The sequence below is a fragment of the Rhinolophus ferrumequinum genome, chromosome 18, assembly GCF_004115265.2.
Source record: "Rhinolophus ferrumequinum isolate MPI-CBG mRhiFer1 chromosome 18, mRhiFer1_v1.p, whole genome shotgun sequence".
Lineage (NCBI taxonomy): Eukaryota > Metazoa > Chordata > Mammalia > Chiroptera > Rhinolophidae > Rhinolophus > Rhinolophus ferrumequinum.
Genome location: NC_046301.1, coordinates 58,635,435 through 58,778,082, shown reverse-complemented (window position 1 = coordinate 58,778,082; position 142,648 = coordinate 58,635,435). Strand labels below are relative to the sequence as shown.

The window sequence follows — 142,648 nt, the reverse complement described above, 5'->3', positions numbered from 1 at the left end:
TGGTGATGAACTCCCTTGGCGGTTGTTTGTTCAGGAAAGTCATTCTCTCCCCTTCATTTCTGAGGGACAGCTTTGCCAGATACAGAATTCTTGCTTGACAATTGTTTTCTCTCAATATTTTGAATATAGCATCTCACTCTCTTCTGGACTGAAAAGTTTCTGTTGAGAAATCCGCTGATAGTTTTGTGGGGGCTCCCTTGTATGTGACATGTCACTTTCCTGCTCTCAGGGTCTGAGCTCTGAGGTCGGGGTGGGGTCTGTGCCGCTGGCTGAGAACGATTGCACAAGACTGTGAGCTTTCTCCTCCTGCTCCCTGCCCAGGGAAGCCTGGAGGACCAGCTCTGCTGTTGGGTGGGTCTCTGGTGAGGCTTCCTTTTCCGGTGGGACTGGATACTGTACTCAGCAGTAGGTGGGGCTACGAATGAGTTTCCCAGTCCTGGCTGGGCAGCAGGATGACCCCAATGCCTGCAAAGGGGGACCCAAATCAGGCAAGACTGTGCACTGAGTTCCCTGACCAGGTAGGGACACTTGCTTTGCTCTGCAGATGGGAAAGCCTTGGTCTGTGCCCTCTGGTAAGTAAGGGCTGTCCGGGGGGCGATGCAGCTTCCCATGTGCTCTGGTAGGTTCCCTAGTTGGGTGGGCTAAAGGCTGATTCAGCAGTGGGTGCAGGTGTAAAGTTCCCTGCCAGGTGGAGCAGGAGAACCTGCCCCAAGGCCAGCAGTGATCTGTGTTTGCACTCTTGACTTAAGTCCATCCATGCCCCAAGTTTCCTGGCTGAGTGGGGCCGTTGGCATTGCTCTGCAGACGATGCTCTTTGCAAGGCCAGACTCTCAGCTCCACCACGGGTGGGTGGGCTACTCGTCTCTCCGGGTGTTCCAGGCGTTCCAGGCGTTCCCAGTGGTCTTGCTGGTCAGAGGGGCTGAGAGCTACTGAGCAGTGGGCGGGGCGATGCATAAGTGCCTGGAAAGGCCATTGCAAGCAGCCTCCCAGGTGTTCCCACTCAGGCTTACTGGGCTGGAGGTGGGGGGCCGGGAGCCACACGCAGTAGAGGGCGGGGCTGTAAATTAACTCCCCTGGGCGGGCAGGGGGCGGCCAGAACAGACTCCAGAGTCTGCCCTACTCTTTGGTTGAGGACCCAAGTCCCACAGACCTGTGCCCTGTGACCAGTTTCCTGGTTAGTCTGTGCCTCTGTCTTGGCTCTGCAGACGAGTAAAGCTGCTGGTTGGGACAACTACTCCTTGGGTGCTGCAGGTAGGAAATCTGACCAAACCGAGTGCTGGCTGTTGCAAGCCCCTCCCCCCTTCTCCATCACTCTCTTGTTCCCAGTGGTCAAGCCCCACAGATTCCCTGCACTTTCCATGGGTTGAGACCGAAGTGGGGGGTTCCCTGAAAGTGACCCAGAGCACTAGGCGAGCTGGATGTCCACCCTGGGCTCTGTTTTCCTACTAGAGGAGCCACAGGCTCAGGGGAGAACTCGGTGTGGTGCTGTGCCCCTGGGGGTGGGGCAGTGCTGTCAGCGTAGTCCCTCCTCTTACTCTCCTGGTGCAGTTTGTCTTGGTTTCTGTGGTGCTTCGGACTCACCCTGTGTTCTAGGATTTTCTCAGTGGGTTCTGAGAACGTTTGGGAACGACCTGTGTTGCCTTCTTGGTGATATCACCTGCCTGATTCCCTGCTTTTATACTCCAGGCAAGGCTCCTCGCAGGTCCCCAAATTCACCTCCCTGAGGCCTTTGCACTTGTTGGGACTCTGCCTGTTTATTCTTCGGCTCTCAATTTGGATATCACCTCCTCCAGGGAGCCTTTCCCGCTCCCTGACTTTGATGTGTTATGTACCCGTCTCTCTGTGAGCTCTGGCTGCCAAGGACAGCTGTGCTTACTGTTTAGATCTGGAGCTTTGGGTATGTTTTCAAGTGTGTGAGAGTAGTCTGAATCTTTAGAGGATTCTCGGAGTCTTTAGAGGATTCATGGAGAGAGGAAGATGTATTTGTAGACTGGGATAAAACCAGAAAAGGCTTGGCAGGACAGGGAAAGGACTCTCAGGCAGAAGGACCAGCTCGAGGAAAGGCTTGGGGGCAGACACCCCAGAATTGGTTAGAGGCGGAGCAGCCCCTGCGCTCTGCCTGTCTGGGCCCAGCACTCGTGGCACACGGGATGTGCTCGGCACGTTGCTTCGATTATATCGTGCATCTGCGTGTCGTGGCCACCTGCCAGGGCGCAGAGCGTGGCAAGAACAATTGGCAAATGATGGACTGTGCTTCTGTTTACCTTGTCGTTGGCAAGACTAATTGTTTAAAGAAAGCTTCTGCCAGCGTCGGGAGCAATGTGCGGCCCCATGAAGTTCACGTGCGCCCATTATACACAGGTGGAGCCGGGAGCTCTGCAGGGGCCCCCTGAGCTGGCTCTTTCTTCATTCCCGGGCCTCTCAGGAAGTCATTTGATCTGTGCTTGAGTCTGCTGCTGGGAAGAGTTGTCATGTATAAGACCACTGACATCAGTCTGTCTTTTTCGTTTAAGTTTTTGTTTTGAAATAATCCTAGATTCATATAGGAAGTTGCAAAGATAATACAGAGAGAAACTATAGGCTTCACCCAGCTGCCTCTGATGGTTCCATCTTCTATAGCCGTTAGTATGATATCAAACCATGAAATTGACTTTGGTATAACAATGTGCCTAATTCTATGCAATGTTATCACGTGTGGACTCTTGTAACCCCCGCCCCCCGCAATCCTGCTTCATCCCCACAAAGCCCTGCCTAGAGCTGTCACTCCCTGCATAAGCCCTGGCCTCCATCTCTATAATTTTTGTTATTTCAAGAATGTTCTACACAGGGACTCCCACAGTTTGCTGCACTTTGAGATGGTTTTTTTTTCTTTTTTCTTCAGACAAAGTCTGAAAAAGTCATGCCCTTGCCATCCATCCAGGTGTTGGGTGTTAGTGGTTTCTTTTTCATTACTGAGCAGTATTCCACCGTCGGATGGACCCTGGGTCGTTGAACCACTCACTCGCGGGAGGACATCTGCGTCGTTTCCAGTTTGTGCCTATCCGAACAAAGCTGCGATGCATGTTAGCGTCGAGGTTTCTGTGTGTACGTCAGTTTTCATGTATCTGGGATATGTGCCCGGGAGTACAATCGCTACATCATATGGTAAGTGTTTAGTTTTTAAAGAAACTGCCAAGCTATTTCCCAGAGGGGCTGTATCATTTTACATTCCCACCCGCAAAGCATGAGATCCGGTTTCTCTGGGCTCAGAGCCTCTTTTATCTCCATTCAGGCTTGTTCTGGAAGCGCCATATCCCCTGCGTTTGGGGGAGGGTGTTGCCTGGGTCCCAGGGGAACATCTCAGAAGAAGAGAAAATATGGGCTGTGATTCTCTTTTAGGAAATTGCCTTAGGCTGTGTCTCCCTGGCATTGTGCTATGGGTTGAATGTTTGTGCCCTCAGAATTTTTATGTTGAAGCCCTAATCCCCAGTGTGATGATATCTGGAGAGGGGCCTTTTGAGGTAATTGGGTTTGGATGAGGTTATGAGGCTTGAGCCCCTTGATGGGATTAGTGTCCTTCTAAGAGGATGAAGGGACCAGAGCTTTGTGTGTGTGTGTGTGTGTGTGTGTGTGTGTGTGAGTGTGTGAAGGGAGGACACTGCAAGAAAGCAGCTGTCTGCAAACCAGGGAGAGAGAGCTCTCACCAGAACCCAAATGTGGGCACCTTCATCGCAGACTTCCAGCCTCCAGAACTGTGAGAAACAAATTTCTATTGTCTAAGCCACCCAGCCGGCAGTGTGTTGTCATCCTGCCCGAGCTGACTAGGACAGGTTGGAAAGCGCCCAGAACCCATTGCCGAGCCTTCCTGAGCTTATGGGATCAAAGATGCAGCAGGCAGAAAATCCACACAAATCAGGTGCCAGAAGTTGAAGCAATAGTTGGAGGGGTCCGACGAGGACTTTATCTTCAGACACAAGCTCTGTAACTTGCTTTATTTCTTCCTATGGTCCATACAGTTTAATTTGCTATTGCAACTATGTGCAAATCCTTAGAATACACAAACCGTCAAGTGTTTGGGGGGCACTGTTGGCATATTTTTCTCCACGAATTGCACACTAGGGTGACACACACCCTTTGATTTTCCAGTGACAATAGTCACAGGGCATTTTGGGGGGGAAATTGAGGTTCCATTAGTCTCCCCAAAAGTCTCTCTTATTTCATTGCTAATCAGATCTTTCTCTTTGGGTTTTAACTTTTTTTAGACTTGCAGGACGTTGCAGAAATAGTACGCAGAGTCTCCGGTACCCTTCCTCCAGCTTCCCCCAGTGGTGACATCTCATATGGCTGGAGGCTGATACTGAGACCAAGAAACTGACAAGGGGACAGTCCTGCTAACTAGACTATGGATATTCAGTGTCATAGTCTTTTAAATCTGCATGTGTGTGTTTCTATGCATAGATTCATGTACCCACCACCATCATCAAAATCCAGGGCAGCTTCCTCTCTAAAAGTCATCCTCTCGAGCTCTTTCTTTGCGTTAACCCCACCTCCACTTGCTTGTCTCCAGGAAACGCCAAACCACTCTGCGTCTCTACAGTTTTCGTATTTCAAGAATGTTGTATACATGAAAGCAGATGGCATGTGACCTTCCGCGGTCGACTGTTTTCACACTGCCCTCAAACTTGTCCAGGTTGCTGCATGTGTCACTTTTCCTTTTCATGGCCGAGTAATATTCCAGGTGTTGCTTTGCCAAAGTTGGTCCAACCATCGAGCCGTGGAAGGACATACGATTTCCAGTATTTTACCATTATGAACAAAGCTGTTATGAATACTTGTGTACACGTTTTTTGCAGGAACATATGTTTTCACGTCTCTGGGATGAATGCCCAGGAATGCACTGGTTGGGTGGTAGGGCAGCTCCATGTTTTATTTTTAAGGGCTGTCGAGCGCCTCTGCCATTTCACGTTCCCACTGGCTGTGTATGAGACAGCTGGTTTCCTCACATCCTCTCTAGTATTTGTGTGGTCACGGCTTTGCGTTTTCGCTGTCCTAACGGGCGTGGAAAGGTGTCTCACTGTGGGGTCGGTGTGTGTCTCCCGATGGCTAAGGATGGTGAACATCTTTTCATGTGCTTCTTTGGTGGCAGATCATTCTCTTTAAAAAAAAATTATCAAGGGGCGGCCGGTTAGCTCCGTTGGTTAGAGCGCGGTGCTTTTAACAAGGTTGCCAGTTCGATCCCCACAGGGGCCACTGTGAGCTGCGCCCTCCACAGCTAGATTGGAACAACTACTTGACTTGGAGCTGATGGGTCCTGGAAAAACACACTTAAATAAGAGTTTTTAGTAATTATTAAGGCATTCCATACAGTAAAGAGCACGTATCTTCAGTATGTATCTCAGTGAATTTGCATAGAACATTGTGACGTAAAATGTGATCAAGAAACAAAATGTGGCCTGCTCCCAGAAGGTTCCCTCACGTCCCCTCCCGATTATTTTCCCCTCCTTGCAGCAACCTGTGCTCTGATTTGCAGTGTTACAGTGGTATGCAGAATGAGGGCCCCCCAAAGCTGCCTACAGCCTAATCCCCAGAACCTGTCAAATATGTTAGCTTGTGGCCAAGGGCAAGTTAAGTTTGCAGACGGAATGAAGGTTGCTAGTCGGCTGACCTTAAAATAGATTATCATGGATTATCTGGGCAGGCTCAAGGTAATCACCAAGATTCTTAACAAGTGGAAAAGGAAGACAGAGATGTGATTTGGGAAGCACTTGACCTGCCTTTGCTGGCTGTGACGCTGGAGGAGGGGCCACAAGCCAAGGAATGTGGGCGCCTCTAGAAACTGGAAAGGCAGCAAATGGCCTCTCCCCTTGAGCCTCCAGAAGGAACCAGCCCTGCTCGCACCGTGATTTTGGCCCCATGTGACACCCTCTATCCTCCAGAATTGTGAAAATAAATTCGTGTTGTTTTAAGCCACTAAATTTTTGGCAGCATCATCGAACAGCAGTAAGAAACTAATACAGTGCTATAGACGAGTTTGTTCTGTTCTTGAACTTTATATAAACACAGCCACAAAGAATGTCATCTTTTGCATCTAGCTTTTATTTAACATAATGTTTTTGAAATTCGTCCACGCTGTATGAATAGTTCATTCCTTTTTATTGACAAGTGGTGTTCCATTTTATAGACGGGCCAGTTTGCTCATCCATTCATTCACTTGTTGATGGATGGTCCTTGGGTTGTTTCTAGTGTGGGTCTATTATAAAGAAGGCCACTGTAAAGGCTTATCTGTCGCTTTCTGTGTATACATATGCTTTCATTTCTCTTGGGTAAATATCTAGGAGTAGGAGGTAGGGGTCGTAATTAAGCAAATCTTGAACTTTTTAAAAATCTGCAAAACCATTTCCAAAGTGTCTTCACCACGTTTTGCCCCCACCAGCAACATCTGAGCATTTTAGTTTCTTCACATTCTCACCAATGCTTGATGCTGTTAGTCTTTTAAAATTTTAGGTATTCTAGAGCCACACTGCCCAGTAGCCACATGTGGTCATTTAAATTCAAATTAATTCAAGTGAAATAAAACAAAATCTCCAGCTCTTCAGTCATGCTGGTTTCATAGCCATGTCTGACTAGCGGGTACTATACTGAACAGCAAAATAGAAGAGACCATGTCCATCATCACAGAAAGTTCTATGGATAGTACTTTTCTAGTGGGTATGAAAAGGTAGCTTTTTATGGCTGTAATTTTCATTTCTCAGTATCATTTTGTAAATCCCTCTTTTTTCTTAAAACCGTCTGGACTTAAAGTCTGTAGCTGTCAGCCAAGAACCCTGGCTGGCAGTGTTTCCCACTGGAGGAAACTGGGCTGGTGGTCTGTCCATCATGTCTTCACAGAGCACCCCCAAATTCCTCAAATACCCCAAGGCCCTTCCACCCTAAAGGCCTTTGCACAGGCTTTTCCCTGGAGCACCTCTCACCTCCTCCTTCTCTGGCCAATTCCTATTCTTTGGATTGCAACTTAAATGCCACCTCCTCCAGGAAGCCTCCCCTGATACCACCATCCAGTTTGAGAACACTGTTCTAGATTCCCACACCTTGCTGTGCTCACCTTTGGAGAACTTCTCACATCCATATGTACACAATTATTTGTACATGGTTTAGAGTTTTGTCTTATCCACCTGCTTCCCTAAGGGCAGAAAATCCAGCCTGGCTGTATCTAGGGCACCCAGCTGGGGACCTGGTATACAGCAGGTGCTCAATATTTACAGGAAACCTCATCAGGGCAGAACTTCCTCAGCCAGGGAAGTGAAGTGTGGCCCAGATCACACAGCACAGCCCCCTGGCATCCTGCCTGTGGCTTCCACAGTGCCCCCTGGAGGCCCCCTTGGCCCTTTTCTCCAGAACTCTCATAATTGAAAGCAAATGTTCCTTCCAGAAGTTTACCATATCTGTGTTCATCTTCTGTGCGGGCTAATTTTATTAAAGTTCCCCAAAGAGAGAATTGTAAATTCATTAGCACGCATCTTGGACCAGACCCTCCTGTACGCCGGGTAAAAAAAGATTAGAAGTCAGCTGGGCCCAATGATAATGAAACAGAAGACGCTGAGACATAATTCTTAATTAAACCGTAATGAGATAAGAAGTTGTCGCCGGCTTGCGGGCCTGGCCCGAGTCGCCCGTGTTCTCATCGTAGCGTTGTGATTTACGATTCTCCTCCCTCAAAGATGTAATTAGTTTTTTCTTTCCTCTTAAAAAAAAAAAAATCCTAAACATTATTTAGATTATATAAAAAAAAAAAAACTAAAAAAAAACCTCGGCAACCATTGGGGGTTGTTTTTATCCTAGTGGAATATTAACTCCAATTTAGGAAAATAGAGTGTGGGAGGAGGAGGAGGTTCCAGATGAGCAAACGGAGCACGAGTAGCAAGAGAGCGTCCAGTTTTGTCCCGAGCCACCCCTTGGACTTGGTGCACCAATGGCCTTTCTTCATCCAGCGCCATTGAAGGCCCTGCTGCCTCCCTCCGAGCCTCCGAGCCGTCCTGGTTTGAGGCACGTGTTGTATTGTGGCAGGTGTGGGGGGCCCACGGTGCAGGAATATTTGGGGTCCTGTTGAGGTCAGTCTCCCAGGCACTGCGCCCTGTGCTCAGGACAGGTTTGTGTCTCCTGGGCTTATTTGCTGGCAAGTGACAGAAGCCACTTCCAGCTGTCTCGGAGGATATGAGGGGGGACTTACAGAATGGAAATAGGGGGACAGTTAGCTTTGACACATGGCCTCCTGCCCTCTCCCTCCTCTCATGTCACTTCCAGTTTCAAAGCTCCAGGAGAGAGTGACCCAGCCTAAACCCTGATTGCTCCCCATGCAGCTTGGCATGGGGCAAAGGGGGAGGACCAGTTCCTTCACCAAAAGAGGGTGCCATGACACCCCCAAAGCCACATACAGTGAGAGTCTCCCTAAAGCAGAAGCCAGGTGTGATTACACACGGGGCTTGGGCCCCAAGTGATGGCTGCCGTGGGACTTACTGTAGATGAGGTGGGGGTGTGGGGGGAGAGGGTCTGGATCCCCACTAGCACGTCTCATTCCTCTGAAGGTGCGCTCATCACATCCAGCTGGACACCCTGCCTCAGGACAGGAGTAATCAAAACCACCCATGTTTGCTGCACCCCTCTATGCACCTGACACTGTGGCCAAGCATCGTATCAGTCAGCTATTGCTGTGTAACAAGTAATCCTAAAAACATAACAGCTTGAAACAATGACATTTGTTATCTCAGTATCTGGGGGCCAGAACTCTGGGTGCAGCTTTGGTGGGTCCCCTACTTGAGGTTCTTGCAGATTATAATGAGGTTTTGGCCAGGGGCTGCGGCCTCATCTGAGGGCCAAACTGGGCAAGGATCTGCTCCCAAGCTCATTCCGGTGGCTGTTAACAGGATTCAGTCCGACTGAGGGCCTCTGTCCCTTGCTGGCTGTTGGCCGGGGGCCACCCTCTGTTTCTCGTGACATGAGCAATCCATATGGCCGTTGGCTTCATCACAGCAAGTGAAGAAGAGGGCCAGAGAGTGTGAACAAGGCAGAAGTCCCAGACGTTTACAATCTAATCTTGGAAGTGACATTTCATCACTTTTGCCTTATTCTGTTTGTTTGAAGCAAGTCATTAGGTCCCACCCACCCTCAAGGGGTGGGGATCACACAAGGGCGTGATCACCAGGAGGCAGAGATCAGGGGCCACATCACACGCTGTATTTGTCTTCTGTGCCCTGTATTGTTCACTGCTGTGCCCTCACACCTAGGACAGTGCCTGGCACACATTAGGTGCTCAATTAACAGATGTTTGTTAAGTCAACAAGTGGTTGCCACACTTCCAGATTCATTCACTCATTCATCCATCCATCCATTCATTCATTTGCCTATTCAACAAATATTTACTAAACAACTACTCTGTGCCAGGCCTGTGCTGGGGACCTGGCAGTGACCAAAAGAGACCAGATCCCTGCCTTTGGGGACCTCATAATCTAGTAGATGTAAACCGATATTCAATAAATGACCATGCACCAAAATACAAAATCACAACTGTGATCAACTCAGAGAAGGAACAGGGAGTTACGAGGGTATTTGAAGGGGGCCTGACCTGAGCTGGGGGGGTCCATGAAGACTTCTGGAAGAAGTTTGAGCTGGGACCTGAAGGACAGGTGGGAGATGCAGAGCTGGACAGGGAAGCGTGGGGGGTCCAGGAAAAGGGAACAGGAGGAGGGGACAGAAGGGAGGCTGGGAGTGCGGAGCTTGCCTTGGGAGGAGGCCCTGGAGAGTTAAAAAGGTTTCCTAATTGATATAATTTAAGTAGGTTTAAATTCACTATTTTAAAGTATACAGTTCAGTGGTTTTTAGTATACAAGTTCGCGAACTCATCCTAGAAAAAGTGCTGCATACCTCATTGCTGAATATCACTATGGTCACCTTTGAAGTACTCTTGGGAAGCTGTGCACCGACACCAGCGCCTAGTCCACCCTTCAAAGCAATTCTAGAATTCTTTTTCTGGAATGGCCATCAGAACTGTCGTCGGATTACCCTTGATGTCCTGAATGTCATCAAAATGTCTTCCTTTCAATGTTTCTTCTATCTTCAGGTAAAGAAAGAAGTCATTGGGGGCCAGATCAGGTGAGTAGGGAGGGTGTTCCAATACAGTTATTTGTTTACTGGCTAAAAACTCCCTCACAATGGCGTGTGAGCTGGTGCTTTGTCGTGATGCAAGAGCCATGAATTGTTGGCGAAAAGTTCAGGTCATTTTCATCTAACTTTTTCACGCAGCCTTTTCAGCACTTCCAAATAGTCAACTTGGTTAATTGTTTGTCCAGTTGGTACAAATTCATAACGAATAATCCCTCTGATATTAAACAAGTTTAACAACATCATTGCAACATGTTTGCGAACTTAATTGTCAGACCTTGTATTCACAACATTGTATAACTATCACCACTATCTAGTTCCAGAATATTCCATCAGCCCAAAAAGAAACTCTGTCCTCATTAGCTGTCACTCCCCATCCTAACAACCACGAACTCACCTGCTGTCCCTGTGGACGTGCCTGTTCTGGACACTTCACATAAGTGGAATCACACACTGTGTGGCCTTGTGTGTCCGGCTTCTCTCGTGAGCACCGTGTGTTCAAGGTCCATCCACATTGTAGCGAGTGTCAGCATCTCCACCTTTTCACAGAGGAGTAACACTCCAGTGTGTGGATGGACTATGTATCCATTTGACACCATAGACGTTTGGGTTGTTTCCACATTTTGGCTATTGCAAATCATGCTGCTATAAACATTTGTATACAAGTTTTTGCACAAACATGTTTTCAGCGCCTAGGAGTGGCATTGCTGGGTTATGTGAGGATAATTCTACGTTTAACCTTTCAAGGAACTTCCAGGCTATTCCAAGGTGGCTGCAGCACTTTAAATCCTCACCAGTGGAGCATGAGGGCGCTGATTCCGGTGGCTATTGTGTTTGTTAAGTGAGCCATCCTAGTGTGTTGAGAGTGGAGTTACTCCTGGGCACTGCTTGTAGGAAGTCACTGCAGGGAGCTCAGACCTGTTGATAAAGTGAGTGAGCTCTGGGATAGGATGCAAGTCACAAGTAAGTGGCCCTGCCCTCTGCCGCTTCCTGCCCCGCGCCCCATGTGATGGCTCCCAGGCTGGGAGGGAGGGGGTTAAGCCAACCCAGTCATCCCAGGACTGGGAACTGTCAGCGTCAGCAGGGTTGGCCATTCAGGAGGTTCATTCAGCCAGAGCCCCTTCCAAAAGGGCCAGAGCGGGAGGAGGCCAGGCTGCTGCTGTGAACAAAGCTTGGAGATGGAGGCCTCCTGCCTTCCTTTGTAGGGTCCCCGTCTAAGGGGGGTTGCGGGGGTGGGGACAGCCTCCCTGAAGCCCTGTGGCTGCAGCTCCCCATTGTCTGCCCTGATTGAAATGCAAAGAGAAAATTAGAATTCACCCGCTTCCTTCCCCCTCTTTCTTCTGGATTTTAATGAATTCAGTGGTTAGAGGCTGAGCAGGTGAAGCAAACAGCTTTTGAGATGTTTTCAAAAAGAACAATTTTCCATTCCCGGCTGGTCCTGGAGTTCAACTTCGTTTAGCAGAATGTTGCCCCAAAGTTGCGTGGTCTGGGCAGCTCTCTCTTGATTTCTGGCTGGTCCGCCAGGGCCCTCCACCAACTCACAGCTGCAGATGGTGTCGCCTGTGAGTGAGAGTGAGCATCACGGAAATAAATATATGGGAGAAAATATTTGCAGAAGACATATCTGATAAAAGACTATTATCCAAAATAAGACGAACTCTTAAGACTCAATGATAAGCTCACATCACACTCAACAGTGAAAAGCTGAAAACATTTCTTTCCTGTAAGATCAAGGCCACCTTTTCATGTGGCCATCAGGTACATGAAAGGTCTTCAATGTCATAGGACAAGGGTGCCCACTCTCTCCATCTCTATCCAACGTAGTCCTGGAGTCCCAACCACAGCAATCAGGCAAGAAAAAGAAAGAAATGCCATCCTGATTGGGAAGGAAGAAGTCAAATTGTCTGTTTGCAGATGACATGATACTATCTATAGAAAAAACCTACAGAGTCTACCAAAAAAATGTTAGAACTCATAAATGAATTCAGTGCCATTGCTGGATAAAAAAATCAAAACCAGAAAGCAGTTGCATTTCTGTACACTAACAATAGACTATCTGAAAAAGAAGTCAAGAAGACATCCCATTTTGCAATAGCACCAAAAAACAAACAAACAAACAAAAAACCTTAAGAATAAATTTAACCAAGGAGGTGAAAGATCTATACAGTGATGAAAAAAATTGAAGAAGACACAAATAAGATATTCTGTGTTCGTGGATTAGAAGAATTCATATTGTTTAAATGTCCGTATTACCCAAAGTAATCTATAGATTCAATTCAATCTCTATCAAAATTCCAATGGCATTTTTTTCAGAGAAATAGAAAACAATCCCAAAATTCATATGGAACCACAAAAGACCTTGAATAACCAAAGCAATCTTGAGAAAGAAGAACAAAGCTGGAGCTCACACTTCATGATTTCAAACTATATTACAAAGCTGCAATGATGAAGCGACTACGGTAACCGGCATAAAATCCGTCACATAGACCAATGGAGCAGAAGAGAAAGCCCAGAAAAAACATCCATACATTTATGGTCAACTGATATTTGTCAAGAGTGTTTAGAACACATAATGGGGAGAGTCCCTTCAACAAACAGTATAGGGAAAACTGGACAGCCACACACAGAATAGTGAAATTGGACACTTATTTATCTCACCCACGTACAGAAATCAACTCAAAATGAATTCTAGTCTTAAAGGTAAGACCTGAAACTAAAATTCTAGAAGAAAACAGAGGAAACTTCTTAACATTGGTCTGGTGCTAAGACTTTTTTTCAACATGACCCCAAAAGTGCAGGCAATTAAAGCAAAAAGAGATAAGTGGGATTTCATCAAACTAAAAAGTTTCCGGGAACGGCCAGACGGCTCAGTTGGTTAGAGAGCGAGCTCTGAACAACACATTTGCTGGTTCGATTCCTGTATGGTCCAGTGAGTCGCGCCCTCCACAACTAGAGTGAAGGAAAATGACTTGGAGCTGATGGGCCCTGGAGAAACACACTGTTCCCCAATATTCCCCAATAAAAATTAAAGAAATAAAATAAAATAAAAAATAAAGTAAAAAGCTTCTACACTGCAAAGGAAACCGTCAACAGAATGAAACAAGGACATATGGAATGGGAAAAGTATTTGCAAACAGTACATCTGACAAGGAGTTAATATACAAAATATATGAACTGAAACAACAACAACAAATAAACAACCGGATTTAAAAATGAGCAAATGACCTGAATGGACATTTCTCCAAAGACATACAGGTGGCCCACAGGTCCATGAAAAGATGCTCCCCATCGCCAATCATCAGGGACATGCAAATCAAAACCATGATGAGCAGTTGCCTCACCCCTGTCAGCATGGCTGTCACCAAAAAGACAAGAGACCCTTTTGGTTCTCCGAGCAGCACCATGGTGGCTCAGCAAGAATAAGCATCTTATAAGGCGGCAAGAGGGAAGCCAAGAAAAAAGTGGTTTACCCACTTTCTAAGAAAGATTGGTATAGTGTGAAAGCACCAGCTATGTTCAAAATAAGAAATATTGGGGAAACACTTGTCACGAGAACTCAGTGCATCTGTGGTCTCAAGGGTCGTGTTTTTGAAGTGAGCCTAGCAGATCTGCAGAGTGATGAATTTGCACTTAGGAAATGCAAGTGAATCACTGAGGATGTTCGGGCAAAAGCTGCCTGCCTCATGTCCATGGCCTGGGTCTTACCTGTGACAAAATGTGCTCCCTGGTCAGAAAACGGCCGACCACGATCGAAGCTCATGTTGACGTCAAGACTATCAACGGTTATTTGCTTCATCGAGTCTGTGTCGGTTTTACTAAAAGATGCAACCATCAGATTCGGAAGACTTTCTTATGCTCAGCCTCAGCAGGTTGGCCAAATCCAGAAGAAGATGATGGAAATCAGGACCCGAGAGGTGCAGACAAATGACCTGAAAGAAGTGGTCAATAAGTTGATTCCCGACAGCACAGGAGACGACAGAGAAAAGGTTCGTCAATCTATGTATCCTCTCCATGATGTCCCTGTTAGAAAAGTCAAAATGCTGAAGAAGCCCACGTCTGAACTGGGAAAACGCATGGAACTACACTCATGGAAGGCACAGTTCTGGGAAAGCTACTCGGGAGGAGGCAGGTGCTACAGTTCAACGAGCTGATGGATATGAGCCCCCAGTCCAAGAATCTGTTTAAAATTCAGACTTCTTATGGTGACAAATAAAACCCACTGGTGATTTTTTTTTTTTTAAAGACAAGAGATAACAAGTGTTGGCGAGGATGCAGAGAAAAGGGAACCCTGTGCACTGTTGGTGGGACTACAGATTGGTGCAGCCACTGTGGAAAACAGTATGGAGATGCCTCAAAAAATTAAAAGTAGAGCTGCCCTATGGTCCAGCAAGACCACTTCTGGAGATATATTTGAAGGAAATGAAATCATTCTCTTAAAGAGATATCAGCACCCCCATGTTCACTGCAGCTTTAGTCACAATAACCAAGACATGGAAACAACCTAAGTGTCATAGACAAATGAATCAATTTTGAAAACGTGGTATATATACAATGAAATGTTACTCAGCCTTAAAGAGAAAGGCCATTCTGACACCTGCTACAACGTGGATGAATCTAGAGGATGTGCTCAGTGAAAAAAGCCAGAGAAAGACAAATACTGCAAGATCTCACTTATATGTGGAATCTAAAAAAAAAAAAAAAATTCATGAAAGCGGAGAGTAGAGTGGTAGTTGCCAGGGCGTTGAGGTGGGGACAGGGGAGAAATGGCAGGTGCTGGTCAAAAGGTACAAGCTTTCAGGATGAATCAGGTCTGAAAGTCCAATGGACAGCGCGGTGAATAACGTTAATAATTCTGTATTGTATACTTGAGATTTGCTAAGAGAGTAGGTCTTAAGTGTTCTCACCACACACACACACACACACACACAAAGGTAACTGTGTGAGGTGCTAGGTGTGTTAATGAGCTTGATTGGGGTGACCATTTCACAAAGTAACATGTATTGAAACACCACGTTGTACACCCTAAATATGTACAATCTTTATGTGTCAATAATACGTCAATAAAGCTGTGGGGGGAGAAACAATAAGAAAACAAACAGCCAAACCCTGAACACCACCTCACCCAAGAAGATACACAGATGGCACATAAGCATATAAAGCGGACTCCACGTCACATGCCGTCAGGGAAATAAATACAAATTCAATGTGAGCTACCGCTACACATCTAGTGGAACCAGATGTGTAGATATCAGATGACCAATATCCGGAACAACGACACCCCCAAATGCTGGCAAGGACGTGGGGCCACAGGAACTGTCACTCACGGCTGGTGGGAGTGCAAAATGGTGCAGCCACTTTGGGAGACAGTCTGGCGGTTTCTTACAAAACTAAGCATACTCTTACCCTAGGCTCCAGCAAGCATGCACCTTGGTATTTACTCAAAGGAGATGAAAACAAGTCCACACAAACACCTGCACATAAATGTTGATGGCAGCTTTACTCATAATTGCCAAAACCTGGAAGCAACCCAGGTGTCTTTCAGCAGGTGATGGAAAAACACACTGTGGGGCATCCAGACAATGGAATATTATTTGGTGCTAAAAAGAAATGAGCTCTCCAGCCGTGAAAAGACATAGAGGAACCTTAAATGTATGTTAAGTGAAAGAAGCTGATCTGAAAAGTCTACAAACTGTGTGACTCCAACTGTATGACATTCTGGAAAAGGTAACTATGGAGACGGCGAAAGGATCAGTGGTTGTCAGTGTTTTCCAGAGGGAGGCGGGATGAACAGGTGGGGCACAGGGTTTTTAGGGCAGTGAAACTGCTCTGTACGACACTGGATACGTGTCATTATACGTTTGTCCAAACCCATGGAAGGTACGACACCAAGAGTGACCCCCAATGTCAACTGCAGACTATGGGTGATGATGACGTACGTGTCAGTGCAGGTTCATCGGTTGTCACAAATGCACCGCTCTGCTGTCTGGTGTTCACAGTGGGGGAGGTGGTGCGTGTAGGGGCGGGGGGCACAGGGCAACTCTGTACCTTCTGCTGCATTTTGCTGTGAACCTAAAACTGCTCTAAAAAAATAAAATGGATTTATTAAAAATATATATATATATATAAAGGGAACAGTTATGTTAAAGGTTTCCTGCCCAAGGACTTGAATCCCGGACCTGAAGTCATTTTAAAAACATAGATTGGAGGACCCAGCAATCCCACTCAATGGCTGGCGCTTTCTCATTGCTGTGTAGTAGTCCATCTTCTTATGGAATGCGTCTTCCATAATGTCCCAGGTCTTTCTCCAAGAATGCTCACATCAGCTTTGATCCTAAACTAGAAACAAGCCAAATGCTTATCGGCAGTGGAATGGATAATCCTACCACAGAATATTAGGCAACAAGAGAGGGAATCTCGTAACAGGAGCCGCACGCAGCCACATGCGGGAATCTCTTTGCCATGATGTGGCACGAAAGAAGCCAGACCCCAAAGAGAAGGTGCTGCATGGTTTTCTTTCTATAAAGCTCAAGAACGGACAAGACTAATTTATGGTGATGGAAATCAGAACAGTGGCTCTCCCTGGGGTGGGAACATTGATTACGAAAGGCGAGGGAACTTTCTGGAGGGGGTGTCTTAGTCCATTCGAGCTGCTGTAACACAATACCAGAGACTGGGGGCCTTGTGAATGACACACATTTATTTCCCACAGTTCTGGAGGCTGGAAGTCCAAGATCAGGGTGATGGCAGATTCGGTGTCCGGTGAGGGCCCTCTTCCTGGTTCATAGCTGGCAACTTTCCGCATGTCTTCACGTGGCAGAAGGGGTGGGAGAGCTGTCTGGGGTCTCTTTTATTAGGGCACTAATTCCATTCATGGGAGCTCCACCCTCATGATCTAATCACCCCCAAAATCTCCACCTCCTAAAACCATCACGTTGGAGTGTAGGATTGCAATATACAGTTGAGTTTTGAACTACACAGGTTCACTTATTCACAGATTTTTTCAGTAAATACCATAAATATATATATTTCTCTTCCATATGATTTTCTTAACATTTTCTTTATTGTAAATACAGTATATAATACATATACAAAATATGTGTTCATCAACGGTTTATGTTATCAGTAAGGTGTCCAGTCAACCGTAAGCTATTAGTAAAGTTTTTGAGGAGTCAAGTTATATGTGGGTGCCCCCACATATAACTGCAGGGGGTCGGTGCCCCAAACCCCAGCGTTGTTCAAGGGTCAACTGTATAAATTTTGGGGAGACACATTTAGAGCGTAGCAGGCCGGAAGCGTTCTGTTATCTTGATCTGACTGGTAAACAGATATGAAAATTCATCCAGCTGTACACTTAATCTTTGGACTTGGATGACATGTAAATTATATCTCAATTTCTTTTAGAGGTGAGGGGAGGTTAGCAAGGATTAGAGTGGTTATTAAGTAACACACCGCTGAATGTTTTTGCCTGGACCCAATCAGAAGAATTTAGAATTAAAACAAAACATCTTCGTTTGTGATTCAGAGTACTTTTGTGCTGTTCCCTATGCCGACTGAGACCACCCCACTTTCTGCCAATCTGTATTTCCTGTGCTCTGGTTCCCAAACTGGGGAAACCTTGTATATTAGTCTGCTCGGACCGCTGTAGCAAAGTGCCACAGGCTGGGGGGCTTAAACAACAGACATTTATCATCTCAGTGTCCTGGCGGCTGGAAGTCAGATCAAGGTGTGGGCAGGGCTGGTTTCTCCTGAGGCGTCGCTCCTTGGCGTGCAGATGCCGTCTTCTCCCCGTGTGCTCACGTGCTCTTCCATCTAGGCGTCTGTGTCCTGATCGCCTCTTCTAAGGACGCCAGTCAGACTGGATCAGGGCCCACCCTAGTGACCTCGTTTTAACTTATTCCCTCTGTAAAGATCCCCATCTCCAAAAGCAGCACATTCTGAGATCCTTGGGTTAAGACTTCAACGTAGGCATTTGGGGAACACAATTCAGCCCATAAGACCTGGTTTAACTCAATGTAAAAGCAGAAGAAACATTCAGCTGGCTGGGCAAAGTCCTGGGCAGGTTTCAGTTCCCATCGTCAACTGTGGTCCGAAAATATTACATGGAAAATTCCCGACATAATCAAGTCATAGGTTTTCAATGGCGCACCATTCTGAGTCCTGTGATAAAATCGCTCCTTCCCGCCCAGGACGTCTCTGTGCTGTGACACTTCCCACCCGTCATTCATGGAGTGGCCGTCTCGGTTATCAGATCAGCTGTCATGGGATGACAACTTTGTGTTCAAGTTCGCCCTTATTTTATGTAATGCCAGAGTCACATAACTTGTGTAGAACAACTATAACGATACTGTAATTTTACTGTTATGTTAATCTCATACTGTGCCTAATTTATTCATTACACTCTATCATAGGTGTGTATTTATAGGAAAAAACAGTCCCCGTAGGATTGGGTACTGTCCGTGGTTTCAGGCAGCCATCAGTGGTCTTGGGACTTATCCCCACGGATAAGTGGGCACTACTATCGTTAGAGGACATGGCGCAAGAAAGCCGACACCCCACGGACCTGGCTCAGGATGGGTCCTTCGTCTCCCAAAGATTCATCTGGTGGAGGAGTCTGCAATTTGTGTCCAAGCAGAATTGCTGGGGCAACAGGTGCCAGTTGGAGCACGGCCAGCAGCCCTCCCCCTCCTCCAGGAGCCAGTGTCCAGCTCCCCTCCCCCCATCTAGGCTGTGTGGACCTTAAAACTGTCAATGATGGGACTGGTGAGTTTGCGTCTGTCCACCTTGCCCTCAGATACTGGGCTCTCTCCCTGCTCTTGGCATGGGCTGTGTGTGCTGCCTTCCAGATGCACCCTTTCCCACCCCCCCAACCCCCATCCCCACCGTGAAGAAATTAAAATCCTACTCACCCTGCACTGTTGGGCAGCCTTTCCTGACACCCCCTAATCTATGTACCCATAGTCCCTTGTGTTCCACCCAGCAGAATAGAGCAGAAATTTCCTGTTTACAGGTCTGTCTCCCGCACTCGGCAACAAACCCCTTGAAGGCGAGGCTGAGGTATGTCTTGTTCACGCTTGAATATCCAGTACTTGGCACAATGCTTGCTCAATTCTGTGAACACTGGGGCTAGAAGGCCCAGGTTCAAATCCTGACTTAGCCATTTTCTGGCAGTGTGACCTTGGGCAAGTTATTCAGCGTCTCCGCGCCTCAGTTTTCTTGTCTCCAGAATGGGGATGATAATAACTCGTATGTAATCACAGCGGTATGAAACCCCACAATTACCACTCAATAAGCAGGAACCATTTTTTTTTTATGATAGTGACAGGGGCCCCTGGGGAAGTGGCATAGTTAGCAAGCATTAGCTGAGCCCTCACGCTTGTGGGCTGCTGCTCTTTGCTCACAATGAGCTGAGTCTCTAATAGCTGATAACGGGTGGAAGGGCTTTATTTTTTAAGTCACTTTTAATCACATACGGTGCCTAATTTTTTTAAAAAATGACTAATTTTTTTAAGTCATTTTTAATCACATACTGTGCCTAATTACTATATAAATGCATTTTCCATCATAAAAACAGAATTGTGAGAACGAAAGTTGTCTTTCACACGTCTTTCATGCCGGCCTCATCTTTTTTTTCTTATTTTTAAAATTTTTTTTATTAGTTTCAGGTGCACAACACAAAGTAATACTTAGACGTTTATATTTATATCCCTCACACTGTGTGAACCCCCCTCCCCCCATCCACTACCCCTCTGACATCGCACAGAGCCAATACATTTCCACTGTCTCTATTCCTAATACGGTACTCCGCTTCTTGTAAGTATATGCATACATATATATACATATATATATATATATAAAATTATAGTTGACATTCATTATTGTTCAGCTTCAGCTTCAGGTGTACAGTGCAGTGATCAGGCATCTACATCATCCCTGAAGCGGTCTCCCAAATGGGACAAATGTCCATCAGATATCCTATAAAATCTTTATAACATTATTGATTACATTCCCCAAATTAATTTTCAAAACCCTGTGGCCATCTTGTGGTTACCGACTGCCCTCCAATCCCCTCACCCTCCCCCAACCCCCCCCGCCCATCTAGCAACCCTCAGTTTTTCCTCTTTGTTTCCAAAACTGTTTCTGATTAGTTCATTCACTTATTCTTTTCTTTAGATTCCGCAAATAAATGAGATCATATGGTACTTATCTTTCTCTGTCTGACTTATTTCACTTAACATAATGTTCTCTAGGTCCATCCATGTTGTTGCAAATGGTAAGATTTCTTTCTTCTTTATGGCTGCGTAATACTCCATTGTATAAAGGTACCACAGTTTCTTAATCCAGTCATCTACCGATGGGCATTTTGGTTGTTTCCATGTCTTAGCTATTGTGTATAGTGCTGCAATAAACATAGGAGTGCATGCAGATTTTTGAATTGGAGTTTTGGATTTCTCTGGATAGATACCTAGGAGTGGAATTACTGGATCATAGGGTAGTTCCATTTTCAGATTTTTGAGATACCTCCATACTGTTTTCCATAGTGGCTGCACCAATCTGCAATCCCACCAACAGTGCACAAGCGTTCCCTTTTCTCCACATCCGCGCCAGCACTTGTTGTTTGTTGATTTATTGATGATAGCCATTTTGACTGGGGTGAGGTGGTATCTCATTGTGGTTTTTATTTGCATTTCTCTGATGGTTAGTGAGGTTGAGCATTTCTTCATATGTCTGTTTGCCATCTGTATGTCCTTTTTAGAAAAATGTCTCTTCAAGTCCTCTGCCCATTTTTTAATTGGGTCGTTTGTTTTTTTGGAGTTGAGTTGAGTGAGTTTTTCATAGATTTGTGATATTAATCCCTTATCAGATATGTCATTGGCAAATATCTTTTCCCATTCAGTAGGATCCCTTTTTGTTTTATTGATGGTTTCCTTTGCTGTGAAAAAACTTTTTAGTTTGATATAATCCCACATGTTTATTTTTTCTCTTACTTCCCTCGAGCGAGGGTATATATCAGTAAAAATCTTACTCCGGGTAATGTCTGAGAAGTTTCTTCCTATATTTTCTTCTAGGTATTTTATGGTTTCAGATCTTACATTTAAGTCTTTAAGCCATTTTGAATTTATTTTTGTATATGGTGTAAGGAGGTGGTCCAGCTTCATTTTTTTGCATGTGTCCAGGTTTCCCAGCACCATTTATTGAATAGACTGTCTTTACTCCATCGTACATTCTTGCTTCCATTGTCATAGATTAAATGGCCATATAGGCGTGGATTTATTTCTGGACTCTCTATTCTGTTCCATTGATCTATGTGTCTGTTTTTATGCCAGTACCATGCTGTTTTGATTACTGTAGCCTTGTAGTATAATTTGAAGTCAGGTATTGTTATACCTCCCACTTTGTTCTTATTTCTCAAGATTGCCTTTGCTATTCGGGGTCTTTTATGGTCCCATATAAATTTTAGGATTATATGTTCTATTTCTGTGAAAAACGACGTTGGTAGTTTGATAGGAATTGCGTTGAATATGTATATTGCAGTATGGACATTTTAACTATATTAATTCTTCCTATCCATGAACATGATATGTGTTTCCATCTATTTATATCTTCCTTCATTCCTTTCTTCAGTGTCTTATAATTTTCTGAGTACAGATCTTTTACTTCTTTGGTTAAATTTATTACCAGTTATTTTATAGTCTTTGGAGCGATTGTAAATGGGATTGTTTTTTTAATTTCTCCTTCTGATGTTTTATTATTGGTATATACAAATGCAACTGATTTCTGAATATTAATTTTGTATCCTGCTACTTTACTAAATTCATCTATCAGCTCTAATAGCTTCTTGGTGGAGTCTTTAGGGTTCTCTATATATAGTATCATGTCATCTGCATACAATGATAATTTTACTTCCTCCTTACCAATTTGGATTCCTTTTATTTCTTTTTCTTGTCTGATTGCTGTGGCTAGAACTTCCAGCACTATGTTGAATAGAAGCGGAGATAGTGGGCAACCTTGCCTTGTTCCTGATCTTAAGGGGAATGGTTTTAGCTTTTCCCCATTGAGTATGATGTTAGCTGTGGGTTTATCATATATGGCCTTTATTATGTTGAGATGTGATCCCTCTATTCCCACTTTCTTAAGGGTTTTTATCATAAATGGCTGCTGGATTTTATCAAATGCTTTTTCTGCATCTATTGATATTATCATGTGATTTTTATTTTTCATTTTGTTAATGTGATGTATCAAATTAATTGATTTGCGGATGTTGAACCACCCTTGCGTACCAGGGATGAATTCCTCTTGATCATGGTGTATGATCTTTTTAATGTATTGCTGAATTCTGTTCGCTAATATTTTGTTGAGGATTTTTGCATCTATGTTCATTAGAGATATCGGCCTGTAGTTTTCTTTTTTTGTGGTGTCTTTGTCTGATTTTGGGATCAGGGTGATAGTGGCTTCGTAAAAAGTGTTTGGGAGTCTTCCCTCCTTCTGGATTTTTTGGAACAGCTTGAGGAGAATAGGTGATAATTCTTTTTTGAACGTTTTGTAAAATTCACCTGTAAAGCCATCTGGTCCAGGGCTTTTGTTTGTTGGGAGATTGTTGATTACTGATTCAATTTCCCTGGTGGTAATCAGTCTATTCAGGTTTTCTGTTTCTTCTTGAGTTAGCCTTGGAAGGTTGTACGCCTCTAGAAAATTGTCTATTTCTTCCAAATTGTCAAATTTGTTGGCATACAGTTGCTCATAGTAACTTCTTAAAACTTTTTGTATTTCTGCAGTGTCCGTTGTCACTTCTCCTCTTTCATTTCTGATTTTATTAATTTGGGTCCTCTCTCTCTCTCTTTTTTAATGAGTCTGGCTAAAGGTTTGTCGATTTTGTTTATCTTCTCTAAGAACCAACTCTTGGATTCATTGATCTTTTGTATTGTTTTTCTGGTTTCTATTTCATTTATTTCCGCTCTGATCTTTATTATCTCCTTCCTTGTGCTCCCTTTGGGCTTATTTTGCTGTTCTTTTTCCAAATCCCTTAAGTGTGAAGATAAACTGTTGATTAGTGATGTTTCTTGTTTCTTTAGGTAGGCCTGCAAAGCTATGAATTTCCCTCTTAGGACTGCTTTCGCGGCATCCCATAGATTTTGGATCGTTGTGTTTTCATTTTCATTTGTCTCGAGATATCTTTTGATTTCTTCCTTGATCTCCTGCTTGACCCATTCATTATTTAGTAATAAGTTATTCAGCCTCCATGAATTGGTGTGTCTTCCAGTTTTTTTCCTGTAGTTCATTTCTAATTTCATAGCATTGTGATCAGAGAAGACAACTGGTATGATTTCAATTTTCTTAAATTTATCAAGACTTGTTTTGTGGCCTAACATATGGTCTATCTTGGAAAATGTTCCATGTGTGCTTGAGAAAAACGTGTATTTTGCAGCATTGGGGTGAAATGTTCTGAAAATATCGATTAAATCCAAGTGGTCCAATGTATCATTTAAGGCTGTTGTTTCCATATTGATTTTCTGTCTGGAAGACCTGTCCCTTGTTGTCAGAGGTGTGTTGAAGTCCCCTACTATGATAGTGTTACTGTTGATCTCTGTCTTTATGTCAGTCAGTACCTGTTTTATATATTTAGGTGCTCCTATGTTGGGTGCATAGATGTTTACTAGGGTTATGTCCTCTTGTCGGATCGATCCCTTTATTATATAGTGCCCATCTTTATCTTTTAATATGTTCTTCATTTTAAAGTCTATTTTGTCAGATATAAGTATTGCAACTCCAGCTTTTTTCTCATTTCCATTTGCATGAAATATCTTACTCCAACCCTTCACTTTCAGCCTGTGTGTGTCTTTTGATCTGAGGTGAGTCCCTTGTATACAGCATATACAAGGGTCTTGCTTTCTTATCCACTCAGCCACCCTATGTCTCTTGATTGGAGCATTTAATCCATTTACATTTAAAGTGATTATTGATAGGTACATAGTTATTGCCATTTTTAAATTTGTAGTTAGATTGTTTTCATCTTTCTTTTATTTACAGAAGTCCTTTTAGTATTTCTTGCAATGCTGGCTTGGTGGTAATAAATTCCTTTAGCTTATTCTTTTCTGGGAAGCTCTTTATCTCGCCATCAACTTTAAATGATAGCCTTGCTGGATAAAGCAATTTAAGCTGTAGGCCTTTGTTTTCCATCACTTTGAGTATCTCCTGCCACTCCCTCCTGGCCTTCAATGTTTCTGTAGAAAAGTCATTTGATAGTCTTATGGGAGTTCCCTTGTATGTAACCCTCTGTCTTTCTCTTGCTGCTTTTAGGATTCTCTCTTTGTCTTTAAGCTTTGCCATTTTAACTATACTGTGTCTTGGTGTGGACCTGTTTGGATTTATCCTGGTTGGAACTCTCTGCACTTCCTGGACTTGTATGTTGGTTTCCTTCATCAGGTTGGGGAAGTTTTCGGACATTATTACTTCAAATATGTTCTGAATCCCTTGTTTCCTCTCTTCACCTTCTGGTATTCCTATGATGCGCATGTTGTTGCGCTTGATGTTATCCCAGAGGTCTCTTAAGCCATCCTCATTGTTTTTTATTCTTTTTTCTTTCTGTTGTTCCATTTGGGTGATCTCTGCTACCTTGTCTTCTAAGTTGCTGATTCCATCCTCTGCTTCATCTAACCTGCTGTTAATTCCTTCAAGGGAGTTCTTTATTTCAGTGATTGTGTTCTTTAGTTCTAACTGGTTGTTCGTTATGATTTCTACTTCCTTCTTTATGTCTTCTCTAAGTTCTTTAAACATTCTTATCATCAGTGTTCTGAACTCTGTCTCTGATAGGTTGGTTACTTCTGTTTCATTTGGTTCCAATTCAGGAGGTTTCTTCTGTTCTTTTATTTGGGACGTGTTTCTTTGTTTCCCCATTCTGGCTGACTCTCTGTGTTTGCTTCAATGTATTAGGTCAATCCCCTAGAGTTCTTAGTTCTTGCTGGGTTATCTTATGTAGTATGTGTCCTTTATATTTGAGTTGCTCTACTTCGTTCTTCTCCTCTGCGTGTGCTCCAAAGGTGACTCTTGTGTTGTGTATATTGTCCTGTTAAAGAAGATCTTTAATTGCTTTTCACTTGTGAGTAGGTGGGGTTAACTCCTGGGCTGACTTGTTGTGAGACTTGGCTCTGCCCACCACAAGGTGTTTTGCTGCGTGAGGATTGACCACTTAAATGTGGTTTGGCCTCTATGGGCTCTTGTGCCTGTAGAGAATTCCCTCTTGGGTGTGTCACTTGTAGGTCAAACCCAGTAGTACTCTGGTTTGGTCTGGAGTTGGCCTCCGGGTGTGTTGAATCTTGTGTCTCTTAAGCTGGGCCCTGGTAGGGCAATTTCAGAACAAAGGAAATCACCAAGCACAACAACAACAACAACAAAGAAAAAAATCAAATATATTCACATGTAAAAACAACCGACAACCCCCACTCAACACAGGCAAAGATATCAAAGATATAAAGACAAAACAAAACAAAACAAAACAAAACAAAACAAAACAAAACAAAAAGCAGCGCCAGTCTTGGCTTAAGCCCACCAAGTAATCTCCAGGTTGTCCTCTGCTGTACCAAAGAGTCCCCTGCGTACTGTGCAGGGAGAGCCGGTCACCTGGTGCCCAGAGGGACGTTGGGACTGCAGATTTAGATGAGTGGGGCTAAGGGGTCTGGATAGTAGATTCTACAAAGTCAGTGCAGTTTCTGCCCTTGCCTGCACATATGCGCAATGAGAGTAGCACCACCAGCCCTGTGCTCAGTTCTCCTGAGTCTTAGGGCACTTCTTCTGTGTGTGTGTGTGTGTGTGTGTGTGTGTGTGTGTGTGTTGTGGCGGGCGGGAGATTTCTGAGCTGCTGAAAGCCCAGAGCTGCGTCTGCCGCCTACTGCTGACCCCTGGGAGTGCCTCCGCAGTTGTATTTGCCCCGCCCTAGGCAGGCCAGAAAGTGTGGGGGCTGGGGATGGAGGGGTCTTCTCTCTCCCAGCCCAGCCGTGTCACACTCTTCCCTCAGGCCAGAAAAGGTGGTGGCTGGGGGTGGAGGAGTCTCTTCTCTCCTAGCCCAGCAAAAATCACACTCTTCCCAGCCTCTTCCCTGGGTCAGAGCTGCAAGCCAGTCTTCCCAGAGCCTGAACACTACGGCTCCTCTGTAATCTGACACTACTCCTCAGTTCAGGGGCCAGTTTAAGTCTCTGGAAGGGAGGGGGTAGGATTGGGAGGGGGAGGGAGGAGCCCAGGTATGGAATTTATGTCCTTTGTCTGACCTAGGGCCCAGCTGGAGGTCTCAGCTGAGGTTATTGCCTCAAATGCTGGATATGCTGCCCCCTCGGCGGGAGAGATCAGCTGTGGGACGCAGGGAAAGAGCCCACCTCCTGGCTTCTGTGCTCTCTGTTCCGTCCTGGGATCCGCTGCGTCTCTGCAGCTGCGGATGCCGGCCGTGTCTCTGCTGCCGGCCTCATCTTTGCCCTCTGTTCTCAGTTCTGTTGCCGTACAACCTCCGCCCTAAGCTTGACGTCGTAAGCACCCGTCACTGGGTTATGTTCCTGGCTCCTGATCTGCTGGGTCCGTTGTTGGGCCCAAGTGCAGTGGGGCAACTTGTTTACATTGCGTGTTGTCCGAGGCGTCAGCTAGGAAGCTGGGACTGCAGACCAGGCCCTGAGTGTGGCTTTTCGGTGCAGCTGGGGCCCCTCACACATGGTGGGGGGCCGAGAGCGACCACCCTGAGAAGAGGCTTCGACAAGCGAATGTCTGTCTTCAGGGAACCAGGTGGAAGCTAAGAGCCTTTCATGACGTCACCTGGGCAACCACTTAGCACCACTTTCCCTGTATCCTGTAGGTCCTAATAGTCACAAGCCCGCCCAGACTCAGGGGAGGGGCCAGGACCCCACCTCTCAAATGAGAACAGTGTCAAAAGCCCCTGCGGTCATGTCTGAAAACGGCCACATCTCACCAGAGGCACGCTGTCAGGCGCATACATTTCCAACCTCTTTCCTATGTATTTATAATCACATATATGTCCCCGAGAAAAGATCTAATGCCTTTGTTTTTTGAGGTGGATACATTTATAATCTTTCTTTTCTTTTATGGTGTTAAAATACACTTAACAAAATTGACCATCTTAACGATTTTGAAGTGTACAGCTCAGTGGCATGAAATATATTCGCTTTGCTGTGCAGCCTCCTCACTGTTCACCCCATAACCCTTTTCATCTTGTGAATCTGAACCCCTGTACCTCTTAAACACCGACTTCCCATTCTCCCCTCCTCTCCGCCCCCCGCCCGCAACCGCTGTGGTGATCTATTGCTTTTTTATTTACCAGTGTCCCATTGGTCATTGCTGCGGTTACAGTGAGCTGATGACTTTAAAACAATTATAACTTTTTTATTTTTAATCATTGTAGACCCACAGTGAAGCTGCAGAAGTAATACAGAGAGGTCCCATGTGTCCTCCGCCCACTGCTCCTCATGTTAGTGTCTTACATAATGACCCTAGTACATTTCCTGAAGCCGGGAAATTAACGTGGTAACAATACTAGTAACTAACCAACAGACCTTGTTCAAATGTAAAAACGTTCATTTTTGCCTCTTATGTCCTTTTTCTGGTCCAGAATCCAATCCAGGACCCCATGTCATCACATTTCCACATCCCCTCTGGTCTGTGATAGCGTCTCATTCTTTGTCTTTCGTGGCTTTGACATGCTAACAGGTTCTGGTCAGTTATTTTGTAGAAAGCCCCTCAATATGAGTTTGCCTGATGTTTACTGGTGATTCGATTGAGGTTGTGCATTTTGGGGTAAGAATATCACAGAAGTGACATGTACCGTTGACATGTCTCATCATTGGGGATATTGACTGATCATGTGATTAGGGTCTTGTTGGCCAGGCTTCCCCACTGTAAAGTTACTATTTTTCCCTTTGTAATTAAAAAATATCTTGTGTGCAGATACTCTGAGACTATGCAAACATCCTGCTTTTTCTTTGTTTTTTTAAGGAGGGCGCAGCTCAGAGTGGCCCATGTGGGGATCGAACCGGCAACCTTGGTGTTATCCGCACCACGCTCTAACCAACTGAGCTAACCGGCCACCCCCATCCTGCTTTTTCATCCTCATTTTTTTTTCTATATTCTTCACCCCCACCCCTTCCCCTTTGGCAACCATCAGCTTGTTCTCTGTATCTATTAGTCTATTTCTCTTTTGTTTTGTTTATTCATTTATTTTGTTTTTTTAGATTCCACAATACTGTATGATTTGTCTTTCTCTTTCTGACTTATTTCACTTAGCGTAATACCCTCTAGGTCCACTCATGTTGTCACAAATGATGATTCTTTTTCAATGTTGAATAATATTCCATTATATATGTACCACATCTTCTTTATCCATCCATCTATGGATGCTTCCGTATCTTGGCTGTTACCTGTAATGGTGCATAGGGGTGCATTTATTTTTCCGAATTAGCATTTTGGATTTCTTTGGATAAGTACCCAGAAGTGGAATTGCTGGGTCATAAGGTAGTTCTATTTTCAGTCTTCTGAGGAATCTCCATACTGTTTTGCATAACGGCTGCACTGATTTGCAATCCCACCAACAGTGCACGAGGGTTCCCTTTTCTCCACGTCCTCGCCAACACTTGTTTATTGATTTATTGATGACGGTCATTCTGATAGGAGTGAGGTGGTATCTCATTGTGGTTTTAATTTGCATTTCTATGGTGATTAGTGACATTAAGCATCTTTTCATATGTCTATTGGCCGTCTGTGTCCTCTTTGGAGAAATGTCTATTCAGGTCCTCTGCCCATTTCTTAATTGGATTGTTTATTTCTTTTGTATTGAATTGTGTGAGTTCTTTATAAATTTGGGTATTAACCCCTTATCAGATATATCATTAGAGAATGTCTTTTCACTCAGTAGGATGTCTTTTCACTTTGTTGATGGTTTCCTTTGCTGTACAAAACTTTTGAGTTTGGTGCAGTCTCATTTGTTTCTTTTTTCTTTTGTTTCCAATTCCTGAGGAGACATATCCAAAAAGATACAGATGTCAGAGAGCTTACTGCCTGTGTTTTCTTCTAGAAGTTTTATGGTTTCAGATCTTATATTTAAATCTTTTAATCCATTTTGGGTTTATTTTTTATATGGTGTAATAAATTGGTCCAATCATTTTTTCCACCCACTAATTTTACTACTGTTCCTATCACCATCACCACCACCATCATCATCATCATCATCCATTCCTCCCTTCTTCGCTTGCCTCCTTCTTTTCTGAAACATATAATTCACAGCTAACCTGTACCAGGTAACACATGTGTATGTACTAGTGATACAAGAAAATGACTTTTAAAAATCCCTTCTCTCGAACAAGTGATTGCAGCCCAGAGACAGAACCCTGGCTGTGTGTGCACAGGAAGGAGAGAAGAACCAGTGAACTCTGCAAGACTTTGCCAAGTGAGAGTCAGGTTCAAATGCAAAGTGTGGGAAGGTGGTGGACCTCTCTTTTATGTGGAAAATTGCATTTTTTCTGGCCTGTGAGTACATGATCATGAAGGTCTAAATACAGGTGTGCTGAGTACTTGACAAGAAATTGGATCAGAGCTATTTGTGGCTGGAAATCTTCTTAGTTGAGCTGCGTCAACTTCAGTAATAGGCCAATAACTTTTTATGGTGGCGTTGTAACTGGTGTTTTGTTGGGGTTTTTTATTACTCCCAGTACAGTTGAAGACAATTTTTTTGGGTTGTCTACGTACCAATCGTCTTTTGTACTCAGGAAGGCTCTGTCTGGTTGACTAGTCCAGCTGACTGGTTGCAACAGAGACTTGTTGGCCTGCAAAGCCTGAAATATTTACACCTAGTTCTTTTTTTTTTTAACCTTTTATTTATTTTTAAGGGTGTTTTTGCAGGACCATCAACTCCAAGTCAAGTAGTTGTTTCAATCTAGGGCGCAGCTCACAGTGGCCCATGTGGATATCGAACCTCAACCTTGTTGTTAAGAGCACCGTGCTGTAACCAACTGAGCTAACCAGCTGCCCCTACATCTAGTTCTTTACATAAAAGTTTGTCAACTTCTAAAGTTTCAGCATTATCAAGCTACTTTATCAAGTTATAGAAGAGGGGATTTTTTCGTGTTTTTTTTTTTTTAATCAGTGCTTTGGGGTGATATTTCTCCCTGTTTCTATTGATAGATTTTTTATTATTCCATATATACAAAAGTGATATAATGATATAATAGATACCCCATCCTTTAAACCCGACTTAAAAAGTAAAACACTACACATCTCGTTGACTTTATCTGTACTCTTTGCTGAATGCACCCCGCTTCCTACTGCCCACAGGGAACACTTAATTGTGAATTTGTTTATCGATGAGTTTTTCTAAGTGTTATGTAGTTTAGTTCTTACATTTAGGTCTCCAATCCATTTTTGAGTTCATTTTTGTGTGTGGTGTGAGATAGGGGTCTGATGTCACTCTTCTGTATGTAGAGATCCACTTGTACAGCACCATTTGTTGAAGACACCGTTCTTTCTTCATCCGGTGGTCTTGGCATCCTTGTAAAAATCAGTGGCCATAGATATATGGGTTTATTTCCGGATTCTCAGTTCTGTTCCATTGATCTGTATGTCTCTCCTTATGTTTTGGTTACCATAAGTTTTGAAATTGGGAAGGGTGAGTTCTCCAGTGTTAGTGTTCTGTTTCAAGATTGTGCTGTCTGTTCTGGGCCCCTTGCAATTCTATATGAATTTGAGGATCAGTTTGGCCATGTCTGCAAAAAAAAGGTGATGGGGATTTTGATAGGGATTGCATTGCATCTGTCGATTGCTTTGGGTAGTATTGCCATATAGATGAGGGTTTATATATTTGCTGCTTATGTGTTTATGCGTAACAACTATAGAATTTGCTTTATGTGTTTTAAAATGCTTTGTAATGGAATTACACTGCCTTTTCTTCCTTCTGCTTGCTGTTTTGCTTGGCATATTTGAGATTCATTCATGTTATAGAACTTCATCTTCACTGCTGCACTCCAACGTATGTCCATAGAGTTCTTTATACATATTCCTGCTGGCAGATATTTAAGTTGGTTCCAATTTTTTATAAAGTTAAAAAATTGGTTCCAATTTTTTTTCTTCATGATAAAAATGTATTATAGTTTGTACTTTTTTTTTTTAAACAAATACTCCCTCTGTGATGCACCTGTACATGTCTCATTGGGCACATCTGCAAGAGTCTGTGTAAGATGTGTATCTTGGAATGGAATTGTTGAGTCCAAGGTTATTTACCCCTTCAATTTACTAGATAATCTCAACTTGTTCTCCAAGGTAGCAATTTATTCTCACTTTGAGATTTTCTGACATTAAACGATCCTTGCACTCCATAACTCCTTCTTTGTTGAGTCATAACATTCTATTCTTTTAACGAGATGCTAGATTTGCACTGTTGGTATTTTCTTAGCTTTTTTGCATCTAGACATGTAACAGGGATGTGCTTTTTTTCTCCCCTTAGATTGTCCTTGTACAGTTTGAGTACTATCTCTTTTTTCCCCTTATAAACTGACAGTTTATAAAAGATGCAAATCTTTTCCTTGAAGATTTGGCAAAACTCACCTAAAAAACCAACTGGGAAGGTGTTTTGCATGGGGGATAGATCCTTGACCATCATTTCAATATTTTCTAAGTTTATTCACTTTTTAACAACTCAATTTTTATTCTTAGATTTTTTTCCTATTTTATCCTTTTATACATTTAGTGGTTTGAGTGTATACATAGTATACACTCAACCTTTAAAATATCTCCTCTATAATAGTTGGTCCTCCTGTCATCTCTCCTGCTGTTTGTTTCCTCTGTCTTCCTGCCAAAGGTCTGCCTCTCTTATGGGTGTTTCCAAAGATCCAGATTTTTATATTCTCATTTTATTGTTGTTACTGCCATCATTTCTCATTTATTAATTTCTTAATGTTTTCCCTTGACTTTCCTTAGGTTTATCTGTTGTTGTTTTGTTTGTTTGTTTATTTGTGTGTTTTTTTTTGTAGGTGCTTAGTTGAAAGTTTTAACTAGTATATTTTCAGTTCTTTTCCTCATAAATTCATATAAGGCTACATATTTCCCTCTGAGACATCTTTGGCTGCTTATTACATTTATATTCCAGATCTCCCTCCCCACATAAATGTGCTTGACTTTAAATTTACCTCTGAGCACATTTTCAGTTGCATCCCACTAGTTTCATTTGCAGCGCTCTCATCATTCAGTTCTAAATTGTAATTTACATGATTTCTCTTTAACTCATTGTTTTAACACTTCCAATTATGTGGATCCAGGAGTTAGATGTCATCATTGATTTATAATTTTATTGCCTTTATTGTTAGCAAGTCTGTTTAGCTTTCCTTTATGACCTAACACATGCTCTGCTTTCATGACAGCTGTGTTTGGACAGAATGTACGTTATTTGTTGAATACAAAGTACTGTACTCATCTGTTTGATCAAGTTTGCTATTGCATCATTCATCTCAAGATCCTTACTTTGACGACCTGGTCTTCCTGAGTTAGGTTCAGTCTCCAGCACCACTGTGGTTCTCTGCATTTCTCATGAGTGTTTCTGCTTTAAACATTTTTAAGTCATGTTGTGAGGGACAAAGTGTGTATTTAGAGTATTGGCACTTAACAGCACTAAAGCACTTTGGCTCCTGATAGATCCTTGGTGATGGGAGGTGGGGCTCTTCTCTAGGCTCCGTCCTTTCCAGCCTGGGGCTGGAGTGTGTGTGGCGGATATGGGCAGGCAGAGCTTAATGATGCATTGTACTTACCGTGGGAAATGGGTAGACCTGGGCCCACATCCAGTTCCACCAGTTACCATCTGCATCATCTTGGGTAAGAGACCTGACCTCTTTGAGCCTGCTTTCTCATCTATTGGTGCATGGTCAGAAGGAGTAATGAGATTGTGGGAGGCAAGCATACAATACGTGCTCAATAAATGGGGGTGGATATTATGGTATCCTGTGGCAGGGCCAAGGTAACTGGAGATGCATAGTTTTCATGGTCATGCCTGTAGGTTGAGGCAATTCCTTAAGGACCCTCTTCCAGGAAGCCCTCAGATAAATCCCTGCCTGCCTCCACTTACCCCCAACCATAGCCCTGAGCATTTCAAGGGGTAAACCAGAGCTGAAGGTCACACATGCTCATTTTCCCTGAAGATCCTTTGTCCAGTTTCCAGTAAGAAGAGCAAGGTAGATCCTATTTAGACACTTCAGCCTCATGAGTTTGGGAGACGAGAGAAGGGAAGTATGGATGCTTTCTTAGAGGAGCTTTTAGAACAGGGCTTCGAGGATTGAGTAGGAGTTCTCTGAGTGGGGTGGCCTGTTGGTAGTCTTGGCTGGTTCAGCTAGGACCAGGCTTAGGTTAACCTGAGTCTGACTCTTCTGTCCAATGATGTGTCACGTATTAGAGGATGTGTCACGTATTAGAGGACCATTCTCCCTTAGTGAATCCAGAAGTCAGGAGCTAAATATTTTTAATCAAAAGAACCACCTCAAAAATGCCTGATTAATTTCCAGTTTCATCTTTTTCTTTTTTATTAGGATTTATTCTACTCCTTTCTAGTTATTTGAATTGAAAGCTTGGTTTATTTGTTTTTTAAGTTCACTTAGTTTCCAAATTTTTTATTTTCTGATCAATGTGTTCAAGGCTGTGTATTTTCCTCTTGATATCCCTTTGGCTGCAATCCACAGGTTTCGTTACAGAGTGGACTATTTGTTCAGTTTGAAAAACATTATTCCTATGTTGACTCCTTCTTTAAACCTCTGCCTTATTTATAAATGTTTTAAAATTTCCCATTGTGGCCTGACTCGGGGGAGAGAATGACTTTAATGCAGAATCTACTCCTTGGTGTCAAGATCAGGTCACCTTATCTAATATTTGCTTCCTGGAATTTGTAAAGATGTCCACTGTTGGTTTTTCTAACTGTTGATCTTTTGTTAATGTTCCATGTGTATTTGAGAATTTGGAGGTCAGGGATGTAACATTTGAACAATTTCACCAAGCTTATTAATGGTATTAGTCACATCTTCTTTATATGTATTTATTTTTTGACTACTCGATCTGATGGTTTCTAAAAGGTGTGACCCCACGCTTTCCTAGGCTGGGCCCCTGTCCTCACTAAGACCACCCTTTCTCATCCATGGAGCTTCTGTGTGACCATGGCGGGGTGTGGGAGTAGCTTTCATTCCACCTGTTGCTTCTAGACAAAGTGTAGACAGGAAATGGCTCACCCTCCACCCCCCAGGGTCTGACTCTGGCTCTGAATATGGGTCCAGTCATTGGATAACAGTGCTCCCAACCCAGTGGTTCCTTCCATGGGGTCAACTCCATCACTGCCCCTTTGGAAGAAGGCAGCATGGCGTGGGGTTTGGGAGCTGTGGATAAGACTGACCAGGATATGAATCCCAGCTCCATTTCAAATCCACTGTGATTGGGTTGGTGCCTGCCCCTCTCTGAGCCTCAGCTTCTTCATCTGTAAATTGGGCTGATGACATCCATCTCAAGAGAGCTGGCTCCTGTTAAGACACTCAATGGTGGTCACAGTATTATCAAGAATAACAACTATTATCAATGTTATTCTTAGACGCTGTGTTATCTTGGACTAACACCAACACCTTTCTGGGCCCCACTCCTCCCCACTGGACTGTCACATGATGGAATGAGAACACATCAGCTCTCCAGGCGCCCGCCAGCCCCAGGGAGGGGATGGGATGGACAGGGGCATGACAAAGACACCACCACCAGCCGGGGTCGGACGATCTTCCTTTAATACAAAGTCGATATATCTACATACACAGAGGTGAGAAAACCACCCAGCTGCTTCCGTTTGAATAAACAGTGTTGAGAGCAACGGCAGATCTGCTCTTGTACAAAGAGAAAAACTCATTTGCTTGGGGGTGGGGGATCCCATCCTTTCTGCTTTTGCCCCCAAACCGCCCCATAGTCCCAGGGGGAAAGGCTCCCTGAACCAGGGCAGCACACACCGCCCTTTCCCCGAAGAGGTGGCATCTCCTGTTTTGTTCATTCTTCCTCCTTGGGGGCAAGTGACAGGGGCTCAGGCTGCAGGGCAGGCCCACCCTGATAAGTTCGATCCCGATGCTGGTGGGCCCGAGCCCCCCAATGCCCCACCCTCAGAACTGTCCTTGATATGTCTGAGAATTAAAAAAGAAAGAAAGAAAGAAAAGAAATCAGGAGCAAAAGGACGTCCTATGCTTGAGTGAGGCACACCTTCCAATGGTAGGAAAAGAAAAAAGCCACAGGGGACAGCCGTCGGCCGCTTGCGGACATAGTCATCACACAAGAACGTTTGCTACGGTGAAAAAACAGACTGAACAGAACAGGAAGAAGCAACGCTTTTCTTTTTAAATTCATTGACTGGCAAGTTTTTTTTTTTTCTTTCTGTTTCTTCTTTTAAAAAAATGGAAAAAAAAATACGCTATTTAAAAAAAGGAAATGTCACTGGATACAGTTACACAGAGTCTGAAAAGAAAGCTGAATTCTGAACCCCCCAGCCTAGGCCCTCTGGGCCAGAAGGCTCTCTGGGGGCACGAGGGGTCACAGCCCCCACCCTCCTCTGGTTCTGGGGAGAACCCCTGTTTGTTCGCCATCCCCCCACCCCCCCACCCCGGAATCTCGTTTTGGAATCAGAAGGAAATGAGGAATGTGGCAAGTATTTGAAGGCGGTGGCCGGTGCCAGGGAGGTTGCTGGGGGCCGCATGGGGGGCTCGAGGGGCCGCGCTGTTCCCAGAGACCGTGCAGAAATGCAGCTGCTGGGGGTCCAAGGCCTCCCGGGGCCCAGGCAGAGGCCTCCGGGACCGGTGGAGTCGGGCCGGGGGCGACCATGGCTTTACGTTGCATAGTGGTCAAAGCTTCCAAGGTATTCCAGAGCTGCCTGGTAACAGAACTGGTACTCGTCCTGTGGGAGGGCAGGGGAGGGGAGAGGAATGGGGGTTCCGTCAGTGCCAGTCCTGGTCTGACGTGTCCCAGGGCGCCCCCAGCGGCAGGCACGAGCCTCAGCCTGGTATGTATGTCCCTTGCATGAGCTGACTGTCCACGGCAAATGCCCTCTCCTCTCTGCCAGCAGGTCATACACATCTTTTAGGACATGGCTGCTCAGCCGTCCCCTCCACCTGCCATATGCCCCCTCCAGGCTAGGACTCTGATGCCAGAAGGCTATCTCTCAGGAGACAGGCGAGTTTGAGGACATTGTTAAAATGCCCAACGTGAGTCTGATCGCAGAGAAGACCTTCCGTACATGGGGCCTCACTTCTCCCATCTGGGGAGCAGTGGGGACTTCAGAATCTGTGGCCTGTGCCAGGGTCACGGCTGAGCTGTGAATTCACTGACTTAGGGACTGGAAAGGACCCATCTCTGTCCGTTCCACGGGACACGTCTCGGCTCTGGACTTCAATCTATTCTTGTGTCAGGAGTTGACTAATCCACCTTCCAGCCCAAAGCAGGAAGTGAAGACCACCCACCCACAACAAGCCAACGTCATACAGGAGGAAACGGAGGCTCCAGCGGCAGAGGCGTGAGGCCAGGCCACCTCCCCGGCGCCCTCCTCACCTCCGTCTGCACCATGGCTGGCCTCTGGGTCCGCAGCATTTTCACCGTCTGGAAGATGTCCACCACGCCTTCGTACCGCATCCGCTCCAGGACGATGCTGAGCGTAATGAAGACGCCGGTTCTGCCCACACCGGCGCTGGGGGGACAGAGACGGCAGCTCAGGGGCAGGGCCGCTGGAGCCCGTGCTTCCGCAGGCACAAAAATAGCCCAACCTTAGGCATTGCCTAAGGTTGACGGCTGGCCCTCTTAGACCTCAGTTTCCTCAGCCGGAAAATGGGCTGGGGTTTGGGGAGCAGCTCACCTGCAGTGGACAGAGATGGGGCCGTCCTGGCCGAACTGCTCCTTGGTCTTGTGCACTTGGCCGATGAAGTCGATGAAGCCCTCCCCTGACTTTGGCACACCCTGTTCCGGCCAGTCTGTGAACTGGAACTGCCGGACAGTCCGGGACTGGCCATCCTGGAAAGGAGAGGAGCCTGGTCTTACTATTGAAGTCGCTGGTGCTCACGGCTCTTTTCCATCCCCGCCGACCTCCACTCCCGTCCTCCTTCACCAGCCAGCGGCACCCTGCACCCTTCTCATCCTCAGCCCCATTTTCCGCCACCCACCCTAACGACTCAGTGTCCTTCACCCTCTGCTGGCACCGTCTTTCACTGACATGCTTGTCTCATTGCCAACACCACCCTCCTCTGCCATCTTCTATTGTCACCATCCGACGACACCATCATTTTTATTAAATTTATTAAGGTGATATTGGTTAAAAACATCACATAACTTTCAAGTTATGTGATGTTTCGTTTCTGTAATACATCACCTGTAGACTGCATGTGTGCTCACCGCCCAAAGTCAAGTCTCCTTCCATCACCATGTATTTATCCCCTTTCCCCCTGGTAACCACCATACGTTGTCGGTGTCTATGAGTTTTTTGTTTGCAATAACACCATCTCATGTGGCTACTGTCCACCCCCCACCTCTCCAATCCCAGCCAGTACAACCAGTGACATCCCACACCAACACTCTGCCACCCTGCACCGTCCCACAGTGCGAGCAACAGCTGCCCTTCTCAGTCCCGTTCTCCACCCCACGATGCTCCGCCAGCCTCACTCTGCACCCACCCAATGGCGCAGCTTCTACCAGACGCCCCTGGTAACTCATCACCTCCTACCAGCATCTTTTATCCTTTACCATCCACTAGTGATCTTCCACCATCCACTGCTGGACATCACCTCTGTTCCTCATCACCACCCTCCCACACCCCCTCCCAGCATCCACCAGGACACCCCCGCTGATCTGTGGTTTGGCTCCTTCACCCATCATCTGCCTTTTCCCAATCACATTCTCCACAGCAAAATGGTGCCATCAGTGATGCCCTCACCCTGCAGTTGTCCATCCTCCACCACCTAACACGTCCTTTCTCGAATCCCATCCAACACCCTCCGTGTTTACACCCTCCACCACCGTCCAGCAGCACAGTGTTCCCCTGGTTCTCCAGTCCCACACTCCACCCATGCAATGGCACCATCTTGAATCACCCAACGCTAGGACTAGCGATCAGGGCTTCGCCAGCCCCTGGCAACATCTTGACTGCCTTTCCCCCATCATCCTATCCCTGCGTGCTCCAGTCCCCTCTTCTGCCACTAACTTTAACCCTCTGTCACCCAACAGAACCAACTTCCACCGTCAGTCTTCATCCATTGCCACCTAATACCTGCCCTTCTCCTACCACACACAGCGCCATCCTCCACTGAGTCTTCACCAGCCAACACGTCTACTCTCCCTGCTCATCTCGCCCCACCCCGCGGTGCCAGCTCCCATCACCCTTTTCCATTCCACAGCTCGTTCCCACCACCCAGCACCATCTATCCCGCAGCTCTCCCCTCCCCAGCCTTCAGCCTCTAACTCTGTCCTCCACAGGGTGTAGCTTCCCGGGAACACCCCACGCACTCCCTTTGTTCTTAACCCCCCCGGGCCATGTTCCTAGTGAGAGGTGTAACACACGCCCCCATGGGGATATTTCTGGGTCAGCACCTGGCCCCTACGCCACCCACTTGGTGTAGGAGTGATGGGTCAACTGGTCAACTCCCTCTTTTTCCTCCCAATCCCCTACTCTTAGTCCTCCCCCTGGCCTTTGCTTCTACCCCCAACTAGAGAAGCCCTCTCAAGACGGCTGGGGAACACCGAGCCCGACCTTGGTGCCAGCCTCTCCTGCCAATCCATCCAGTACTCACCCGGGCATCTGTGACCTTGAACTCCCGCAGGATGTACTGAGGCATGTTGTATTCTGCCATCGGATCCACCACGAAGTACTGGTAGCGGGCGGAGCGCTCCGCCGGCCAGTACTGGTGACATTTTTCCTGTGGAGGGGATGGCGGCTGTGGTCAGCACCGTCCAGGTCCCCGCTGGCCCCGCCCGCCCCCGCCACGGCCCCCAGCATACCCTGCCCATCTCCCGCAGCTTGGTCAGCATCACCACAATTGTCGAGTTGTTCTCCCACAGCATCCGCCAGAAGTCCTCCGTGGTTTCTGCCAGGGGCCCCTGTGTTGCGATGTAGGCCTTCTGTTGCCTGTGGGGTGGGTGGGGGAGGCAGGGCTGACTGGGAGGCCCCGGCCTGGAACTGGCCTGATGCCCCCAACGGGCCAGGAGCAGAGCAGGATCCACGGCAGCTGTACATACCTGCCATACCCCTGCCTCCCGGGACCGACGAGCAGTGGACTATCTCCCTCGCCACCTTACTCAGCCCCCACCCCAAATCCCATTTTGCACGTGGGGAAACCGTTGGCCTCAGGGGATATTCCAGCTCTTCGAGGAAGCTGCAGACTGTTCGCTGACCTCTCCTGCCTTCCTGCTCTACCTCCCTCAAGTGCCAGTCAACTCGCAGGTCAAGTTCTTGCTCAGCCCTGGGCCTTTGCACAGGAGGGCACCTGCTGCCCGCACAGCCTCCCTGGCCAGGTGCCTCGACCTCAGCAGTACTGACATTCAAAGCTGGGTGAGTCTGTGTGACGGGGCACTGTTCTGGGCACTGCAGGGTTTTCAGCAAATCCCTGGCCTCCCCCTACTCGACACGCGCAGTAGCCATCTTCCCCTACTTACGTCATGACAATCACAAATGTCCCCAGTCATTGTCAAATTCCCCCTGGGGGGCAGAACTGCCCAGATTGAGAACCACTAATGTGGGAAGCTGGAACCATGCTATGGACAGCAGCCATCAGTTAAATACACCTTAAAAGATTCCCTCTCTAGCTGTGACTGCACGAGACTGGCAATGTCTCCCAGCAAGAATGGAGGCCCCTTGGGGGCAAGGCTGGGACCCTAGCATTGCCGGGCAAAGGTGAAGTACCTGTAGCCATCGATGAAGCTGGCATTGATGTAGTCGGAGCCCTCCACGCCGCGGATGGGCTGCAGGCAGACCCGCGTGCTCTCGTACGGCATGATGTTTACCAGGCGGTTCTTGAACTTGTTACAAGGCAGATTGGCACTGATGAAGCGGGATGTGTGGGCTTTGGAGTTGGCCAGCCGCTGCGGGGACGAGGAGGTAAGGGCCCCATGAGGGCAGCCTCCAGTCAGAGCGGTAGTGGTGGAATGGTAGGTGGGGGAACACCACCCCCAAACTCTGGTGCCTATCGCCGGGGCGACTCCAGTCTCCAGCTCCTCGGCCCACCCCCCACCCTCCCCACAGCAGCCAGCACACCGCCTCCTACCTTGAACTCGAGTTCCATGCCGGTGACGTGCTCGCCGGGCTCCACCTGCGCCAGCTTCTGGATATAGGCGTAGAGGCTGCGGGCCGGCACCTCCGTGTTGCCGCAGCCCACGGCCTCCAGCAGGGCCTCGTGGATGAAGCTGTACTGGTCCTCCGTCTGCACCATGTAGTTGCGCTGGGATCGCATAAGGGTCACGTGGCCGTACACGTCTACCGTCTTCTCTGGCTTGATCCGCTCCAGCATGGCATCGATGACGATGAAGCAGCCGGTGCGGCCCACGCCAGCGCTGCGGGGATGGGCGTGGCGATCAGGGCCCCTGGGGGGGGTGGGCGGGGCGTGGAGGGGCGCTGGGCGGAGCGCAGGGACCGGCGTACCTGCAGTGCACCACGATGGGGCCGGCATCCGGCGGGTTGCAGGTCTTGACTCTCCGCAGAAAAGCCAGGAATGGCGTTGGATACTCAGGCACCCCGTGGTCCGGCCACGCCGTGAACTGGAACTGGCGGACCTCACGTTTCTCACTGGAGCCATTCTGGGGGCCACAGAACACCGCCTGTCACCACAGCCCCACCACTCACATGCAGAGGACACCCAATCACACCTCCGGCCCTGAGTGTATGTATGACTCGGGTGTCCAGCTGACCCCTGCACACAGAGCGGTCTCCACATGAAAGTTTCATGTCCTCCTCACAATGTGGCCAACCCTGTGCCCCGACTTGCTCCCCAAACCCACTCCCCCATCTCAGCTGACGGTGGCGCTGACGTTCCAGGCGCTCTGCTGAGAACTTAAACGTCACCCTCAACTGGACTCCCCGCCCCTACATCGAAACATCAGCCAAAACTGCCAGCTCTGCCTCCAAAGTCCATCCACTTCATGGTGGCCACCTTGGTCCAGCCCCAATGTTGCTGATCCAGACCAGAGCAGTCACCCCTGCCCGGGTCCCACCTGTCTTCTCTCGCTTCCCCTGCAGCAGCCAGAGGATGCCTGTGAGCCTCTGAGTCAGGTCCCAGGTCCCGCCCCTCCTCTGCCCACAGCCCTCCAGGGCTCCCACCTCCCTCTGGGTAAAAGCCTAAGTCCTCCCTCTGGCCCTGCATACCCTCCCCCATGCCCTCCCTCTCTCCCAACTGTTCACTCTGCTCCAGACACAAGGACCTCCTTGCTGTTCCTCCAACATGCCAGGCACTGTCCTGCCCCAGGGCCTTTGCATCAGCTGTGTCCTCTGCCTGGAATGCTATTTCCCCAGATCTCCTTGTGGTTCCCTGCCTTACTTACTCCAGGTCCCCCAGTACACATTCTATCCTCTTTGCTTTACTTTAATCCTACATGTAAGATTTCTTGTCATTTTTGGACCTTGGCCTCAGAGGGGTTTTTGTGAACTTGACCCCAAAGGAAAGGGAAGTAAAAGAAAAAATAAATGAATGGGACTACATCAAACTAAGAAGCTTGTGCACAGCAAAAGAAACTATCAACAAAACAAAAAAGCAACCAACTGAATGGGAGAAGATATTTGCAAACAACACCGCCAACAAGGGGCTAATATGCAAAATATATATAGAACTCATACAACTCAACATCAAAAAACCAAACAATCCAATTAAAACATGGGCAGAGGACCTGAACAATTTTCCAAAGACCTAGGTATACATGGCCAACAGGTACATGAAAAGATGCTCCACATTACTAGTTACCAGGGAAACGCAAATAACAAACTGCCATGAGATACCACCTCCCACCTGTTAGAATGGCTGTCATCAAAATGACAAAAAACAAATGCTGGAGAGGAGGGAACCCTTGTACATTGATGGTGGGAATGTAAATTGGTGTGGCCACTATGGGAAACAGTGTGGAGGTTCCTCAAAAAATTAAGAATAGAATTACCATCCGACCCAGCAATTCTTCTTCTGGGTATCTACCTGAGAAGTTTGAAAACACTTATACATAAAGATTTAAGTCCCTACGTTCACTGCAGCATTCTTCACGGTGGCCAAGACATGGAAACAACCAAAGTGTCCTTAGATAGATGATTGGATAAAGAAGACTTACATATATATATACAATGGAATACTACTTGGCCACACAACACAAAAAGGATAAAATACTGCCATTTGTGACACCACGGATAGATCCTGAGATGATCATGCTGAGTGAAGTAAGTCAGCAAAAGTCAAGAACCATATGATTTCACTCACATGTCGGGTATGAAACATAAACAACAACGAACAAACAAAGAAAAAAACTCATAGACATAGCCAACAGAATGGTGGTTCCCAGAGGGCAAGGGGGTGGGGGGAGGACGAAAAGGGTAAAGGGGTCAAATTCATGGTGAGGGGAGGAGACTAGACTTCGGGTGGTGAGCACACAATGGAGCACACAGATGTTGCATGACAAAGATACACACCTAAAACTTGTATGTGATCCGCCAACATTGCCCCAATACATTTAATTAAAAAAAGATTTCTTGTCATTTTCGTCTCTTTTGTCTGTGTCTTGTCCACTAGACTAACCCCCACAGGGGCAGGACATTTTGTCCGTCTCGGTCCCTGCTGTGTCCCAGCTCAGGGCCTGACACACAGCGTGTGCTTCCTATGTGTGAATGAACCAAGAATTCTTACTCACTCCTGTTCACTACTCGGTTTTCTGGCACTCGGGCCAGGTGCCTGCTTAATGTTGAGCGAGAACCTGACTAGGGTCATAGGAACACCGCGGTGCAAGTAGCACCTCCTCTCCCCATCGTGACAATAAAAAATGTACCCTGGATGGCAAACTGCTGCAACTGAGAACCACTGAGGTAGAAGGCAGACAGAACCATGTTACGGACAGCAGCCTTCAGTTAAATACAAAGCTATAGCGTCCCTTTGCTCCAGCCCTGACTGCCTGGGGTGAGCAGGGTCTCTCCAGCTAAGTCTTCCACCCGAGACTTAAGGCCCCTTAACGGCAGGGCTTAGACTCTGCCAGGACCCTGTCATAGGCCCAGGACAGGTGAGGCTAGAGAGAAGATATTTGCAAACAACACCGCCAACACCGAGGGTAGGTAACACCTCGGACACGACCGATGGCAAGAGAACAGGTTTGCTGCTAAGTTGGCTTCTGCTGGTTTTGTCTTCCCGCTGTGCCCAATTCTGAGCCTCAGTTTCCCCATCCATAAAGTGGGCTTCATGAGAATGTGGTCAGCCTGGGTCAACATGTTTGATTATCTCTGTCTGACGGGGACCTCCCAGGGCAGAAGCTGGGGCCGTCTTCCTCCTCTGCCCCCATCACCCCTCCCTCAGCCTCTAGCCCCGGCCTGGGCCCTACCTTGTGCAGGGAAAACGTCCGCACGCAGAACGTAGCCAGCTCGATGGTGTCCAGTAGTGTTACTTGGATGAAGCCATAGGTCTCCGTGCCCCTGTTGGGCCAGTACTGATCACACTTGATCTGTGCCAGGTTGAGAGACGGAGGTGAGTGTGGGCCAGGGCTGGCTGAGGGCCTGGGGGTGTGGGGTCCGGGCCTCACCCGTGATTTCTCTTCCAGCCGTGTCATCATGACGATGGTAGCTGAGCGCTGCTCCCACACCATACGCCAGAAGTCACCAAAGGTCTCGGGCAGCGGCCCCTGTGTAGCGATGTATGCGTTCTGCCGCCGGTAGCCGTCCACGTAGTTGGCGTTGATGTAATCACTGCCCACGATGCCTACGGCCAGGGTGAGAAGCCAGCCATCAGAGTGGCGCCGGCCCTTCTACACTGGACGGCCCCAATTGGTCCCCAAGGAAATGGTGGGGCACACACTTCAGGATTTCTCCACCTCAGCACTACTGCCATTGGGGGCAGATCACTCTGGGGGGGCCGCCCTGGGCACCGGAAGGCACTGATCAGCAGCCCTGGCCCAACCTTCTCGATGTCACTAGCACCCATGTCCAACTTGTGAGCACAAAAATGTCCCCAGACATTGCCAAGTGACCCTAGGTGGCAGAATGGCCCCAATTGAGAACCACTGACATGGAGGGACAGACAGACATGTAACGGACAGCAGCCATCAGTTAAACACATATGTAAACATTCCCAGTGGCCTCCGGCTGGAGCTGGACAAGATCTGAGACCAGAAGCAGGCCTCCGTTTCCCGAGACGTCCCCTAGCTTGTCCACTCCACGCCGGCCCTGCCCTTGGCAGAGGTGTGGGGTCTACGTGCTGTCTGGGAGACGAGGCAGCGGGGGGAGCCCGGGCCCGCGTGCTACCTTCAATGTGCTGCAGGATGACGCGGGAGTGGTCGTAGGCGATGACGTTGGCGTAGCGGTTCTTGGGCTTGTTCACTTCCAGGTTGGAATGCTCCCACGTGAACTGCTGGCCCGGATCGATGGACTGCAGGGGCAGGGGGGCGGGGGTGTCAGGGTGGGCGTCGGCGGGCCCGGGACAGCGGGGGGCGGGGGCCGGCTCACCTCATACTCCTGGGACAGCTTGAGGCTGTCGTTGGCTTTGAGGCGTTCCGTGTGCTCGGCCATGTCCGCGATGGGGACCGGCGGGTGGCTGAGCATGCCTGCAGGGAGAGCAGACCCCAGTGGCACAGGCCGGTCACTCGGGGCCAGCCCAGGGGCCGGGGGTGGGGTGCTCTACAGTGTGAGTCTGCGATGGACGAGCTGCGGTTAGAGGGTGTGGCAGGGGAGGGGACCCCAGGCCTGCGGGGCTGAAAGTGGAGCATTAGAGGCTACAGCTCCTGGCTGAGCCTGACACTCCTGGTTCACAATGTCCGCCAGTCCCCGTCCCCCAACCCAGCTGGGGAGGGGGTGCCCTGGAGGACTTCAAGCTCCGAGGGCCTTGTGGCTGGAAGCAGCGGGTGACACAGAAATGAAGAAGCAGATGGCAGCTGGCTGGGCCTCCAAAAACATCATTCCCGGGGGGTGGGGGAGACACACAACAGGAGACAGACACCCCTTTCTGCCCCTTTGGGATCAGAGGACCTGAAAAGTTCTCTGCCAGGTAGGGTCAAGGGACTGGAGAGGGGAGACACAGGTGTGTCCCCATCTGTCTGGGCACCTGCTTGGGGCAGGTGCACCGAGTCCCTGACTCTGAGGGCTGATTGTCTTATCGGGTACATGGAATGGTGATGGCTCTGATCCTCAGAGCCTCCGGGGGTGTGACTGGAGGTAGTGGAGTGGGCCTGGCTCTTTCTTCCCGATATCAGGCCCTCTCCTCTCCTAGGGCCAATGGCTACGCATGCGCTCACACACTTACTCGGCAGCTACGTGCCACCATGGAAGTATCGGTGTTAAACCGTTAAGACATGGTCAGGCCGGCTAGTAAACAACTCTTGTTCTAAGTGGGGGCCCCCAAGTGTCACGCAAAAGCCCACCTCTACATGGTCTGAGGCTGGTGTCCCTTTGTCTGGTGGGTCCCTCTGCCTGTCACACGGGTGGGCTCCTGTTCTTACGTATGTACACACATACATGTCTCACCTATGTCCCTGTCCCCCCCCCACACACACACAACCAGCGGCCTAAGGACCCAGTGGACCAGACCCCCTCCCCCCAGAAGCCAGCATAGGACAGGTGGGCAGAGATAGGAGGCGGGATGGAGAAACCAAAGATGAAAACAAACGGGGGCGGGCGGGCGAAAGGAAGCCAAGAACACAGGAACTAACTTTCAAAGTGAAACCCCGGCTCCCTGAGGGGGCTGCTGAGGCCTGAATCTGCAGAAACAGCAAACAATAAATAAATGAAAACACGCGAGGGGGCTGCCGCCTCGCCCACCCTTCATGGGGTGCACGCACAACGGCCAGCCGACAGACGCAAAAGGTAGAGCAACTTCAACAGCGAGGGACACACGGCTGCTGGGCCCCAACCCGAGAACTGACAGTACACGTGGCTGCTCTGTCTCCCTCTGCCTGGTGTTTAGCCGCAACTTTGGGGAAATCCCAAAGTTTTAGGTTCTTCTGTCAATATGTCCCCCCAGACCAACCTAGCCTTGGGTCCCCTGTTGGGGTCAGCAGGGAGGATTTAGGAGGATGCAGGATGGTGAGGGAGAAACTCAGGGGCAGGGGAAGGACGTTCGGGCTCATGCCATGAACTTTTAGGACGGCAGCCATCAGTTAAATACACCTTTAAAATCCCCCTTTGGATGGAAACAGAACTGACATAAGACAGAAACTGTCTTTTCTGAACAGAAGAGATGGGAGTATATGAGAGGTGCCGTGTGAGACCTTTCACGGTCTGTTATGGAGGGAGGGCTGCAGCCATCAGTGAAATACAAATGTTTAAAATCTCCGTTTGGTTGGAAACAAGAGTTAATATGAACCAGATCAGATACAGGAAGTGGAGACCAGAGTGCCGGCAGCGGGACAGATGTAAGCAGGCTGTGAGCTCAGAAGAACAGCAGCCATCAGTTAACTAAAAATATTCCTTGCTGGTTGGAAGCAGCTGGCACGAGCCCACTAGGAAGAGGAGATGAGGGAGTGTGTGGATGGCTGCAGGTGAAGGGATCAAGGACCAGACCCTGACTCATCTCCCACCGGGCACGGCAGGTGACTTGAGCTCATCTTATTAACCGACAGGGAACTGGGAAGAGGCAGGGGGAGCATGAGCGTTTGTGGCCACCAAGGGGCGAGGTACAGGGCATGGAGGAGGCGTAATCTCTGTGCTTTGCTTGGGGCACATCCCAGGAAGTGGAAAAAGGTCAAGGAAACAGGGCCTAAGACCTACCACTAAGTGCTCTTCAGACTAGGGATATGAACAGAAGCATAGCTCCTGCTGCCAGAAGAAATGAGGTTTTGTTTCGTTTTGGTTTTCAGATGTCCTTTAAGCTCCCAGAGAAGACAGGAACCACCAATTAAATCCAACTTTTCAAAAGCCTCACTAGGTTCTAAGCAGAATCAACCCACGAGCGTTCCAAGCCCGGATCCACGCAGGAATCTGGGAATCAGGAATTTAACTGCACCAAGCACAGCTCGGTGGGGCAGGTGAGGGTACACCGGGGCCAGCTTCCTCTTTCCCATCGCTGTCGTCCCTGGCACCGGGGATAAGCACATACCTGGTGTCTGGAAGTTAATGCGTCTCATTTCCACGGGGTCCTTGGGGTGGTGGGGGGCGAGGTCGGCGTTGTTCAGTAGGCATTTGGTGCGGGGCTCTGAGTCCTTGCGTTTACTTCGTGGGAGGAAGAGGAAGAGTCAGTGAGTGCCAGCGTGTGCCCAAAGATGTGCAGGCACGTGTGTGAACACAATCGAGGTACCATCAACGTGTGACCCAGTCGGTGGGAAAGGGACCATGCACATGCATGTGTGCAACCTGCGGGAGCAGCCAGACATCCCCTCACCCCATGGACTCAGTGCCACCCCACTCCCTCAAGCCTGCAGGGGGCAGGGCCAGTTCTTACCTGTCAGGTTTGCTGCTCCCAAATGCAGACACAGGTGAGAAGGAGGGAAAAGAAGATAGGTGAGCGTGTGCTGGCCATAGAGAGCCTGTCCTGTGATGGTGGGGGCCTTTCTTAACCTCTCTGAACCTTGGTCTTGTCCAGAAAATAGGGCTAATCCTCCCTGCTGGGTCTCCACCTTCCCTTCCTAAGCGGGGACATGTCCCACGTGGCCACTACAATGACTATCTTCATTCAACTGGACAAAGGCAGCCTCCACCCCAGACCTTGCTGTGCGGAGTGTGGGGCTTAAGAGGAGTCAAATCACGAGCCTGGTGTGAACCCCAGCCCTGCCATTTCCCCGGCTATGTGACTTTCATCAAGTAGCTTAACCTCTGAGCCTCAGTTCCCCTAGCTATACCATAGAGAGCTTCCATGACAATCTTCTGAGATGACCCTTTCCTAGACCTTTCCAGAGCCCGTCCATGCCCAGGAAGCCCTTCCTTCTGTCGATGGGGAACGCAGAGGACTTACTTCTTGTAGAGCAAGATGGCAATAACGATGCAGATGATGAAGACGACAGCCAGCACGGGCCCGATCACCCAGATAAGCCCCTCCTCGCCGTCCACGATGGGCTGGGGGTCTGGGTTATCCAGCTGGAAGGGGTCTGAGAAGGGGCTGGCTGCAAATGTCTGCAGAAACGGGGTGGGGGGGCCTCCGTCAGTGCCCCTCCTCCTCCAAGTGGCCAGATGGGTCTTCCTCCAAGACAAATCTCTGTCCCTCCCCTACTCCAAACCCTCCTCTGGCTCCCAATTACCCTGACCCTGGTGGTAACCTGCATGGCCTGGCGCTTGCCAATCTTCCTTCTCCCCTCTGCTTTACCCACTCTGAAATCCTTTCTGTTCCTCTTGCACCTCTAGACCTCTGCACATGCAAATCCTGGGGGTGTCTTTTCTATGTTGAACTCCTATGCATCTGTCAAAGCCCCAGTTCCAAAGTTCCTTCCTCCAGAACACCTTCCTCTTGGGATTCCCCCAACTTCAAGTCCTTCCCTCTGTCCAGGGAACTCAGAGGCTCTGTGTCTGGCTCTGAGGTCAGGGCCACGGGGGCTGAGGCCACTTTGGGGCCTGCCTCACTCCGAGGGTGTGGCTGGATGTGGGCAACACACCATTTGGGACTTACGGGCTCACTCTTCTGCAGCACAGCAAGCACAAAGAGAACGTATCGGTGGCCCGGCTCTAGGCCTCTGTTGTCAAAGCCACCGTACTGCTGCTGGTCGCCGGGCTGGAAGGTGGATGGCAACATGGCGAAGCGAGCTGCAATGTAGGGCCGGGGCACCTCGAGCTGGCGTGAGTGCCGCAGGCTGCGCCTTTGCAGCCGGGAGACGTCCTGGATGAGCTGTGGAAACAGAGGTGTGGGCTGCTCAGAGCCTGGCTGGGAGCAACTGGGCTCACAACAATTGGGACACGTCTGGCCCTTGCAAGTCGGGCCCCAGCCCTCACCTCCTCCAGGTCCATGTCCTCTGGGCTGCCCAGGGGCGTCAGGAACTGGCCGCCACGAGACTTGCGCAGCGGCACCATCACAATGAAGTAGTTCCTGTCAGGAGATGAAGTGTTAGAGGGATCTGTCTATATGCATGACCAAAAAATGCTGTAGGGAGCCCCCCCCCAAATCTTCCCTTCTGCTCATATAATGGGTCTATTACCCTATTGCTCCAGCCATGTTTAAACCTCCCAGCCTTTGATTACGCTGTGCCTTCTGCCTTGCAAGTCTACCCCTTGCGATTATATTTCTTGAACTCCTACACGTCCTTCAAAGTCCTCACTTCCAAACCCACACATTTCTGTAGCCCATAATTCTTCTCTGCCTCCCGAGCAGAGTCCTCTCCCCACAGGACTCTCAGCCCTGGTACCTCTTACTGCCACACCAAGGGGCTGAGAGTCTGTTTAGTTGTCTCCCCACCAGTACGGGAACCCCAAACCAGTAGAAGGTTAGACACACAGGGGTGTCATACAATGAAATGTCGGAGGAGCAGAACAAGCCACATGTAGCGACGATGCCCATGAGAAGTACTGACATGGTACTGATGAGACCCCACTTTACAGATAGGTAAGGAAACTGAGGCACAAGAAGTTCAAGTGGCTGGCCCCAGTCACACAGCTGCCTAATGGGGTTTGAGACGTCCTGGGGGGGGGGGTCAAGCATACTGGACAGGCACGGGGCTCTGGCCATCGGGAAGATACACCATGATGAAGCCATCGGTGTCGGGCTTGGGGGCCACGCTGGGCTTGCCGCTGAGCAGGTTGAAGGCGGTCCAGGCGGTGACCGTCTGCTGGAGGCCACCCAGGCTGCTGCCACGGTTGGTCAGCACGAAGTTGTAGAAGGTGTTAGGCTTGAGGTGCGTGATGAGCTTTTTGGTGGTGCGGCCATCCACGTCCAGCGTGAGCCCATTGTACTGGATCTGCAGGCCGGGGCGGCGCGGTGGGTCTCTGGGCTGAGCCCCCCGAGCCCGACTAAGCCTCAGCCCAAGACCCAGCCCTGACCCTGCTGAACTGCTCCCAGACTGAGCCTTAACCTGAGCCCCGACCCCAGGCTGAGCCCCACCTCTGACTGAGTCCCAGTCCTAACTGAGCACTAACCCTAACTCAGCCCAGACACCAGGGCCTCAATCCCAGCTGAGCCCCAATCTTTACTGAGCCCTCATCCCAGACTAAGCCTCAATCCCAGCGGAAGCACCACCTTGAGCCCTCATCCCAGAATGAGCCATGACCCCAGACTGAGTCCCAACTCTGAGTTCTAATCGAAGAATGAGCCCCAGCCCACTGATCCCCAATCCCAGTTGAGCCCTCACCCCAAGAGGAGCCCCAGCTCTGAGTCCCAATCCTGACTGAGCCCTAATCCCAAACGGAGCCTCCATCCCCAGTGAAACCCATTCAGCCCTGAGTGCAGCTGAACCCCAACACCACACTGCCTTGACTCCAGACCGAGCCCCAACCCCCGCCCCCCGCCAGCCACGTGGCCACACCTTGTAGGGCGTGGGTGAGTTGTAGTTGTCAGGGAACTCCCAGCTGAGCAGCACAGACGTCTTCATGATCATCTTCACCTTAAAGTTCTTGGGCGAGACTGTGCCAGGCAGCGGCCAAGCAGGAGAGAGAAGAGAAGCCCTGTTAGTGCCAGGGGTGGGTGGGGTGGGCAGGTGGGGTGGGATGGGGCGGCCCAGGCACTCCCTGTTGTCCATTGTGCCTATGGCCTTCCTGCCTGGCCCTGGCCCGGCCCTGCCTGGCCCTGTCCCAAGTCCCTGCTGGGGAGACGGCGCGGCTGCAGAGAGAAGGCAGAGGAGGAGGGGTGGGGGACGGCGGTGCCACCGAGGCATGTCCCACCTTTGCCAACGCCAGAGCCTCGGGGTCCGGACTTGCCTCGAGCGTCCATGAGGAAGCAGAAAAGTGACCACTTACCTGGGCAGGGGAGAGGGAGGGGGCTGGGGTGGGGATGGGCGCAAGGCCCGATCCGGCTCTGGTGCAGGGGTCGCCGCGCGCCTACCTTGGTCCCGCAGGAACGTCCGGTAGCGGACGGGGGGGCTGTAGGGGCCAGGGCCCCGGCGAGTGTGGGCCCGCACTTGGAGGTCATAGGCTGTGTCGGGCTTGAGGCCCTGCAGCGTGAGCACGTTCTCGGCACCTGGCTCGGCTGCCGCTGGCAGCTCAGTCTCTCGGGCAGGGCCCAGGGTACCGGCCTCCCGGACGGCCACTGTGTACTTGACAATGGCCCCATTGCGCTCGGCAGGCACCGGTGGCAGCCAGCGCAGCAGGACAGTGCCAGCCGAGGCATTGCCGGCTGCCTCAAGGATCTGCGGATGGCCTTGGGGTGTGTCCTCTGGGATGCTCAGAACCTCTGTCGCCTCCTCGCCCAGGCCGCCTCGGCTCCGGGCTGCCAGCCGGAACACATACGTGGCCCCCTTGTGCACGCCTGATGCAGTGTAGTGGTCCTCGGTGGGCGGGAACTCCAGCGTGGCCAGGGGTGACGAGTCCTCGCGGCCGAACTGCAGGCGGTAGCCCAGCACCTGGTCCTCGGCGGTGCCGGCTGGGGGCTCCCAGCGTGCCAGCAGGCTGCCCTCAGGGGTCTGCTGCACCGACAGGGTGGGGCGGCCCAGCACTGTGGGGACATGGGGCTGGTGTCAGCGGCTACTCACCAGTTTGGGAGCACAGGGTGGGGTTGCAGTTTTTAAAAGTGGGTCTCAGGGAGGCCTCATTGAGAAGCAAAAACTTGAAAGAGGCAAAGAAGGGGGTAGCAGGAAGGTCTGGGGGGAACAGTGTTCAGGCAGAGGGAACGGCCAGTGCAAAGGCTTTGAGGCAGTAATGTGCTGGGTGATATAAGGAACCGCAAAGAGGCCGGGGACTCAGAACCAATAAATGGAAATATCCACAGACATCACAGCAAGCTTCGTGTCTTCACCTCCTCCTTTAGTAAGTTATACATTTCTTGCCTTGTTTATTTGATCCTTGCTGGCACCTGATTAATACCTATGGGACATAGAAGTGTCCAAAATCCTGCTTGTGCCTTGTGGTTCTTACAGTCTGAGTAGCAACGAACGTGCCAAAAGAGGTTTTGGGGTCAGGTAAAGAAAAGGGAAAGCTGGACTGTACAAAAGAAACCAGGCTTCTCCACTACAGGGTTTATCAGGACCTTTAATAGACTGCAGTATGCGCGGTCACAGTGTATGCGGTGGGTTCAGCTTAGCAAATATGGCTGATGCAATATTCCTGAGAGAGTAGGGGGAGATCACAAGAGGCTCAGAAGAGGTGACATGGGCCCGGACTAGACAGGAGAAGGGAACAGTGCCTGGGAAGAACTGGCAGCAGTGTAGACAGGGGCTGTGTCCAGACTGAAGGTCAGACTATGTGGTCACAGGCATGGCATCGAAGGTCCCGGAGGAAGGACGGGGTGTCAGAAGTGGGGGCCTTTCTATGGCTCCTGTAACACTCTAAGCTTGTTCCTCTCACTGAGCCTCGCCCAGGCTGTGCCCTCTGCCTGGAAGGAACATCCGCCCCTTACATTTTCTTGGCTGTCTCTCCCCACTCGGCTCAGTTGTGGCTGGGGATAAAACAGAACCATGGGACTGATGGGAAGGGCCAGAAGGGGAAACTGAGGCAGGGCTGCCAGGACAGGAGGCTTCATGGTGCAGCTGGGAAGATGGGCACACCACCCTGAAATGACAACCCACCTGGGGTGATCAGAGCCACGATTGGGGAAGGATGGGGTACTGGGGGGTCCCAGAGGGGGCACCAAACCGAGACTGTGTGATGGGATGGGATGAAGAAGGCTTCTCTGGGGAAGTAGAAACAAAGCAAAGACCTAACGCATGAGGAGGAGACAGCTAACCCAGGGAAGGGTATCAAGGCAGAGGGAACAGCTGGATGAAGTCCAGGATGGGGGGGCGGGGGACAGAGGACAGGGGGTTAGCGTCAGCTGTTCATTATCTGTATCCGTCTGGGACTGAATGGCCGCGAAAGTGAGTGAGGAAGGGGAAATGGGGTTGGAACTTGCTGGGCCCCTACTGCCCCCTTGAGCAGTCCCTACCCGTTTATACTGGCCGTTCCTCCTGCCCAGTGTATCCTCTTCCCACATGGGCTCAAAAACTCTGCAGGGAAGCTCTGGGGGCAAAGGGGCTATGGGGCGGGGGTCTCATACCTGCTCCCTTGGTCACCACCACCTTGGGTTTGCTGCGCGCGCCATCGCCTTTCATGGTATAGGCGGCTACGGTGATGGAATAGGCGGTGTCAGGCTGCAGGTCTGTGACGACCATCTCCTGCAGGCAGGGGTGGGGTCAGCAACGCAACCAGGGCTGAGACGGCCCTGTCCACCCTCCTCCCTGGGCTGGGCTGAGCTCAAGCAAGGCGGATGCAGGGCCTGGTCCTTGGGCAGGGACATGCACCCAAGCTCATGCACTGACTCCAACAGGTAGCACATTCATGCTGAGATGGGCACACGCAGCCTGACACTCCGTTATCGCCTGCTTGGACCAGGGCAGCTGCCTCTGCCCCAGTAATCTAGTTCTCACTCCCATCCCCCAGTCTGTTCTCCCTGCAACCACCACCAGAGGGCGCCTGTGAACATTTGAGTCAGGTCCTACATCTCTTCTGCCCACAGCCTTCCAGGGCTCCCATCTCCTTTGGGTTAAAAGTCCAAATCCTCCCATAGCCCACAAGGCCCTGCAGGACCTGTCCCTATCCCCTCCCGTCTCCCCTCCTCATTCATTCTGTTCCAGCTACAAGGACCTCCTCACTGTTCCCCCAACATACCAGGCATGGTCCTGCCCCAGGACCTTTGCACAGGCTATTCTCTCTGCCTCCACTACATCGGTGTGCTGGAATTCCCTATACCAGTTTGCGAGAGCCAATAGTTAAATTTTCAGGAATTTTGCGAGCCAGTTATTAAATACAGCCGCTATTAAAAAGCAAACTACAAGGGTATATAAACTTACAATCAGATAAATAATATTAAAAACAAAGGTAGTTAATACTCAAAAACCCCTTTCCTAATTATCCCAGTATGTTTACCACTATCTATGCTCTCGAGGTTATTCTGTTTCTTGTACATTGTGGTAGAGAACTATACAACGATGAGCTACTGAGTATCTAGTTGGTACCTTGAAACTGACACGATGGGCGTATTTACACCATGGAAATGGGCAAATGCTACAGACCCCCACCCATCCATCCATCTGGAGAGCTGACTGTTAGACATTTACCCCACAGTCTACACCCTGTGTCCACCAGAGCTGTAACTTGACATGCATTTGTGCCTTCTTCCCATTAACGTTCCTCTCCCACACTGGACTGTGACATGAGGGAGGGCCGCCTCAGAGCTGTCTTGGTCATTGTCACATCCACAGTACCTTGTACAGGATCTAGCCTATAGTAGGTGCTCAATAAACGACAGCTTGTTCAACGACCACAGCACCCTGACCTGCACACCACCACACAGGTACCCGTATCCCTGCACATGCACACCCACAAACAGTCCGGCATGCCTGGAAGATGTGGGGTGTCCCCAGGTCAGGCACACAAGGAGGGGGGGACAGGGATGCACGAACAGAGGGTCTCCTGCCCCTGAGCCTCACATTCAGTCCCCCCCACCCCTGGTTTTGGTGGGTGGGAGAGGCTGACTTGGAGCCCACATGGGAACTTCTCCAGGAAGAGGCAGAGTCTGTGGGAGGGGATGGTGCCAGTGTGAACTTAACACAAAACGTGGGGCTCTCAGAAGAGCCTGTGGCCCCCATATTAAGGGTAGAAAGACAGCCCAGAGAGGCAGCGACTGCCCTAAGTCACACAGCAATCCCAACTCTGGTTTAAGGCCTCCTGAGAAAGCATGGAGGGGTGAAAGCAGTGGTACTGCAGGACTCCTTTCCTACCCTAGGCCCACCGACCCCTCTCATCACTCAAAGGCCAGAATGAAGTGGACGCTTTGGCCAGAGAGAAATTTCTAGGTCAGGGAGGACTGACCAAGTGATAAAAAGATCAGGCTGGGTTGGAAAGTGACCCAGTTCTGGTTTGGGTCCAACAGGGGAGCCTGTGGGGTGGAGGGGTGGGTCGATGCTATAGGAAAGGCCTTCTAGGCTGCCGGAAGTTTGAGCAAAGGTGTGGCAGTGAAGATGGCAGGCAGCTAAGTAAATAAGGTGGGGTGTGAAACCCGGAGCCACGAACCCTGCAGAGTCTAGGGCCATCCAGGTAGGAAGGATAATAAATGACCTCCAGGTCCAGGCCTCTCCCTTGGGTTCAGATCACCCCTCCAGATCCCCAAAAGGTGCCCGCTGGGGCTGCTGTGCCCATTTGCCTGCTATGAAAACTGAGGCTACTAGCTCCAAGAGGCAATGGGGTGTGCATCCGGGGCCCAGGGGAAGAGACCCTTTGACAAGAGAGGGGCAGGGAGTGGAGTCACAGCATCGCATGGCCCGGCCCGCGGGAAGAGCACGCCAGTGGCCCAATGGCCGGAGGACGCTACTTACATATTCGGCCGTGTCGTCCATCTCCCACTGAGCGTGGGAGGCGGCGGCAGGGGAGAGAGGAGGTGGTGAGCGGGGTGGCCAGAGAGAGAGAAGCAGCGAGAGGGCAGGAGCACAGGTTCTGGGCACCGCCCTGCCCACCTGGAGCCCCACCCACCCAGGCCCTGCCCCGGAGCCCCGCCCACCTGGGCATCGGCCAGCATGATGTCCTTGATGCGCGGCGGCCCGCGGGCCTCAGCGCCCTCCATGCGCACGTAGTGGACCTGGTAGCCGCGGATCTGGCCGTGCTGCCGGCCGGGCGCGGGTGAGCGCCACAGCACGCGGATAGCCGTGGCGTTGAGCGCCTCCGCCTCCACCTTCCGCGGCGGCGCGCTGGGCACTGGCGGGGGAGTGGAGGGGAGGGCCGGGCGGGGCCGTTACTGGGGTGTCCGGCCCTGACCCGGGCAGCTGCCCGATGCCAGGGTGCCGAGTGGCTGCTGGTTAACTGGGCACTTTCAGAGCACACCACCAGCTGGGAGGGCACGCCTCCTCCACGCCTCCCCCAGCCCCGGGAAGGAGCCCTGATGGTGTGCCCCATTTACAGATGGGCAGCTGAGGTCCCCGAGTGCCTATGGGCCACCTTCCAGGGCCACATGACATGAGCGGGCCACCCATGCCCTGTTCTAAGAACTTTATGCACACTGCCACCATCCTCATAGCATCCCTTCAAGGTACAGGCTCTTATTCACAGATGGGGAAACTGAGGCCCAGAGAGTTGATTCTGTGATCACAGGATTAGAAAGAGTCAAAGCCAAGGTCTGACCCCAGAAAGTCCAGCTGCATGCACCTATGTACCCCAGAATGCAGCCAGCCCACTTGGCATTGAAGACTTTTGCAGTCAGCTCCCTGATCAGAGCCCTCTTCCTTCACTTCACCCTAAGGTCTGGCATGGAGAGCTGCTTCATTTCTTCCCCATTCTTAGGACATAATGTGGAGCTGCCAACCTTCCAGGCCAATGGCTTGGAGAGCAAACCAGGTTTTATTGGGGAAGCTGCTGGATGCATTTTGCCCCATGCCCTCAGCTTCAGCCACCTGAGCAGCCATCTCACTTTGCAGCTTAAAACTTCCTACCTTGCTATCAGCTAGGGCAGGGCTATTACCACCACAGAAACTGACCAACAGTACAAATCCGTCTCCATCCCCCACACAGATGGTGGTTAAACATTAACAGCACACAGTCTACCTAATTTTAGGTAGGATGGCTCAGACCCAGGAAGTTATAGATCCTGGCTTATCCCAAGATAAGTCTAAAAGCTAGGTCTCTGGTGTCAGGAACCACAAATGTTTTGCAAGAGCTACTTGCTGTTTCTTCCATTCCATTTCCATGGTTTCCACCACTGGACCAAAATACAGGGCTGCCAAGCTCAACTTTCCAGGCACAAAGCTCAGGGAGCAAATGATGCCCAGAAGTCTAGAATGGAGAATTCCAAGATCAAGGAGCCCAGCATTTCTTGGGGAGGCTGCTTGTCACATGTTTCCCTCTCATGACAGTGGCTTCTACCTTTTGGCCACCAGCCAGCCCTGTTTTCCAGACAGGAGGTTCCAAGGCGGGGTGGGCTGGGGCCTGCGGGGGGTCCCCGGGCCAGGGCGGTGCTTACCGTCCTCGTCGGTGCGGATGACCACGGGCGAGCTCTCGGGCCCTGGTCCCACCTCTGTGTGAGCGACAGTCGTGATGCGGTACTCCGTCCACTTGTCCAGCGCCTCCAGCAGGATCTGAGTGGTGGTCGGGGGGATGCCGTTCACCTCCTTGGGTTGCGGGTCCTCCGAGCCCAGCGGTCGGTAGCGGACGCTATAGCTCACCAGGGCCCCGTTGTGCGTTTCCGGCGGCGGCGGGCGCCAACTTACCAAAATGGCCGTGGAGCGTGTGCTGACACACTTAACATCTTGAGGGGGGGCAGACGGTTCTATTGGAGGGGGGGAGAACGTGGGGGTGGGGGAGGGAGTAGGATGGGCGGGGAGGGGGCGGGGAAACAAAAGATGGGAAAGAGAAAATAAAAAAGAAGATGATAACAAACAAAACAGGACCAAAGCAAAGAGAAGTCGAACCCAAAAGAAGCGGGTGTCAACCAAAGGTGAGATGGGCGGGTGGGGGTGGAGCAGGAGGGCTGGCCAAGAACACTGTGCTCACTTATGGGGCTACCTACCTGGCACACAGTAGGTTTTAGATAAGAGGGCAGCCACAGTCCCTCTGGAGCACACATGTGCCAGATGTTGTGAAGAGAGGAATAGCAATAAAAGCCCCATTTTCTGGGTACCTACTATGTGTCAGGCATGGTACCAAGGGCTTCATAGAGTAACAGCAAAAGTATATTTATCGAACCCCTACTATGTGCCATTTACTATTATTCCATCAAGCCCTTGGCATGATAGAATAATAGTAAATGTACTTACTGAAATCTACTGTGTGCTAGACATTGTGCCAGAGGAATAGCAATAAGAGCCCCATTACTGGGCACTCACTATGCACCAAGCACAATGCCAAGTGGAAAAGCACAAAAAGCCCCATTTATTAGACAACTACTATGTGCCAGACATGGTGCCAAGGGCTTGAGAGTAATAGTAAAATATTTATTGAACAATTACTGTGCGAGGCACTGTGCCAGGGATGGGATAACTAAACTCACTAATTTATTGAACACCTACTGTGTGCCAGGTACTATGCTAGAGGAACAGCAATAAAAGCCCCATTTATTGGGCACCTACTATATCCTAAGCATGGCACTAAGAGCGTCACAGGATAACAGTAAATGTACTGAACTCCTACTGTGTGCCAGGAGAATAGCAATAAAAGTCCCATTTACTGGGCACCTACTATGTGCCAGCCACCATGTCAAATGGAAAAGCAATAGAAGCCCCACTTATTAGGTAACTACTATGGGCCAAGCACCACGCCAAGGGCTTCAAAGAGTAATCAAATATTTATTGAACACCTCTGTGTGCCAAGATCTATGGCAGGTAACAGCAAAAAAAGCCCTATTTGTTGGGCATCTACTGTATGCTAGGCATGGTGCTAAGAGCTTCCCAGAACAGTAAGCACATTTATTTACTGAACACCTACTTTGTGCCAGGGGAATAGCAGTGTTAGGGGAATAGCAGTAAAAGCCTCATTTATTGGGCATCTACTGTGTGCTAGGCATGGTGCTAAGAGCTTCATAGGTTAATAGTAAAAGTATCTATTTACTGAATGAATACCTCTTCTACCAGAGACCCCAGAGGCCCCTCAATGGCTTACTTCAACCAGGACCACATTCTCGGCCCACTTGCAATAATGCCCATGTCTTGAGCACCTACTGTGTGCCAGTTAGCATGTCAAGGGCTGTATAGGGTGATACAAGTACATGTTTATTGGACATCTACTGTGTCAAGGTCTTTATAGATGAGAGTTCTGTTCTAAGCCCCTACTGTGCCCCGGGCACCACAATAAGCCCATTACAGTTCAATAGCAAGCCTCATTTATTGAGCACCAACTATGTATGGGCTGAGCATCATAATAGTTCTCTAAAAACAAAAAGTTAACTTTTATGCGGCACCTACTGTGTACCAGGCATTGTGCTAAGGACTTGATCAGATAATAGTCATAGTCCCCACGTATTAAGCACCTACTGTGCACTGGCCACTGTGCTAGGGGCTTAATTGGAAAACTGTCTTCACATATTAAGCACCTACTATGTGTTAGGCACTATATACTAAGAGCCTTGTAGAACATTAATAGTTCTCACTTCTTAAGTACCTACTGTGTGTCAAGAACTGTTACTGGGTAACAGTAGTAGTCATCATCCCCATACATTAAGCTCTTGCTGTGTACCAGACACTATGCTAAGGACCTTATATAAAAATAGTATTAGTTCTTATTGAACACCTACTATTGCACACATGGTGCCAAGGGCTTTTGAAGATAATGACTCTTATGTTGTGAGCAAAACCAGTGTACCAGCACCACATTATGCCCTTTTACACTGACAGTGGCTCCCATCTGAGCACCTGCTATGTGCCTGGCACCAGGCTCACCTCTTTAAAGAAAGTACCACTTATTGAGCATTTACTGTATGCCAGGTGTTGTGCCAAGGGCTTTGCAGAATAATCATACCCCCTACTGTGCATCTGATACCAGATTAACTTTATGACAAACTGCTAATAGCTCCCATTCACTGAGTGCCAATTATATGTCCAGCACTGTACCAATCCATGTTTAGATTTAAAATAGCAGCTGCATATACAGAGCACCTACTGTGTGTCAGGCAGTGTGCTAAAGGCTTTGTTGACTGACAGTTCCCATATATTAAGTATCTACATGTTTGTTAAGGTCTTTACAGAATAACAGCAATAATCTCCATGAGCTAGACACCTACTATGGGCCAGGCCCTGTATTAAGGGCATTACTGATAAACTTTTCTATGCACCTCTGCATACTCAGTACCCTAAGCCCTTTATAGATTCAAAATGCATCCCACTGATTGCACCTCATTTAATTCTCATGACCCCCCCCTTAGGGAGCCAGAACTACCATCCCTCCAGCCCCACTCCATGTTACAGGTGAGGAAATCAGTTTCAAAGCCCACCTGCCTGGTTTTATGTTATCACTGAATGAATACCTACTGGGTGCCAGGCCCCACCCATCCTGGGTGTTTTTCACCTATTACCTCCCATTTTACAGATGAAGAAACTTAGGCCAGGAAACAGCAAGTTGCCTGCCCAAGGGCACATGGCAGGAGGCAAAATTTGAACCCAGGCTCAGCTGTTGTCCAACGTGAGGTTGGTAATTCTGACCTCAGCCTGTCCCTCCTATCAGCTCAGGCCAGTTGACGATGGCTGGAGCCACACTCCCTCAGCTTCCCAGGACTCTAGATCTCGCCTGGAGGTGGTAAGACCAGAAAGGTCACTGGCCTTACTTGATGTCAAGGCATAGAGAATCCTCACCACCATGCCAGCCACATTTGTTCACTGAGCATGTGTTTATACTTACTACACACACACCCTGTGCTAAATCCTGGGATCCAGAGATGAATCAGAGGACACTGTCTTCAAAGACAGCAGGCTATGAGAGACCTCAGAGGCCACTCCAGTGGATTACTTCAGCTAGAAAGACCCTCCAGCCTTACTTAAAGTGAAATATCAGAGCTCTCTCCTCCAAAACTTGACACTTGGGGTCCCCTCCCCCATTTCTTGACCAGCCACCTCAACCAAAAGTGCCCGGGGGAATCAGGCAGGAGTGGAAAAACCAACCAAGGAATGTGCCGGAAGGAATGGAATTGCTGAGAAAGGGAGAGGAAAAATAAAACCAAAACCATAATAAAATATGAAACAACAGTGATGGTGATGATGATGAGAAAAACCATAATAAAAGAAAGAAAGACGCCTTCCAGAAAACTCCCAGTCTGGTTACCTACCTTCCACTCTTCAACTGCTAACTTATAAGACTTTCTTACGAGGGAGGGAATGGCGAGAGCTGAGCTACAAGGCCAGACCGATCTCTGGGTGGGTCTCCAGACGTAAGCGGGCCCGCAGCCCTGCTCCAGCCCTCAGTGTGGGCATGCTGCAGTTCCGGACTGGCGCCGACGAGGCGAGAAGGTGGGACGGTGTCTGGGGAGACCCACGGCTGAGTGGTCTGGCCTCCACCTACCCTTGAGTTCAGCCTAAGAAGCCCGCAGCCCCGGGGGGATACGCCTGGCCCTGAGTCTTGGCTGCAGTTTTCTCGGGCCCCACCCATCTTGGGGCGAGAAGTGGGGAGTCCCTTCTCCCCCACTCCCTGTCCTGGGCCGCCCCAGAGGTTCACATGGCTGGGCCAAAGCTGCTTTCTTGAGAACCGTGGAGGCCGCCTCCTTCACAATCCGGCCCAACCTGTGTGACATCTCAGGAGGGGTGGGCATGGTTAGAAACACGGACATGTGTGTGCAGCAGCATGTGTTTCCAGATTCCAATCTGTGGGCAAAGGTGCCTCTTGGCAGTGAAGTGGAGAATTTAGGGGCTGAATTTGGGCTCTGGACTGTCTGTGCGGCCCAGAGCTGTTAGGCGAGTGGGGGGCACGCAGGGTGGGCCGTCTTTGTGAACTTGCTTGAGACCAGCGCGTACTCACCTTCGCGGCAGCTGTGCCGGTCTCTCACGTGGCCGCCCAAGCCACAGGACACCCTCACTGATCGCCTCACACACAAACACACCCAGACGCCTGTGAGCTGCTGAGCGCTCGGCGCGGGGGAGCCGGGAGGAGGGAAGGAGGCTGGGGGTGGGGGTGCGGTGCTGTGTCTCTGAGGCCCCTCACCCCAGTGGCTCAGACATCCTGGCCTGAGTTGCTGTCACTCTCGACTGACCCGTGACCCCCCTGGGTGCACACACCTGGCCGGGGATTGAATATGTGAACACTGAGGCTGCTTCCGGAACAAGGCCTGGGTGGCTACGCCATGACTGACTGAGAAGGGGAAAGGAAGAGGGCCACAGCGATGAAGGCCATGGCAGCGGAGACCAAGGCAAAGGCCACGCTGCGCGAGGCTGAACGCAGGGGAGGGAGCGAGGGAGGAAAGGTCTGCTTACGCCCTGAGCTCAGAACAGGCAGGAAGTGTGGCGGCAGGGGCCACAGTGTGGCCCAGAGCCAGCTGCCGGCTGCAGTGTCCTGGTCAAAAGGTAACTTGTTTGAGACCGGGAAGCCGGGCAGGCACAGCGAAGAACTTCAGGAATTCGAGAGCCCTGAGCTGGGCCCTGGACTACCCTCAAAGCCCAGCGTCAGCTCTGACTCCCACCACCCGTCCTCAGTAATGGGAGCCCTGTCTTGGGGGAAGGAAGGGACATCGAGCGCCCTTTGCTCTCTCTGGGGTATGAGCTGTGACAGCCTCATGTACCCCTCCAAACGTCTGAGAAATGGGTGCAATGTGGCCATTCAATTAGCCCCAAATCCGGGAGAGGAAGAGGAGAGAAAGATGCAGTCAGCAACTACGGCAACACCACAAAAGTGGCCACATCTCGTCCCCCAGGAAGACAGAGACACTGCACCCTGCGGGACCCCACGGCCGAACCCTTCACTGCCCCGGTGGGGAAACCGAGGACAGCGCCCCCCGGTAGATGTGTCTGAGTTCGAAGAGCGGGGTGGGGATGGGCTGGAGGAGCCCCCCACCCCCTGAGGCAGGCTCCGCCCTGGTCAGTGCACACAGAGGACCTCTGTGCTGGCCGAGGGTCCCCCCCCGCAGGTGAGGGCGGGGTCCGCGAGACACCTACTGGACTGCAGCGTGCGCTGCCGAACCACCGAGGTGAAGGCGCCCAGGCCCTGTGGAGAGCGCGCTGCCAGGCGGAAGGCGTACTCCGTGTTAGGTTTCAGGTCGTCCACCACGAACGCTGTGGTGGGGTCGAAGGTCCTCCCAACCTGGGAGCAGGGGCAGGGGGAGAGAGAGAGAGAGACGGAGAGACAGAGGCAGAGACACACACACACAGAGAAACAGGCATAAACAGAGAGAGATTACGAGAGAGGCAGATAAAGAGAAATGAAGAGACACTCAGAGACAGAGACACCAATGAATTATACATAGAGAGAGGTGGGAGACAAAAGGAGAGAAAAACGTAGGCAGAGGGAAGGGGGAGACCGACAGGGAGAGAGGTGGGAAAATGAACAGCACACAGGGGCAAAGAGAAAGGGAAGAGAGACATCCAGTCACAGAGTCGGCGAGACCGGAGGGAAGCTCAGAGTGGGCGAGGGCGGCGCTGGGTGAGCACCGCCCGGCCCCCTGCCCGGCCCCCCAGGTACCTCTCGGCCATGGTCGCCTTCCCGGAACAGGAGCTCGTACTTGATGATGCTTTCCTGCCGTGGGGGGCTCCAGGAGAGCCCGATGCTCGTCTCTGACTTGGCCTCAGCCCGGAAGTTCATGGGCTGGCCAGGCACTGGGGGGAGGAACAAAGGAACAAATGGGGGGAGACCGGGGAGGGGTCCACTCCAGAGAGAGTGCCCAATTTGCCAGGTGTCCCCATTCTCCCCAAAAAGAGCCCCATGAAGATCAGCACAGCCCTGAAGGACAGGCTTGTTTGTCTCGAGATGCTTCCAGAATGTTCTCCCACTGTTCTTATTACTTTTATTTTCCCATGTTCCCCCTATTGCCCCTTGTTGTCAGGTGTCCACCTGAATTCCCCCACCCTCTGTGCTTCCAGTGGGAAAACCCCCTTTTCAAATCACCCCAGTGGCTTTCCCCTCCCCCGAATTAAATGATAAGAGAAATTCGTGGGGATGAAATTTTGAAACATGGGTCTGCACCCCATCTCCTCCCTGCAGTGGCAGAGCCCCAACTCTCCCATCCCTTTGCCTGAGCTGCTGGAGTCTTCCTGGATTTGAGGTTCTGGGAACAACTGGGGCTCCGTGCACCTAAATGCCCCTCACCCCCACCGCTAGTCCTGCCTTTGGGTTGATGCACGTTCCATTTGTTACTCCACTACGGGCAGCATGCACCTCTCCAGTGAGGGCAGTGGCCAGGGGTTCTCAAACTCAGATGCCGATGGGGGCCAGTCAGTTCGTGGAGAAGAGGGAGAGGAGCGGAAACGCACCCCTTTCCTCAGACGCAGCTGCGGGGATCTACCTGCATGTCCGATTGTAGCCCCATGGGCTTGCCAAATCGGATTTTCCAAGCGAAGCCAGAAATGGGGGTTTTCTGAGACAACTTCCTGCTCTGAAACGCTAGCGTGAAAACATTTTAAAGCACCGTGAGGGAAGAATAAACCCCTTTGTGGCTTGATCGGCCACTGCACGCCAGGCGGAGGCACACGGCGACCCTGCCGGGAAGCCACGCCCGCCCCAGGCAGCTCACAGCTCACCTCCCTGCTGTGTCTTGACCTGGATGGGGTCCGAGAGGGGCCCGTCGCCCACGGAGGTGAAGGCCAGCACGCGCACGGTGTAGGTCTCATCCTCCAGGAGGCTGCCCACAGTGGTCAGCAGGCTGTCGTCCACGTTGTGCTTCTGCCAGTTGCCCACAGGGTGCTCGGGCTCCATGGTGTAATAGACCCGGTAGCCTCGGATCAGGCCGTTGGGCTCCACGGGCTCCTCCCACTGGATGATCATGGTGCTGGCGCTCAGCATGCGGGCCTGTACGTTGCGGGGGGCGCTGGCCGGGGCCTGCTCGCCCGTGCGGGTGACCACCGACTCGCTGGGGGGTCCCTGGCCGATGGAGTTGACGGCCGACACCCAGATCTCGTACTCCGAGTTGGGGCTCAGGCCGCCAATGCTGTAACGTGTCGTGGTGATGTCCTCTTTGATCTGGTACGGCCCGTCCTGGCTCTTGGATTTATATTCAATGACGTAATAGGACACAGGGTCCGGGTTGCCTGAGTCCCACGTGATGGTGATGCTGGTGGCTGTGTTCTCTGTCACCACAGGAGTGCCAGGGGCTTTGGGGAGAGCTATGGGTGGGGGACAAGGTCACACTTCAGACCCGCTGGCGGTGGGCCCTGAAGACTAAGTGACTTTCCGCCACACAACTGCCATCTCTGAGCCTTGATTTCCTTGGCAGTGACCATGGGCCTAAGGACTCCCATCCCATCACCTATAGTAGGGGTCAGCAAACTACAGCCTGAGGGCCGGCACCTGTTTTTGTAAATAAAGTTTTATTGGAACATGGCCATGCTTGCTTATGTACTCCGTTTCCCCAAAAATAAGACCTAGCCAGACAATCAGCTCTAATGCGTCTTTTGGAACAAAAATTAATATAAGACTCATCTTTATATTTATTATATAAGACCCGGTCTTATTTTACTATAAGACCGGGTCTTATATTATAAATATAATATAATACAATATAATTTTTGCTCCAAAAGACGCATTAGAGCTGATTGTCCGGCTAGGTCTTATATTCAGGGAAACACGGTATTACTGATGGCTGCTATTATACATTAATATCAGAGCTGAATGGCTGCAGCAGAGACTAGATGTCCCATAAAGCCAAAAGCATTTACTTTATTAAAAACATATTTGCTATTTGAGAAAAATATTGACTTTTGAAGGAAACATTGGTGGCCTGTGGTCCACAGCTCTCTCTGTGGTTCACTCTGCTCAGCCACGGGCCCCCGTCTGTTCCCATGTCACACGTGCTGTTCCCTATACCTGGCTGGCTCCTTCTAAACCATTCCTTACGGCCTCACTCACTACTTAGGCTAGCGGTACCCAGATCTTATCACCACCTAAGGTTATCTCATTTTCACATTTGTCTGTTCTCCCAACCAACAGGGACTGAGTTTTGTTTCCAGCTGTGTCCCAGCACCTGGATAATTGTGGCTTTCTCTCCCACTTGTCCCAAGATCTCACACCACACAAGCCCCAGCAAGCATTCACCAGGAGGAGTTCAATCCTTCAGCAAAATGACCAACAAACCAGCTGACGCTGATCCTTTCTATGGCTCTAGGGCAGGGCTTGTTAAAACTTTCCCTGCAAAAGCCCAGACAGTATTTTCAGCTTTGCAGGCCTTTGTTGAGACGACTCAGCTCTGCCCTTGCAGCCAGAAAGCTGTCCTACACAAGGTGTGAACAATGGGCAAGTGCCAATAAAACTTTTGGACAAAAACAAGTGAAGGGTCGCATTTAGCCAGAGGGCTGGATCTTGCTGGCCCCTGTTCTAAAAGTAGAAAAATATATGAGGGCACCTTCCTCTGAACCTTGCCATCAACTTGAGACATCAGGAGGATCTGTGGTCCCTTGTGATCCCCCTCCCACCTTGCCCTCCCTATCTCGCTGAGTCTTTGCACAAGCTGTTCCCTTTTCTTAGAACTATTCCCCATCTTCGTTGGCTCATTCCTTTTCAACTTTTAGTCTTTCCCTAACCTAACTTCTCTGGGAGACGGGACCTTTACTCTGGGGGTGTGAACGGTGCTGTGTGGTCCCCATCACAGCCCTAATCAGCCTGTATCGTAGCTACCTGGCCATACAGGCACTTCCCACTTTGGACTGTGAGTTCAGCAGAGTAAGATCATGTCACATTCCTCGGGGCCTGACACAGAATAACTTTAACCCAACAAATATATGTCCACAGAACTGTCCCCTTCACAGCCCAAATGACCTACGCCAGAACTCAGAGGTTTTCCACCTGGATGTACTCTATCACCTACCTGGAGTCTGGGGACCACCCACCTCCCTCATTCCCCCTGCTTACATTTCACTGTGATCTGGGCCACAGCTTCAATGACGCCCAGGCTGGACATGGCCACGCATGTGTAGTTGGCAGAGTCCTTGACGTCCGTGAGTTCTAGCACGTTCCGGCCTACGGGCATGTCATCTTCGGGCGTCAGGTCCTCAGCCCCCTGCATCCATTTGACGTATGGCATGGGGGAGCCCACGGCCACACAGGTGATGTTCACGTTGCCACCTGGCATAATCTCGTGGCTCATGGGCAAGATGGAGAATCGAGGAGCCACACGGCGGACTGGGGGGGCGGCAGCGGCAGCCGGGAGGGAGATGAATGGGATTGGGGGGGGGGGAGACGGAATCCAGAGGAGAAAAGAAAGACAAGCAGGAAGAAGGAAAGAAAGAAAACAAAAAAAGGAAAAAAAGCGGAAAACAATTTAAATATAAACAGGGCTGTTTTCCTCCCCCCAGTTGAAAACATTTTTTTATCCAGATGAAAAGAAAACAAAGAAACCAAATTAAAAAACCAAATTCCAACACAAAGAAACCAAAACTTTAAAGGAAGGTACTTCACAAACAATATATAGAGAGATATATCAATATATAATCGGAGACATGAAGCATTATTTCATAGCAACAGGGTTTCAGAGACCAGAGGGGCTGGTCACAGCACAGTTACGAACACAAAAATTTATCAGCTGTTTCTCATCTTTGATGACGGATGTGGCTTCAGGGAGCAGCCCCTCCACCCGCTCTCCCAAGTGGGGAGCTTTGGAAAATGCCGGCTGCAAATGGGGGGCGCTGGGAAGGATGGTCGGGGAATGGGGAGAACATGGAAAGAGTTGGAACCAGGGGGCCAGGATATTGGCGCCCCACCCTCATCCCCCCTAGTGACTCAGGGGCCCCACCCACTTCCCCGGGGGCCCTCCAGGAAAAGATGAGAAACTCTAATGAAATTTTTGTGGTTTTGGGGTATAGAAACCCTTCTAAAAGCTTCTGTCGGATCTCACAAGTTTCCATTGATAAATGCAGCTCTCAGAGTCACAAACAGCATGCAAAAGAGATTGGTTGAGAGAGAGAGAGAGAGAGAGAGAGAGAGAGAGAGAGAGAGAGAGAGAGAAGGGACAGAGAGCACTAATGCATCAAAGAGGCCTGGATCGCAGGGGCCTTATTGCACACTCATGTGGGTACCAGAGAGAGGAGACAGATGAGCTGAGAGAAAGAGAGGACACAGGGAGAGGGACAGAGAGAGGGAGGGACAGAGACAGAGAAAGGAGGAAGGGGGAGGGGGCCCACTTCAATGCTGCATATTAATCCTAGCGGATGTGACCCAATGTGAGATGTCACATTGTCACATCACAGCCCTGGCAGAATAGAATATAAATATTAATCATCATAATAATAATAAACGGGGATGAACTTGAACGCTGAGGAAACGGGCATGTTCTGTGCATTTCTTAGCAGGAAAGCAGATGCAGCCTTCTGTCCCCATCTCACAGACCACGAAGGCAGCAGGACACATTTCGGGGGCTCCATTTTCGGAAGTTGGATGGGTTTCCGGGATGGGAGGGAAAGGGGTGGACACTCACGGGCACCTGAACTTCCGGGGCTGCCCGCTAGGCAGAGGGAAGGACTGGGGTTAGCCTAGCCAACCCTTCTAGTCAGAAAGAGCCTGTCCCTAGGTAAGAGCTGAGCACTTGGGGAGCTACATGAGTGCCTCCCCAGCTTTGGGTGGGTGAAGGAGTCTTGTCTCCAACTGAAGAGAGGACAGATTGGAGGCTCAAAAGGCAAAACAGGGTCACAAGTGACTTTCAGCATCCCAACCTGCCTCTTATTTTCACATGGTATTGGGGGTACAGTTGCATCCCTAAAGAGGGTGTTTGTAAAGGGTGTGACCTGCCCTACAGAGGAGGGGGCTCCAGGGAATAAAGGGAAGCAGCCTGGTTTCTTCTTCCAGCCTGCGTTTCCAGCTGGAGACTCCAAACCCTGCTCCCTGAATCCCAGATGGAGGCAAAGAAAAGGGGGGAGCCCTGTGGGGGTAGGGAGGAGGGCCATGAAGCTGGCAGCTCTTCGGAAAAGGAAGCCCCACGAAAAGTCCAGAGTCACGTTGGAGACAGGATGGAGGAAGTGGAAGGAGTCGCCGGAGGGGAGGAGTGGGGGGACAGGGAGGGGAGACGGAGGGGCCATGCAGACAGACTGGGGGTGAGGGGCAGGGCAGGGCACTGAGATGGGGGGTAGCTTTCTGGCAGGGCTGGGTGAAGGGTGGGGGGAGTCGGAGGAAGAGAATGGGGTCCGGCCAGCCAGCGGACATGGTCCAGGCCAGCCGCCGGCATCCACAGCGAGGCACGAGTGGGATGCCCGCTGCGTTGTCATGGAAACGGAACACGATGGGGGATGAGCGTGGGGTAGCTAATTAATCAAGGACAGAAAACGGCATCGACGTCCAAAACAAAACCAGGAGAAACAAATGAAGAAACAAAGCGGAAAAAAAGAAAAATCCAAAACACCAACCAAACAAAAAACCCTTCCAAACAAAACACCCAAAAGCAAGAAGAAAAAAACATGGAATGGGTGTGGGGCTGAAAATCGGGGTCTGAAAGGAGGAGGGCTGTGGTTTCCCCTGGGAGGTGCCCCCCACCCCTGGCAGAACACAGGGTCTGGCCCCCCTACCCAACCACCCAAGAGCCTCGGTGGCCATAGAGGTGACATCCTTGGAGAAAGAATCTTCGAGGCAAACCAACCCGGCCCCACTGGAACCCTTCTCTGTAAAGCCCCTCTCAGCCCGCTTCTCAGGGACACCCTGCCTGTCATTTAGGGCTGAACAGAGGACCAGTCACTAATCGCACAAGGCCAACTCCTCCAGGCCTCAGAAAACCTCTACAGGCAGAGATGGGGGCGCTGATGTGGCTGAATGAGCTCTGTGGCCTTGGGAAGGTCCCTCATCCTTCTGGAGCCTCAGTCTCCCCATCTGTGAAATGGAGGCAATCAGTGACATGCTGAGGCCACTAAGCTGCCTGAGATAGTAGTGCCCCACGCTCAGCCTGGGTTTGGGGCTGGTGACGTTCCCTTTTAGATTTCCAGGTGCTCTACCTTAAGGGAGTTTGGGGATGAATAAAAAGTTAAAAAAATTTTTGAAAAAGGAAATAGTAAAAATTCCTGTTGAATCCCCGTCTTGCTTTATCCTTCCCAATTTTGAGACGCAAATGTTCTTACGCCTCTTTTGTGGACGAGAGGTGACAGGGCTAGTTGGAAGACATAAAGGAAGGAAGTGGTGGGACCCAGAGACAAAAGCCAGGCATGCCTGGTCTCTGCCTCTCAGATAAAATGAGCCCGCTCTTCTCTCACCACGTTAAGAAGCAAGAATCACAGCCAGGTGTCCTTTCTTGGCAACTGGCTCGTTTCAAACTTGTGTGTCCTTATCCTGTAGGACACCTGGAGGGCAAAAGTACCCATCACCTATATATTCCTATCAACTGAACAGTGCCCAGGAACCAGTTGCGCGATAACCAGCAGCTATCATAATAAATACCCAGAAGCCTTCAGTGAAAGGCTGATACTGAACGGGATTGTTGGGACATCTAAAGGAGTAAGAGCTAGCTTTAGGATTTAAAGGTTAAATGTGAACCCAATTTATCCCTCTGTAAGGCTCACCATCTCATCCAAAAGACCCTGTTCACATCTGATCTTAAAATATCTCCCCTCAGGAAGTATCACAGTTTGGAAAGTAACTTTTTTCCGAAGTAGAGACAAGGCATACATCTTGAATATGTAAAAGACTTGCTGTGCAGGATTTTTAACTATAAGTCAGTTAAATGTGGGAGGGCATTTATCAACAACAGTAACTTTAGTGCTTATAATTCCCAAGATGGCCGGCAGCCATCAGTTAAATGGATCTGCCAATAGCTATAAAAGCTGACACCTAAGACACTTTGCCCACTTGCTTTCGCACCCACCCTCCTCATTTCGAAGGGTGTGCTGTAGGAAGAGGGCTGGTTTGCCGCGAGCTTGGAGAGGATTGTGCCCATTGGCACGAGGTGACTCAGAACCCCCTTGGGGGTCTCAGAAGACTTCAGGGCATCCTCCCAGCTGGCAAGGGCGGGTGGCTGACGCTGTGTTCTGCCCAGTTTGGTGCTGACACCCACCCACATCATCTTTCCACCCCCGGCTGCAAGCTTGAGGTGCGGGTTAGAAAGTAAGGTGGGCGCGGAGCCCACGGGACGAGCGGCCCCGCGGGATCCCCGCCCCCAATTACCGACCTGAATGGAGGTTCCAGGTGGGTTATAAGGGGACCACACCAGCCTTGGTCCTCAGCACGCTCCAGCTGGCTCTCGTTTCCAGCTCTTCTCGTCACCGAGTAGCCGGGGGTCCCAGCGGGGGGGACCCGCGTGGGTGAGAGGGTCAGGAAGGTGGGCGGTGGGGGGTGGCGGGTTTGGGAGGGGGGTGGGTCGCTTCAAACCCCGATTCACATGGAAAAACAACTCAAAAACCGTCAAAGCAACCGGGAGACGACCCCTCCCCCAGGCAGGAAGAGGCAGAAACTCAAAAACCAAAAAGGGGGGGTTCAAGGGAGAAGGGTGGGGGAGGGGGGAGGGTTAACTCAAAAGTGAGGTGATCTGGTTGAAGCACTAGGTCGGGAACTCGACAGTGTCAGACATCTCAACGATTCAGCAAGCCGCAGCTCCAAGGGGGGTGGGGGGCTCTGCTGGGCATTTTGGGGTGAGAGAAGCTACTGGATGCTCCTCTGGACTCCAAAATGAGGATGAGGGTGGGGAGGGCAGGGGAAAGATGCCAAGAAGTTCTGCAGCCTCCAAGGTTTTAAGCTTAGATTACACCTGTCTGGGGAAGGGAGGGGGTCTGAGGCCTAATTTCAAAGCCCCTCCATTGAATCCCAGCCTGTGGCCCAGGGAGGGTGGGTACCGCCCCCCTCCCACTGGCCTGTCTTGTGCATCTTCCTCCCTCTGCCTCCCCCTCCCACCACCAGCTCCCTCCTCCATTGCCATCCTGAGAGCATGCAAGGCCTGGAGGGACCTGGTTGGACCCCTGGCCCACGGGCTGACCAGCGTCCTTGGCAAGTTGGCATTTTGCGCTGGACATTTTGCTGCACTATAGATATTTTTATTGTTGTCGCTGTTGTTTTGGTACTCTTTCCCCAGTTTTTATCTATTTACTTATTTTTGGTTCTAGCAGAAAATGGGATGACATCTTGCCAATCAACTGATCCCCTTGTCCCCCTCGCTGCAGCCACCGGAGACGCAGGGCTTTCCAAATGACAAGGTGTAATCTAATGTTCCCCTCACCCCACCCCCCCAAAAACAGAGGAAACAGCAATGCAAAGGGTGTGAGGCAGGCAGCAGGCGAGAAGTGTCTAGAGCTCAGTGTTCCTGCAGAAAGCCCCCTTCCCTACCACCTTCCATGCCCAAATGGAGGAAAGCCTGCCTCCCCACCCTGGAGCCCCCTCTCCCCTTGGGACGAGGGTAGGATGAGGAGAAGGGCTGGGTCCTGATCTGCTATCAGGGTCAAGTCAGGGTCTCGGGGGTGGCATGGCTAGGTATAATCAGCAGGATCTGGGGAGCTCGCCCACACAACCTAGTGGAAATCTTTCTGGAGATATGGGAGGTGAGGGGTGGCTCCAGGCCCAGTATCTGCATCTACTCCTGGTGTGGGGGTCCTGGAGGTAAGGGGAGCCCCTAGAAGTCATATCCACCAATTATATGGCTTGGGTGCCAGAAATTTAATTTGAAAAACAATTTGTTCCATAGAATTCCATGCTACGGATTGATCTTAAAATGCCTGGGAATGAACTGCAGATAAAGGGTTCTGAAGAACACCTGCAAATTGGGGCATTCTACACTTCCCACTGGCAACATGCACTGAGTCCTGGTTTCTTAGCTCAGCATTGGAGACTGGGTGTTAAACTACCCCAGCGCCACATGGCCTCCTTCAAAAACCTGATGAAGTCCCTTGAAGGTGGAAAGTTCTTCCCCATGTCTCCAGCTTGCTCTGAGCTCTCCCTGCACGTTCCCGGGACACACGGTGGGTGGCACACCATTTAACTGGGTCCTGTGCATCGTGGTTCAATAATGCTATGTTGCTAGACGAAGTGGTGAAAACACCATCTTTAGCCACTAACTCACACCTTTAAGGCTTACAGTTTTAAAGAAGCAAAAAAAGAACATTAACAGCCAGAGAGCATGAAATCTGATCATCTTCCCACCTTGTCAAAAGCCTGCGCTGCATCTTCCCCAGGGGAGTTCTGGGAGTGGAGCTGCCGGCTGCATTAAAAAATGGGCTTGGTTTTGACTTTGGCCCTTTGGATCTCAAAGATCAATTTCAGGAAGAGAAGGGTATGTCTGAATATTCTGTCCCCTAAACAAACCAGGTCAGCAAAGCTGGAGATTGTGAATTGAAGAAGAGTTAGGTTAGGGGTGAAAATTTCTTGTAATTAACTCCCAGGACTGGCTGCTCTGGCAACAATGTAAATGCTTGCTTGTAGCTTTCAGGGCAGAAAGTGCCAGGTGGCTCCTGTCTTCCTGTGAGCTGGTACTTAATCTGCAAGGGTAGCCTAGCACCCAAGCTGGGACTCTTTTTGCCCCCTTCTGACACTGTGGCCACAGAACTTCCTGGGGGGAGTGACAGGGCATAAGATGGGAGCCATGGCTCTGGGGAAGGCACTAATCTCATGGGAATGGGTTTGGAGACAGAGGAAAATGAGATCATGGGATGGGCTCAGAAAAGCACTAGCAAAAAATGAGACCTGAGCAAATGAATTAGCTTCTGCCCTTCGATTCTTTTCAAAGCAGTTTCCCATAAGCCATATTATTCAAACAGTGGATCTGTGAAGTACATAACAGGGAAACTGAGGTCTCCAAAGAAGGGAAGGGACTTTTCCAGCTCAATTGCTTGAACTCTTTACTTCCCTGTTCTACAACAATCCCACTAGCAATTTCTTTTGTGCCATGCACTGCACAGGGCACTTGAGCATTAAACAGTTAGCGTGATGGAATCTTCCCAACTACTCTGTGAGCGAGGCCTATTATTAATGATCCTTATTGTTCAGATGAGGAAATGGGGACTCCAAGCATTCAGGTGACTAGCCCAAGCCCATACAGCCAAGGAGTGGCAGAGGCGGGGTTTGAATCCTGGTCTGCCAGAACTCAGTCTGTGCTCTCACCACTCGGCAATACTGCCCCCAAAGTCCAAGTGGTCTTCAGACATCCTCAGCCACCCCTCAGTTCCAATTCATTTGGTGGAGGTGGTGGGTGACCCCTCTCTCCTCCATCTTTTGGGAATTCCCTGAGGGTCAGCCTGGCAGCTCTCACACTGGATTAAAAAGGAGGAGAAATACATCCCCTCTTATTCATCTAAAGTCCTCTTGCCAACTTAGCCCTGAACTTAATAGTTGGGAGTTTAGAGAAGGCAGGTAAGGGGGGAAAAGGTGACCCCAAACAGGCTGGCCTCGGCCCTCAATTATCATCTATGTTTAGTAGCAGCTGGGGGCTGGGAGCTAGAAATCTAAGTGGATTTCACTGGGGACTGGTTTGGGGGTTGGAGTTTGATACCCAAGGGCTTGCTTTTACTCAGGGAGAGAAAAGGCAGTGGGAGCGTGCATCTCCAAAGGTTTGCAAGAGTGAGAGAGACACACAGAGAGAAAGAGAGCTGAAAGACAGAGGCAGAGGGAGAGTTGGGGAGGCAGAGAGAGAGGGCAAGAGGCTGTGTTCAAAGTTCCCCTGGGTTTTTTCCAGAATTCCACAGTTCTGATGCTCAGGTACTCAGAAAGTGACCATACTGTATTTCTGGATACCTGTGACTGGACCCAGAGTCTGTGAGGGGGTGGGGGAAGCAGCCAATGCTGCCTGGGAGGCGAAGGCATAGCACTAAAGGGCAGGATAACTGGCTAAGTATTTCTTCCAAAGTCTGTCATGCACGTTTTCTGGTGGGAGGGGTTCCATATTTGTTCTCAGCCAGGACCCAAGAAGTCATCACACCAGCTGCCATTTTGAGCACTGCCTATGTGCCAAGCATGCATCATTTTGGGAGGATGGTCCAGTTTAAGGTGGCCACTTCCCACATTTGGATGTGTCACTATATTGAACAAGAACTCAAAATGCTGATTGGCCATTCAGCTGTGCTTCAAATGCCTGTTGTATGGGTTGTCTGGGAGGGTGGGAGGTGGTCTCATGCTGAGGTGGAGGATGGGAACGTGCTTGCTTATGTCCCCTTCCAACATGGCCGCCTAGTAGGGCTGAGGCACCAGATCTGGGTAAAGTAGGGCTGGCCAGTGAGGTCAGGCAAATTGGGCTGCTCTCCCCCCACACCCCACCCAGGCTCTGACCTCCCACCATCTGTCTATGACCCCTCCCTTGAGCCCTTGAGCCCAGGCGGTCACTTTCTGCCCCAGCATCCCAGCTGTGGGACCCCTTCCGCCCTCCCGGATGGTAGTTGGGACAGGAACACTGGCTTTTAAATCACAATGCATCTGGAGAACAACCACAAAACAGCTCAGCCCAAGAAACCGAAACCAAACAGCACGGGAACACGAGACAGAACCAAAAACGAAACGCTTTGAGGGAAGAGGGGGCTGGGTGAAGGGGATGGGAGGGGGAAAAAAAAACGAACTGATCGGTTTTTTCCCCCCAAAATGAAACAAAACCAAAAAAAAAAAAAAAAAAAAAACCCCATAAATAAAAGGAAGAAAGAAAGAAAAACGAAGAAAACCAAAGGAGAAAAACAGAACAGAAGACAAGAAACACTCCAACAGAAGGCGTTGGGAATTCACCAAACCGAACCGACGAGTGGCATGCAGAGAAATTTTTACATTCTCCCAGCATGCATCAGGCCCAAGTTACCATGACGACGAGGAGTGCAAAAAACTTAGCAACAACATTACCAACGGATGCATAGAGGCGACCACAATGCAAGCATCGCATGTGTGCGGCCGGCCCTAGGCCGGGCTGGGCGCGGCTGAGATTTTCGTGTCTTTCTGGGTTTTTGCTCTCGCTTGGCGGTTTTTTTTTGTTTTGTGCGCTCTGCGCTTATTTTTCATATTCCGTTATTTTAATTTTTTTTAGTTCATTTTTCTATTATTTTCCATGTGCATGTCTGTGTGTCCGTGTGCATGTCTGTGTGTGTTTCATGTGTGTGCATGTCACTTTCAGAATGTAAAAATGTGGGTAAAGAAAGTAAAAAAGAAAAAAACACACCAACCTTCTCGAAGCTCTGAGGGATGTAAAGGGGGTTTGATGCAGAACACAATGACATGGGGAGAAGAGAAAAAATAGGGGAGATACAGAGAGTAAAAAGAGGACTTCCCAAGGCTAAAAGCTGCAATAGTTTGTTTTTTTTTCTTTAAATAAAAAAAAATTAAAATTAAAAAATAAAAAAGAACAGCAACGACCTTTTTTCTTTCCTCTGCTCCTTCCTCGACAAACCAGATCTACAACTGGCTTCCACGATTTTTTTTTTTTTCCATTCAATTTTGGAGTGTCTGAGACCCAGGCAAAGATTGGGAGGCTGGACCCCCAAAAGGAAGCTCATGCCAGGGACCCCACCTCCAGGTGGCTGAGGACACAGAGGCCCCCCTCCCTTGATGGACCTTTGCTAGAGGTCCCACCCCCACCCTGCCCCATGCCTGCTGTCCACACTCTCCTTGAGCTCTGCCAGACTTACACACCCCCGTCCCAAGTGTTTGCAGAGAAATGAGCAGGCTAGACGAAGACCAGTCATTTGGAGTCATGGACGCACTGTAACTCACCAGAGGTGCCGTGGCATCGGATCAGATGTGTGCCCCCTACCCGCCCACCCTCCGAGTCCCCATCCCCTCCCTCAAGCAGCCTCCTCCTCAGAGACAAGATGCAAACCCAAGGTGCAGAGTCAAGGAGCCGCTCTGGGCCAGGGGCGCTATGCTTGTTGGGGCCGTGGGTGAGGGAGGAGCCGCCCAGCCTCCCAGGCGGAGAATGGCAGGGGCTTGGTGGATTAAGTGGGGAAAACTGGGGCGTGGAGGAGGGGTGTGACGGAATCTAGTATACAGAGCCAATCGGGACAGCCCTGGGGTTTGAATGGGGCCCCATTTCCTGGCAGGCGGAAGCTGTTTCTACCATGAATCTGATCAGAAACACCCATCAGGAGGCGGGGGATGGAGGAGCGGAAATGGTGGAAAAGGAGGCAGATTAAAATTTCTGACAGGACCCAAGAGAACTGACATAGGGATAAGGGGGCGTCGACAGAGGCGTCTGGGGGCAGGGAAGCCCCCCAAGGCCTTTGAGGAGACACCAAGGGACCCAGAAGGAAGTGTGTATAGACGCTTACCAGGGCTTCCTCAGGTGGGGTGGGGGTGCTGGGGCAAGGACCCCGTGCCTCTAGTGGACCAGCCTGACAGCGCCAGGCCCCAGGGCACATGTGCCTGCTGTGGCCCCAGTCTTGCTGTGGCGTACACTAGTCCCTTCTGAGGGACTAGGAGAGAGAGCTCTGGGCTCTGGGACAGCTGAGGGTGCAGGGGCTGGCGGTGGGGGGCAGCCTCAAAGACCCCTCCCCAACTTTCAGATGGAGGGCGCTGGAGGAGGGGACGGTGAGGCGGGAGCTACGAGGCCACGGAGTTTGAAAAAGCAAAGCGAGCACATGACAAAGGGAGGCACGCACGACACACCACAGAAGAAGCTGACTCGGGTGGGTGGGCGGGGTGGGGCAGAGGCCTGCAGGCTCCCCCGGCCCTATAGGCTCAAGACTGACCCCCCCCCTCGACACCCTGCCCCGTTCCCTCCTGCCACCCCCACCCCAGTCCTGCAGCCCACTGGGAGTCCATCACAAGGCACAGGGGTGGGGGTGGGGGGTTAAGCTGTCCCCATTTTACAGGCAAGGAAACTGAGGTCCAGAGAGGGACGCCGCTTGGCCCAAGGTCCTGCCTTGACCGGGCCGGGGGCCCTCCTGCTTGGGTCTGCAGGGGACAGGGGAGCCCGGAGGCTGTGAGCCCGAGGAGGGAGGGGGACAGGATGTGGTGGGTCCCTGCCTTCAACCTGGACGCGGCGTTCCCTACCTCGCACGTAGAGGTTGGCAGGTGAGGAGTAGCGCACGCCAGCGCTGTTGGTGGCCACACACTCGTATTTGCCCTGGTCGGTCTCCTCGCTGCTCTCAATCTGTAGCGCCCCTGTGGGGAGAGGGGAGAACACCTGGCCCATCAGGGAGGCCCGGGAGTGGAGGTAGGGGAGGGGAGGCCCTGGGATGGCCAGAGGCAGACGAAAGAGTTGAGTTAGCTTAGAAGTCCCAGCTGGGCCAGGGCCTCCCTGGCTCGCCTCCCCCCACCCTAAGTCTAGCCCCATACTACCCCCATTCTCCCCACAACCTCCACTGTCACTGGAAAAGCAGCTGGTCATGGGGCCGGGGCTTCCTAAACGACTGCCAAGTTGACCTACGAGCTGGGGGACTGTGTGCCACGGTAGTGTGTTTGCAAAAGCACCGAGCAATGCTCTCCAAGCAAAGCGGGAAGAGTGGGTTGACATTCACAGCCCGAAATGGTCACTGCAGAGAGCCTGGGACCGAGGGGGCCACCACAAGTGAAGTGCACATTCAGGGAGCTGGCGGGTGGTGCCTTGCCGGTTTTACCCAGTGCCCATGTGTAAATGGACAGGGGTCAGGGTTCCTCAAAGGTGCTTGGAATCATAGGCCCCCAAGCCCACAGTACCCGCAAGTGACTGGACACAGGGTCGTCATTCTTCAAGGGTGTTTGAAATCCCAGGACTGGGTTACCCCCAACAATAGTTCAAAGTGCAGGATGTTGAGACTGATATACGTCAAGTTATGTTTGAAATCACAAGCCTGGATCAAAGCCTTCTGTACCTGCAACTAACTGAAGAGGGATCTGAATGTCCCCAGGAATTTAAAGCCACTGAAGTGTCTCGGAATTCACCGGCCCATTTTAAAACTGCAGCCCTGGACGCAGGATCCCAGTGCTTATGAAGTAACTGAATAAACTTCTTCAAGTGGGTTCGCAATTACAGTTCTAGACTCAAGTCTCCAGGTTAATGGGAGAATTGTCCAGTGTCTGAAGCCAGAGGTCAGAAGAAGAACCTTGAACACCCACAAATAAAGCTGAGGTGAAAATGCCTCCAGCGAGTTTGAAATCACAAGCCTGGATCAAATCGTTTGTTGGTCATGAGGGAATAAACATCTGAGAAGAGACCAGTTTTCTCAAGCGTATTTAAAATTCGCAGGCCCAAGTCACAGATCTTGGTGCCCATAAGCAAATAAAAATTGGGCTGATTTCCCTTCAGTATGTTTGAAATCACAGACCCAGAACTCACTCCACTTCCCACGGACACATAAAAATGAACGAAACGTCTCGAGAATATTTGAAAGCACAGGCCTCAGTCAAGCACTACAGTATACCCACGAGTAAATGGAAATGAGACCAGGATTTCCCCAAGGATACCTGAACCCCCAAATCTGGAACAAATCTTCATTTTCACAAGTGAAGGTGAGCGAACACCTTTAAGTATGTTTGAGATCATGGGCCTCGAGAAAATACTTCAGTGCCCATGAATAACTAAGAATGAGGCAAAGTTTCCACAAGTATGTCTCTCATTTTCATAAGTAAATAAAACTGAGCAAACATCTGTGAGTATGTTCGAATCACAGGCCTGAACCCAAGTGCTGGCTGACCTGTAAATGAAGCTGAGTGAACAGCTCCGAGTGGGTTAGAATCACAGGCTTTGATCCAAGTCCCTGGCACCAGGAGTCCAAAAGCCCAGTCCAAGCTCCCAAGCAGACCCCACCTCCTAGCTTTATTTGTGGTTGTCCCATGGGAGTGACATGGGACACTTCACTTGGGAGGTTCTCGCTGAGGGTTGCAGATGAGGATTCTGCCCCCAAATAACATCCCTACTTCCCCCCAACCTCTGACCTCAAGTCCCTAGGAAAGCAGGCAGGCAGGTATTACTATGGAGGCCCAGAGAAGGCAGGGAGGCTGCTGTAGGTCACACAGCATTTCGTGGCAACACCAGGGACTCTTTCTTAGGGTTCCCATCCAGGCCTATTCTAATCTATTCTCTGGGGCAGGAATAGGGGGCCAAAGTCAGACCTGGCCTTTGAGACCGCCTGTCTCCCTGCGCCCTCAGGCTGGACCCCCCAGATCAAAGCTTTAGAGCCAGAAGGCCCCTTCTGCACGCTCATTTTACAGATGGGAAAACCAAGGCTGCAGACGGACGAGGGCTGTGTACAGAGAAATGGTCAGAAACCTGGCCCCAGCACTCTGGGTGGGCATGGGAGGTGCCACCCCCTCCTGAGGAGGGCAGCCCCCTTCCTGCTGCCAGGTAGAGTGAGGTGCCACCAGGGCCACACTTGGCCTCCAGCCACAGACAGCGACATAGACAGATTGGACGGACACTGGGCAGGGTGGCGAGGAGGAGACAGGTGGAGGGGGGCCTGGGGGCAGCCCCCATGGAGCCTGGGGGAACTGGGGGGACAGCAAGAGTGTGAGTGGGTGGGTGAGGAAAGAGCCTCTTACCTCGGATCGGAGTGCTTTCTGTAAGGGAAGCAGAGAGAGTAAGGTGAATGACAGAAGGCAGTCCTGGGGGGCCGGGGGGCCCCAGGGAGGCCAGGCTGGGCCACCAGCCAGACCTGTCCGCTCTGCCTCCGCTGGGGCTGAGCCAGCCTGGGCCCACGGACCCTGCAGGCGTTGCCGAGGAAGAGGAGGTAAGGCTCCTAGGAGCAGGGTGGGTTTGAGGACGTGTCCATCAGGAGTGCTTCCGGAAGAGGCAGGAATCTCCTGGGGAAGGAGGGGCGTCACTATGCCCCGGGGAGGTCTATGGCCTGGCCTGGCCCTGTTGGCTGCCTTCCTTCTGGGCCAAGGGAGGGAGGTCCATGACCTCCCTTCCTTCTTTCCTTCTTGGGAGGGACAGGGAGCGATGGGGGGGGGGGGGGGTTCAGGAATCTTGTTAGAGACAGTGGGAGAGGGGGTTAGTGCCCCAGGGCCGGGCATTAATAAAGCACAGGGAAGGTGTTACAGATACGCCAAGTAGGAGGGACAGGGAAGGGCAGTGAAAAGGGATTGAGGGCAGAGGGAGGGCCCTGCAGCCGCCTTCACTTCCAAAAGGAAAAGAGGAAAGGGTTATCTGTGTATACACCTGGGCACCGGGGGCAGGGACAACTCAGGGTTCAGGAAAAGGAGGTCCCAGACTAGAGTGTCACACCCTCGGCTCATTGTCCCTGGGAAGATCTGGACGCCTCCTTGCTGCTGATGACAGCTGATAACCCCACCGAGGACAGGAGACCCCAAGGCCAGGGCAGAGAAGCTGTAGAGGGTGAAAAAAACAGAGCTCCTTGGCATGGCCCAGGCCCATTCTACAGATGGGTGAACTGAGGCCCAGAAGGGGCCAGGAACTGTCATACCATTAGTAAGAGGCAGGGGAGAGCCCTGAACCTAGCTCTCCAGCCTCCCAGGCTGGGGACTCTGGCTTGAACTTTCTGGGGCCCCCATACGATGATCTCTTACAAAATCCTCAACCCGATCAGGCTACTTTACGCAGGGGGAAATGGCTTATGATGATAGAAACTGAAAGCCAGAGAATAGGACTTCTTCTCAAGATGGTCAAATGGCCCATGGCCACCATATTGAGGAAAGGAGGTACCCCAAAGAAGATGAGAAGGAACAATCATGGGCCAGTATTCTCACCTTAGTTAAGAATTAGCCCAGCAGTTGGTTTTAGGGGATTCAGGCTGGATGCTTGGAAAAGATTAGTGCCCAGCATCGGCCTAGCTAGAAAACTCCTCTCTCATCTCTGCTCCCAAACTTCTGTAATTTCATTATTTTTCAGCAGGAAAATAATGCCCAGAATGGGGCAGGTGGACTGTTCTGTGCAAAGCTCCACGAACCCCAGGACGTCCGATTTCTCCTCAGCTCCGGTTCTGGGGTCCTCCCGGCCCCACTGAATTTATCTTTTTTCCTCTTTTCCTTTTGGGCTCCTCTCTCTGCAGCCCCCTGGTGCCTGGCTAGAGAGGGCTGGGTGGCTGGTGGGGGGAGGTGCTGGTGGGGAGGGCTGGGTTAGTAAACATGCCACGTGGAGTGGGTCACAGTTACTGTCACAGTGGCTGTTAGTCTGAGGGGAGGGGACGGGGGACAAAAGAGGAACGTTAGTTGTTGACGCAGTGAAGAAATGAGACTTACCAAAGGTTTCTGAACGTTTACAACAGAGGGACAAGAAAAAGAGAACAGGATCATTAACGGTGGTTATACAGAAGCCTGTATCCTCATTGGGGAGGGGTAGGGAGGGGAAGTCAGAATAACGCTGAGATTTATTATGTTTTACTAAAGCAGCGTATGTTCACTGAGCACGTACTACGTGCCAGGCATTCTGTCGTGGGCCCCTCACAATAACGCCAGAGAGCAGGCACGTTTTGTAAGGATGCTGAGACTCAGAGAGGACTTGCTTTCGGACACAGCTGACATCTGACCCAGGCCATCAGGCCCTGAGGTCCGTGCTCTTAATCATTTCATTACATTCAGGTGACAATGTCAGAAGCCAGCAGGGAAGCAACTGGATACCCAAGGTTGCCATCATTCTCCAAAGCTGCAAATCTCCTCAGACAGGTTGGGAAGGGTCAGGCTATCTCTGTCCCCAGAGCAGAAATTCCAGACTTAATGTCTGCCCTTTTACAGGGCTTGGGTCTTCTTCCCTGGGGAGGGGAGCAGAAAGTAGAGGACAGGCAGACAGGCTCCTAGGAGGACGAGGATGGGCAGTGAGTAAGGGCGGCCTTCAGGCACGGGTGGCTCCAGGGGAGGGGTCTTCAGAGGAGGGGGAGAGGAAAAGCAAACAGAGGTGCACCTCAACGTGTGTACTCACGATGTGAGTGCACGTGGGCACCTTCCCACCACACGTGCACACAGGAGGATCAGGGGGTGTGGCCTGATCAGGGAGTCACCCTGTGTGCATGTGCACAGGAGGGAAGGTGACACGGGTACACGTGTAGCCGAGATGAGCTTGGACAAGCTGTGCTCTAGGAGGGAGAGGGCGAACCCATGTGCCGATAGCATGGCCTGCGTGTGCCCACAGGTCAGGGCAGCACAGGGAGCCCACACACACACACACACGTGGACATACTGTGAGGCAGGCGACAACTGACACAACACACACACACACACAGACCCCCAGACACATGGAATCACAGATAGGGCATGGCTGAGACACCACTGTGGAACCAACCGCCCATCCTCAAGGTGGCCAAGGCCTCATGCTCTGTCCCAAGGCCCCCTAGCCCACCCGGAGCCAAAACAAACAGGCTGGGCTGCCTATCTGTGACCCATCACAGACAAACCTCTAACACCTGCCTGTCTTTGCCCCATTCCATCCTTACAGCTTCAGTCTTGGAGACACTCTCTCCCTGCAGCGTTCTATGGCTCCCCATACCTTACGTGTCTATGGCCCACTATCTCCTCTGGAGACGCATACTACTTTAGCATAGAAGATACTCTCCCTATGCCACCTTCTATAGCTCCCTATTACCTTGATTGTCTGTGCCTCGTTATATACCTAGTGGTTAGGCACTGAAGATGGCTTTCCCTCACCACTCTCTGTGGCTCCCCATTATCTCCGCCTGTCTGTCCCCGTGTGTCCCCACTCCTGGGGCACTGCAGATAGCCACCATCCTCTTTGGCTTTCTATCACCTGCAACTATCTGTGCCTCATTAGCACCCCACAGCTGGGTACCGGAAACACTCTGCCCTGGGGACCTCCATTGCTCCCCATCATTGTGCATAACTGGGCCCGTTGTATCCCCACTTAGGCACCGATGAACTCTCCTACCATCCGCCATAGCTCCCCATTATACCTGCCAGTCTGCGCCCCATTAGAACCCCACTGGCTCAGCTCACCAATGGCCTCCATGACTATACATCATCTGTGCCTTTCTGTCCCCATTAGTTCCCAGAGCTTGGACCCCGGAGATGCGGCCCTCCCCGTTGCCCGCTCTGGCTACCACATCCTACCGGCCACCTGCACTCACCTGATCGCAGCTGCTTGATGCGCCCGTTGCTGGCACTGGGGTCCACGGGTAGGAAGTCCTTGAACCAGGTGATCTCGGGGTCAGGGTTGCCGCTGGCAGCACACAGCATCGTTGCCGTCCGCGTCCGCTCCACCACCTTCAGTTGGGGGCCCATGTCGATATTGGGGAAACCAGGGGGAAGCTGGTCCTCTGAGGGCAGAGACAGGAAAAACAGGGCAGAGGCCTGGTTATCACATGGCCACCCCTCCCAGCTGGGGCTCGGGGACTGGTTGGCCCTGGGTCCAGCCACTGCCTGGCCAGGTGACATCCTCCCATCTGTGAGTAGGATCCATCTCAGGTGAAACAGCTGCTGGAAGGACATCCGACTGGTCCAGGGCTTTTCACCCCGTGTGATTCTGCCCCCCGAGAAACACTTGGTGATGTCTGGGGATATTTTGGTTGTCACAACTGGGGTGGGGGCCAGGGATGCTGCTCAATCCCCCCCAGTGCCCAGGATGCCCCCCCACAGAGAACAATCTGGCCCCAACATCAGCAGTGACAAGGCTGCACAACCCTAGGGTTACTTACAGCAGCCAGAGGGAGTTTTTCAAAACGTAAATGAGACCACACGAGGCCCCTGCTGCACCCCCTTCGGGTCCCCACCACCCTCCAGAGGAACCCGGCTCCTCGCCCGGCCACCCCACTTCATGCCACCCTCGCGCTCTCCGTGCAGCCACACAGGCCTCCTTGTTCCTCAAAGTCATCAGGCTCCCTGCCGGCGTCACCCCTCGGCAGCCAACTACTCATCCTCGTGGCCTCGGGCCAGCTCACACCCCCAAGTTACAAATCCTCTGAAACTCCAGAATGTCTGAGTACCACGCTCCATTTACCATGACGTATGTGTGTGTCGCCGCTGTGTCCTGCCACCCGATGCAAGGCCTGGCACACAGTGGGTGCTTAATAAATGAGTGAATGACTCAGTTTCTGTTGCTGTCAACCCAGGAGAGGCACCGTGCCCCGAAGCCTCCGTCTCTCCATCCAATGGCCAAGGTCTCGCTTCCCTCAATGGTAAAGGGGGTTGGGGGACACAAGGAGACAATGCGCCTCTCCTTGAGAACCTTGGTCCCCAATTCTAGTGACTGGCAAGCCTGGGTTTGGGCTGGGGCGACGAGTGAGCCGGCTAACTGACCAGTGCCCTTCATTTGCGTGCTCTGCAAATTGCACCATGGGCTCCATGGCCTAATTTAGCTGGAGTCGACAGCAGGGAAGGGGAGGCAGCCTGGGGCACCCCCTAGCAGGCCCCACCCACTCCTGCCCTTCACTCTCTCTCTCTAGCACCTGGACTTCAGGTTCCTTTTGCTCTGACCCCTAATACCCCCAGCTCCGGTCTGGCCTGTCACCCACAATGCACAAAGGATTCGCCTGGGCCAGAGGCCAGGAGCAGCCTCCTTAGTGCAAATTAAAATAGCCACTAGCTTCTCTGCTGGGCTGGAATGTGTCCCCTCCCCCCAAATTCATACACTGAAGCCCTAACCCCTGGGGACCTCAGAATATGACTGTTTGGAGATGGGGGTCTCTAAACAGGTGATTAAAGTAAAATGCGGTCATCAGGGTGGGTCCTAGTCCAAGGTGACTGGTGTCCTAAGAAGAGGGGATGAGGACACAGACACGCACAGAGGGACGACCATGTGAGCACACAGGAAGAAGACGGCATCCACACGCCAAGGAGCGAGGCCTCAGGAGAAACCAGCCCTGCTCGCACCTTGATTCTGGACTTCCAGCCTCCAGAACTGTGGGACAATACGTTTAAGCCCCCCAATCTGTGGAACTTAGTCCCAGCAGCCCTAGCAAACTAATACAGCCCCCACCCAGCCCTGACGGACACGTGACAAAAGCGATCACAAGGTGCTGGTGAGACTGAGCAGAAACAGGCATGCTTGCTGGCGGCTGGCGGCAATGCTGGCTGGGACAACCTGGGCCAGGAGAGGTGACCTGGTGCCACCCACCAGAGACGCCCCCACCCAAGCCCTCATCTCAGCGTCTACAGTCTCCACAAGAGATGCACTAAAAGAGGAATATAGTTATTCCTGAGGTGCTAGTAGTAACAGCCAAAGGCTGGAGACATCTAAACATCTGTCAACAGGGATGTGTGATGCACAAGCAGGACCATCCACGGGATAGACACTGGAACAAGCAGGAGGAGTCACCTTACAAACAGATTTGGAACAAACTCCAAGATATGTTGCTCAGTGGACAGAGTTCAAAGTGAAAGACGGTGTAGACCAAGAATCGCAAACTGTGGCCCCCAGGCCATATCAGGTCCTCTGTTTGATTTTGCAAATAAAGTTTTATTGGCACATGGCCACGCCCATTCATTTCCATGTCATCTATAGTGGCTTTCCTGCTCTGACAGCAGAGCGAAGAAGTTGCAACAGAAATTGTCTGGCCTGCAGAGTCAAAAATATTTACTCTCTGGCATTTTACAGAAAAAGCTTGCTGCTTCCTGATGTAGACAATGCTATTTGTGTAAAAGGAAATGATACACGTGTATTTGCTGACAAATACACTGGGCATGGTGGGAGCATCGGGACAGGACTTGTGGGGCTGGGGCAGAGGTGGGTGAGAGGCCACCATGTGGGGAGGGAACTGAGCCCCAGGCACATAGTGGGTGGGGGTGAAGGGGCGCGAGGCCACGATGGCGCAGGGAGAAGGGCAGCATCATCCCGGTTTCCCAGTAGAATAGGAGGGCTGTGGTCCCGGCCCATGCAGGAGTCACTGCCTGGAGGGCAGGTGCCCACGGTCCCAGGTCCTGAGTGACAACTATGTACTAGGTGCTGTACAGGTACCTTCCTGTGCCCTCCTCAGAGATGGGGGCCATTTTGCAGAGGGGGAAACTGAGGTATAGACAGACACACACACCTGTCCCAGGTCATACAGCTAGGACACGGCAAGGCTGGGATTTGTACCTGGGCCTGGCTGAACCCAGAGGAAGAGGGGCCGGCAGCTGCAGGACCCCCAAACTGAGCCTGGACCCATTGGGGTCTGAGGGGGCAGCTGGACCCTGTCTGAGGTGGTTCGGGCCCTGAGGCCTGGACTTCAGAGGTGGTTCTGATTAGTACTGATGATGCCATCAGAGGTCAAGGCCAAAACAATCGGGCCTCAGTTCTTGGTGCTCAGGCTGGCCGTGCACGCTGGAGGCTGGGTCTGCCTGCAACCCTCTGTGCTCCCATTTCCCCCATGTGTGCATGTGTTTGCACGTTCACCTGTGTACGAACCTGCACCCCACACATGTCCACACGTGAGCACTTGCCATGTGTACGTAGCTCTGCGGGGGTCCCTGTGAGCACGTGTGGGTGGCAGCCAGCGGGGTGGGGAACAGGCACGTGGGTGCTGGGGGAGGCCACGGCCGCCTGACGTTACCGCGAGCTCCTAATTAAACAAAAATGTTCACAGCGTACCATACTGTGCCTGATTCCTCGGAGTTTAATTAAAACAACAGCACAGGAGGCGTGAGCAGGGTCCACAATCAGATGGAAGGGGAGGGAGGAAAGGCAGGGAGTCCTGGGCCTGGCAGCTCAGCCCTTCCCAGCTCAGCCAGGGATCGGGGCTCGGGGCCCGGGACAGGGGAGGCCAGGGGCTCCTGGGTCACACACCCTGGGCAGAGCGCCCAGCCCAAGCACCACATCCTCCCAGCAGCTGGAGCACAGAAAGACACCACAGAGGCCTTGATGGGGGCAGGGAGCAGAGACGTAGCTTTCCCAGACGCCCAACGACTGGGCGCTTAATAGATTCACAGCTTGTTCTTTTAACTCTCTGAGAGCTTACAATGGAGGCTGGCACAGAACGACAGGAGGCAGGCTGTTTCGTCTGGGCCCGGGAAAGGTCAGGGCAAAAATATCTGCTGGGAAGGGGCGGGGTGGGGCGTGTGGACTCCTCCCTGCTCCTCCCTCCTCCCTCCAGCCCCTGCAGGACCAGCTCCAGGACACATGTAAAATGGAATGATGGGACTTCTTGTTAAAAAATTATTAAGAATTTCCAGAGAATCACAGTAGAGCTTTCTAAGTGACCCCTCAGAGGTCACACACCAAGGGACAAAGTGTCCCTGGCGCCAACGGGTGCCTCCTCCCAGGGCTCCAATCTGACTACAGCTCCACTGCCCTGGAGCAACATGTAGGGGACACCTCCCACCTAACTGCTGACTGTGGCTCACACTTACAGATCAGAGAGGGTCAGAGTGTCCCTGCAGGCGACAGGCAGAACCCACCCACTTGAGAGCTACACAATGGCTGGTGGCCAAGCTGCCTTGTTCAAACCAGAATAATGACAATAACAATAATGTCACACAGACTCAACCAAGTGCTAATTCCCTGCGTGGCACTGCACAGGTCTCTCACTTGTATCATCCACTCACCTGGTTCACAGAACCACCCCTTGTGGTGAGCATCATTGTTATCCCACTTTGGAGGTGGGGAAACTGCAGCTCAGAGAGGTTCATTAACTCATCCAACGTCACACAGCTACAGAGTGGCAGTGCCAGGATTTGAACTCAAGTTGCAGGCCCCTGGGCTAAAACCCCCTTGCAATGGAGAAGACAGCCTGGAGTATCTGGATGGGGGTTTGTGTCGAGGCTGCCTGAAGGCTGCTGTTTTATAACGAGGAAGTAATTTCCTGGTGCCCTCAGCCACCGGAATGAGGCCAGTACGCAGCCCAGTGAAGTGCCGTTCCCAAAGGATCCATGTGAATGTCTAAGGCTGGGCTGGGCAGCTATTTCTGCCTGTCCGGCATCTCCTCCTCCTTTGTTCCTTCGGGGGAAGCATGCCTGACTGACTCGTCTATATGGGCTGACACACCCTTGACTACAGGGAGGGTTCTGCCAGTCAGACTCCTCTGATTAGTCCACTGGCCACAGAGACTGGCTCAGGGATGGTCACGTGAGCCAGTGTGGCCAATGTGCACCAGTCCAAGGTCATTTGGTCCTTTTTTGGGTGGGGGCCTGGGAGCATGGAGCTAACAGGAGGTATCCCACTGAGGATATAGTGGATATGGAAGAAAACAACCCAGAGGCAGAGAGAGAGTGAGCCCTGAGAACATGGTACGAGCTCCTGGATTCAGCTGAACCTGAAGCTGATGCACTCTGCGGAACATTTTAATGATACGAATTCTCTTTCTTACTTGAACCAGTTGGGTTTGATCCGTCTTTTGTAATTAGAAGAGCATGACTAAGATGAAAAACGGGATGACTCTAGTCCCCCAACACTCCTTTTTCCTGCAAAGGTTCTATAAATCCTGTTAGCAGGCTCTGGGCCCTGCAGGTGTTACAGGCTGCAGGAGGGAGATCGAGGTCTCCCCAAAGAGCAAATCCAAAGCAAGACTTTCACAGATGTCTTTGGTGTTTGTCCCCAAAGCTCACAGGGCCCGGTTCTTCCCCCACCCACCCTGGAGACCCCAATACCTCGGAGGACAGTGAGCTTGGCATGGACCGTGACCTCCCCAACCGAGTTCTGGGCCACACACTCATACACATTCTCATCCCGGGGCGTCCGTAGCGGCTGGATCCTCAGCACAGCTCCTGCACTCCCGTCAAACTCGATCGTCTGCCGCGGGCAAAGGAGAGAGGTCAGGCTGAAGCCAGGGCCCCAGGGGTCCCGGATGTGGATGTCCCATGCAAACGCACTAGAGGCAGAAATCGGGGCTTGCATATGTACAAGTAAAGGGTATTGTGTGTATGTGGGTGTGTGACATGCACACTAAGCCTGTGTGACAGGTGTGTGAAGGCACGTGTTGGGTGTAGAAACGTGTGTCTGATCACGTGCATGTGGAGAGTTGTGAATTCCTTCCTGTGAGCAGTGGTGTTGGGTGTGAGCCTGTGCGAGTGTGAGATAAGACTCCGAGAGGGCAGGGCCTTGCTTGAGGCTGCACAGCATGAAGGTGACAGAGCAAGTCACCCTCACTGAGCAGGCAGGCAGGGCCCCATGGCAGGCAGTGAGTGGAAGGGCACTGGCTGGAGAGCGTGCCCCGCCAGGCTTGCCTGGCCCTGGCTGCCACATTACATCTGGAGAACATTCTGTGACCGAGCAGCCAGGCCCCATCTGGGAGGGTGCTGCCCCAGGCTGCTTCCCCTCACCCCCAACTCACCTCAAAGCGCTGTGAGTTGACCTTCTTGCCCTTCTTGTTCCAGGTCACCCGTGGCTTGGGGTCACCCGTGGCCTGACACACGAAGGAGGCCACACCCCCTGACACACCAATCTGATCCTTGGGTTCCTTGATGAACCTGGGGGGCTCTGGGGATAGAACAGGAAAAAGAGGAGCTCTGGTGAGCGCAGGCACATGGCCAGGACCCCATGGGGCCATGCAAACATACCCTGCATCCTCTGCCGGCCATGGAGGTACCACATGGGCCCAACAGGAGGGCTAGAGAGAAAAGGAGGGTGGAGAAATGCTGCCACTGAATGCTTCTCCCCATCAAGGCACCCGTGAGTACCCTGGGGTCTGCACAGCCCCCCACAAACCACCACCACCTGCATATAACAGCCACACACATTCACATGTGGACACAACCTCACGTGGGCTCACCGGCTCAGTGCCACAAGGGATGGTGAAAGGGGAGATCTCCAAGATTCTGGGGTACCCAAATTCTGCACCTAGAGGGCTCCAGTGGTGACCGGCCAAACCATGGAGGGTCTTTAGCCCTGAAAAGACTTGGAAGGAGATAACTTGGTCTACTCCCTTGGTGGGCTATGTGGGGAAACTGAGGCACCAAGCAGGTTAGTAAACATCTAAGGTTAGTAACATCTAATCCTTCCAACAGAGCTGAGGGGCAGGGCTATCATAATTCCCATTTTACACATGAGAAAACTGAGGCACAGACCAGACAAGATATTTGCTTCGGACACACGCAGGTAGCCACCAGGATTTGAACTGGGATGGCACCTGTGCTCACCTTCACCTTCTTTGCCCCTCACAATGATCTCATGTAGTAAGTCACTCCGAGAAAATCTCAAGGGAGAGCTACTATATCTTTAACAGCCCCAGACAGCCTCAATTCTGCACCAGGAACAGGCGCCAGTATCCAGCAAGAGTTCAATAACATCTCATTTTTGTTGACTTTTCACAGTAACCTGTGATACACCCAAAGGGATACTGGATTTCCATTCACAATCATGCTACAATGTATCCCATAAAATGAATTCAGTTACTTCTGAGATTTTTACCAACAGACTCAAGGGCTGCAACATCCTTCCAAAGTACTAGAGGAATAACCTACAAATCCAACTAAAGGGGATTGATTAAATGAATATTGGGCCATCCACGAAGTGGAATACTACACAGCTGTAAAAAGGGACAAGGATGCTTTTTAAATGAGCGATTAGGAAAAGAACAAGACATATCAAGGAATGGAAAAAATTGTGAGGGATAAAAAAGTATAGCGAATGCTATTGTCTGTGTGACAAGAAAAATGAAAAGGGGGAAAGAGAGTGTGTGCATATGCGTGCGTGTGTGTGTGTGTTTAGAAACAGTGGTTGCCTCTGGGGAGAGAAACTAGGTGGCTAGACATGGGGAAGGAGGCTTCATACCTTGGTACCTTTTCTTAGATTTAGAACTATTTCAAAATAAATTTTAAATTTTTTTTTTTTTTTTTTTTTAGATTTTATTGGGGAAGGGGAACAGGACTTTATTGGAGAACAGTGTGTACTTCCAGGACTTTTTTCCAAGTTAAGTTGTTGTCCTTTCAAACTTAGCTGTGGAGGGTGCCATTCAGCTTCAAGTTGTTGTCCTTTCAGTCTTTAGTTGTGGAGGGAGCAGCTCAGCTCCAGGTCCAGTTGCTGTTGCTAGTTGCAGGGGGTGCAGCCCACCATCCCTTGCGGAAGTCGAACCAGCAACCTTGTGGTTGAGAGGATACGCTCCAACCAACTGAGCTATTCAGGAGCTCAGCGGCAGCTCAGCTCAAGGTGCCGTGTTCAATCTTAGTTGCAGGGGCACTGCCCACCATCCCTTGCGGGACTTGAGGAATCGTACTGGTAACCTTGTGGTTGAGAGCCCATGCTCCAACCAACTGAGCCATCCGGGAGGCAGCTCAGCTCAAGGTGCCGTGTTCAATCTTAGTTGCAGGGGGCGGAGCCCACCATCCCTTGCCGGACTCGAGGAGTTGAACCAGCAACCTTGTGGTTGAGAGCCCACTGGCCCATGTGGGAATCGAACTGGCAGCCTTCGGAGTTAGGAGCATGGAGCTCCAACCGCCTGAGCCACCGGGCCAGCCCCTAAAATTATTTTTTTTAAGGATTGAATAAAAAGGTAAGCTGATTAAAGAAAAATAATAAGTGAGTAAAAATTTGGGGTCTGAGGAGATGCAGAGAGGCGCTGAACATCTCAAGCTTTACAATACCGGGTCTCAAAGCCCTCAAAATCAGCGGAGAGTACAGAGGACCACGGGGGTTCAGCTGTAACCTTCTGGCGCTTGGAAGCACCAAGAAGCTCATGGAAGCCTCAGGTTCTAAGGCTGGGTGCCCACAGGCCTTGGTTTCTCCCATCCATGGCTCAGGCTGGGCTTTGAACAAAACAGCGCCCATCCCAGTGGCCTGACTGGCCTCACCTCCCCCACTCAAGGTTCTGCTCCCCCTGATGTGACCATATGTGTCTGAAACTGGCCATTCCCCTTGAAAAGCAGTAGACCCACTGTGTGCCAGCACGTGTGGCTTCATTCAACCCCCATATATTCCTGAAGCAGTGACTGTTAATCCCATTGTACAGCTGGGACTATACAGATTCAGCTTGCATGAGGTCACACAGCTCAGAAATGACAGCATCAAGATTTAAACCTGGGTCTCTCTGTCCCCCCTAAGTCCACATCGTGTGCTCCTGTCACCTCCAGGCCTTGAGCCTGACTTAAGACGTTTTGCTCCACACTGAGCCCAGGGCTGGGCCCGCCTCCCTGGCTCTGACTGCCTGGGCCACCCCTCCTCCAAGCCTCAGGAATGGTGACTTGGGCCATATGTGTCCCCAGCCAAGGTCACAGGGAAAAGTCACTGTGGCCAGGTCAGAAATCTTACTTCTGGGAAAATCCTCCCTTGGGAGCCGCTGAAAGGAAGGGCAGAAGCAGCTGTGGGAGGCATCCAGCTGTCTGTTTATCACTCAGAGCTGAGGATACACCCCTAGTGCCCTCCAATCCAGGCAACAGTGGCAGCTCATGCTCCTTCCTCCTCCCTTCTGGCAGCTCCAGCCTCAGCTGGGCCAGCACCTCCCCTAGGGAGCCTTCTCGGATTACAGCCGGCCGGGTCAAGAGCCCCTTTGTCCCTACCACTGCCTGGACACCCCCCATCACAGTCCTGATCCTGCTGGGCTGAAATACTTGCCTATGTGCCACATAGCAGGGTGGGCCCGGGGCAGCCACACTTCCCAGGACCCCATTGTACCTCCTCTCTCTGTCAGGTGACCCTTGAGAAAATGAGGGTCTTGACCTCCTAGCCCACTTACTACCGGGCCCAGTGAAGCTGCCTGTTTGCTCCTGGGCTCCCCCTTTCTGCAGGGCATGTGCCTCTCAGCCTCTTTCCAGGTGGCTCCGAGATCCCAACTAGCTCCGAAGAGCTTCCTCTGTCCTGTGTCCCCCAGTAAACTTCCTTGCTGACTCTTGGATTCTGTCATTTGGACAAATCGCCCCTCCTCTTCTTGGCAAAGGGGCCCTAGACACAAGAAAGGGTCACTGGGTATGGCCGCAGCTTGTGGCCAACAAACACTCCCTGTGTGCTGGGCCTGGTGGGGCTCAGCACTGTTCTCACACCTGTGTCACACAGCAGCAAAACTGAGGGTTGGCAAGGATGAGTGACCAGCCCGGGCTCACCCAGCTGGGGACGGGCAAGGAGCTAGGATTTCAACCTGGTGCGATCCAGCTGCGAAGCTGAAGAAATGGGGCTGTGGGTCTTCATTATTAAGAGTACCCCAGGGGGTCCCCATTTCTTAGATGAAGAGACTGAGGTTCAGAGTAGTGACGCCAACAGTGCGGAGATGGGAAAGGCTTGGCCTGACTTCTGTTTTTCCATTTCAGATTCTGCGGAGAAGAATCTGGTGCCAGACCCGGAGACCCACCCACTGTCCCCTCCAAAGCCTGCCTGGGCCAGCCCCACAGCATCCTGGGAAGGCCACACAGGACCAGGAGCCATTTCTACAGCAGAAATCACTCCTCTTGGTGCTGGCTGGTGAACACTTTAGACGCTCGTGCAGGCTCTCTGCAGCCTGACAGCCCCCACCCCGAATGGCACCCTGAGGACCTGAGCCACTCCCTGAAGCTGGCAGTACCAATCATGGTGCCCACAGCCCCCCACCGGGCTCCAAATGGCAGGGCTCCTGCTAAACTAAAGAGACCCAGTTACAGGGATTGAGACGCCCCAGCCTTAGAGATGGAGACGTGGGTTCGAGTCTAGACCACTACCAGCACCTACAGTGATACATTAATAATAATTAAGGGCTCATGGAGGGAACACCCACTGAGCTAACTCCTGCTACATGCCAGGTGCTGAAATCCTGGGTCATACCCATCACCCACCTGGACCACACTAGTCACCTCCACCGTGGTCGGTCTGTCCTACCTAAGGCAACCACCAGAGGGCGTCTGTGAGCACCTGAGTCAGGTGCAGTCCCTCTGCTCACCGCCCTCCAGGGCTCCCACTTCCCTCTGGGTAAAAAGCCCAAGTCTTCCCTGCACCCACAAGGCCCAACTCACCTGCCCCATCCCCTCCCCGCCCTCACCTTCGCTCGCTCACTCTGCACCAGCCACATGGGCCTCCTGGCTGTTCCTCCAACATACCAAGCACCGTTCTGCCTCAGGGCCTTTGCACATGCTATTCCCTCTGCTTGGGACTCTTTCCCCCAGATACCATTGGGGTACACTTCTCAACTCCTGTAAGTCTCTGCTCAGATGCCACCTCCTCAGTGCAACCTTTCCCAATACCCTCCCACTGTTTAAAATGCAGCCCCCTCCCCCCACCTTAAGCCCTCATCTACCTTCCTGCTTATCTTGCTCCCGGGCATAATCACCATCCAACACACTTAGTGTCTTTCCCTCACTAGATTATCAGCTCTCGAAGGGGGTGACATGTTTGTTTTGTCACCTATCTAAACTAGTGCCTAGCACACAGTAGGTGCTTATTAAAAACCTACTGAGGGAATGAGAACACAGACCCTCCCGTAGTCACATGATAGAGCCAGGATTCAAATCCAAGATTTGAACTCTGTGATCCACCCTTCGTCACAATGGCCAGTTTGCGGCCACAGTTTCCCCACCTGTAAACAGAGATGGTCTCAGCTCTCTCATGGCCCAGGCTGGGTAGTTATCAGTGAAGCAAGATGTCAAACAGTAAATCTATTATTTATTTAACCAGTATAAGTTAAACCAGCGGTTCTCACTTGGGGACAAGACGTTTCTGTCTGGGAACATCTGAGGTTGTCACAGTGGGGGCGCCTGGGCAGTGACTGGACAGATCACGGTCCAGCCACATCTGGCCACTGGCCCGGATGCAGTGTCATGCTGTGGTTGGGAACACAGGCTCTGGAGCCAGGCAGCCCAAGTTCAAATCTGAGCATGACCACTTCCTGGCTGCACTGTAACCTGACCGTACCTCAGTTTCCCCATCTGTCCAATGGGGATGACAATAGCACAGTTCATCTCATCAGGTTGTGCTGGTTGAGCTGAATGTGTTAGGCCTATTTACTAAAAACAACATGAAAATGAGAAAAAGCACGAGGAGATGAAGCAGGTGTGCATGTCACCAGTGTCCTCACCCAGCAGCAATAATTACTTTGCCTGTGAGCCTACTATGTGCCAAGCAGCATGCAGGGGCTTTCCATATGTCCTTGTGACAAGAATGCTGGGATGAGGATAATATTATGAGTCTCATTCAATCAAGGCAAAAATGGAAGCTGAGAGAGGTTGAGTCAGTAGCCCAAGGATACACAGCAGGTCTTCAGCACACCCAGCCTGATTCCCACTTTCTTTCCCTCCTGGCCTGACCCTGTGTCCCCATGGGCCTGAGTGACGCCTCCTCTAGGCCTCTCACGGTTGGGGGGGTCTTGGCACTGGGTCTACAACTGACTCTCATCCTCTCCATGTTACTGCAAGAAACGCAGCCTTGCCCTTCCCCAAACTGCACCAACCTCTTTCCTTACCTCCAGGCCTTTCCGTGTGCTAACACCTTCGCCAGGAATGCCCTTTCCATCAGTGAACTCCTACACACCTACAAAGCCCCAGCTCCAATGCCCTCTCCCCCAAATAGCCTCCCCTCACACGGCTTGGAAGGTCTGGTTGCCTGTGTGTCTGTCTCCTGGGCACTGGTGTTTCTTCCTGAAGCGAGGAAAGGTGAACTCTGTGGCTCAGTCACGATGAGGGATTGCAAGTAAGTCCCTGCCCCCTCGGAGCCTCAGTTTCCCTCATGGGAAAATATGGAAAGTAATGGAACTGGCATGCTGGGTTCTGAGAGACTGGCGGGAGGTGAAGCACATGAAGTTTGTATTTAGCACTGGGCTTGGTGCAGAGTTGATACTGGGAAAACAGACACCATCATCATCATGGTTATTGCTATTGCTTTATTAATACCACTGTGATTATTTACCGCTGTTCTCTCCGGACCCAGTGCACAACAGGCATTTTACTCAGTGACATTCACGGAGCACGGAGGCTCCGCTTGGCAAAACCAGGAGCCCTGGGGAGGACACGTGTTCACACACGCACACATAAATGTGCACTCAGACATCCGCACACCCCAGGCCAGGCTCTTACCTTCCGCTGCGCAGCCTCCAACCAGCAGGACCACAAGGAGGCCCATGGGACCAACCACAGACGCCACTCCAGGGCCCCAGGCAGGTGCCATGCTTGACAGGGACCTGCAACCTCCAACTTCCACCCTGGAGGGGGATGGCCCCCAGTCCCTCAGAGAGAGTCCTCAAGCCGAGCGTCAGACGGGGCAGCGTCTGCAGAGACAACAGAGGGGCCTTGAGAGGGGAGGAGGAGAATCCAGGAAGCCTTCATTGGGGAGGCAGTGGGAGGATCACAGAGGGGTGGGAGAGAGTCACAGGATGGGGGCCAGGGTTACAGGACCATGGGGGGGGGGGTCATGGGATGATGGAGGGCAGAGAGAAAGGGCTGAGCCCCCGTTACAGACTGAATGTTCATGCCCCCCCACCCCAAATTTATATGTTGAAATCCCCAATGTGATGGTATGGGAAGTGGGGTCTTTGGGAGGGGATTAGGTCCTGAGGGTGGAGCCCCCCTGAATGGGATCAGTGGCCTGATAACAGGAGCCCCTTCTGCCAGGTGAGGACACAGCGAGAAGACATCTATGCCGTAGGAGGCAGCTCTCCCCAAACACTGGATCAGCTGACACCTGACCTTAGACTTCCTACCTAGAACCATGACAAATAAATGTGTGTTGCTTATAAGCCCCCCAGTCTCGGGTATTCTGTGATAGCAGCTCAGACTGAGACAGCCCCAACCCCCAGCTGAGTCCCGACCCCAGACTGACCCCCAAAAGCAGCCGAGCCCCCAAACCTGGACCGAGCCCGACTCCAGCCAAGCCCCAAACCAGGACGGAACACCAGCTCTAGAATTTGCTCTGAACACCCAATTTCTCCCCCTCACAGGCTGGGCCTTTGGAAGGATGAGGTTCCCGCGAACACCGCTGATTGTGCCCATAACGCGGTCCCATTTGGCCGGCCACCAGCCAGATCTTCCAAACACACCAATCGGTCCCAGCCCTGCTCTGTGGCCTGCTGTGGCTCCCGTCACCCCCAGAGGAAGCCACTCCTGCTGACAGCCACACAACCTGATCTGTGCCCCCTGCAAGCCTTGGCCCCTGCTGTGCCCTCTGCCATGACTCCTGTCCCCTACTGCCACATGACAGGTCTCAGCTCAGTTGTCACTTCCTCCGAAACCCTCCTGGCCCCCCAAAGGTCAGCCCCCCATTCCACAGCCCACAGCCTCAGAAATGACTAAGACCATCCTCCACAGATCAGTCTGCAAACTGAATGTGAATGTTAATCACTCAGCATCTGCTTCTCCCACAAGAATCTAAACTCTTCTGAAGGCAGAAAGGTTCCTCATCGCACGGGCGCAGCCGGGCCAACCCCCTCCCCAGGCTCCCCTTTGGCCAGAGTCAAGGCAGAGGGCCAGGGAGGGGCAGGGAGAGGCCGGAGGATGGGACCCTCGGGGCCAGGTCAGCCCTATACCCACCCGAGGCCGTGCCCCGGGCGGGTCCAGGCCATTGCCACAGGGATGGGTGCCACATAATGACAGGGCAGCCCCTGTCATCTAGCTCCCAAAATACCCAGCTGCGGTCACCTCGCCCAGCCCCAGAGTGGCCCCAGGGGAAGACTGGGTGGTGGCCGGGTCATGGCCCAGGGTGGAGGGTGGGGAAACTGGGATGGGGTGGGGGAGGGGAGTTCACTCTGCACACAGTCAGACCAGTAACAGACATGCAGTCAGACTAGACCCAGAGAAGGATGCCGGAACAGTCAGGCCACAGACATGCACACAGACAAACCATAAACAGACACGCAGTCAGATCACAGACAGGGAGATCGGACACAGGCACAGATTCCTACAGTCAGGCAATAGAGAAGCCGAGTCAAGCAAATAAAACTGCACATAGTCAGACCGCAACCATACACAAAATCAGACCTCAGACACACAGTCAGACAAAATATACACACAGGGTCATAGTGGGGCAGACAATACACGTACATGGCCAGACCACGACATACAGAGACGTACAGTCAGATCAGAGACACATACAGGTCCACAGTCAGTCAAGATACACACACAGGGTCATGGTCAGGCAGGCAACACACATACGTGGTTGGGCTACAGGCAAATACACGCGTAAATACGGAGTCAGGTCAGAGATCAAGGTGCACACAGTCAGGCTACAGAGACAGGCCACGCAGTCAGCAAACGACACTTGTACCCTGCCAGACAATACATCTAGACATGCAAAACCAGATCACCCCCAACACACACACACACACACACGTGCAGACAGACAGGCATGCACACACACTACAGACATGCACTCAGACACAACTAGTTGGGGACTGGAACCTCAAGTACAACCCCTCACCCTGTGACCTTGCCATAGGCCCTTTAAGAGCAAAAGTGGCCGATGAGGAAGGTGGAGGCCCCAGCTGGAAGCAGGGCAACCGTAGCAGCTGGCCCCGCCCACTAATGCACACCTGCTTTGCCACATCTAGGGAGGGGGGCTCTGGCCCAGACCACTTGGGACAGTTGCACATGCCCTCTGAGAACTTCTGGGGAAACCGAGACAGCACAGCAAGCCTGTAGCCCAGAGGGGCTTAAACCCAGGGCTGCCCGGCTTACCATGGATCCTGGGTGGGGCGGGGGGTTCCCTGTTCTGCTGCTCAGTCTCCTCACTTAAAATACTGGCTGGTACGGGCAGGGGCCACCTGCACAGATGGCGCATATGGGAGGGCCCCACCACAGCTGCCTCCCCCGCTCTCCCCGCCCCATGGAAGCCGGGGGCAGCTCCTTCTACACAGGGCAGATCCTAATTACCCCCTGGCTTCCGCAGCCCCAGCTTCACTGGACCCACCCCTTCTCAGTGTCTGGGCAGGATAAGGCTGATCCCGCACAGGAGGGGCTGGTCTGTGAGCTCCCAAACCCCCAAACCCGCCCCTCTAGCCTGCTTGGGCTGGGGGCAGGGCCGTGGGGAGCGAGAAGACCCAGCATTGCGGGCTTTCAAGGCCTGGATGATGGAGCAGGAATGGGGGTGGGAGGCGCGGGACAGACTCAGGGAGGGAGGGGCAGCCACCGCACAGAAGATAAAAAGTGACGGGGTCTCTTATGCGCCCCGGAGGAACTTGCTATGGCAGAGGTAGCCAACTCCCGCTTCCTAAAACACCCCGGGTGTGGGGGCCGGGGGAGGATACGTATAAACAAGCCTTGTCAGCTATGCCTTCAAAATCTCTCTCAAATCTGCCTACTTCTAACTTACCCCTCTCCTGCATCTACCTTGTCCAGCCCCATCATTACCTACCTGGACCAAAGCACTACCACCTTCTCCCCCCAGTTTATCTCTACCCCGAAGCCAGAGGACACCTGTGAGCACCTGAGTCAGGTCCCAAGCCTCCCCTGCCCACAGCCATCCTGGGCTCCCACCTCCCTCAGGGTAAAAGCCCAAGTCCTTCCCACGCCCATAAGGCCCTGTACGACCTGCCACTGTCCCCTCCCTGCCCTCATCTCCTCCTTCTCTCCCCCACCTCACTTACTCTGTTCCAGCCACACAGGCCTGCTTGATGGTACTCCAATAAACCAGGCATGGCCCTGCCCCAGGACCTTTGCACTGGCTGTTCCCTCTGCCTGATCTCTCTGCCTCCAGATTTAATGCTAATACTATTACTTGGCTGAGAATTAAAGAGTGAATGGGAACAGGGTGGGAGGTCCTCCACACAAGGAAAAGCATGAGGAAGGGCAAGACGCTTAGAGGTCCTAGGAGGGAGATGGGAAGAGATTAGGGCAGCGACACAGGACAGCAATAAACCCTAGGCAGCTCTGGGCAGGGAGGGACGTGGCCAAGCCTCCACCCTGCGCCTCTTGCAGAAAAGCAGCCTGGGCCATCAGCTCTGCCACAGCTGAGAAAGAGAAACTGAGGCAGGTGCATTGGGGCTGCATGATGCCGCACCCCCGAGTTCCTGGTGGATGGTGTGGCTGTTAAGAAGGGACTAACCATCCATGGGAGTCACAGGAAATAACTTGGACAGCACACGAGGCTGGGCCGGGGGCTGGGGAGGATGGAAAGAACCAGGCTTGGAACCTGGAACCCTTGGGTGCAGGGAGGGTCCCTGCTCATCTGCCGGCTGTCACCTGAGAGTTCCCTCCATGCCAGGTGCTGAGCTGTCCACCACTCGCTCCCAGCAGCCGACCAGACGGGGGTGCCCTCTTTTCATAAATGAGGAAATTGAGGCTCACAAAGGAGCCTGTGGGGACTTGCCCAAGGCCCTCAGCTGGGTCCTGCATCCTCTGGACCTTTGGTCCAGAGCTCACGTTTAATCACACGACTGGATCTTTCCTTGGTCACAGTGTAATCTCAGGAAAGTGGACGACCTGCTCTGGGCTTGGTACAGCCTGCTGGGTGGCCTCTCGGGGCTTCCAGACTGTGCTAACGGGGAACGAGTGGGCACCCATTCCAGCTAGGCGCCGGAGCACGGGTCACGAGATCCTGGAGCCGGCCTTGTGTACCCACGCGGAGCAGGGAGCATAAAGGAGTGATTATGACCCAGGACTGCACAGCAAACAGGCTCTGTGTCACCCACACGAGGCGAGATCTTCTGGGCACTGAGGATGCCCCAGGACCTCTTCTTGCCCCACCTCAAGGTTTGTCCTGTCCTAGCGAGTCTAGGGACTCATGTGTGCACCCCTGACCCTCAGGAAACCTCCCACGGCCTGAGGCCCGGGGAAGGTAAGGCCGGCTAGGCTGGCAGTGGGGCTTGGGGACACCCAGTACGGGGCCAGCTCTCAGCCCTCACATCCACCCCCCTACTTCTTCCTCTTCACCACCTCCCTCTGGGCCTGCAGACTTTCCTGCTGCCCAGGACCCCTTCCCAGGGCCTTGGAGCCCCTCAAAGGCAGATGCTGGATGACTTCCAGCCTCCCTGGATTACTGTGTCTCCAAAATGTCCAGCAGCTTCCAAGTTCTAGCTCTGTGGTCGCTGCTGGGCTCAAAAGTTCCGACCAGGGCCCTCCCCGTCCTGGGGCCTCAACGTCCCCACCAGGAAACAGACTCAGTGCAGGGCCAGCCCTGCCACCTTTCGGGGACCAGCAAGGACTGGGGTGAGGGATCGCCTTTAACTGACTATGGGTTTTTATTAGGTGCTGTCCTCAAAGGTCTCCGTGCCAGGAGCAGACGGGCAGGGTGGCTAGGGAGCCAGGCCCCGACCCAGGAGGAGGATTCAGTTATCCCAGCCAGGTGCTCCCATATGCCTAGCCCCGGTATGCTCCCTGCACTTCCTCTGTTTGACAGGTGAGGAAACTGAAACTCAGAGAGCAGTTGCTGCCTGCCGAAGGCCACACAGCATGGAAGGACCTGGGCTGGGATTCGAGGTCAGAAACTGGTTCTGAATCAAGCGCAGAGTCCATGCTCCCCAGGTGCCCAGGCTGCCAGGCTCACCCCTGCCAGTATGGCCCCCACGCTGGCTTCATGGAGGAACCAAAGACACCAGTATTTCGCCCTGCACACATCTTCCACGGCTCCCCAGCTCCTCTGCTCAGCCTTCTGGAACCCTCAGGATCTGACTCCAAGCCCACCCTGTGGTTTCCTCCCAAAGGTTACTACTGTTCCCAGAATGCACTAGTCTGCCTCTGCCTCTGGGCCATTCTTAACACAACTCATCCTACCAGGTACACCCTTCCTAGCTGGCCCACCTGGCGATTCATCCTTCAAGCCTCAGCCACAGACCCCCCCCACCCCAGGCTGAGCCTTGACCCTCTCTGGACTCCTCCTCCCACCCGAGGACCCTTCCTCAGCTCAGCACTGACCCCACACCCCTGGGGCTGGGAGGGGCCATGTTTGCCTCTGTATCTCTTCTGCTCTAAAACCTCCAATGGTTCTCATCTACCTCTATTCAAATCCAGGCTCCTAACAGCCTCCAGAACTGCCGACCTCATTGTGTCACAACCCTCAGTGGCTTGTTTGCCCCACTGCCCTGCTCACTGCCCTCTGGTTCATAAGGGGTATCTGTACATGCTGTTCCTTCCCCAGCACACCCTTCCTCCTGCCCCATCAACCTCAGCCTTCACACTCATGCTTACGTCTTGGCTGAGCTGTCACCTCCTCCAGGAAGAATCCCCGCCCCCCACCCCCGAAGCCGCAGGGTTGGATCAGAGGCCCTTCTGGGGTCCCCCTGCACCCTCTGTCTCCCATCACAGCTCTGCTCCTGTCATGGGCCTGTGCCTCCAGGATGGGAGTGTGCTCCCCACCCTGGGAACGTGGCACAGCCCCTGCATACAGTGGGTGCCAACTGCACGCCTGGCCCCACTTGGCACTTTACCCAATCATCCCTGAGGTCACGTCCATTGCAGAGGGAAAAACAGGCCAGAGGGAGACACTGCAGGCCAGGGAGGCAAACACAGGAATGGCCGCTAGCTGCCACTTAGGTACTTGCATCTGTTCTGGGGGTCAGCTTGAACCTTAAGGGGTGGAAGTGAAACTGGGGGTGCAGGAAGGATTGGGGAGGCTGGACCCAACGGGGAGTGGAAGGAAACCCCTCCCACGTCACCCAGCACTCTGAGAAGGAAGCTTGGAAAGCGGGACTCTCAGGCAATCATAGAGGGTGCGGAGGCATGGGTTTGGGGGGAGACAATGTGGGGTACAGAGGCATGGCGCTTGGGAACAGGAATGGGAAGTGAGAAGGTGGGTGCTGATATGCTTACCCTGACCCCCTCGGTTTATGAAAACCCCAATGAGACACAGGGTCAATCTGGGGTCCACAGACCAGAGAAGCGCAGGGACAAATGAAGAATGGAAAACTTGCAGTGAGTTCTGGGGGGCAGCTAAGAACAGAGATCCCAGCCACATATCCCCCACCCCACACCACCCCACACCCCTGGTCCTGCCACCTCCTCCAAGGTCCAGGTCTCTGCAGAAGGATGCACAAGAATCCCATCCAAGCCCCCCGGGCTGGCAAGGAAGGCAGCCCGAGCCTGACTCCACCCTCAGGAGGTGGGGGAGGAGGGCAGGCTGGGGGCCAGGCGGGGGAGGGGACCCCGCGGAGCATAACGGTCCGGAGTTTTCCAAAGTAAGAGCAACCGTCCTGAATGGGGAAGCGCCAGGCAGTGTTGTACTTGAGCAGCCCCTGGAGCTCGGTTGGGCCAGGCCCGTGTGGGGAGCGGGGAGGGTGGGGGACGCGGGGGTCCCCCCTCCCGGGAGTCTGGAGGGGGGGCAAGAAGGGGAACAAAGCCCAGGGCAGACCGGGCCTCGGGGTGTAAGGGGATCCCGGGCGCACTCACCCTTGTGGCTCGGAGATCCGGGCCGGGCCCTCCGCAGCCAGTCCCTCGTCTGCCCCGAGCGCAAGCACAGCGCGCAGCGAGGACTGGGGAAGAGGCCGCGGCCCAGGGAGCTCAGCCTGGGGGCAGGGCCGGGGGCGGGGCGGCTGGGGGCGGGGCTCCGGACGGAAGTGGGGCGGGGGACTAGGGGGAGCCCCATCTGGGGGCACTGGAATCCTTGATGGGGTCCCTGTGGGGGAAAGCCTTCAAGGGGGGCACTGTGCACCCCCACATGCACACACTTGAATGGGCACCCTCAGACCCTCCCCTTTGGAAGCCTGATGACAGGGAGCCCTTATCCCGCTTCCCCTCCCCTTCCAGGTGCTGATCGTGGCCATGGCAACGGATGAAGGGGCTGGATGCCGGAGGCAGCGGCAGAAGGCTCCCCAAACACACCCAAATACTGGAGGTCGGAGAAGGGGCAGAAAGAGCCCCTCCCAGTCTGGGTTGGATGGCAGAGACCGCGCCCCCTACACACACACACACACACACACACACACACACACACACACACACCCAGAGCGTGGGGGAGGGGCACAGGCACAAAGAGGCTGCCCTCCCACTGGGCTGTTTGGGGTCTGGGGGAATGAATGGGGGACACGGTGGCAGAGGCCTCCCCCAGGCAAAACCCTGAGGAGGGGGGGAAAGCGCAGGCCCAGATTGGAAACAGATGGGGCCACCGTGCCAGGCCCAAGACACCCGATCCACAGGGGTGGGTGGAAAGGAGGGGGGAGAAGGAGGGGCGGCCCCACCCACGCAGCCAATCCGGGCCCGCGCTGCTGCCCGGTGAGGTTTTGAAAACTCCGGGGCTGACGAAGGGAAAGAGGAGGCCCCGCGGGTCCTGGGAGCGCGGGTCCTGGGAGCGCGGGTCCTGGGAGCGCGGGTCCTGGGAGCTGGGGAAGGCGCTCAGGGAGGGGCGGAGACCCTGACGGAGACCCGAGGGCCACCGCAGGGGCCTGGCTCGCCCATCTACTCCTATCCCTGGCGAAGATGCCTCTTGTTCCACCATTAGTGCTCAGGATGATTCCCACGGCTAAGGATTGAGCTCTTAGTGTATACAAAACGCTGTGCTTGCTCACGGTGACCCAACATCACCCCAATTTTCCAAAGGGGTTAGTGGAGAAATAGAAAGAAGTTACTTGTCTAAGATCAGGAAGAGCAGGGATTCGAACCAAAGTTTGGGTCCAGAGGCTGAGCCCTCACCCACAATGCTGCAGGAGGCCTGAAGCTGGAAAATGACAAATCACTACAAATTTAAAGCATCTGGGGACATAGCAGTGCTGGAGAGAGACTGGCCTCACCTTCTGAAAGCTCACTGCCCAATGGGGCGAAAGACATGGGCTTTGATGGGGGCCACACAGGCTGACGTGGGAGCCCAGAGGAGCCCAATAAGGGGCTCAGGGACAACTCATAGCTCATGGCAGCCCAGCCATGCCCTGCACGGCTGCCTCAGTTGGTCCATTCCCTGCCTCTCCCTAGCACCCTCAATGGGTGATCTCCCCCTTTCCCATCCTGTGCCTCCGCTCCCCCCTCTGCAAAACGGAACATACAATGCTACCTCCCCTAGCACTGGGGAGGCCTGCGCTGGGGTTCCCAAAGCTCTGGGCACACAGTAGGTACTCTGTGAATGTCCAGATGTGGACTCTCCACGGAGCTAACCGGGATACTCAGATATCTCCCTTCCCTCACAGTCCCAACTTGAGGTACACAGCAGATGCTTCAGGAGGTGGGACACCTGGCACCCCAGCACGACATGGGGCGCCCGGGAGGTGCTGTGCATCAACACGGGTGTGGAACCGAGCGGCGTAACCTCCCGTGGCTCGGCAGGGCACACAGTGGACCCTCAGGAAATGCCACCAGGAGCATAGTAGGTACTTGTATCTGTGGGCTGATGGCCCAGGCACAGGGCTCACACACACCTGGAAATGAATCCAGGCACAGTCCATGTGACCTCCAACAAGAACCTGCACCTCCCTGGGCCTCAGTTTCCCCATCTCTAATAAAAACCAGGCTCACAATAGGCACTTAATGAACCCACGTTGTCAGGACCCCCAGGGCTATGAGTGCCTATCTCTGGGTTGTCCGGGATCCAGGGGATGGTGGCTGAGGGCCTGCCATTTCCTCCCCAGCCAGTCCTGCCCTCTCTGGGCCTCTTGCCCATGTCTCCCTGGAGACGACCTCTTGCCTCCATGCAATGGCAGTGACAGCAGTGGGCTGGGAATACAGCCACCCCGAGGTAGGGGTCGGGAAGCTCTGGGCCAGGAACGAGGCCTGTGTCTGGTCTACCTCACCTGGGCGACCCCGTCTGCACAGTGCCCTGAACGTCCCCATCACAGCTCTGCTCACCTCCATGTTACCTGCCTGGTCGCAGGCCTCCCTCAGCCACCAAACTGTGACCTCCAAGGCAGGGATAGGTCTGTCTCTGTCTTGATCAGAGCACACGCTCTGTGCTGGGTGCCCAGCCCCAAGCAGAGGGTATGCATGGCACACAGGTTCGCAGCCAAACTTTACTTACCCAGCCATGACCTTCCTCACCCAGAAGAGCCCTCTCCAACCTTATTCTCCCCCAGAGGTCACCGTGCACGATGCCCATCACAGAGCAGCGTCTTCACCCATCCTTGTTCCCCCCTTTCTCCCGCTTCCCCAGCCCCCACGTTCCAGCCGTTGTTTCTCAGTCTAGTTGTGTAGGACACTGCTCCCTGGCCCACGCTGGTATTGTGAGCCTTGCGGGGAGGGGGGAGCACCTCTCCCGGCTGAGGCAGTTGGTCGCCAGTTGTTGGTCGGCCACTCACAGCAGCTCACGGCAGCTCTCGCCAGCTGTCGTGATGGCTGCTGGCCACACACGATGGCTGCCGGCCACTCACGATGGCCACCGGCCGCTCAGGGCAGCACACGGTAACCGACGGCAGCACACACCAACCTCTGGCTGCTCACGGCAGCCCAGCTCCAGGGAGAGCTGTTGTTCACCATCTTAGCTGTAGAGGGCGCAGCTCACCGGCCCATGTGGGAATCAAACCTGCGACCTACACACCAGGAGATCAGTGCTCCAACCACCTGAGCCACTGGGCCAGCCCCACCCAACCTTTTTTAAACAAATATTTTGAGTACCTACTCTGTGCCAGGCCTGCTTTGAGGCCCTGGGGACACATCAGTGACTAAGACTGACAAAGATCCCTGTCCTCATGGAGCTGATGCTCCAGTGCAGGCAATGGAAAGGAAACAGGAGAAATAAAATACACCAAGGGTAGTTAGTAGTAAGTGCGCGGAAGATGGACAAAGGGGGGCGTGCAGGAGGGGCCTCATCGAAGGGGATGCACTATTAAACGGGGGGGAGGGGGGGTTGGGGAGTAAGGAGGTGACACTTGACCTAAGACCTGAAGGAGATGAGGGAATATGAAGGAAGTGTGCATGTTTGGGGTAAGTGTGATCCAGGCAGGGGGCACGGCATGTGCTAAGGTCCTGGGGCAGGACCATGGCTGGCATGTTGCAAGAACAGTGAGGAGGCCCATGTGGCTGGAGCAGAGTGAGGAGGAAAGAGGGAGGAGGTGAGGGCAGGGAGAGGATGGGGGCAGGTCGTGCAGGGCCCTGTGGGCCGTGAGGAGAACTTGGGTTTTTACCCAGAAGGACATGGGAGCCCTGGAGGGCTGTAGGCAGAGAAGGGGCGGGACTTGACTCAGGTGCTCACAGGTGCCCTCTGGCCACTGCAAGGACAGACTGGGGGCGTGAAGGGGAGACAGGGCAGGGAGGTGAATGCACTGGTTCAGGCCAGCAATGAGGGGTCTGGATCAGGTGGAAGCAGAAGGGAGGCTGGGGGGAGAAGTCAGCACATTCTGGATAGATTGTGAAGGCAGAGCCAAAAGAATTATCTAAAGGGCTGGTCGTGGGACGGAAGTTAAGGAGGAGATTCAAGGATGACTCCAGGGGTTTTAGCCTGAGGATCTTGAAGGTTAAGAGCTGCCACCTCTGGGAAGCTCTCCCTGGCTGCTTTGCCCACTCCGTGCCATTGAGGGCTGACCCCAGGAGCCCCCGAATGTTCGATTGATATGTCCTCGATATACACACGGGAGGCAGCTGCCCTTGGGAGAAGCATGGGGCTACATCACGTCAGCTACTGCAGCTGGGACATTTGGGGGTAATTTTTTTTCAAAATAACTTTTCTTCTAATTATAAAATAGGCGCATGCAGCAGAAAATTAGGAAAAATCAGCATAAAGAAGAAAATAAAAATTGCCCATCATCCACCCCTCGCCTGGAGAGAAAATGTTAACGTGTAGTCATTTTCATTCATTCTTTCCACACGCATTTATTGAGTACCTATTGTGTGCCAGGTGAATGGGGACACAGTAGTGGGCATGACAGAGCCAACCCCCCACCCTCATGGGGCTCACAGACAAGTGAAGGAGGCAGATACTCATAGGGAAACCAGCACTGTCAATAACAATGCCAGACACGGCTAAGAGATGCCAAAAAGAAAATAAAATGGGCAGGGAGGCTCTAGAAGTCTGAAGGGGCCTCGGGGGGAACCTTTCAGAAGACCTGGCTGAAGTAAGCAAATCAGACATACAAACATCTATAGCAACAGAGTTTCAGGCAGGAGAAGCAGCAAGTGCAAAGGTCCTGAGGCTGACTGCTTCCTTCTAGTCTTTCTTCTAGGTGTGCAAACGGGTACTTTTCTTCTTTAAATGGAGAGCACCATTATGGGACCATTTGCCTGTGTCCAGTCCACAGTTTAACGGGTTCTCACTTGTTCTACATTATAAACAATACTGAGAGGGACATCCACAGATGAAGCTGTGGCCCTGTTACTTCCTGCAGGTAAGTTCCAACTGTTGGGATGCTGTCAAGCCTTCGACACCTGCCCTGATGGGGCGCCCTCAGGCAAAAATGCACACACCAGGGTAGGACCCCCACTTCCATCTCTCTCCCAGCCTGTTCCACTGTCCACACATTTGGAACCAAAATCTCTGAAAGTTTCGTTTACCGGCAACCACCAAACTCCACTCTCCTGGGATCCAGAACGAGGGAGAAACTGGTTGGGCAGCTTCCTGCTTTCTCCAGCTCCAGGGCTCCCCACTACCTTCCATCCAGCACAGTATTCATGACCCAGGGCAATGAGCATGTGCCGACCAGCCTGGAGCCCGCCTCGCCCACTCACATCACGGTGCTGGCGCCACGTCTGCCTGCCAGCCACACCACACGCAGCGGCACGCTGCCCACCGTGGGCACACCTCAGCTCCTCACCTGCCTTTCTCACCTGCCGACTCCCCCACGTCTCGCTACCTTCCTCTCCTTCCAGAAAAACACAGATGCTTTCAGGTATGGCTAAATCCAGCTGCATCTGCTTTTCCCATGTCCTCCCCATTCTCAGCTGAGGGCAGCTCCGTCCTTCCAGAGACTCAGGCTAGAACCTAAGGGCTTCTTTCACTTGTATATGCTGCTGGTCTGGAAATACTCTCAAGTTTCCCTCTTAAGTTTCGTATGAATTTGTCCATCTTCCTCCATATGCTCTTCTGACCCTGTCTAGCTCCCATTATTGCGGGCCTGGACCAGTACAGTTACCTCTGCCGTGGTCCCCCAGCATCTGCCTTCAACTCCCCACTGTCGGCCCTCCCTGCAGTAGCCAGAGGGCACCTGTGAGCACCTGTGAGTCAGGTCCCAAGTCCTGCCCCTCCTCTGCTCACAGCCCTCCAGGGCTCCCACTTCCCTGGGATAAAAGCCCAAGTGCTCTCTGCAGCCCACAAAGTCCTGCACGACCTGCCCCCGTCCCCTCCCTGCCCTCACCTTCCTCTCTCTCCCCGTCACTCACTCTGCTCCAGCCACACCAGCCCTCCTCACTGTTCCTCCAGGCCAGGCATGGTCCTGCCTCAGGGCCTTTGCACAAGCTGGTTCCCCATGATGATTTCCTTCTCACCATTCAGGTTGGCCTCAAACATCACCGTCTCGTAGACTCCCTGCCTGATCACTCCAGCTCAGCTAGCACCCACATCATCCTTTATCACATATCCCCCTTTTTTTCTTTTTTTCGTTTTCGTACTTATTTTCATCTGAAATAATCTGTCTCTTTGTTTACTGTCTAGACCGGCACTGTTCAATAGGGAACCAATAGCCACGTATGACTACTTAAATAAAAGTAAATTCAAAATTCAGTTCCTCACCTTCAGTTCCTCAAAAGCATCCAAGGCTCACGGCCACGGGACTGGTGCAGATAAGTACAATCCTATCACCACAGAAAGTTCGGTGGATGGCTCTGCTGGCCAGAGGGTGGGGCTGAGTCGGCTTTGGTCACCGCTGGGTCCCAGGGTCTGGCGCATAATAGGTGCTCACTGAATGCTCTTTAAATGAATGAATAAACAAACGAATGGCTACGAACCTTTGCAAAGCCTGGAGGGGTTGAGTTGCACGACAGGACAGGTCGGCAGGCACCATCTGCAGCCACAAGACCACACAGCTGGGATTTGAACCTGGATCTACCTGACTTGCAACCCAGGTACTCTCTAAGGGCTGCTGCTCCGGCCCCAAGGGCAGACATTTACAAAACGCTGCCCCGGCTACCGCCAGACTCCTTGTTGCAGCCTCCCACCCCCCCACACACACACCTGCAGCAACCTGCTGACTCAGCCTAAAGCAGGGGGTGGAAGGGCCAGCCCCCCGCCAGGTAGTCCTCTAGGTTGGGCCCCCACCACGCCTGCCGCCATCACCAACCTCGAGTCAGCTGTGGCCGTGGCTCTGGCCACGTCCTCTCACCAAGATGCCTCTGTATTTGCCAGGTTCCCAGTGAGGGTGTGAATGATGCTGCCCCAAAACCCTCCTCGCCCCACTCACGACTATTGCCACATCCCAATTCCCTCATTAAATCTTTCATTCAAGTGGCTCATGCCTTTCCCTTAAACGAATTTACTTTAGAAACTAACTCGATAATGCGGCTCTAACTGCAAAGCCTTGAAAGTCACCAGAAAAAAATGTTACAATGAAAATATGTACCAAGTTCTTCCATTTTCCCTGGATACGGTTGCTAAGGCAGCAGCCTGAATGGATTTGGTAAGAAAGAGATTGGCAGGTGTTGGTGTAAAGATCACCCTACACCCGCCTGAGTCTCCTTGACCTGTTATGTATCAACGGAAAGGGGAGTCGTTGCTGGTCTGTGTAGCTCTCTGCTGCCGCCGGACACCTCCTCTGCAAGTCACCCGAGAACAGTTCTTCCTGGGGGCAGGTCCCTCACTGTAGAAATCATGGCCCATGGGAAGCAAGAGGCCCAGGTTCTCTTCCCAGCTCTGTCCCCGGGGAGCTATGTGGCCCTGAGCAAATCATTGTCACTCTCTGGGCCTCAGTTTCCCCACCTGTACAGAGGATGATTGATTTTTTTGATGCCTGAGGCTGATGTTTGTATGTACAAGGCCTTTGAAAACCAGGGAAACAGGCACAGGCCAGTGAGGTCCCTGAGGCAGATCTTGGCGCAGCCCGACTGACCTTCCTGGCGAGGGTGGGACTCGGTCTTGGTCACTGCTCAAACCTCAGCACTTAGCCTGCACCAAGCGCTATCCTGAGTTCTGGGGACACAGCACGGAGCAAGACAGACAACCTCCCAGGGCTTCTTTTCTAGGAAGGGAGAGTGGCAGACGAAGGCAGCCATGCAAAAATGGGGATAAGGAGGGAGCTCTGGACAGAGGGCATAGCACGTGCAAAGGCCCTGACACAGGAATGAACACACCAAGTCCTAGGGAAAGAGAGGGCTGGTGTAGCTGAGGTAGGATTACCGGGGGGGAGGGGGGGTGTTATTTGAGGAATCATATTTGAGGCATGAACAATCATCCCACTCCTGTAACAATTCTCTTTTCACACCCTATCTGCGTTTATAGAGCACCTACTGAATACCAGGCTCCAGGCTGAGCACCAGGAACACAGGATGACCCAGGCAGCCCCAACCCAGTCTTAGGGAGTTCAGCGGCCTGTGGGGGAGGCAGACAGGGGCTCCATCAGTTACAGATCAGCGCTGAGATGGAGGACACTTCTGGCACAGGAGTGGGACCGGCTTCCAGGAGGAGGTGATCAAAGATGTGAAGGAACAAGAGACACCAGGAGAACAGACCTAAGCGCTGGACAAAATGGAAGAGGTGGGAATAGGAACCTTGGGCCACGTCCCAGTCACATCCCACAGGTGAGAAGACTAGGAAGCTGGCTGCTGAGGGGGGTGCGGCGGCAGGGCCAGAACTGCTGTGTGAGCTCGGGTGCGGACACAGCCTCTCTGGGCAGCTCCCCAAGCTCTCAAGTCCTGGGTGACTAGGGAGAAGATGATATCTTTGGACTGAGGTTTGGATCTGGACCCAACCCCGTCTTGCCCAACACCTAAAAATGCTCATTAAATACTTAGTATGGTCAAAGCGCTCAGAACTGAACTGGGCACACAGTAGGTGCTCAAGGAACACACTAGCTATTATTTCTGGCTCTTCCTGAGGGCCAGGCATACATGAAGCAGCCCGTCGAATCCCGTCAAAGACTGGTATTATTATTCCCCCCACTTTTCAGTTGGGGAAACTGAGACATAGAGTTTGGGCTCAAATTCTCAACACTGAGTGGCAGAGTGGGGACTTGAACCCAAGTTGGTTCTCAACTCTTCCCACAACTCATCCGGGCCTCAGTTTCCCCTTACCAGCCCTCTCTCTCTTGCCTCACCTGGTGATCACACAATTCCAGAATTCACGGCATCTCGAATCGAGCCCATTTGTGATTCAGCTGTCCGCACGTGGGCAGCAGCTGGCAGCTACTTGGAGGCAGAAGCATGGACCCCTGGCTCCAAAATGTATTTATTGTTATTATTACCAATTATTATTAGTTATTCCCTAGCGGCTGCCCCAGCATCAGGAGCCGTAATGGAGAAGGCACAGGCACCAGCAAGGACAGTGGCTTGGGCTCAGCAATGGTCCCAGGAGGTCTCAGCACCAGGCCTTTGCACTCTCTGTCCCTCTGCTAGGACCAGGACCACTCTCTCCCCACCCCACACCACCCACCTAGCTTCCTCCCTCACCACCTCTATTCAAATGTCACCTTTTCAATGAAGTCTTCCAGGACCCCCCACCCCCTAATTAAAATTCTGCCTCCCACTCTGGCACTCCCCATTCCCCTACTCTGATTTTTTTCCCCTAGAGCAAAGTACCACCCTCTGACATTTGATGTGGTTTATTTTCTGTTCTGTGTTTATTCTCCATCTCCCCAACTAAAGTACGAGCTGCAAGAGGCCAGGAAAATCTGTTCTTTTAAATTCCTCGTGCCTCCTCGTGCCAGGAACAGCGAGCAGCTGGCACACAGTAGACATGAACATTACAGAATGGGAGACTCCCTCTTTTCTGCCCCCAGAAGCAACCTCTGTGTTGCTTTGTGTCAATCTCTGCAGACCTTTCCCACAGTTACAGACCAAAGGTAACACTAGAACACAGAGTGAGTCTTTTAAGTGAACATTATATCATCCTGTTTGTGTCATTTCCCAATTTGCATTTTTTCCACATGACACTGTATCTACTCAGGAAACATCCCGGGCCTCTTTTCACCTGCCTTACAATCTTTCATTAAAAGGCTGAGCCCGTTTATTACAATACCCTGTTAATCGACTCTTAGTTTGGCTTCTTTTTTTCTCAGTCTCAGTCTCACCGAAGGCTATGGAGAATCTCTGCATCCACACCTCCCATGGGGAAGCATTTGTCTGTCTGTCTGTCTGTCTCTTTCTCTCAATGCTGAGAGGTGGAGGGATATTTTCACATTCCCTTTGGGCCTGCTAACACCACCTCTGGGAATTTATCTGATAGAAACATTCCCCTGAAATGACACATGTAGAAAGTCCTGACAGCAAAAGACCTGAAACAACATAAGTGCCCATCAATAGGGGATCAGTGAAATATATAACAGTACAAAGAATAAAATAACACCACAGAAGATTAGTATCTCTTAGTATTTTGAGATTAGTATCACAGCTGTGAAAAGGAATGGAGAAGCCAGATGTACAATTATGAAATTACTTTTAAGATACTATATTTTTAAGTGGGAAAAAAAACACACCAAAGTACAAGACAGCATGTAAAAGATGCTACCATTTGGTTAAACAAAAGAGTATAAATCTGCCCACCTACTGAATGTTCACAGAAGAGATCTACATAACTGCAGTGTCCAAAACAGAGCCATAAGCATGTAGCTGTTTACATTTAAATGAAATTAAATGGAATACAATTTAAAATTCAAGTCCTCAGTGCACAAGCCACATTTCAGCTGCCCCAGAGGGCACACGGCCTGTGGCTACTTTATTTGAAAGCACAGGTAGAGAACATTTCTGTCATCGCACAAAAGTTCAACTGCACAGCACTGACGCAGAGCAGGGGCCCGGAAGCTACACCCACAGGCCAATCCAGCCCGCTGACTGCGTGTATAAATAAAGCTTTATTGACACACAGTCACACACATTTGTTCTCGTACTGTCTCTGGCTTCCTTCCTGCACAATGGCAGAGTTAAGTTGTAGGAACAGGACTGTTCAGCCTGCAAAGCTGAGAAGATTTACCATCTGGCCCTTTACAGAAAAAAATCTCCTGACCCCGTCCTAGAAGGAGGCTGGTGGTTGTTTCTGGGGGAGGAGAAGGGAAGGGACCTGAGGATCTGGGGGACAGCAGAGACCCTCCATTGTGCATTCTTCTGCATGTCCTCAACTATGTCCCTCAATTATTTGGCTGAAAACATAAATTAAAAATAAAAGACGTTGCAAAGTGGCGATGGGTATTTATTCTCCCGCCAGTGGCAGCAGACGGCTTGGACCCCTGACGTTGCCTCTCTGGTTATTACCAAGCTCCAGACAATTTTACCAAGCGGATGGGCAAAAAATTGGTATCTCGTTGTTTTAATCTGCATCTCCTAGGATTCAATCTTTAAATATGGATAAATGTCCATCCACTCATCCATCAACCCCCAGACTCTGAAACGGCAAAGGGCAGGGAGCCCATCCATCTCAATTGCTGCAATGTGGCCAGCGCCAGTGTGGGATCGTCAAGCAAACAGCTAGAGCTCGATAAATGTGTACTGACTACTCAACGAAGCACTAAGGGAGCTAGGCCTGGGCTGGGGCTGCACTATAAGGCCTGGGACCACTGGGCCGGCGGTGGGCATGAAACGCCAAACCAAGATTCTCTAAGGTGGTGTCACCAACGACATGGGGCCAGCCTGGCTCCTGAGCAGACCAGAAGTGGTAGCCCCTTGGGCAGGGATCTGTGGGGCCATGCTCAGCAGTGGGGGGAATGCGCAGGGTAGGTGGAGGTCCCATGGCCACAGGGGTGGGGGAAACCTTGAGCTCCAGACCAGGAGGGAGATTATATATTCATCAGAATCTTAAACAAAAGCCCTGCAGCCGCCTGTCAGCCAGGCTCTGGCTTTTATGGTAATCGGCGATGAATTACCCACAATGCCCGGCCAAGCGCAAGTGGTTCTTGGCCCAGATCCTAAACTAATTTTTATATGTTCGTGTGTATATAATTTTGCTCACTCCCTCCTGTTCCTCTTCCATCATTACTGGGATCAGGGGAGGAGGGGTGAACGGGGGCAGAGGGAACCCTGGATGTAAGGTGGAGGGCGCTTACCAAGTCCCTCGAGCCCGCATGGCACCAGCCCCTAGGCCCAAAGCGTATGGAGGTGGGAGGTGAGTGCCAAGCTGGAGCCAAGGGGAGCCTGGAAACCACTAAGAACTGAAGCTGGCAGCCCTGGGGGTGGAAGACACACAGAAAAGAAGAAAAGAGGAGCAGCAGGGGAGGGAATGCAGGCCCACGAATGGAGGCAAATCTCTGCCACGTGCTATGTGGCCTGAGGCAAGTGTCTTAACCTCTCTGGGCTTCAGCCTCCTGGTCTGCAAACCAGGACCCCTACACATCCGGAACCAGAGGCTTCCATGCATTTCTCAAGTTCTGCCCCAAGAGCTCTACTGGAGCTTGGAGCTGGCAAATCCCCAACCTCAGTCCCATCCAGCCCCAAAGGTGCACTGTTCTGAGGGTTCTGTACATAAGGCTGAGAAAGAACATGCCTTGGGGGCAGGCCTGGTGGCTCAGGCGGTTAGAGTTCCGTGCTCCTAACTCCGAAGGCTGCCGGCTGCCGGTTCGATTCCCACATGGGCCAGTGGGCTCTCAACCACAAGGTTGCTAGTGCGATTCCTCGAGTCCCGCAAGGGGTGGTGGGCTCTGCCCTCTGCTACTAAGATTGAACACGGCACCTTGAGCTGAGCTGCCGCTGAGCTCCCGGATGGCTCAGTTGGTTGGAGAGTGTGCTCTCAACCACAATGTTGCCAGATGACTCCAGCAAGGGATGGTGGGCTGCGCCCCCTGCAACTAGCAACGGCAACTGGACCTGGAGCTGAGCTGCGCCCTCCACAACTAAGACTGAAAGGACAACAGCTTGACTTGGAAAAAAGTCCTGGAAATACACACTGTTCCCCGATAAAGTCCCTTTCTGTTCCCTTTCCCCAATAAAATCTTTAAAAAAAAAAAAAAAGAACGTGAGAACGTGCCTTGCTCAGGGCCACTGGCTTGTTCGCAGCACGGGGACTGCAGCCCAGACCACACCCACAGGCTACCTGAGGAGACACCACCTCTAGGAGACCCACGCCAACACCTGCAGGGAGAACCAGCCCCTTTGTCTTCTGGGAACCTTGGTGGCTGTCCTGTAACAGGGGTCACCAGGTCTGCCCCTCCTGTCCTTGCAGATGCTCAGGCCAGAGACCTAGGAGTCATCATCTTTGATGTTTTTCAATCCCACCCTCACCCAACAGCTTGGCCAATCCCACTGGCTCTTGTGGAAAATCTCTCCAGAATCCACCCACTTTCCCGCCTCCTCTGCCTCCATCTGGTCCAGCCCCCATCATCTCCAACCTGGACTGGTGCAGTTACCCCCTACCCTGGTCCCCCAGCTCCTGCCCTCACCACCATGGTCCGACCTCCCTGCAGTGACCAAAGGATACCTGTGAGCACCTAAGTCAAGACCTGTCCCTCCCTCCCCTACCCACAGCCTCCAGGGCTCCCACCTCACTCAGGCAAAAGCCCAAGTTCTCCCTGCCCTCACCTCCTCCCTCTCTCCCCCTTGTCACTGTTCCAGCCACACAGGCTTCCTCGCTGTTCCTCCAATGACCCAGGCATGGTCCAGCCTCAGGGCCTTTGGATGGGCTGTTCTGGAGGAACAGCTTTCCTCCAGAACCCCACAGAGTTCACTCCCTTACCTCCTGCTGGTCTTTACTAAAATGTCACCTCCTCAAGGAGGCCTGCCTTAATTCTGTAGCTGAAGTAGCCCCTTTATCACCTACCCGTCTCCTGGCTTCATTTTTCTTAAAGGCATGGCATCTCCTAGGCCCTTAATAAATACTAAATCTATTCATTTGTATATTGTCCTTTTCCCCACTACGCTCCATGAGGACCAGGCTTCTTCCTCCGTCTTCTGCACCACTCTGTTCCCAGCACCTAGATCAAGGTCCGGCACACAGTAGGTGCTCAATAAATATCCACTGGTGAATCTCTGGACCCCCAACAGGGTCTCGGGCCCAGAAAAGGCACTACGATTGTTTTCTCAACACTCGGAAGCTTTCTCTGGGTCTGAAAGAAAATTTTAGAGCTGAACGATCCCCTGGTGAGGGTCGGGGGCCTGGGGGGAAGCACCGGCTCCCGTAACTGGCTCAGTGGGCGCAGCCAAGAGCAGCCAGAGAAAGAAGAAAAACATGCCTGTACCACAAAGTTGTTACAGGGGAGGCCTGCACTGGCTCACTGGTGGCTGGAGCGGAGATCACAGACACTTTGTTGGTAACCAGATGAGATCCAATAAATGCCAACATATGCGTGCCTTCCACAAAGAACCTCAGGCTCGTGCTTGAAGCCTGCGTGTGACAAGCACTGTGGCTCGTGTCATGAGATGAACGGACCCGTCCATCAGGAGGGGGCGAGGCATAGTACACAGCCCAGAAAAAGGAGGCGATGGCTCTACATACACCCATTCTGTTAGAGAAGGAGCCTGGCATGGAACTAGTGGGCGTAGGACATGTGGGAAAGGGGTGAGGAGAACAACACAGCTACATTTGCTAGTGCTAAAATAATAACAGCAATAGTAACAAGAATTGGTAATATTTTAGGACCATGCATTATATGCTAGGCACTGTTCAAAGTGCTTTACATATAATATCTCACCTAATTCGCTCAATTTTACAGACAAGGAAACTGAGTCTCAAAGAGGTCAGGATACTTGCTCAAGGTCACTTGGATGTGGCAGAGGGGAATGTGGTAACAAAGCCTGCCAGCAGCCAAACTCCATGCCTGCTACACAGAACGTGCCCAATGAATGCCATGGAGATGCTCAAGGACAAAGTGAGCTGAGGTGGGGCTGTGCCCCGGTGGAGACGGCAGGAGCTGTTGAGCAGGCGGGCGCTCGCTGGGGAGAAGCGGGGAGGGCTTGAGCAATCAATGCAAGCTCGGAGAAAACTGAGCGTTGGGGAGCGAGGCAGCTGGCCTGGAGGAGAACAATTGGCTGCCAGTCTCATTTCCTCCTGTGACAGAGATGGGCAGGCCTGGCCAGGGCCCACGGCTGGCGTGGAGCCAGGGTCAGCAGGGACCTCCCCACCTGTCACCCATGATGTGTTCATCAAGAGCAAAGGGAAGATCACAACCATCCGTGGTGGGTGGTGTGAGGAGGCGCTTCTTGGGTGGGGAGGGCAGAGCCCGGCCCAAGGTCAATGTGGCCCCTGGCAAACCTGTTTTCCTTCTTTGCCTCAGTTGGACCAACCCACCATTCAACCTGTGTGTACAGTGAACCATATGGTATGAGGTCCCAGACCATAGGTTTGATGTGAGTTCAGTTCCAGGCTCTGCTCCTTGCTTACTATGTAACCTTAAGCAAATAACTTACCGTCTATGAACCTCAGTTTTCCCATCTGTAAAATGGAGTTGTCACCCCCTAGCCTGGGACAACTTTCCCAAGCCACAAACTTCAGATTCAGAGCAACCAAAGTCTGTATTTTGGCTTAACCTCCTCCTAGCTCTGTGGCCTCAGGCAAGTGGTTTCAGCAATCTGGGTCTGCTTTTCTTCATCTGTTAAAGGCTCCTCGTTTGAATCCCTAGATCGAGCCATGCCTGAAGCTGGCATATTCTAACATCAGCCTTCTCAGTTACAAGAGCCAATCAATTCATCTACTTTTTTACTGGTTAGTTTGATTTGGGTTTCCCCTCCTTTCAGGCTGCAGGCCCACTGTACATCTGAGGCTGAAGCCTCATTAGTAGCAAGCAGGGAGGGAGCTGAGGCTGTGAAACCTTGAAGGTTATCCCTGCTCAACAGTCAACTTGTTGAAGGATTTCAGACAGACCCAAACCTCTAGGTCTCAGGTCTTTCAAAACACAGTCACAGGAAGGCACGTGGGTAATATCATCCAGTCTGGGACTGAGGGCAGCACCCATTTACATCTACTGTGTGCTGGCCCAGTGCAAGACTCAAGGTTAAACAATTACTTCACGTTGAAGGCTCAAGGTGACTTTGTACGGGAAGTCTGCCAATGCTGTTCTTTCTGCCTGGAATACCCTTCCCTCCCCAATACCCAGTTAACTCCTACTTAACCGTCACGTCTTAGATCAGCTGCCACCTCCTCCAGGAAGCCTTCCCTGACCTCCTCTCCCATCTTCTCTTCCCATCCCCGATCCCAGTTTCAGGTCTGGCAATTTCCATATTTCACTGAGTTTAAGATGCATTGGTATTTTACATGCCAATAAGAGAGGGGGAATAAAATGCTGCCAATTAAACTGGATACGACTTCCTTATTGCAGAGAATGATCATTGGATAGCTGCTGATAGAGCTTATTTAACTCCTTTGGACATAGAACTTGAACACATTTCTCTCCTGGACTTGGTACTACATAAATGGAAAGTGTAAGTAAAACATAGAGTTCAGGTTTTCCTAAAATTCCTCTGTGTCCCGAGCCCAGCTCCTCTGAACTGCTTTTTGACCCAAACTTGCCAATTTGGGGTTTTGTACACAGCACCAGTTTCTGCCAGGTCCCAGGAATGTCCAGGGCTGCCCTGGGATTTCCCTCTGAGCTGCCAACCTCACCTTGGAGGGATCCACAGCAGGTACCAACAATGGCTAGGGCTCCTGCCCACCCTCCCGTGGCCTGAGCACTGTGCTTTGTCACCTGACACTTTCGAGGTTGCTGGGATCAAAGCAAGAATAATCACTCTGTCTAAAACTGCCTGGTGCACAGAAGGCATTCAAAACATATTACTGGGATGAACAAACAAATGTCACAGGAAATGAGAACTCAGAGAGGCTGAGCAGTAGCCACAATGTCACACAGCTAAGCAAGAGGTAAGGGCAGACTATGAATTGAGGTCTAACAGAATTACCAGCTTTCCCTTGTCTATGTGGCTGGTAGCACTTACGATGGATTTCCCTAACACAGGACAGGGTAGAGACCCCGGCCAACATCTCAACTAAAGGACTCAAACACACAGCCTTTAAATGCACGTGGTTAACCTATAAATTAGGAAGCAGTGATGGCCATTAAGTGCTTGGGGAGCAAGCGGCACCCCGGCCAGATCCGGCAGCGGGTCATCCCGGCTGGCCACCCTGCCACCATGCAATATCTAGCTGTGTGATGCTGGGCAGATGACTCGACCTCTCTGGGCCTCAGTGTTCTCATTGGTCAAATAGGTATGAGTCCCTCCCTCACAGAGCCACTATGAAGATTAAATCCGCAAAAAGTGCATGAAAACTCTGCCTTTAAACTCTATCCCAAATCTGCCCACTCCTCTGTCTCCACCTGGTCCAGTCCCATCATTGCTCACCTGGACCGGCTCTGTCCCTTCTGCCCTAGTCCAAGAGCTCCTGTCCTCGCCACCCCGTCTGTCCTCCCTGCAGCAGCCACCAGAGGGCGCCTGGAGAACCTGGGTTAGGTCCCATCCCTCCTTTGCCCACAGCCCGCCAGGGCTACTCCTCCCTCGGGGTAAAAGCCCAAGTCCTCCCTGTGGCTCACAAGGCCCTGCACGACGTGCCCCATCCCCTCCCTGCCCTCACCTTATCCCATTCTCTCTCTCTGCTCCAGCCACATGGGCCTTCTCACTGATCCTCCAACACGCCAGTCACGGTCATGCCCCAGGACCTTTGCATGGGCTGTACCCTCTGCCCAGAACATTCTTCCCCTACTTGGTTTCCCTCTCCACCTCTATCAGGGCTTTGCTCAAACTGTCACCTCCTCAGTGAAGCCATCCCCACCACCCCATTTAAAATGACAACCCTCATCCCTCCACTCCCAAATCCCTTTTTCTCCGTTTTCTCTTATCACTGTCTAACGTGACACGGATTTTATTTTGCTCCTTGTCTCTCCATGATGGGAACATGAGCCCCACAAAGGCATGCACTTCCTCCCCAGCCGGGTCCCAGCAGGGAGCCCAGCACACAGTAGGCATCCGAGAAACTCCCCAGATGAGGAAAGGCACAGAAGCGGGGGAGGCAGGAGGTGGTGGCTGCAGCTGGGCTTGCTGCGGCGGAAGCCTCGCCTCCTCCAGCAGGGCCCTTCCTGTCCCCATTTCTGAGCCACCCCTGGACTCTGCCCCCCTGCCCCCTTTCCTGAGCCTCCAGCACCGGTCTAAGCCATCAGGCGGCCTAACACCTGCTGAGTAAACACAGGAAGCGGGGCCACCTGCACAGAGCCTGTGGCCAGGGCCAGCAGGTCCCTCCGGTCAGTTTAATCCCTGCCCTGGTGGGAGGGAGAACCCCGAGGTTGAGTCAGGACCTCGAAGCCAAACAAACAGAGCGACTGGAGAGGTGTCCATCTCCCTGATCCTGCTTCCAGGAAGTGCCGGCCCTCAGAAAGCAGCTGATAAATATTTAGCGAATACAACCACCATCTCACCCCCATGCTGAGCCCAGCGCTGGTCTAAGGGGTTCACCCTTAGTAACTCATCTGAGCCTCCCAAGGACTCTGGCAGGGTGGGGTCATCATTATCCCCATTTTACAGATGGGGACACAGAAGCCAGAATAGGTGGAATCACAGCAAATAAGGAACAGAACTGGGATGTGAACCCAGGCCATCTGGCCCTCGAGTCTGGTTCTTAACCATGAACCTAGATGGTCTCAATAAATGACAAGAATAAAACGACAGGAAAACACCTATTCTTGTAACTTCTATAGATCTTTAGCTATGTATGGAGGCTCAAAGCACTTCAGCCATTTGCCTAAGACCTGAGATGTTCCCATTTCACAGACAGGTAAACTGAGGCTCAGAGAAGTTCTAACACTTGCCCAAGGTCACACAGCCAGCAATAGGCAGCACTGGGACTCAAACCCAGGACTTCTCAACCAGACTTGGGACTATGGGCCACACGGTCCCACCTGAGCTGGCATGAGCCTACAGCAGAAGCTCTCGGCTCTGCAAACCAGACACCCCTCGGCATCTGTGCCTCGATGGAGTGTCCACAGAGACACATAGAGCCAAAACCTAAATGACAAGTATCAGGGATGGGAAAGCAGCCCAGTCGGTGGCTGGGCTCCTTCAGGCAAAAAGGGGGTGGGGGAGGAGACCACCTAACACCAACTGTATTTTTTAAAATCCCACAGCAATAAGGGGACTGGCCCGTCCACACAGCGTCACATCCGTGGGCAGGCAGAGGCCCCTGAACGCTGGCTGACAGGGACGTGGCTATTTTAAAGGGGCTATTTCTGGAGGCTGAGGTGAGAACACGGGGGCGAGAGAAAGATCAGGAGCAGCCGCTGGGCGGGCTCTGCCCGCCTGAACTGGCCAACTGGGTAGGGGGCGGGGTGAAAAGGGAGAATTTGGGAGCCACCTGCTTGGTGCAAGTCCGGGCGCTGCCACCAGCCAGCTGGAAGACTTCAGGTGTCTGGGAGCCTCACTGCTTCCCCTGTGAAGGGAGCTGTTTATGCTAAACATATGCATTGAGTCCCTACTGTGCGCAAGCGCTGCTGAGGACAAAGCAGAGAAGACAGGCAAAAAAACGCCTCGCCTCCTGGGGGAGTCCCAGCCAGAGCAGGAGGCGGCTGCATACCACATGGGGATGGTGACAAGTGCTTCGAGTAAAAGCAGAGCAGGAAAGGGGAAATGGGGAGCTGGGTAGAGAGGTGAATTTTGCAAATAATAATTCTGCAAATCTTAACAGGGACGTCAATGGAAGCCTCACTTAAAAATGAACAGAGACCAGAAGGAGACAAGAAAAGCATTGTGGTCTAAGGCTCACGTACTGCCACTGTTAGCTCAAGTTGGGCTGTGGGTGCCAAAAATCTCACAAGAGGCATAATCTCTCTCTTCACATCAAGGAAGCTCCCAGGTTGCCCTTCCAGGGTTATTGTGCCCACCCCACAATCATGGAGGCCCAGGCTCTTCCGTCTCTTTGATTCTCCAGCTCTTACCCATGCTACCTGTCTCATGTTCCAAAATGCCTGCCTGAGCGCCTACCATCACCTCCATGTTCCAGCTGGGAGGATAGAAGGGAGCATGCACCACCTCCCCTTGAAAACATTTCCAAGAAATCCTGCTCATTTATCCCACTGGTCAAAATTCAATCATATAGCACAGACAGCTGCAAAATACACTGAAAAATGTTTCCTTTCACCAGATGGCCATGTGCTCAAAATAAGTCATAGGATTCAACTGCTATGAAGAGAACTGACACTGGGAGACCCTGCCACAAACATATGGCCCATGGGGTCAGGTGTTAGGTTCCAAACCAGTGCATCTGAGATATTTTGGCCTGGAAAGTGAAGATGGCAGTCACTGGGGACAGCCCCCTGCCGCCGCACCAAGATGGTTTTCACTCTTCCTGGGCTCTGCCTCCCCAAAGACTCCAAGGTCAGACACTGGCCCCAGCCCAAGTTCAGGCTCTGCGTTTTCGGCCCACCCCCCGCCCCCACTGAAGGCAGGACCCCACCCATAGTCAGCACTCCCCAAGCACCAGCGCCCAAGGTACCAGGCATCCTCCACCCTCCCTCCTGCCTGCCTGCCTGGTGAGGACGCCTGACCAATTCATCTCCTTCTCCTCAGTAAACAACTGTCAGGGAAAATAAATAGTTTTTAATAGGCTCATTAATTGAATTCAGGGAGAAATAACCTTCTCCCCCGGCTGTTGAGAAGCAATACTCAGATGCAAACAAGAAAGTCCAGTCGGATGGTGGGAGGGGACACAGCCACCAAGGCGGGGAGACCCCCAAACAGTTCTAGTCGCATTCGGTAACAACGACTCAACCAGCAAGGGGGCCAGTTCTGCCCAGTGTTTCCCAGCCTTCTGAAGGTTGGAAGGCTCCGGTGGGCGCTAATGCGGCTTTAATGCCTCAGCAGCCCTGGGCCTCTGCTCTGAGCCTGCAGCAGCAGCCAAATCATGGAATGTCTTTTTTTCCTTCTGCTCCCGTCACATTTACTTTTAAGGTCCTGCCTACTTTTGTGTCAAGGACATACCAGGTTCCCATTCACAAGAGTAAGACAAAGTTTTTCCTTTAAAGTTTTAAAAGAGAATGGGCTTCCAGGGAACTATCCAGTCATTAGGAGGACCAGGCAGCCAGGGCAAAATGCACACGTCATAGTGAGTGACTGAAATGTGGGTGGTGACGGGCAGAGCACTGGACAGGGAGTCCAGAGGCCTCAGTGCAGCCTGCAGGGTGACCTCAGCAGAGACCTAGGTGGTCAGAACTGACCCCCATAATCGCCAAGGTCTCTGGCCACACTAGTATGACTCAGTTTCCCCCAGTCACTATGGCTCAGGTGGTCCCAGGGCAGGCCTGCTGCCAGCCTCAGCCTGGCCTGTGGTTTTGTCTGACCAGGGCTTGCCACTGGCTCCTGCCAGCCTGCTCTTGGCTCTGCAGCAGGAGGCTCCAGGCATGACTCCACATCCTTGAGGGAAGGCAGACTTGGGCCCAACCACTCCCCATGACCCCCAAACCCTGTCCCCCAAAACCCTATACACAGGTCGCTTGATTTGCTCCCAGACAGCAGGAAGCATCATATTGTACTATATGACGTTTATACCAGCACTTTCCATGCACATTCGGTACGGATCCTTTCAACTGCCCAATAGAAAGTCTCACACCCATTTTACAGACTGAGCAGACTGAGGCCCGGTAGGTAGATACATTGGCCCAAGGTCACACTGCCCATGAGACCAAGCCAAGTCTCTAACGTGAGTTCTTCAAATGTTAAATGCAATCCCCAAAAGATGTCCTGGCCCATTCCTGGGGGCCTCCTTGGAGACTTCTCTAGCCATCTGGCTGGACACACAGGCTATCAAAAGAACATTAGGTATAGCTGAGTCTTAAAATGACCTGTCCTGGCTACTATGAGCCTTTTGGAGTCCCTGGCTCCTTTGGGCTTCTCCAGGACACAGGAAATCTCATGGACTGTTTTGGGGTTCCCTGACACCCATCCTCAAAACCCCTGCCTCTCAAAAGCCACTCATCACTGTTTCTGTACCAGACATTTGAGACATACAGATACAGAGGCTTAGAGAGGGCGAATGAGTAGGCAAAGTCACACAGCACCTCCACTCGGGACCAGGTTTCCTAACCTCCCTGCCCAGAGCAGTGTGAGCTAAGCAGGGGTGTTTGAACTGCTGAAGCGGGGCTTTCCTGGCCATGACCTGTCTAACTGGGACCATTAGTGTGGGATGGTGGTGGCTACAGAATGAGCGAGAGGTAGAGAGGCAGGGAGAGAGGGTAAGGAGGCCAGCAGGGGCTTGGCTGGCCAGAGGGGAGTTTGGGTGTGCTGTCCAGAAGAACAAAGCAACTTCCCTTCAGTCACACAACTTGTGAGATGCAAAAACATATCTGGAACCCAGAGCTGACCAACACCCCTCCCCTACCCTCAATCTCTCACTATGGCTCCGTAATTGCTACATAATTGCGGGCCGCAGTACAAATGAAACCCTGTACAAAAATTAAGGATTTTCAGACAATACCAGGACATTAAACCAAGTGCAGACCCTTCTGAACCTCCACTAGCACAGGTGACACCTCTGTTCACCTGGAGCTGGGGGGCAGACAGCCCTGACAAAAGACTCCAGTCATTCCAGTTTCTCGTCCCCACTCTGTGCCTCAGTTTCCCTATCTGCAAGATGGGGAGGGAACAGTTCCTACCTCTCAGGACTGTTCTAAGAATGAAAAGTGAAAATGTGAACAAAGCTGGAGCCCAGGGCCAGGTATGTGGCATGGGCTCCATGACAGAGGGACTCAATGCCTGCTAGGGTGAGCTCCCCTGTTGCAGTTGTTGGACAATTATAGATTTGGGGCTCCATCCTTGTTCCTCCCAGTTGTTGTGAAGATGAGGGGCGGAGGACACAGTGCACCCTGGGCACCCTGCACCATATCGACATGACACCATTTAATCCCCAGAGACGCAGCAGGCAAGCTTCGTCCCCATTTCATGGATGAGAAAACTGAGGCTTGAGGGGAGAGAATAATGGGTTGCCTCATACAGCCAGGGAAAAACCCATGTAAGGATTCAAAATTAGAGTGCTCAAGCCTCCAAGAGACCTTCCGCAGTGGGGACAAAGTCCAGGCTCCCAGGTCCAGGTGGGATGAAAGGGGGGAAAAAACAAACTTGGACAAGGCAGTCCCTCCACGTCCCAGATCCAGCACCATCGCTGGAAACCCTAGCCGTTCCCACTTTCTAGAATCCACAAGTCAAGGGCAATTGCCCGCTTCTGATAATCAACTGGGCAGTGGGGCCAGGACAAGTGTGCAGCGGGAACCCACTGGTAATCTCGGCGTTCAAGTCCAGCAGGTCGCTGCGGAGCGTGGGCGGTGGACGTCCGCGGACAAGCCAACAGCCTGATTTCTCTCCGTGCCGCGGGGTCCTGAGCAGGAATCAGCGTCTCCCCTTCCGCACTGCTGACACTGGAGCCGACTCTTTTCTATGGGGGGCCGTCCTGGGCACTGTGGGGTGTTCAGCAGCAGCCCTGGCCTCCACCCACTCAATGCCAGAAACACCCCCAGTTATGACACCCACAGATGTCCTCAGACTTTGCCATGTGTCCCCCACGGAGCAAAATCGCCCCAAGTTGCAAACCACTGCAATAAACTCTACAAGTGACACTGGTGACCCCCAAGCCCCAGCCTCGAGAGCAAATAGGTATGTTCTGGAAAAGACGAGAGCGCGAGGACCGGGTCCTGCAGCCAGAAGATAATTCACAGCCCTGCCCCGCGGGACTAGCCGGCTTCCTTCTGCACAGCATTTAATTTAAGTCAAGTTTATCATTATGACCAATATTAATATAATCAGAGCCAACGTTTATCGAGCGCGGACGTTGGGCCAGGCCCTGTTCTCGGCAACACTCCCCCGCCTCCCACCATGCGTTTATGCACCAGTGCCTCATCAAGGTGGCCTCCAATCTTCAACCCATTTTATAGCCCAGGAAACTGAAGCTTGGTGATGACGACAAGTGAGGTGGTTCGAGATCACACAAGCGGCATATGGAGGTGTTTCAAGAAAAGATCCAAGGATGTAAAATAGGGCAATCTCTCATAAAATCTAGCTTTCTGGTTTTGCCCGGCAGTTCTGGCTGTGGAGCCATTCGGGGCTGCCCAGGAGGTTGGGGAGCCCACCCAGCCCACGCCACCCATGGGCTTTACCTGCCTGGCCCCAATGGGTACTTGTGTTTGAGAATGATGTTCCTGCCCTGGCTTCCTGCCTCGGTTTCCCCCTCCTGACTGGTGTGAGGGCACCCAGCCCACCTTCGAGTTCGAGGCCTGGCCCAGTGGGCAGGCAGGCATGGCTGTGTGGCCTTGGGCAAGTTTCTCTCCTTCTCTGGGCCTTGGCCTGGCAAGTGGTGTTCCCTGAGCTCCCAGGTGTCCTTTGGCAATATTTGCACCCCGGATCTGGGGAGCTTTCAGCAAACTGGCCCCATGTGTTTAAAATGCAATTTGAACTCCTCCTGCCTCTCGCTTCTGCTTTCCTCACCTCCAGCCAAGGGTGCCCCCCTCCTGGCTTTACACTTGCTGTCCCCAACACCTGTTCATCTGTCTCTCTTCAGGGCTCAGCTCAAAGGTCATCTCAGAAGGCCTTCCTTGTCCTCCCCCAGACTAAATAATGGCCAGGTGACGTACTGGGTGACACCTGTTCATCTGTCTCATTTTCAGCCTCAGCAGAACCCTGTTTTAGGTAACATTTTTTTTGCTTATTTATGTACTCAGTCTCCCCCAGTACACTGCAGGGTCCAAGGGACCCAGTTGCCTTGTTCACTACTGGATCCCAAGAATTTAATTTTTATTTGCAATTTTTAAAAAGAAAGAAAAAGAAACCACTCACTAGTGGTTTCTGTCTGCCAGGCATATATTTGTTCAAATGCCCCTCACTACACCCCTACCATGAGTGAAGCAAGGCCAAAGTACCCATTTTACAGGTAAAGAAACTGAGGCACAGGGCAACTAGGTAACTAACTAGCCTGAGGCCCCACAGCCAGTGAGCAGCAGAGGTGGAATTTGAACCCAGAGTCTGGCTCTCAAGTTCTCTAGCAGATGGTATTCAACAAATACTGACTGACTGAATTAATGAGTTGGCAAATGAATGAATGGATGCTTGCACTTCAAGCTTGTAAACTGACCCTCTTCTGAGCGCCCAGCGGTAGGGTCACAGTCTAAGCTGAGACCTCCCCCTGGGCACTCACTCGGAGCCACCAGGGACCCTGGCAATCAGGGGCCATCTCCTGGGGTCCCAGGAGTGCTCAGGGCCTCCCGAGGCAGCCACCTGCCCTCCCCACCAGGCTCGCCTGGCCTCCCGTGGCTCAGATCATGCCAGGCGCCTGGCCTGGTCCTGCCACAGAAGTGGGGCGGCCTTGATTAGGCAGCCAGTTACGGGGAACGCCCCAGTTTGCAGTGGCTGAGTCATCCTGACATCTCTCCCATGTTGGACCCCATGGTGGGGCAGGGTGGCTGCTGCCCCCCCTCCCCCGCAAACCGGGCAGGTCCCGCTAAGTAACAAAGCATCTCTTTATATGTATTAACTCATTTAATCCTCACAACAACCCTGCGAGGTGGATACTGTTACTCTCCATTCTACAGATGTAAAAATGGAAGCACAGAGAAGTTGAGCAACTTGCCTCAGGTCACACAGCCAGTGAGTGGCTAAGCGAGAATTTGAACCTGGGCAGCCTCAGTCCAGCACCCACCGTCCAGCATCCATGCTCTTCTCTTACCCTCTGAGGAAGGCAGCTGGGAGCCCCAGTCTCAATAGTGATTCTCAGGTGCCCCCAGCAGGTGAAATGTCATCGAAATGACTTCTTTGACAATTGGGCAGAGGCCCCTGACTGCAGAAGGTAAGACTTAAGGTTCTGGCATCTGTTGGCTCTGGGTAAGATTCCTCACTTCATCACTTAAGGGCTGTGGGACCCCAGGCCAGTGAAGACCCCGCTCTGTGCCTCAGTTTCCCTCTCTTAGAAATGGGGCTCCGATCTCGGCAACTGTGCTCACAGGGAATGTGAAGGTTAAAAGCAATAAGGACGTGCCTGGTACGCCTCCTCAGCACAGAGCCTGGCACGGGGCACCAACTGCAAATAAGTTGGAGCAGCTATTATTATGCCCCCGACATCCCCTCATTTGCTGATCACGGGGCTAATTATAAGCGGCGTTGAATTATACACACACAGACGCATAGACCTTGCCTCCCCAGAACCCCTGAATTTCCACCAACACTCAATTACCCACATGACAACGAGATAATAGAGCATCTCCCCGGCCCCTCGCCCCCCAGCCCGCCTCCATCCAGGGATCCCAGGCCGCCAGGGCTGCCCTATGCCTTGCGGGGACCAGACGTCAGGCACGAAGCATCTCATGACCTGGCTGCCCAAGAAACTGTGTGATTGCCGTGATCTTAGAGATGAAGCAACACAGATAGGTCAACTAACCAGCCCAGGGTACACAGCTCAAGCTGGGTGGGTGGTGGAAGTCAAGGCTCTGACGCCCAAGCCAGAGGCATAACCTCATTTTGCAAGCGAGAAGGCTCTGGCGCAGAGGGGAAGAGGCAAGGCCACATAGAGGGAGAGAGGAAGTAGAGACCCAAGAGAAAAACTGGGCTCTTCAGCTCCCTCAGGAGGAAGACAGAAGACCCCCGGCCCTCCTACAAGGCGCTAACAGCAAAGATTTTTAAAAAACAAACAAACAACTCAAAAGCCACAGGGGCAACCCAGGGAGTTCAGAACCAAATCTACCCCTTCAAAAGGAAAAAACGACACTTGTGATTCAGCCCCAGTTCAGGCCTTTTCAGGGAGGGGTCACTGCAACCCAAAAACCAAGCTCCAAGCTCCTGAGCAGGGTGGAATCCACGGGAATGAGAAGGGAACCAATGGGGATGCTGGATGCTAGACAAAAAAACGTGGATTTTCAGGTCTAGGATCCCTCTGGCCTCAGCAGAACTCGGGGCGGGGGGCGGGGGGGTGCCTCGATTCCAGGGAACCAAAGACTGGGTTCTATAGCCAGGCAGGAATAGCACTGACCCCCAGGTCTATCCCGGCTGAGCCAGGGGGGAGGCATAGGGATTGGCAGCTCCAACAGGAGGGGGAAAAAGAGACCAAAAAAAAAAAAAAAAAAAAGGCAAGGAAAGTCGAGGCCCCGACCGTGAGTCACTCCCACCCGCTCGTTAATTTTCGCCTTTGCAGAAGTGTAAGCCAATTGATTTTTTCATATTCCCCACGCACCCTCCCCCCACCCCAACGCTTCTGAAATATCAGGCAGAGACAAGACAGAAATGGTACATTGGGTTTTTTCTTTTCTTTTTGCGAGTGTCTTTTCTTTCCTTCAAGAAAAAAAGAAAGAAGAGGGGGGAAAACCCACATATTACACTCCATACCGTTGATTCTAGAAAGCAGAAAGGGTGACAGGACTATAAGACTAGGAGACTCAGGTGTCACCACTCCCTGTGCATCTCAGAGCTAAGCTCTGCCCGTCTCGGGGCTGTCCGTCCTCCTTGCGACAGGGCAGCCTGCACTTGAACCGCAACTCCTATCTGGCACCCCCTCTGGCCCACCTTCGCCACCCTGCAAGCCAGCAACTTTCTGATTCCAGACCAAGGTAAGGTAAGGTGGGAAAAGACAAAATTTAAAAACCATTTGAAAAGCCCTCGAACCCTCGTTCTCCCCAGTACAGGCAGTGATGTGACCTTGTCCACGCTCCCATGGTGGGCTTTTGTTGGCGTGGCCAGTGGCTCCTGCACAGGCACGGCGGTCATGCCTTCATCTTGTCCTCCGGTCCCCACTGGAGGCTGAGCTGCCCTGCCTAGCAGACAGCTGGGGGTCTCTCCAAATACCCCACCCGGGCATCTTTTGTAGAGGGGAAGGACAGAGCAAGGGCAGTCTGCACCAGCTTTGTGGGAGAGGGGCACCCTCTTCCTTGCAAATTTTGGAAAACGGGCTGCCCACCCCTGGAGGATATGCCAGGGGGCTGCTCTGGACGTGGAGGAAAGCCGGTGACTCTGTGTCTCCTGGCCCCTGCCTACGCCCACTGCCTCCCTCCAGAAACACAGGACCTTCCGCAGAAAGAGCCTCGGCCCGCAGGGCGCCCGCCAAGCCCACCGCACTTTTCAAGAACCTTCAGCTGGCTCCGAGTAACTCCACAAATGGAGCCTAATGCAGTCGGGGGAAATCACTCTCAACTGAAAACATTAAGCTTCGTCAATTATTCCCCAAACCTGCTGGGTTTATAAATATCCATCTTTATTTTTAGGGTTTTCCTCCCCACTGCGAACTCTCTCCACGCCCCTCCCCCACTTCCCCCACGCAAGGCTGTCGGCACTAAAGTCACGGTTAGCAGGTGAACACCGGGACGCAGGGAGTTGGGTGGAAAGGCCACGCTGCACCTCGGTGTCACACGTTCCCTGCCTGTCCCTCCCTGGCCACCTTGCTCGCTCACCATCGTTCAGGCCATGCAGCCGTTGGAATAATCAGCGAAGAAGCCACAAGTGTACCGTCTCTGAGATGCTGGAAGCGGCGGTTGGAGGTGTATGCTGCACTCCAACACCTATGAAATGCTGTTCAGTGCTGACCCACAAGGCAGGACGGGAAACTGAGTCACCCCGAAAAGCCATTTGCCCATCGGAGGTGGCTCTGTTTCCTTGACTGGCCCTAGCTCCGGAAAATGCCAGGCAGAGCGCCACACTATGTGGCCCAATGAGGAAGAAAACGGGTGGAAAGTGAATACTCCAGAATTGTCTATCCAGATGCCACCACTAAATCCCTGACTTCAAGGGAGCTTCACCCCTTCCACCTGTTCCTGACATGGCAGCCCAGAGCTGGGAGTCCCAGTGTTGGGAGAAAATGCCTCCTGTCTCCTCCAAGTGGGGTCCACGGATATGGGAAACTATCCGGAATGCCTTTGGAAGCAGGGAAAAAAGAAGGGCTAGGAGGGAGAAAGACTAGCGCATGGTCAACAGGCAATGATTTTTGTGCGGTGAGGTACCCGGCTTTCAGCGCCTCTCGCTGAGCTCACCACATGCCAGCTCAGGGGCCTGCAAGGGACCCTGGGGGAGGAGGGTTCCCCCAGAGAGCCCAGCCACCGCAGCGACCTCCAACGCCACACCCTGGAGCCACACCACAATGACCCATCCCCCGTCTCCCACAGGGAGTGGGGAGTGGGCCAGGCTATCTATCACCTCCCCTCACCTCTCCTCTCAGGGATGGCCACCGACATGACAGCATCAACTCGACACCCCTTGGGGGGCCAATGTCACTGGCTGAGGTGGCAAGAATAGAAAAGCGCATGAGCTCACCAGGCAAGCCAGGTCTCCCTCGATGTTTTGTTTGCCTGAGCCCAATTATACCAACTCTCAGGGCAACAGAGTATGGTGGATGGCAGCCCCCAGGGGGCTGGGGAGGCTGGGCCCCACGAAGAAGTGCACTGTCATGGTGAAGATGCCCCCCAGGCCTGGGGGACAGGGCAAGATGAAGATTTCTGGAAAGGAAGAATGGAGACCCAGACAGACAGTAGGCAGCGCAGGCAACAAGAGATGCCCAAGGGAGGGCATCGTGGGGGAGGGGGGGCAGGGGTGTCCAGCCAGACTCAGGCCCAACTTGGTGGGCTCCGGAATTTGGGGGCGGAAAGCAGCCGCCCCCAGCCCCAGCTGCCTGCCTTCTGCAGCCAAAGTATCAGCTGGCAGAGGAAGAAGAGAGCTGAGGGACAGAAGGCAGGCGAGATTGGCAGGGGGAGGGGGGCACAAAGGAAAGGGACCCTGGGAGGGGGAGGGGAGCTATGCAAATGGAGGAATCCACCGGGTTCCTCGGCCATTAATAAAAGCTTCAGCAGCAGCAGCTGGTATCATAGGAGTAGCAGTGCAGGCTGGCTCCCTGTCCTCGCACGCGACAGACGGTTCTGAGGGGAAAGCAGGGTGCCCCAAACAAAGAGGGGCCCTCGCCCTCTGCACCCCAGGGACAACAGCAATGAGGGACGTCAAGAGAAAGCCAGAACCCCAGCAACCAATCTGGGTGGAAGCCCCTGGGGGCCCAGAGTGGGCGGGTCCCTATCCTGGGGACCCTCGGAACCCCCCAGCTTTGTCCTGGCTTCTTAGAGTACCAATGCCCAGACTGGACACCTCAGCCACCCTCCTTCAACAGCCGTGTCGCCCAGGCTGATTTTTCAGGGGTTTGGCCAGGGGCAGAAGGGCCCCATGTTCGGAGTGGGGACTCCCCAGATTGAGACGGGGACAGGGGAATCCCAGCTGAGCCCAGGAGAGACAGGGGAGGCGCCCCCCAGATGGAGGCGCTGAGGAGGTTTGTTAATTTAGGGTATGAGGTCTTTAGGCTACATTTAAGGAAAGATTACAGAGGAAGGGGCACTCTCAAAAGCTGCATATTTACGGGGCTACTAGAGGACTGTAAATCAGGCAAGGGTCACTTAAGAGTGGATTCCAAATTTGGGGGGGGTGTGGCTGAAAAAAATTCCAGTTTGGGGGGCTCCCTGATTTGAGAATTTTGGATAGAAAGCGGCTGAAAGGGAGTTCCCGGATTTATGGGGGCTTATGGGGTAAGTGTCCTGGATTTGTGGGGGGAGGTGCAAAGAGGAGGGTCCTAAATTTGAAAGATTTCCATAAGGAGCAGTAAACTTGGCCGCAGCCAAAACCCTTGCGTCCAGGGCACGGGCACTCTAACTTGGGGGGCTCCCCTCAGGGCAATCCCTCACTCCCGCATGCCCCCTTCAACCTGGTTCCGACGGCTCCGCCCCAGGATGACGTCACCGTCCCTCCCCCAAGCCCCCCGAGGGGGCTCCCGGGGTGTGCAGAACCCGCGGGGCTGGTGGCTCAAGGGGCGGCTTCCCCTCTCCGGGGATCCCCATGGGGGCCCCAGCGCAGCACCCAAGGGAGGTCCGGTGCCGGGCTCGTGCTCGTCCGACCGCGAGTCCCTGGGGCTGGGGGCTGAGCCTCGCCCCGCTTGGAGGGCTGGTAGGGGACGCCCGGCCGCAGAAGGGTGGGGCAAAGCCAGGGTACAGGAGGCGCGACCCCCTTTCAAGGGAGGGACGAGGCCGGGAGGGCGCTGCACGGAGCCGATATTCAGTTGGGGGTCTCCAGGGAAGGGGGATTGGAGAGCAAAGGTGGCGGGCACAGCAGCCGCCTTGGGCGCACCTGCGGGTCCTCCCTCGTTCCCACCTGGGGCCACCCGTCCCGGGCTGGTCTCTACTCCAGGGTACCTGAGCGCCCCCCACCCCAGCACAGAGACCCCTGCCTCCAGGACCCGCCTGGGGTCCCTGGCCCGTGCCAGCACTCTCCGCACACACGCGCGTCCCCACTGCGCGCCTTCGCCCCGCCCGCAGCCCGGGGTGGTGCAGCCGGCGGCGCTGGGCAGCTTCCAACGCCGCGCTCCGGGCGAGTCCAGCCCAGCCCCCTCCCCCGCCGCGGCGAAGCCCCCCACCCCGCCAGCTCAGCCTTCCAGTCGCCCCCGCCCGGTCCAGCCCTCCTGGGCATTGTTCGGACGCAGCTGGCCCGGCGCAGCGACTGGGCGTGCAGCCGGCTGCAGCGGAGCGTCCTCCGAGCACAATGGCCGTGCAGGACAGGCTTCCCCGGCACAAAGCCGGCGCGCTGCCCACTCCGTAGCCTCCGAGACCCCACTGGAGTGCCTGCAATTTGGGGGTAATTCAGGCTATTTGTTCCCCCCTTACCTGGAGGCTGGCTGGGCTGGGCTTCCCCGGCTCTGCCCCGCTTCACATCCTGGCTGTTGCATGGGATCCAAGCGGAGCCCGAGCGCCAGCGCCTCGCGGCGTGCGCGCGCCGGCCGGGCTGCCGGGCGGGCGGCGCGAGGACACTCACTGCGGCTCGCTCTCCCTTCTCGCCCGCTCGCGCGCCCCCCCAGCCGGTGACGTCATCCCTTCCGCCAGCGCCGCCGCCACCGGTCGGGGGGCGGGGCCGCGGCGGGGCCAGACCGCGCGCGTCACTACGCAGCCGCGCGGCTGCCACGCCCTCCGGCCAATGAGGCGGCGCGGCGCGGTCACGTGGCACGCGGGCTTTTAAATGGCCGAGGGAGCACGTGGGGCGCCGGGCACCCGGCTTCGGGGGACACGTGAGCGGAGGCGTCAACGCGAGGGACCCCTGCGTCTGCGGTTCCCCACGAGAGCCCTAGGGTGCCTGGTACAAAGGCCGTGGTGCTTGCCATGCCCAGCTCTAAACTCTGCCTTGGCTCCCCACTGCCCTTCGAATAAAATCCAACCTCCCCTCCGCATTCGTACCCACCACTCTGTCCCCGGATCTCTATGTTCCAGACAAACCGGCTCCTTACAGTTCCAACAAACTGCGCACTCCCGACCCAGGGCCCTTGCACCTGCTGTTCCTTCTCCTGGAAGTCTTAACCAATATCATCCAGTTTGTGCTCAAACGACAACTCCTTGGAGAAACCTTCCTTGATCCCCGCGCACCAGCCATCCCACGCTGCATTCTCTATCCTATCCTGTCTTTATTGTGGTCACACTAGGGTGTGACTCCATGGGCCCTGGGGAATCCCCATGTATTATTGGTTGAATGAATGAGGGAATGGATGAAGGAGCATTTCCAGCAGAGTAAGCACTTCAGAAACATCCTACCTAACATCATCCTCCCTGAGCCTCGGTTTTCCCAACTGCAAAATGGGTTTGTTTCTCTGGGTCTCAGTTTCCTGTCTGTGAAATGGGGTAAAGTAACCCCTGTTCACATGGAGAGCATAAGGATGAATTGTGATAATGTGCCTGTCCAGCCTATAGTTGGTGCTTGAAAAAGGGATGAGAAAAAAAGAAAAAGGGAAGGATTATCATGGGAGGTGGGAGTGCTCAAAGACAAAAGATTACACATGGAGTCATTGTGTTCTGAACATGTTGAAAGCATTTTATTTCTTCAAGGTATGTATTTGGAGAGGGCCTCGTGCCCACAAAGGAACTCAAGTTTAGAATTTGGGGTTTTTTCCTCCAAAATCGTTGATTCATTCATTGCGGGCCAAAGATGCGGATATAAACAAAAGGCATTAACCGGGGAACAAAATGAGAAGGCGGAAGTCATAAATAGGAGAAGAGAGAGGAGAGAATGAATAATTAAACAAGGAACCTAAATTAAGCTCGGAGTTTCCCAGCGGCCAGTGCAGTGGCCAGGTTTGCAGGGCCTACTTTGTCCTTTCTAGCTGCATGACTCTGACCTAACCGCCAACAATCTGGCCTTGGTTTTCTCATCCAAGCAATGGGGACACAGTCCCATCTTGAAGGATTAAATGGGTGGGATGGCCCCACAAACTGAGCATGGTTTCTCATACACATTAGGTGCTCAAGCCTTACATGCTCGATGGAGGCACGAGACCCAACCCTGCCACCTGTTTAGGGGAGGGACCTTAAGTCACTCTGAGCCTCACAATTCCCATTTGTAAAAAGGGGACAACCACATCCACCTCTGAGGGTTCTTGTGGGCAGCAAAGGAAAACAGGCATGAAATATGTTGCAGTCTGTGCCCGGGGAACCCATCCGTTCAGGCCATCAATCTGAGTGCCAGGCTATTTTAAGGACTGGAACACAGAAGTAAACAAAACAGGCTAAAAAATACCTGCCCTCCAAGAGTTAATGGACCAGGGTAGGAGATAGTAGACAAGATCTCACTCCAGGTAAAAAACCTGTCTTCTGTGCAGCCCACAAGGTCCTGCACGACCTGTCCCCATCCCCTCCCTCCTCCAGCTGTCTCCTTTACTACTCCACTCCACCCACACTAGCCTCCCTGCTGTTCTGTGCAAACATCAGTTACAGTCCAGACTCAGAGCCTTTGCATTGGCTGTTCCCTCTGCCTCGAATGCTGTTCCTCCCCCTCTTCCCAAGGCAGGATCCTCCTCACCCTTCATCTCAGTACCAGATTATTTATTACAATTTGGAATGTTTTTCTATTTTGGCCAGTTTGTTTGTTTTCATCAGTCTCCCCACTCTAGCTGTGCCTCTGTTTGACTGTCTTAAATGGAGGATAATAATAGTCTCTATCTCCTAGGGCTGTTGGGAGGGTGAAATGAGCTACATCATGTCAAGCATCTGGCACCAAGTATAGACTCAAGAAGGGCTTGCTTGATAAATGTGGCCACTGTCAATAGGAAAGCCAGAATGGCTAGTCAGGTAGGTGACCATAAAAATCAATACAAGGAGAACAGAACATTCTAGTCTGATCTTGTCGTAGCCTCCGTGCAGCCTCAGGAGGTTGACAAGTGTCAGAAATGCATTAAAGATTTAGTAACACCAAACCAAGACTTCCTGCAAGCCAGAGCTTGAAGAGAACCAAGAAGAGAATGTTCTCCCCAAGAGGAATAGCTGAAGCCTCAAAATTCCACACTATGGAAAATACTAGAATTGGGAGGTGGAGCTTGGTAGGCTCTGCGTCTCTTTCTCTTCTGCTGACCTCCACACCTGGCAAGCAGTGGGTGTGACTCAATGTTAGGTGAAAAGTTCAGTCAATGAACATTTACATCTTCTGCAGGGGGTGGGGGATCTGTCCCCACTTTCCCAGCCTCCTCCTCCTTTCCTTCTGGCCCAGCTTCCGCCCCACTGTCTCCTAGAACCTGGTAATTAGCTCCAGTGTGATTTTGTTGAGATAACTTCAGGGAGCCATCAGCTGCCCCTCACTGTATATAAACAGGACTCTTCACGCCAAGTTTAAGATTGTCTGTATGGAACCCAGTCTTAAATCTCTGCGAGACAGGTCCAAAACATCCCCCCTATAACTTTGGCCTACGCCAGAGATTCCACAATCATTACACATTCCTTCAAATTAAACATGATGTTCTCTCACTCTCACACATGCACGCTCTTGCTCTCTGAAGTTCACTTCACATGCCGAAGAGAACAGGGGCACATGGGAACACCCCATTTGCTGAATGGGTTTTCTGCTCTTTACTGGGTTCCACGTGGGGCTCCTTTGGGAGTCCTCCAATTTCGTGTTTCAGGTAAGTACTGGGACTCTGGAGTCAAAAAGACATGGGTTCAGACATGGCTATAGCACTTGACAAAATTCAGCGTCTCTTCATAAGACACTCAATAAACTAGGCATAGAAAGGCACTTCCTCAACCCGATATAGTCTAACTACAGCTAACATCATACTTAATGGTGAAAGACTGGATGTTGCCCCCCTAAGATCAGGAAGAGACAAGGCTGTCTACTTTTATTTTTTTTTAAAGATTTTATTGGGGAAGGACTTTATTGGGGAACAGTGTGTACTTCCAGGACTTTTTCCAAGTCAAGTTGTTGTCCTTTCAATCTTAGCTGTGGAGGGCGCAGCTCAGCTCCAAGTTGTCCTTTCTGTCTTAGTTGTGGAGGGCGCAGCTCAGCAGTTGCCGGTTGCTAGTTGCAGGGGGCGCTGCCCACCATCCCTTGCGGGAGTCGAACTGGCAACCCTGTGGTTGAGAGCCCACTGGCCCATATGGGAATCCAACCGGCAGCCCTCGGAGTTAGGAGCACAGAGCTCCAACCACCTGAGCCACCAGGCCGGCCCCAACGCTGTTTGCTTTTGCCATTTCTATTCAACCTTGGACTGGAGGTTATAACCTGGCCATTCGGTAAGAAAACAAAGTAAAAGACATCCAAATTGGAAAGGATTAGGTGAAACGATCTCTATTTGCACATGACATCATTTGGTATTAGACAATCCTAAACAATCCACTAAAAAAAAAAATTAAAACTGGTAAATAAGTTCAGCAAGGCTGCAAGATGCAAAACATAAGGTCAATACACAAAAATCCATTTTATTTCCTATGCAGTGGCAATGAACAAACGAAATGAAGGAACCAATTCCTTTTACAATTGATCAAAAAGAATGAAATGTTTAGAAATACATTTACCAAAAGAAATGCAAAACTTATGCTATGAAAACAACAAAATGTTGAAAGAAATGAAAGAAGACCTAAACAAATGCAAAGACATCCCATGTTCATGAATTGGGAGACGTAATACTGTTCAGATGGCAATAGTCCTCAAATTGATCTACAGATTCAACTGAATCCCTATCAATATCCCAATTAGCTTCTTTTGAAGAAATTGACAAGCTGATCCTAAAATTGGCATGGGAATTCAAGGGACCCAGAATAACCGAAACAATCTTGTAAAAGAATAAAGAACACAATTCCCAATTTCAAAATTATTACAAAGCTATAGTCATCAAGACACAATGGTACAGGCATAAGAATAGACATATAGGTCAATGGAATAGAACTAAGAGTCCAGAATGGGCCCTCACATCTACGGTCAATTGATTTTCAACAAGATTGTCAATTCAGTGGGGCAAGAATGGTTTTTTCAATAAGTAGTGCTGGGGAAACTACATGTCCACATGCAAAAGAATGAAGTCGATGGGGCGGCCGGATGGCTCAGTTGGGTAGAGCGCGAGCTCTCAACAACAAGGTTGCTGGTTCGATTCCCACATGGGATGGTGGGCTGTGCCCCGTACAACTAAAGATTGATAACGGTAACTGGAGCTGAGCTGCATCCTCCACAACTAGATGGAAGGACAACGACTTGGAGCTGAAGGGCCCTGGAGAAACACACCGTTCCCCAATATTCCCCAATAAAATTCATAAAAAAAAGAAGAATGAAGTCGGACCCCTACCTCACACCATATATGTAAATTAACACAAGATGGATCATAGACCGAAATGTAAGAGTTAAAACTGTAAAAGTCTTGGGTGAAAACATAGGCATAGATCTTCATGATCTTGGAGCAGGCAATGGATCCTTTGGGGATGAAAATATTCTAAAATTCGATTGCGGATGGTTGATGATGACAATGACCATTTGGGGATACACTAAAAACTACCAGTTACATATACCCTTCAAATGGGTGAATTGTGCAGTGTGGAAATTATATCTCAATAAAGCTGAGAGGCTCTGGAAGGTGCCGTCACTGGCCCAGGGACAAGTCTGGAACAAAGATCAGTCTGACTGCTGCAGAAGCTATTCCCTTTCCTTCTCTGGATGTTTTCCCAGGCTGTGCCTACTGTCAGGCTTGCCCCTTCTGCCACTCCACATTTTTGCCAAATCCTGCAAGCTACCTGCAGGAGGCCCTCTTGACTCTTCCAGCTCACAGCCCCTGGTCTTACTTAAGTCACTATGACAGCTAGGCTGGGAGCCAGGGATGGGCAGGAGCTCATTAACCCATCCCACAGCGTCAAGCACACCATGGGGCCTTGCTAAATACCTGATGGAGGTGTGGGACCTCCCTGTGTGTGAAAGGGTTAACTCAAGCTATTTGCATACTGTGCCCAGATGCATCTTGGGAATAGACTGCAGCACAGCTGCAGTGGGGTAGAGGGGAGTCCTGGAGCACCCAAAGAGGTGGATGAAGTGGAAAGGGCTTATTCTGGACAGAGCTAGAAGGGTGCAGGCTATTCTGAGCTGGGGGTGCAGGCAGGAATCAGGCACAGATGGCCCTGCCTGCTGTGGGGGCAGTTAAGAATGACATCTCTTCCCCCCAATGACAAGCCAATCAGAGAAGGGCAGGCATGCAAAGATGTATTTTTTTACCCCAGAAGATTATAAAGCTGTCCTCAGTTTACCTATCTGCAGCTTGGGTACATGGCATATTCTTCTAAAAATTGAGCAAGCAGCAGCCACTGGCAGGCAATTCTACCCAGCCTGTGTTATCCACTGTGGGTATCACTAAGTTGATCAACAAACATTCATGAGCAATGTTCACGAGCAGCTTCTAGTTGCCTTTTATCACGTGCAGTTCTTAGAGCAGTACCTGGCACATAGTAGGCAATTAGTAGATGTCATAGTGTTATTTCACAATTAGTAGATGTCATAGTGTTATTTCACACCGCCAAAGGAAACCCGGCCTCAGGGGCGGCTTGGCCAGGACACAGAGTGGGCATGGATGTTCCAGCAGTGCCAGAGCTTAGCCCTCCCCCTGCCCCCCTCTGCAGCTCCCACCCAACCACGCTGCTCAGAGGCTGCGAGTGGGATCGTCCTGGCAGCGGAGATGTCGCGCAGGATAAAATGGGAAGTGCTAAATAAATCTGCTTGCCTTGCGTCCCAATTACCCATCAAGCTCCTTTCCGGGTGCCTGGCACTGTGGGGAGCTGGGGGGGGTATTTTTTCTACTCCAGAGACTTGCAGTGTTTCAGAAGCTGTATGTAGGTGCCTCCCCCACCCTAAGGTCACTGTCCTTGTCCCCTAAGGAGACATGACTTTTCTTGGAACATCAAGAAACCAAAACATTGGGACATTACTGAGCTGGGAGCAGGCTGCTGAGGGCAGGGGGGAGGTCACAGACATAGGACAAGAGAAATTTCCATCTGAAGAGCACCTGCTGTGAGCCAGGCTGTGGGCTGAGAGCTTCCCACACAGCCCAGCAAGCAGCAAGAATCCTCCCCAGGGAGTAAGACAGGTGCTTTCTGCCCATTTTATAGCTGAGCAAACTGAGGCTCAGAGCTGAAATGGATGTACTGGCATTCACGAGGTGGGGCTGGGCTTCCAGCCCCAGGTCTGACTCAGCTCATTCCTTAATTCATCCATGCATCGGACAGACACTTATTGGGCACCTACTGTGTGCCAGGCACTTGGGACACAGCAAGGTACAAAATAGAAAACAATCTCAGCTGACTTTTTAACAGAAGGAATGGACATAAAATTAGATGGATAAATCTATGGTGGGAGGTGCTGGGTGGGGGGATGAAGCAGAAGAGGGGAAGGGTTGGGTTGGTGCAATTTTCAATAGGATTGTCAGGGAATGCCTCATTATGATGTTTGAACATCAAGGCCTGATTTGCAGTGAGTGCAGAACATCTGGGTAGCAAGAACAGTCAGTGCAAAGGTCCTGGGGCAGGACTGTGACTGGCATGTTGGAGGAACATCAAGGAGACCCATGTGAGTGGAGCAGAGTGAGCAAGGGAGACAATGAGGAGGTGAGGGCAGAGAGGGGACAGGGACAGGTCGTACAGGGCCACTGGGAGGACTTGGGCTTTTACCCCAAAGGAGGTGGGAGTCCTGGAACACCGTGGGAAGGAGGGACAGAACTTGACTCAGGTGTTCACAGGCGCCCTCTGGTGGCTGCTGCATGGAGGACAGACCATTGGGAGAGGTGGTGCAGGTGGGGAGGTGATCACACTGGTCCAAGTGGGTGACGTTAGGATGGACTAGTTCCAGGCAGCCCAGGGGAGGAAATGCCTAGACTGGAGACAGTGACCCTTGGCCACACTTTCCTTGAAGTCTTTCTGCAGCCTGGGGGGCCTGCAGGGACTGAAGGAAGGCACATTTGAAAGATTCTCTCAGATGATGGAGGCCCAGGTGGCTGCTGCTTGCGCAGGACTCACCTGCAGGCGTGAACCAATCAGGGGTAACGCACACAGCCCTTGAATCCTCTGGTTCCTGCAGATGCTGCCCCAA

General features: G+C 51.9%; 1 protein-coding gene across 16 annotated transcripts; it reads right to left on the bottom strand.

Annotated features, from left to right (window-relative positions):
- Positions 1–34,892: 34,892 nt before the first annotated feature.
- PTPRS (protein tyrosine phosphatase receptor type S) lies at positions 34,893–135,088 on the bottom strand. Of its 16 annotated transcripts, XM_033135119.1 has the most exons (39): positions 103,799–103,911; positions 96,563–96,753; positions 89,932–90,077; positions 89,249–89,390; positions 83,818–84,006; positions 81,983–81,991; positions 80,324–80,341; positions 77,858–77,968; positions 76,033–76,044; positions 66,857–67,126; positions 64,534–65,115; positions 63,479–63,612; positions 62,956–63,100; positions 57,598–57,656; positions 57,351–57,465; positions 55,899–56,092; positions 55,717–55,743; positions 53,400–53,517; positions 51,255–51,863; positions 50,740–50,837; positions 49,922–50,175; positions 49,217–49,310; positions 48,897–49,112; positions 48,249–48,406; positions 47,739–47,750; positions 47,397–47,509; positions 46,012–46,059; positions 44,813–44,910; positions 44,612–44,735; positions 43,894–44,069; positions 43,696–43,815; positions 40,778–40,932; positions 40,404–40,689; positions 40,043–40,221; positions 39,142–39,268; positions 38,934–39,059; positions 37,010–37,164; positions 36,709–36,844; positions 34,893–36,058 (listed from the first exon to the last, which is right to left on the bottom strand). In XM_033135119.1, exons 2-39 carry the CDS (start codon positions 96,651–96,653, stop codon positions 35,990–35,992), a joined length of 5,715 nt encoding a protein of 1,904 aa, XP_032991010.1. In that variant the 5' UTR covers positions 96,654–96,753; positions 103,799–103,911; the 3' UTR covers positions 34,893–35,989. The 16 variants fall into 16 exon arrangements, with proteins under 16 accessions (XP_032991010.1, XP_032991000.1, XP_032991006.1 ...); XM_033135109.1 differs by having other exon boundaries at positions 57,351–57,656; XM_033135110.1 differs by lacking the exon at positions 103,799–103,911 and adding an exon at positions 134,947–135,088 and having other exon boundaries at positions 35,705–36,058; positions 57,351–57,656.
- Positions 135,089–142,648: the final 7,560 nt, after the last annotated feature.

What these genes read in the sequence shown, in the direction of transcription:
- PTPRS (XM_033135110.1), bottom strand. Translation starts at nt 96,653, where the DNA reads ATGGCACCTGCCTGGGGCCCTGGAGTGGCGTCTGTGGTTGGTCCCATG. An exon ending in CAGAGCCCCGTGCCTGTCCA is followed by an intron (nt 49,311 to 49,921) that starts GTATGCTTGACC and finishes ATCTCCTGACAG; the next exon opens with GAACTACTTCATTGTGATGG. An exon ending in AGCTTCATCGATGGCTACAG is followed by an intron (nt 39,269 to 40,042) that starts GTACTTCACCTT and finishes CCCACCCCACAG; the next exon opens with GCAACAGAAGGCCTACATCG.